Genomic DNA, 144,179 nt, shown 5'->3' with positions numbered 1-144,179 from the left:
AATATGAAAAGGAACCACTGAGCATATTTCTGGGAACACATGAGCATCCATCCAAGCAACATCAGAATGTAATTATTCTAGATCAGTGTTCTCTTCATGAGATTTAATTATCACTTCTTACTTTCACATTGAAAGGAGAATGCTGTTATTTTTTTTAACGCACTTAAGAGAATCTGTATTTAAACATTCCGTCTAAATTTCTAATTTTGAAAATATTTCAATAATAAATCCAAGTCATTATACTGTACACACTTTCTAATCAGGCCAAATATGTACACTTTTGTTTATATCACCATCAAGTAGACACGGAAATCGCTTTAAGGTACATGGTAAAACACAAAGGAATTTATTGATGAGGTTTGGTTTCACGACTACACTCTCTCATCATGGACACCTGTGGGAAAATATGGCTAGCAAATTAAAACTGGAGCGCCTGCTACTTTCCTCGCAGTCCCACTCACTAGGCCCACGTGCCCACTCAAATCGAGTTTTGTTGGAGCTCAAGGCCCCGCCCATTCCTTCCCATGGCGTCTACTATGACCCTTTCCGAACCTCCATTGGGAGGTGAGAAGTTGGGACATGAGTGATCGGCTTGCTCCTCACTCGGCACCACTGTGGGGTGCTGCACAGACCTCGGGGACGAGGTCGCCAGCCCGCAGGGTGCCCAGTTTCCAGGCCCTTGCTTACCGTCCGCCCCGCCCCGCCCCCTACTAAGGACCTGGGATCTGTCCTCTGGTTGTGCTGGGGTCCCGCGCGTCCCCGGGACTCAGATACCTCCAACACCACCCTCAGTACTCGCCCCATCTTCACCTGACCCATCCCCTCCGCTCTCTTCAGACTAGCATCCAAATGTTTGGACCTGGGGACCACAGTCACTAATTCATGGTCAATAGTAAATGTCAATAGTAAATATCCTCTTATACTTGGGTTATGACTTTAGCATTATAGATGCAAAGAAGGGGACAGATGATGGAGATATTCATGCGGTGGAATAGACTAGATTTAGAGACCAACTGGCTATGAAAAACAAGAGCAAGGGAGGAGTTCATGATGAATCCAATGGGCATTTGTTTGTTTGTTTGTTTTTACTTTGTACAATTAATTTCGTGGTGGTACTATTTCCTGAGACAGGTAATTGAAAGAAGGAACAAGCTTGAGAGAGGGTTAAATGAGTTAATACATGTAAAATGCTTAAAACAAGGTCTGGTTTGCAAAATATATGCAACTAATAATAGCTACCTCTGAGTTCAGTGTGAGACCTCCTAAAGTGTCTCCAGTCATAAAAAATTCAGCATCATATTCAGGATTCCCCCTCAACATCCAAATTCCTTTGCTGTTCAGTAAGTTTTTGTTTTTGGGGGACAGAGTCTTGCTCTGTTGCCTAGGATACAGTGCCATGGCATCAGCCTAGCTCACAGCAAACTCAAACTCCTGGGCTCAAGTGATACTCCTGCCTCAGCCTCCCAAGTTGCTGGGACTACAAGCATGCGCCACCATGACCCTAATTTTTTCTGTTTTTAGTTGGTAGGCTAATTTTTTCTATTTTTTTTTTTTTTTAGTAGAGATGGGGTTTTGCTCTTGCTCAGGCTGGTCTTGAACTCCTGACCTCAAGCAATCTTTTGGTCTCAGCCTCCCAGAGTGCTAGGATTACAGGTGTGTGCCACTTCACCTGGCTTGTTCAGTAACTTTTGATACTCTTGTTGACTTTCTGTCTCCTCTTCTGCCACAGTATCTAGTCTAAAATAAAATAGTAGTAGCAGTAACAATGGCTACCATTTATTGAAAACCTACTCTGTACCAGATAATTTATTCATTTAAGAATCATATTTACTGAACATCTATTATATGCCAGGCACTGGTACACTCATAGGGATTTTAAGGGTGAGGTCATAGGCTATTTGTAGAGATAAGTGCTGCCTTTGATTAGGAGAATTCTGGATGAGGCATACAGGCACAAAGCAGGAGAAATATGCCTAATTAAGTATAGTCAGGGAGGGTATACCTGGGTAAATAAGTGAACTTTAGATTGGTAGGAGTTAGGCAGGAGAAGAGTGATTAAACAGTGTTCCATACAAAAGGAACAGCATGGTTGAAAACCTAGTAACCAAAATGAACACTGACACTTAAAAGGGTTTTGTTGATTGTTAACCCTTCCCTCTAAGGGACAAGTTTTATTTCTTTTATATGCATGACCTGAGGTTCTTGAGGCACACATAGAGTTTTTAGTTCATAATATTACATACACTTTATGTACCTTAATTTATCTCACCATAACCCTATTGCTAAATATGAATTTACTCACCTTTAGAAGCAATTCTACTGTCATCATCTTGACACATTTGAACAATTGTCCATTAATGTAATTATAGTATATTTCCAGTCATGGAATTTCTGGTTCACATAGTTTTGCACATTTAAACTTTGATGCATATATTCAGCCCAAATCCCTTGAATGGTTGTGTCACTTCATAGTAAGTACCACCAGCAGTAAATGAAAAGTGACTGTTTCACCACATCTAATCCTGCCATGATCATTGTCAAGCATATTAGAAATTAGCAATGTGACCAGTGAGATACAACATGTCTCTGTTGTTGTTTAACAATTTTTGAGGAGTAATTGGCATACAATAAACGACACATATTTAAGGTGTACAATTTAAGGGTTTTTTATTTCAATAGATTTAGGGGCTACAAGTGTTTTATGGATGAATTGTACCTGACAGGTACTTTTGATCCCTCAAGCCCCTCCTACCCTCAACCCTTCTTAGTTTCTTATGTCCATTAACCATTTAATGACCATAATGCATGCCCTTCAGATCCCACTTACAAGTAAGAACATGTGGTAATGAAGTATCTCGTTACTGAGATACTTCACTTAGAATAATGGTCTCCAATTCCATCCATGTTGCTGCAAAAGACAGTATTTTATTCCTTTTTATGGCTGAGTAGTATGCCATGGTTCGTATATACCACATTTTCATTATCCACTCACTCACTAGTTGATTGGCACTTAGGTTGATTCCACATCTTTGTAGTTGTGAATTGTGCTGTCATAAACATTTGGGTTCAGGTGTCTTTTTGATATAATGACTTACTTTCCTTTGACTAGATACCAAGTGGTGGGTTTTCTGGATCAAATGATAGATCTACTTTTATTTATTTGAGGAATCTCCATATTGTTTTCCATACAGGTTATACTAAAGTACATTCCCACCAACAGTGTATAAGCATTTCGTTTTCACTGCATCTGTACCAACATGTATTGTTTTTTGACTCTTGAATAATGGCAATTCTGATCGGGGTAAGGTAGTATCTCACTGTGGTTCAGTTTTTATTTCCCTAATGATTAATGATGTTGAGCATGTTTTCATATGTTTGTTGGCCATTTGTTTATCTTCTTTTGAGAAATATCTGTTCATGTCTTCTGCCCTCTTTTTAATGCAGCTATTTGTTTTTTTCTTGCTGATTTGTTTGAGTTCTTTGTAGACTCTGGATATTAGTCCTTTGTCAGATGTATAGTTTACAAATATTTTCTCCCATTCTGTAGGTTGTCTATTTACTTTGCTTATTATTTCCTTTGCTGCAGAAACATTTAGTTTAATTAAGTCCCATTTATTTATTTTTCTTGTTGCAGTATCCGCCTTTGTGGCCTTAGTCATAAATTCATTGCTTAGGCAAATGTCAAGAAGATTTTTTTCCTGGATTTTCTTCTAGAATTTTTATTGTTTTAGGTTTTATATTTAAGTCTTTAATCTATCTTGAGTTAATTTTTGAATATGGTGAGAGACAGGGATTCAGTTTCATCCTTCTGCATGTGGCTCTCCGATTTCCTTAACACCATTTATCAAATAGGGTTTCCTTTCCCCAGTGTATGTTTTTGTCTGCTTTGTCAAAAATTGGTTGATTCTAGCTATATGGTTTTATTTCTGGGTGCTGTATTTTGTTCCATTGGACTATGTGTCTGTTTTTACACCAGTATCATGCTGTTTTAGTTGCTATAACCTTGTAGTATAATTTGAAGTAAGGAAATGTGATGCCTCAAGTTTTGTTCATTTTACTTAGGATTGCTTTGGCAATGTGGGCTCTTTTATAATTCATATGAAGTTTATGATTATATTTGTTAGTGCTGTGAAAAATGACATTGGTATTTTTATGGGAATTGCATTCAATCTATACATAACTTTAGGAAGTATGGACATTTGAGCAATATTGATTATTACAATCTATGAGTATGGGATGTTTTTCCATTTGTTTGTGTCATGGATGATTTTGTTCATCAGTGTTTTGTAGTTCTCCTTGTAGAGATCTTTCACCTCCTTGGTTAAGTATATTCCTAGGTATTTTATTTTCTGTGTAACTACTGTGAATTGTATTGAGTCTTTGATTTGACTCTCAGCTTGACTGTTGTTGGTATATAGAAATGGTACTCATTTGTGTACACTGATTTTGTAACCTGAGACTTTGCTGAATTTATTTATCAATTCCAGGAGTCTGTTGGTGTAGTCTTAGGAGTTTTCTAAATATAAGGTCATATCATCAGCAAAAGCTATAGTTTGACCTCCTCTTTCCCAATTTGGATACCATTTATAGCTTTCTCTTGCCTGATTGCTCTTACTATGACTTCCAGCACTATGTTGAATAGAAGTGGTGACAATGAGCACCCCTGTCTTTTTCCAGTTCTTAGTGGGAATGCTTTCAATCTTTCCCCATTCAATATGATGTTGGTTGTGGTTTTGTCATATATGGCTTTTATAATATTGAGATATATTACTTCTATGCCTAGTTTGTTGAGGGTTCTTTTATCATGAAAGTGTCCTGCATGTTGTCAAATTCTTTTTCTGCATCTCTTGAGATGATCATATGATCTTTGTTTTTACTTCTCTTTATGTGATGAATCATAGTTATTCATTTATGTATGTTGAACTATCCTTTCATCCCTGGGATGAAGTCACTTGGTCATGGTGGAGTATTTTATTGATGTGCTGTTGGATTTAGTTTGCTAGTATCTTATTGAATATTTTTTCATGTATATTTATAAGGGATATTGATCTGTATGATCTGTAGTTTTGTTTTTTGTGTGTGTCCTTTCCTGGCTTTGGTATCACAGTGATACTGGCTTTATAGAATAAGTTGGGGAGGATTCCCTCCTTCTTGATGTTATTGAATAATTTCTGAAGTATGGGTACCAGCTCTTTTTGTAGGTATGGTAGAATTTGGCTGTGAATCCATCTGGTCCAGGGCTTTTTTTTGTTGGAAGATTGCTTTTATTACTACTTTGATCTTGCTACTCCTTCTTGGTCTGTTCAGGAGTTCTATTTCATCTTGATTGAATCTTGGTAGGTTTTGCCTTTGCCCAAGGGATGTAGAAGTTGTATATGAGAAAATAACTTCAATAGATACCATTACTGCCCAGAAAGCTGCTCCAGCCTAATGTGGTAAGGGAGAAGGAGAAAAGATAGCCTCTGTGGTCAGTCTTTTATGGAACCAGCAGACAGGTCAAACTACACATCTTCAAAATTTTAAGAGTGATGTATTTTATTAGCCTCCAGACATTAGCAAGCCACAAGAGGAGCATGGGCTGCCATTCCCACCTCAGCTGCCATTGCAGTGAGCAATGGGAGAGAGTGGGCAGGTGAGCAAAATGCCACAAAGCTCACTTACTGAAATTCAGTCACCCTTTATTCATTAAGCATGCCCTCTACCAGTTGTAGTAAATTCCTGGTTAGATTCCAAAGTTCCAAAAAAGTTGATTAAGTCAATCTTTGCCAGCTGAAGATTGTTTTAGTTGAGAGACTGATTCTTTAAGTGTCCTACTCCACTATTTTCCATGAAGTCACATAAATCATTTGTTTTTTGTATGTTGAGCCACTCTTGCATTTTTTTAGATAAATCCCATGGTACATAATCCTTTTTACATGCTGCTGCATTCATTTTGATGGCATTATTTGTTGAGGATTTTTACATTATGTTCATAAACACTATTGTTCTATAGTTTTCTTGTGATATATTTTTTCTGATTTTGGTGTCAAAGTAATGCTGACCTCATAGAATGGGTTTCCTCATGTTCTATATTTTGGAATAGATTTAGAAAAATTGGTGTTAATTTTTATTTAAATGTTTGGCCAACCTTAGCAGTGAAGCCATCTACTCCTGAGCTTTTATTTGTTAGAAATATTTTGATTATTAATTCAATATTTTTACTTGTAATATATCTATTCAGACTTTCTATTTTGTCATGAGTCAGTTTTTTTAGTTTATTTCCAAAATTTGTCCATTTCACCTAGGTTATCTAATTTGTAGACGTACCATTGTTCATAGTATTTCCTTATAATCCTTTTTTATTTCTGTAAGGTCAGTAATATTTTTTCCACATTCATTTCTGATAATAGCAATTGAGTTTCATCTATTTTTCTTTAGTCATGACTAAACATTTATTGATCTTCTCAATGAACTATCTTTTGGTTTCATTGATTCTCTGTATTGTTTTCTGCTTCTCAATTTTGCCTATTTCCTCTATAGTCATTATTATTACTATTTCTTTCCTTTTTTAGCATTAAGATGAGTTTGATTTTTTTTCTAGTTCCTTAAGGTAAAAAATTAGCTTGTTGACTTATTTCTTTTTATTTTTTTTTTATTTTTGAGACAGAGTCTCGCTTTGTTGCCAAGGCTAGAGTGAGTGCCGTGGCATCAACCTAGCTCACAGCAACCTCAATCTCCTGAGCTCAAGCAATTCTTCTGCCTCAGCCTCCCAAGTAGCTGGGACCACAGGCATGTGCCACCATGCCCGGCTAATTTTTTCTATATATATTAGTTGGCCAATTAATTTCTTTCTATTTATAGTAGAGACAGGGTCTCGCTCTTGCTCAGGCTGGTTTCGAACTCCTGACCTTGAGCAATCCACCCGCCTTGGCCTCTCAGAGTGCTAGGATTACAGGCGTGAGACATCGCGCCGGGCCTTGTTGACTTATTTCTTATCCTTTAAGGTAGGCATGTGCAAGTGTAAATATTCCTTTGGACACTTCTTTCATTGCACCCTATAGAATTTTGTGTGTTTTGTTTTCATTTTAATTCTTTTCACAGTATTTTCCAATTTTTCTTTTTTTTTTTAAATCTTTGATTCATTGGTTGTTTGTGAGTGTGCTTAATTTCCAAAAAATTGTAAATGTTCCACTTTTCCTTCTGTTATCAATCTCTAGTTTCATTCAGAGAAGACACTAGATATAATTTCATTGTTTTTAAATTTATTGAGACTTATTATGTAATCTAAGTATGGTCTATCCTGGAAAAAAATTCATACCCTTTTGAGAAGAATGTGTAGTCTACTATTGTTTGGGGCAGGGTTGTCTTGTCTATTAGGTGTAGTTCATTTATAAAGTAGTTCAGTCCTGTATTTCCTTATTGGTTTTTCTGTATGGTTGTTCTATCCATCAACAAATGTGGGATGGTTAAATATAAAATGATTATTTTAGAATTTTCTATTTCTCACTTCGATTTTGTTAATTTTTTGCTTCATGTACCTTGGGGATCTGTTGTTTGGGGTGTGTATGTTTATAATTGTCTATCATAACTTCTTGATGGATTGACCCTTTCATCAATACGTAATATCCTTCATTGTTCTTGTAATAATTTTTGACTTAAAGTCTCTTTAGTCTGAAATTATAGTAACCTCAGCTCTCTTCTTGTTTCTCTTTCCATGGAACATCTTTTTCCATTCTTTACCTTTCAATTTATATGACTTTTTTTGCACCTAAAGTGAGTCTTTTATTGACAAAATATAGTTAGGTTAGAATGTTTTCGTATCCATTCTGTTTATTCCTATTTTTTTTTATTTTTTATTTTTTCATATTATGGGGGTACAAATATTGTTAGGGTTACATATATTGCCCCTGCCATTCCTCCCCACGCCCCCCCCTTACCAAAACATCAAGCATGTCCTACTCTCAAGTGGTGCTCATCGCCCTATTTTGTAAGTGTAAATTCTTCCCCTCCTTCCCCCTCCCATTTGCCCACCACCTGATAAAAGTTTGTTTGTTTTCCCCCCTTTTTTTGATTGGAAAAGTTAATCCATTTATGTTTAAAGTGAGTACTGAAAACAAAGAACTTATTTCTTTTTTTATTGCTGGATCGAATGGTAATTCTAATTTTAGTTTTTTGATAAATCTGTATACTGTTCTCCATAGTGGCTATACTATTTTATATTTCCACTAAAAGTGTATGTGTTTCCTTTTCTCTGCATTCTCTCCAAGATGTGTTATTTTTTGTCTTTTTAGTAATAGTCATTCTGGGCCAGGGGTGGTGGCTCATGCCTGTAATGTTTGCACTCTGGGAGGCCTAGGCAGGAGGATCACTTGAGCTCAGGAGTTAGAGACCATCCTGAGCAAGAGCAAGACCCCTCTCTACCAAAAATATTAAAAATTAGCCGGGTGTAGTGGTGTGTGCTTGTAGTCCCAGCTACTTTGAAGGCTGAGGCAGGACGATCATTTGAGCCCAGGAGCTTGAGGTGGCAGTGAGCTCAATGACGCCACCGGCGCCACTGCACTCTAGCCCGGCGACAGAGTGAGACTATGCCAAAAAAAAAAAAAAAAAGGAAAGGAAGGAAAGAGAAGAAAAGAAAGAAAGAGGAGAAGGAAGACAGGGAGGAAAGAGAGGAAGGAAAGAGGGGAAAGAGAGGGAGGGGGAGGAGAAAAAGAGGAAAGGGAATGGGAAAGGGAAGGGAAGAAGCGAGAAAAGGTAAAGGAAAGGAAGGGAAAGAAGGAGAGAGAGAGAGAAAAAAGACTGATGAGGAAACCCCAGAAGTTATTCCAAAAAGGAGGTGGGAGAAGACCACGCTGCAGGCGCCCTCTGCCAGATAAAAAGAAAGAGCCTCTCAGAGGGCCGCACTGTTCTTTATTTTTTTAATATATTTTTTTTGTATGTTGATTTTGCACTTTGCAACTTTAATTAATTTTTTTATTAGTTATAACTGTTTTTTTTCTTTTTTATTTCATCATACTATGGGGGTAAAAATATTGTTAAGGTTACATATATTGCCCCTGCCCCCCTCAGAACTTCAAGCGTGTCCATGTGCCAGATGGTGCGTATGGCACTCATTGTGTAAGTATATATCCATCCCCTCCCCCCCACCTACCCACCACCCTATAAACATTTTTTTGTTTGTTTGCTTTGTTATGTTTTTTGTTTTTTTGACATTTTGGTTGCATTTTATATCTTTGCCTCTTGGTTAGAGGGGTTAGAGGTAAGCCCACCCCCTTCACAGTTCTGGCCATATCCCTAAGATGTGGGTCTCCCCCTATCCCCAATCCCTGGTGAGCACTACCACCATTTGAGCACCATAGTTTTAATCAATCAGTACCAATTTGATGGCGAGTACATATGGAGCCCGTTTTCCTGATCTTGTGTTGTCTCACTTTGGATAACAGGCTTAATCCAGGATAGTATAAATGGTGCTAGTTTGCTGTCATTTCTTATAATTAATATTCCATTGTGAGCAAATACCAAATTTTGATTATCCACTCATGAATTGACGGGCATTTGAGTTGTTTCCATGTCTTTGCTATAGTAAATTATGCCACCATAAACATTCCGGTGCAGATGTCTTTATAGTAGAATGTCTTATGTTCTTTTGGGTAGATGCCTGACAATGCTATTGCTGAGTAGAATGGTATTTCTATTTCTAGCTGTTTGAAGTATCTCCAAATTCTTTTCCACGAAGGTTGCACTAATTTGCAGTCCCACCAGCAGTGTAAAAGTGTTCCTGTCTCTCCACATCCTCGCCAGCATTTGTTATTTTGGGATTTCCTGATACAGGCCATTCTCACTGGGGTTAGGTGGTATCTCATTGTCGTTTTGATTTGCATTTCTCTGATGATTAGAGATGTTGAGCACTTTTTTTATATGTTTGCAAGCCATTATTCTGCCTTCTTTAGAGAAGTTTCTGTTCATTTCCATTGCCCATTTCTTAATGGGGTTGTTTGATTTTTTCTTGTTAATTCTTTTGAGTTCTAGGTAGATTCTTGTTATTAGCCCTTTATCAGAGGTGTAGAGTGCAAATATTTTCTCCCATTCTGTGGGTTGTCTATTTGCTCTAATGATAGTTTCCTTGGCTGTGCAGAAACTTTTTAATTTGATCAGATCCCATTTGTTTATTTTTGATGCTGCGGTGATTGCCTTGGGGGTCTTCCTCAAAATTCTTTGCTTAGACCAATGTCTGATAGAGTTTTCCCAACATCTTCTTCCAGTATTCTTAAGGTTTCATGCCTTGGGTTTAAATCTGTTATCCATTTTGAGTGAATTTGTGAGAGATGTGAGGTTGAGATCCTGATTCAATCTTCTGCATGTAGCTATCCAGTTTTCACAGCACCATTTATTGAAGAGAGATTCTTTTCCCCATTGTATATTTTTGTCTGCTTTATCAATGATTAGGTTACCGTATGCTTATGGTTTCATCTCTGGTATCTCAATTCTACCCCAAACATCGATACTTCTCTTCTTATGCCCATACCAGGCTGATTTAACTGTTATTGCTTTGGCTATACTAGGTTTTTTTCTGGTTCTAAACAAAGTGAAGAATTATTCTTTCAAAACTCTCTATATACTGGTGCTGTATCACCATTGTTTCTTACAGCTGAGTAGTACTCCATGGTGTACATATATCACATTTTATTAATCCACTCATGTATTGATGGGCACTTGGGTTGTTTCCCCATCTTTGCAATTGTGCTGCTATAAACATTCGAGTGCAGGTGTCTTTTTTATAGAGTGCCTTTTGTTCTTTTGCGTAGATGCCCAGTAGTGGGTTGGAGAGTTGTAAGTTGACTTTTTTTGTATTTTTAAAACATGATGGTAAAATGCACATAGCACTGACCATCGTGCACGACAGGCTTCCGCAGAAGTTGCCTAGGGCAGGACGAGATTTTCAAAAGGGCCACACGGGAGTGAGATCAACCAGGTCAGCTGGGTGGGCTGTGCACTGACCAGAAGGGACTGCCCCAAGGAACTTGTTTTTGCCATTTTGCTATTTGACTTTAATAGTCTTATGTTTTTTTGTTCCTTAATCTCCACTATTTCCTTCTTTTATGTTTAGTTTTTGCGCCATTTTGAATCTCTCATTTCTTTTTCTGTATATATTTTAGTTCTTTTTTAGTAGTTACCTAGGGATTACAATTTAACATCTTAAATTTATAACAATGTAGTTTGAATTAATACCAATTGAGCTTCACTAGTATATAAAAATTGCCTTTCTACATATCTTTATCCTTCATACTTTATATAGTTATTGTCACAAATTATATCTTTATACATTGTGCCCATTAACATAGATTCATAATTATTGTTTTATTCATTTGTCTTTTAAGTCACATAGAAAAAAGTTGTTACAAACAAAAAAGCATTAATACAAAAATATTGCCTTTTATATACACCTATGTATTTATGTTTAACAATATTGTTTCTTTCTTCATAAGATTCTGAGTTACTGTGTAGTGTCCTTTCCTTTAAGCCTGATGAACTTTCTTTAGAATTCCTTGTAGGAAAATTCTACTTGTGAAAAATTCTCTTAGCCTTTATTTGTTAATGCTTTAAATTTTTTCTAAATTTTCAATGGAGATTTTTGCCAGATGTAGATATGTGGTTGACAAGGTGTTGTTGTTGTTTTTTTTTTTTTTCTTTCAGCAGTTTAAATATGTCATCCAGTGCCTTCTAACCGCCATGGTTTCTCATGAGAAATTGGCTGTTCATGTTATTTAGACTCTCTTGCACATGATGAGTTGCTTCTCTTGCTGGTTGCAAGATTCTCTCTTTGTCTTTGGATTTTGACAACTTGTTTATAATAGGCCTTAAAAATGGTTCTTTTTGAGCTTATCTACTTGGATTTTGTTGAGCTTCTTGGATGTGTTGATTCATTGGTTTCTTTTTTTAAAATTTTTTTTATTATCTCATATTCTGTGGGTACAAATATTGTTAGGGTTACATATCTTTCCCCTGCCCCCCCTCCCCACCCCGCTATGCCAGAGCTTCAAGCGTGCCCAGCCTCCAAGTGGTGTGCCCTGCACCCACCATGTGAGTACCTACCCTTCCCCTTCTCCCCCCTTCCACCTGTTCACCTTGATTCATGGTTTTCATCAAATTGGTGGAAGTTTGCCCATTATTTCTTCAGATATTTTCTTTGTTCCTTTCTCTTCTTCCTCTCCTGGAACTCACATTATGTGTAGAGTCATATACTTGATGGTTTCCCACAGGTCTCTTAGGCTTTGTGCATTTTTCTTCATTCTTTTTTCTTTCTACTCTTTAGACTCAATTATTTTAATTGACCTATCTTCAAATTTATTTATTTATACCAACTGCCATTTTGTGCAAATCTTCAAATTTATTGATTGTTTCTTCTCCCTTCTCAAATCTGCCTTTGGACCCCTTTAGCAATTTTTCTTTTCAGCCATTATACCTTCCAACTCTAGGATTTTTATTTGGCTCCTTTTTATAATTTCTGCTTATTTATTAATATTCTATATTTGGTAAAACATTTTCTTCCTGATTTTCTGTACTTATTTTCCATGCTTTCCTTTAGTACTGTAAGCATATTTAATACAGTTATATTAAACTCTTTCTTTGTTTTCTAAGTCCAATGTCTGTGCTTCCTCAATGGCATTTTCTGTTAATAACCTTTTTTCTTGTATGTGGCTTATACTTTCTTGCCCTTTCCCTAAATTGTTATTTGTATTTTTGTTGAAAACTGGACTTTTTTTTTGAAAACTGGACATTTTGAATATTATCATATGATAACTCAAAATAAGATTATCTCCCTTCCTTGGGGTACATTGTTGCTGTTTATTGAGGATTGTTGTTGTTCACCTATTTAGTGACTTTTGCAAATTATTTTTGTGAAGTCTGTATTTTTTTGTTATGTGTGATCACTGAAGTCTATATTGCACTAGTTTAGTGGTCAGTTAGTGGTTCAGTATAGATTTTTTTAAATGCCTTGAACAAAAAAAAAGTGTTCTTTTGGTCTTTGCTGACTGGCTCAGTGTGGTAGTGTTCTTTTAATTTTAATCAGGCCATTTATAACTCTGCCTTAGCCTTTACTTCCTGCATGTGTGAAACCTAAAGGTCTGCCAAATTTGAGAGGTTAAGTTTTTCTAAGATCTTTTCTGGGCATGTGTCAATCCCTGAACATGTGTATAGACTTCTAGATTCTCCGGTATATATGTGAACTTTCCTAAACACTTATTACCCCATCTATCTCCTTTTCAAGCCTCTTTCTTCTTAGGCTTTTCAGTCTGTTGGCAGCTTGCACCCTCTGTTATTCCTTGACCTAGGCAGCTAGTATGATTGCATTTAAATGTTTTCCACAAATGTTGCTCTGGAAGCCACTTCAACCCTGAGAACATTCTGTGGTTGGTAAAACAAAGCAAGTTCTTGAGCTCATCCGTTTGTGTTCTTTGTGAACAAGGTCTATATGGACCCCTCTGATGTCAGCAAGCTGCAGCAGGAACACATGCCACCATCTCCATAGCCACCATTGTGCTGGGAGTTGGGAAATGGTATGTGGGTAAGTTAAAATGCCACAATGTTCCCCTACTAAAATTTAATTACTCTCCTGGTTGTTGTAAGCTTTATTATTATTATTGTTATTAATGTTATTATTAGCATTCTGAAAAAGTTGGTTTTGTCAGGTTTTTTTTTGTCAGACTAATGTTTGCTTTAGCGAAGAGATGATGTTTGAGAGTTCTTTATTCTGCCATTTTCAGTGAAGTCAGGCATTGATAGTTTTGAGATATGTATTCCATGTATATCTTATCTAGCTTCTAAGTAAAGAAACTTTATATCAAAAATTAATATGATTTTACATACTATGTACTTCTGCTATCAGAACTGGGGACATTATGCCACGTTCTGTTTGATTTATAAATGGTGGAAGCTTCAGAGGTAAGAGTTAGGGTATGGGCTGCACTGATGACTGTGGAGCCATGGTGAGAACACTAGGGTGGGCAGGGAATCTCTAGTTTCTTAAATGACTGTCTTTTTCCGAAGAAACACTTCAGCCTATGAAACTGAAGCCTTAATTTTAGTTGAATCTTTTCCCATTCACAGACTGACTTCCTGACCAAATCTTTTCAGACAAAGAACCTCCACATCGGTTAAAAACAAAACTCTTGGAGTTATTCATGAAATCTCTTCCAATATTTATCCTCAATTTCTACTACTCAGTGAACACATATTTAGTCATATCTGCACCCTATTGCTCTGACATTTTCTTGTCCAAGGAGGAGCTATGTGGAACCCAATTGTATCAGCAGGCCTGAGAAAGGCAAAAACCATGACAAATAAGCATCATGAACCATGGGTGTCATCCAGGGGAGGGAATAGGTAAAATTCTTTTCCTTCATAATAGAACTACCAGGTGCTTTTTCAAACTTAGAGTCAGGCTGGTACATGCATTCAGGTAAACACAATGGACCTGAACTGTGATGGTTTCATTAAGGAAGAAGTGTGGCATGTCCACACTGCTTCAAGAGAAGTGGAAAAAGCCTAGTTGTGACACTGGAGGTGAGTACATGTACCATTTGGGGCACAATCTAGGTTTTTTGAACTGACCTATAGGCTGTGATCACAGTGGGACTCACTAGAATTTGTATGGCATGGTGAAAATCTTAGTGTATATGCCAGGATTGGTGTATGGGCAACATGGCTAGCGCTTTCATGGTCTTCTCTTAGATCAGGACCTACTCCAGTATGTGGACAGTGCATGGGCTCATGGGGCTTGTGCCATCCTTGAGCTGAGGACCTTGTGCGAGACAGCTATATACCACAGGGTATAGTGCTAAGGGAATTAAGTGTGGAGTTGGCCCTTTGGCATAGTAGGGCTATGGTCAAGGTACAAGGCATTTTAGTGAATATCTATGTGCAGAGCTTATTCAAAGTATGTCAAGTGGCAGTGCATGCTGTGTAGGATTTGAGACTGCATGAAGCTATGTAGAATAGACCCTTGTGTGGATGGGGTGTGCCAGTGGTATTAATGGGAACTTGGTGAGCTTACTTCATGCAGGGGATTAATTCTGCTTGTTTTGTTTGCCAATAAATGTCATTTTTACCTTTAGGAATCCTTCATTCAAGAATGTGGCTGTATTTTGTAGAAAACTTCATCATTTATTGTATTAATTCTTGACTATGCCCTTTCAGATTACAGGCTTTCCCCTCCATCCAACATGGACTGATTCTGGAGGGCCCTTCCTTAGGCAGTTCCAACAGAACCTGTGTTCATTCCTCAGAAACATGAACCCAGTAGTTACACAGAAGATGGAAGTATCAAATATGTTTTGGGTGAACCTGTCCCATAGGGCCAGTGCAGCCCACCTTCTCACTGTGAAATGAGCTTAAAGACACTTACAGCTTCTATCTTCTCCATTCAGAATGTACCAATACCTCAGCAAGGATATTTCTCATCCTTGTTCCTTTTATTCCCCACCTTTAATCCACCTCTCTTCCTTGATCTCCTTCTTTGGGACTTTCTGTAGTTGAGCTAGGAGCTAAAGTGCAGGATGTGCACATGTCCTCTCATGGCAAAAGGAAAAGGAAATGGCCATTTTTGACAAGACTTCTTCAGCAAGGGATATTAACTAGGTTTGGGAAGATTTGGCAGTGTCATTTCATCGTATCTGGAGAATCTTGTTCTACTACAAGTTCAGTAGCTGGCCCTTGAAAGTGTTCTAGTGGATCAAATATATCTAAGGATAAGACCTCAATGCAGGATACTGCTGTGTCTTGGTGTGATGGGCAATGATGAGGGCCTGAGTTTGAGCAGGAATTACTGGAGGTATTTGTAGTGGCACTGAGAGCCCAGCCATAGAGGCCTACTTCATATATGAAAGGAATGAGGAATTGTTTAGTTGTTTCTATTTGTCCTACATATTGCTGAGAAAAAGATTATTTTTACAAATTAGTTGACAAGCACCAGGTTACATTTTTTATAACTTACATACTGTTTGTTGAGTTTATACCTATATTATGTATTTTTAATCTTTTTGTTTTATTTTGGCTTATTTCCATTAGGTAATTCATATTTTATGTATTTAACTTACTTTGCCATTTTTCGTTGATTATTCCTTTTATATTTAAAGAGAATTTTATTCAAAATAATTATATTCTGTGACATAAAAGTTTCTGTCTTTTTCTCTGAAAACTAAGGTATTATCCCCTAATCTGGGCAGGGTCTGGTTCCTTGTGTGAGGGGGAGGGGTGAGAGCTCCGTCCTGGACATAAACGGCCTACCTGCCCAACCTGGCAATTTTAGATATTTTTATGAGAACATGTTCTTTTAGTCATATATAGGTGATGTTATTAGGCTACATATTACCCACATGGGCAATTTCCAAAGGCCTACACAAATTATCAGCACCTTTCCAACATGGAAGAATGACTTTTTCACATCTTTCAAGAAAATTCTACTCACAACAAATTGTAAGTGAGGCATGTGTATTTTACTGAAGGTTTCAAAGAAGTATCAGTGGGTTTATCCCCACAGAATTTCAAAGCATAAACCCTAAGGGCTACCTCTTCTCTTAAATTTTTTCAGCTTCCAGCCACTAGGTTTTTCCTCTCTTGCTGCTCTTTCACTAAACTTCCTCTGAACCCAATGGCTTTTATCTTCTCCTCAGTAATCCTCTCAGGAACCATTCAATATTTCCTATTGCTCTGTGAAGAAACATTTAGTTTTTCTCTACTTTCTACCTCAATTGTTATATATTACCACACAGAACTTAATGCATAAGCTACACATTCAGTAGCTATGTCTTGGCACTGTTGAAGTAAGCTTTAGGCAGGTAAGGTCTGGTCTTAGTAGGATGCTTTGTGTGAAGGTTAAAAATGAGGGTCCCAATCATGCAATGATGACTTGAGGTATGTGTAGTGATACTAAGGGCCCTGCTGTGGGGAAGTTCCATCTCATGTATGGGATTAAGGGATTGCCTTGGTCTCAGTTTCTGCCTATTTGTCTTTAGAGAAAAGGTGGCAGACCTATCTTCCTCAAGCTGAGAAGAACATGACTGAAGACATTAAATTGACCATGCCAAAATAGACAATTTTATGAAAATGACAGGTAATACACACTATTTTTAGTCTTGCAATTTTAATTTTTTTTAATTTTGTTTTCTTGTTCTTGTTTTTGTTTTTTGACAGAGTCTCACTCTGTTTCCCAGGCTAGAGTGCTGTGGTGTCAGCCTAGCTCACAGCAACCTCAAACTCCTGGACTCAAGCAATCCTTCTGCCTCAGCCTCCCATGTAACTGGGGCTACAAATGTGCACCATCACGCCAGGCTAACTTTTTGTATTTTTTAGTAGAGATGGGGTCTCACTCTTGCTCAGGCTGGTCTCAAACTCCTCACCTCAAGCAATCCTCACACCTCAGCCTCCAAGAGTGTTAGGAGTACAGGCATGAGCCACAACGCCCGGCCACAATTTTAAGTGTTTCATAGTTTTGGATTCTGTAGCATTTTCCCCAGATATTCCATTAAGTAGGTTTTCCCCCAAATTTTCAAGCATAAAAATTATCTGAGACTTCTGCTTCTGGGAAGATGATATAGACATAAATTTCCCTATTTTTATGCTAAGTACAACTTATGTATAAAACAATCATGAGAAAATTCTAAAAGGTAGAAGAAAAAAGACTGGCTACAGACCTCAGATCCTGAAAAACTATGTAGTGATGAGTTTTATGAGTTTTCTTTTTGTCTGCTATAGTCCAGACTGAGTACTGGAAAAGGTGGCAACCCAGAAATGTCAACCTATGCACACAAAACAGTCCCCTCAAAAGCCTGCTTACTCTAGCCAAGGATACCTGGAAGGGCAGGGTAACATAACGAAAATTTTTAAACAATAATTGCTCTTCTCAAGCCAAGCATCACAGAAAAAACTGTGGTCCCAAAACAATTTTCACCTAATCATATAAGCCTAGATTTCCACTCTCTCTCTCTCTCAAAAAAAAATAAATAAATAAATAAAATAAAACAGGAGCTCAGACTCCCTCCCCACAATGAGGGTATTGTCTAACAAGTCAGAGTAGGGATCCAGGATTTTCACCCACACAGGCTGATAAGAAACCCTTACCCCTCTTATTGTTAGTAAAGACCACACAGGGAGTCCGGATTTCTACTTTCACTCAGCAGTGCTGAGGTACACCATTCCTTCCTTACTTTTACTGTGCCACAGGAGATCTAGTGAAGAATTGGGATGATCAAAACCACCAGGTAGTAATGAGTCTGTCTACCTCCTTCATAGTGTAGTGGAGGTTAGAAGGTGAATAATAATGAAACACTCCTGCCCCTCCCGGAAATTGAGATATCAGTGGAGGCACAGTGAAGAGCTGAAACCTCTATACTCAGCCACAAATAATGAAGAACCCCCTACCAAGTGTCAGTGGAGGCTAAGTAGGAAACCTGGACTTCTGCCCCAACCTGGTAGTAACAAGGTGTTACCCTACCATCCACTGATAGAGTGACGTCAAAGCAAGCCAGCTAAAACAGAAGGTTTAAATAAGATTTAGAATCTCGTAACATAAACCTCCAAATGTACAGGTTTCAATCAAAAACCCTTTTTATAACAAAAACCAGGGAGATATCATCTGAATGAGAAAAGATAATAAGTAGATACCAACACCAATGTAACAGAAATGTTAAAATTATCTGGCAAAGATTTTAAAGCAGCTATAATAAAAATGTTTCAATGAACAATTATGAAAAAATTCAAAACAAATGAAAAATAGAAAGTGTCAGCAATTAAATAGAATGTCTCATCAATTTGAAGACCTAAAAAAAAATAATAACCAAAATTTAAAACTCAATAAATGGTTTTAAGAGTGGAATTTGGATGATAGAAGAATCACTAAAACTGAAGAACTAATTACCTAAACTGAACAACAGGAAGAAAAGTAGAGTAAAAATAAATTAAAATGTACTTTGGGGACCTGTGAGACTATAACAGAAAATGTAACATTTGTATTATTGGAATCCCTTAGTAGAAGAGAAAGTGGGTGGGACTTAAAGGTATTTGAAAAAAATAATGCCTGAAAATTCTCTAAGTTTGGCGGAGAGCATAAACACATATATTCAAGAAGCTGAGGCCTCTCTCTAAGCAACCACGCCACCATTTATTGTTTGGAGATTTTTTGATAAAGGCCATTCTCACTGGGGTTAAGTGATATCTCATTGTGGTTTTTGATTTGCATTTCCCTGATGATTAGAGATGTTGAGCATTTCTTCATATGTTTGTTGGCCATTCTTCTGTCTTCTTTAGAAAAATTTCTGTTCAAGTCCTTCGCCCACTTTTTAATGGGGTTATTTGATTTTTTCTTCATGATTTTCGTGAGTTCTAAGTATATTCTAGTTATCAGTCCCTTATCGGATGCATAGGATGCAAAAATTTTCTCCCATTCTGTAGGTTGTTTGTTTACTTTCATGACTATTTCTTTGGCTGTGCAGAAGCTTTGTAGTTTGATCATGTCCCATTTACTTATTTTTGTTGCTGCTGTGATTGCCTTTGGGGACTTCTTCATAAACTCTTTGCCCAGGCCAATGTCTAGGAGAGTGTTTCCAACTTTTTCCTCTAGAGTTCTAATATTTTCATACCTTAGGTTTAAGTCTGTTATCCAGCGTGAGTTGGTTTTTGTGAGAGGTGAAAGGTGTGGGTCCTGTTTTAGCCTTCTACAGGTGGCTATCCAGTTTTCCCAGCACCATTTATTGAAGAGAGATTCTTTTCCCCAGCATATGTTTTTGTCTGCTTTGTCAAAGATGAGATGGCTATATGAGGATGATTTTATATCAGGATTCTCACATCTGTTCCACTGGTCAATATTCCTGTTTTTGTGCCAATACCATATTGTTTTAATTACTACAGCTTTGTAGTATAGTTTGATATCTGGCATATTAATGCCTCCCATTTTGTTTTTGTTGCCTAGAATTGCTCTTGATATTCGGGGTCTTCTTTGGTTCCATACGAAGCGTAAAATTATTTTTTCTATATCTGTGAAGAATGCTGATGGGATTTTCATAGGTATTGCATTGAATCTGTAGATCAGTTTGAGTAGTATAGACATTTTGATGATATTGAGTCTGCCGATCCACGAGCATGGTATGGATTTCCATCTGTTTACATCCTCTGCTATTTCCTTCCTCAGTGTTTCATAGTTCTCCCTGTAGAGGTCTTTTACCTCTTTGGTTAAATATATTCCTAGGTACTTTAATTTCTTTGTTGCTATTGTGAAGGGAATTGAGTCTTTGATTTGGTTTTCAATTAGATTGTTGTTGGTGTATATGAATGCCTCTGATTTCTGTGTATTGATTTTGTATCCTGAGACTTTACTAAATTCATTGATCAGTTCCAGGAGTTTCTTGGTTGAATCCTTGGGGTTTTCTAGATACAATATCATATCATCAGCAAACAGTGAAAGTTTGATCTCTTCTGCCCCTATTTGGATACCTTTGATTCCATTTTCCTGTCTGATTGCTGTAGCCAAGACTTCCAGCACTATGTTGAACAGAAGTGGAGATAGTGGGCAGCCTTGTCTGGTTCCAGTTCTAAGTGGGAATGATTTCAATCTTTCCCCATTCAGTATGATGTTGGCTATGGGTCTGTCATATATGGCTTGTATCATTTTTAGGTATGTCCCTTCTATGCCTATTTTCTAAATGCTGGCGTGGTTGCGGAGAGAGAGGAACACTCCTACACTGCTGGTGGGACTGCAAACTAGTTCAACCTCTGTGGAAAGCAATATGGAGATACCTTAAAGCGATACAAGTGAATCTACCATTTGATCCAGCAATCCCATTGCTGGGCATCTACCCAAATGATCCAGTGACACTCTACAGAAAAGACACCTGCACTCGAATGTTTATAGCAGTACAATTCATAATTACAAGGCTGTGGAAACAGCCCAAGTGCCCATCAATCCAAGAATGGATTAATAAAATGTGGTATATGTATACCATGGAGTACTATTCAGCTCTAAGAAACAATGGTGATATAGCACATCTTATATTTTCCTGGTTAGAGCTGGAACCCATACTACTAAGTGAAGTATCCCAAGAATGGAAAAACAAGCACCAGATATATTCTCCAGCAAACTGGTATTAACTGAGTAGCACCTAAGTGGACACATAGGTGCTACAGTAATAGGGTATTGGGGAGGTGGGAGGGGGGAGGGGGGCGGGTATATACAAACATAACGAGTGAGATGTGCACCATCTGGGGGATGGTCATGATGGAGACTCAGACTTTTGGGGGGAGGGGGGAAATGGGCATTTATTGAAACCTTAAAATCTGTACCCCCATAATATGCCAAAATAAAAAAAAAAAAAAAAAAAAGAAGCTGAGGCCGGGCACGGTGGCTCATGCTTGTAATCCTAGCACTCTGGGAGGCCGAGGCGGGCGGATTGCTCAAGGTCAGGAGTTCAAAACCAGCCTGAGCGAGTCCTTGTCTCTACTATAAAAATAGAAAGAAATTAATTGGCCAACTAATATATATATATGAAATTAGCCGGGCATGGTGGCTCGTGCCTGTAGTCCCAGCAACTCGGGAGGCTGAAGCAGGAGGATTGCTTGAGCCCAGGAGTTTGAGGTTGCTGTGAGCTAGGCTAATGCCATGGCACTCACTCTAGCCTAGGCAAGAAAGCGAGACTCTGTCTCAAAAAAAAAAAAAAAAAAAAGAAGCTGAGATAATCTCATATAAGATAAAACCCAAAGAAATCCACACCAAGATACATCATAGTCAAATATTTGAAAAGTAGACAAAGAAAAAAAATGAAAGCAGTGAGAGAAATAAAACCTTACCTATAAAGGAAAACCAATTAAATGAGAGTGGATTTTCTCATCAGAACCCATGGAGGACAGAAAGAAGTGGTATGCCATTTTTCTAGTGCTGAAAGAACAAAACTATAAAGCCAGACTGTATATCTTATAAAAATATATTTCAGGAATAAAGGTAAATGAAGACATTATCAGATAAAGAAAACTAAGAAAATTATTCACCAAAGGACCTACCCTTAAAGGAATGGCCAAGAGAAGTTCCTTATATGGAAAAAAATGATGAAAGAAGGAACTTTAAAGGAAGGAAGGAAAAGAAATCACAGCAAAAATATGGGTAAACACAATAGACTTTCCTTCTTTTCTTGAGTTTTCTAATTTAGAATGTTTGATGGTTAAAGTAAAAATTACAATGCTGTGTGATGTGGTTCTAAATATACATAGAGGAGATTTAAGATAATTACTTTATAAATAGGGAAGGTAAAGGAATGTAATTGGTGGCAAGATTTCTACACTTCACTTGAACTGATAAAATGACACCAGCCCATGATAAGTTATATAATGTAATATATGTATATAATGTAATATCAGTAAAAGGAAACTAGACAAACAGATACACTCAAAGACACTAGGTGAATCACAATAGAATTCTAAAATATTTACACAAAACTTGTAGAAATGTTAGGAAAAAGAAAATGGAAACAAAAAATAGCGGAAAAGAAAACAAAAAAATAAAATGTCAGACTTAAACTATAAAATATCAGTAATTAAATGTAAATGGACAAAATATTTCAGTTAATAGATATTGGAAGAATAGATTGTAAAACATGATCCAACAATTTTCTGCCTACAAAAATAACTTTAAATACTAGATACCAAATTGATAGGTTGCTAGTAAAAGTATGGAAAAATACATATCATGCAAATATTGATTAAAAGAAACCAGGAGTACCTATATTAATATCAAGAAAAGTAGACTTCAAAAGACTTCAAACTAAGAAAATTAACATTCTCTAATCATGAAAGGGTTAATCCATCAAGAAGACATAACAATCCTGAATGTGTATTCACCAAACAATAGAGTTGCAAACAAGTGAAACAAAACCTGACAGAACCAAAATGAGAAACAGGAAAATTCATAATTATAATTGGGGATTTCAAAACCTTACTCTCAGAAATGAATAGAACTACTAGACAGAAAATCATCAAATGTATAGAAAAATTGAATAACACAATCAATAATTGAGTTCTAATTGATGTATATATAGAAGATAAACAGCATGATACTACCTATATTTTTAACTAATAAACCCTATATATATTTATGGGGTAGAAAATGATATTTTGATATACATGTACATTGTGAAATGGCTAAATCAAGCTAATTAACAACTCCATTACCTCATATACTTATTACTTTTTTGTGGTGAGAACATTTATTTTATATTCCATAACAAAATTGCAGATTTACTGAAAGATATCTACCACAATCCTACTCTGTTGTGTATACTGTGCTTGGTATTGAGGGGACTACAGAGAAGAGTAAGTTGCCATTTTTGTATTTAAGAAGATTATAATCTAAAAGAAGAACTAAAATAAGAGATATATATGACTAATTGCAACATGATGCAAAACAAAGCACGTACTATGAGGGGTGGTATAAAATGAGTACTCTGAGAATTTAGAAAAGGTAAATTTACTGAAATGAAATGAATGGCTATGATTGAAATATTGGGGTATTTTAAGTGTTATTGAAAAGGAAGGATTGACTAAATTGACTGAAAACAAACTGCTTATGGACTTTCTGTTATTTGATTTTATGAATTTAATTTTTTATAATACTTATAAAAGATAGGTGGTGGAAATTTGACCATTACCTTGGAATTCTTCATCTGGGCCTCAGTTGGTCATAGCATTAAAGATTTTTCTTCATTCTGTTCTTGTGGATATATCTGATCACCAGGACTGTGGGCCTACTCACTATCTTGGCCATTATGTCCAATGCTCAAGTCCACACACCCATGTTTTTCCTGGTGAATCACTCCTTCACTGAAATAATTTTTGTGTCTACCACATTGCCCAAGATGCTAGTGATAACTTGGACTCAAAATAGTACTTTTAAGTTCATTTGTTGGTCTAGATGATTTCCTTCTGGGTATGATAGCCTATGACCATTATGTAAAACCCCTCCACTATAGTAAAACCTAGAGTTCATACAACCTCTGTTTCCCTGGTGGCTGGATCCTGGTGCTTTCATTAACATTTCCTCCTTATTTCCCTTCTGGAAGTCCATTTGTTCATTTTATCTTCCATTTTTTTTAAATCAGAATATCTATGATTTATCTCAGGGGTCCTCAAACTATGGCCCGTGGGCCACATGCAGCCCACCGAGGACATTTATCTGGCCCACCGAGTGATTTTGCCGCTGCTGCCTGTCTTGCTTAGCAGCCGACTTGTCCTGGGACCACAGCGCGCATGTGTGGAATGTGCACAGCACTCTCCAATGGCCCTCCAACCGTCTGAGGGACAGTGAACTGGCCCCCTGTTGAAAAAGTTTGAGGACCCCTGATTTATCTTATGCCTCTTCTACCATTGTAAGCTGAAAGTATTAGGAGCAGACAACAAAATGTCTCTTTAGTTTCATAGGTCCATAGATGGAGGATTGTGCCTCAGAAGTTGTATTTACTGGACTACACCTAAAGCCACAGCCATGTCTGATTTGATGAGTTAGATGATGATATTTATGATATTTGAGCTGAAGAGATTCAGATGAGATTTTGAACTGATTTTGTTGTGATGGTATAAGAATTCTAGGGACCTTGGGTGGGGTTATTTGTATTTTCCATTATGTATATATGTGAGCCTTTAGAGCTAAAGGGAAGACTGATAGACATAATTCTAAACATGCCCCCTAAGATGTCCATGCCTTAATTATCAATCAAGCATTAATCCAGTCAGTGCTATGAAAGGATTTTCCAGATGTAATTAAAGTCTTAAGTCAGTTGACCGTAAAATTATCCAGGTAGATGTGACTCAACCATGGGAGCCCTTTTAAGGCAGTTTTCTCTGGCATGGCAGCAGAAGAATAAGTTAAAGAGATACAAAGCACAAGAAGAGTTCAACAGATCGTTGTGCCTTTGAAAATGGAGGGGGCCATATGCAAGGAATAAAGAGAAGCCTCTAGGAGTTGAGTAAGTTCCAGCCAGCAGATAGCAAGGAAACAGGAGCCTCAGTCCTACAACCTCAGATAAATGAATTCTGCCCACAACGTTAATGATTACAAAAGTGTTCTTTCCCCAAGCCTTCAGATAGAATTCAGCCTTGAAAACACCTTGATTTTGGCCATGTAAAATCTTCAAAGGAGAACTCAACTGAGCTCACCTGAACTTCTGACCTAGAAAACTTTGAGAATAAATGATTGTTATTTCAAGCCTTTAAGTGTGTAATGATTTGTTACACATCAATAGGAAATAATACAGATTTGCAATATAAATTTAGTATAGAAACCTTCCCACAATTAATAACTGAGTCACTTTTGTAGGCATTCAAACAACATTACTTTAACAGGGCCGGGGAATTCGTAAAAAATGACAAAGAACATGAAAAAGAAACTATGGACCAATGTAACTTATGAGATTAATGAAAAATTTCAAAAGTATATTAGCAAGTAAAATTTAATAAGAAAATAATAATATGTCACAACTTGGGTTGTTTCTTATATATTAAATACTTTATGATTATAAAGTATGCTTCCTTATTTGCTTTACTGCTATTATACCTTAAATTTTATTTATATTTCTTTTAATATCATGGCCCTTACTTTATACTCATTTGTACTTCCTTGGTAGCTCCTTATCTATCCTTTTAGTTTTATCATTTCTGAATTAGTAGTCAGCCTTCAACATGTATTTGTTGAGATCATTGTGGTAGGCAATGATCTGGGCAGTAAATTTAATATATTTGACAGAATGTTTTGCCTTACTCTGTTATATTATGACTTTGTAACATAATAATGCTTATTTAGTTTTAACCTTTTTAAAAAAGGTATTTTATGGTCTGTGATTTCTTATTTTATTGTTTGTTTTTTGGTGTGTCTCTGTGTGAATGTATGTTTTGTGGTTTTTTTACAGTTTAAAATTTTTTTATTTTTTTTTACTTGACAATAATTGCACATTCATGGGGTATATAGTGATTCATGGGATACATATAATGCATAAAGATCAGATCAGGGTAATTGATAATCTTGATGCTTTACAGTCCATATTTTGTTCTAGTGTTCCCTTTATAGATTTTAAACCTCTTTCTTTAGGTATTACATATTAGAAAATGTCTTTTAACTCTTTATTGAAATGTGAGGAAATATTTTTCCTCCTAGCTGCTCTGCTACTTTATTTTTATTATATTATTCTTAATTCTTCTAGTGACTAAATTTATACTTTAGAATAATATACTTATCACTTTGTTACTTTTTTAATCAGTTTTAAAACAGTGCCTATAGATACCCTACAAACACAAAAGATAAAAAATCAGCTTATTTTTACCGGCTGATTCCACTCTTGCCTTTTCATAGTCTATCACACACAACAGACAGAGTGATCTTTTTAAAGTTGAAAGAAGATCCTGTCATTTCCTACTTAAACCTGTTCAATGACTTCTCATCTCTGGCTTACTAGGTCCTGAATGATTCATCCATAAGATATCCAACCTAATCTCTTAACATTACCTATGTATCACACTGAGTTCCAGCCACAATGGCCTACTGACCTTTCTATTCCGTGAACTTAGATGTTCTATCAAAGGAGGATACTGAAAAAACATACATAGGGTGCTATTTTTCTCAAGGACTTTGCATTTGCTATTTCCCATTTGGAATGTCTTTTCCTTGGGGTTTTCAAATGGCTGCACCCTTCTGAGCTTACAGGTCACCTCTTCAGATAGGTCTTCCCTGACCACCCTGTATGAGAACATAACACCTCTATCTACCCCCAGCAATTATTTTCTATCATATTGTTATGTTTCTTTGCTTTATAGTATTTCTCAAAATGTAAAATTACCTTGTTTTTCATTTACTTAATGTCTGACTACCAAACTAACATTAAATTCCTTGAAGACAGAGACTTAGTCTTTTTAAAAATTTTTCTGCTATACACTGGGTACATGGACCAGTCCCTGGGTACATAATTGATATTTAGTGAATATTTTTGGAAAAGAAATAAATGAATCTATTAAAGGTAAATAAATGAAGAAAATTCCAAATACTGTCTCTGAACAGGTATCTTATGTCAAAAAATGTGTGTGTGTGTGTGTGTGTGTGTGTGAATTGACTCCTTTATCACTATATAATGAATTTATTTGTCTCTTTTGAAAGATTTTTTGCCTTTTTTACTTTTGTAGATTTAGGGGGTAAAGTTTTGTTACATGGATATATTGCATAGTGGTAAAGTCTGGGCTTTTAGTTTACCCATCACCTGAATAGTGTATATTGCATCCAATAGGTAATTTTTCATCCCTCACTCCCCTTTCACCCTCCCTTGAATTTCTATGATGATTAGTGATGTTAAGAATTTTTTAAATATAATCTTTGGCCATTTGTATGCCTTTTGTTGAGAAATAGTTATTCAGTTCTGTTGCCCATTTCTTTTTAAATTTCAAAATATTAATATTAAGGGGGTACAAATGATTTAGGTTACATGGATTACTTTTGTAGTGTTTGAGTCATGGCTATAAGTGTGCTCATAACCCAAATAGTGTTCATTGTACCTGTTAGGTAGGTTTTTGCCCCTACCTTTCTCCCCCTTCCTCCCGCTTGGTTTGCACCGAGTTTTACTTCCCTCTATGCATGTTGTGTGCTCATCGGTTAGTTCCAATTTAATAGCGAGTATGTATGGGGTTTGTTTTTCTATTCTTTAGATTCTTCACTTAGAACAATGGTCTCCAGTTCCATCCAAATTGTTGCAAAAGGCATTAATTTTTCATGGCTGAGTAGTACTCCCTGGTATACATATACCACATTTTATTAATCCACTCATGAATTGATGGGCACTTGTATGATTCCACATCTTTGCAATTGTGAATTGTGCTGCAATAAACATTTGAATGTAGGTGTCTTTTTGATAAAAAGACTTCTTTTCCTTTGAGTAGATACCCAGTAGTGAGATTGCTGGATTGCATGGTAGGTCTACTTTTAGTTCTTTGAGGAATTTCCATACTGTTTTCCATGGGGGTTGTACTAATTTGCAGTCCCACCAATATATATGTATAAATGTATAAATGTTCCTTTCTCTCTGCATCCACTCCAGCATCTATTGCTTTTGGACTTTTAAATAAAAGCCATTCTAACTTGGGTGAGGTGATATCTCATTGTGGTTTTAATTTGCATTTCCCTGATGATTAGTGACATTGAGAATTTTTCATAATATTTATTGGTGATTTGTTTATCTTCTTTTCAAAAGCTTCTGTTCATGTCTTTTGCCCACTATTTAATGGAGTTATTTGATTTTTTTCTTGCTGATTTTCTTGAGTTCTTTGTAGATTCTGAATATTAGACTTTATTGTATGTATAGTTTCTGAATTTTCTCCCGTTCTGTAGATTGTCTATTTTCTCTGTCAAATGGGTTATTTGTTTTCTTGTATTGAGTTGCTTGAATTCCTCATATATTTTGGATATTAACTTCTTATAAGATGTGTGGTTTGTAAATATTTTCTGCCATTTCCTAAATTGTTCCTTCACTCCATTGATTGTTTTCTTTGCTGTACACAAACTTTTTAGTTGATTAAATCTTATTTTTCTATTTTTATTTTTGTTGTCTGCGCTTTTCAGTTAAACCTAAAAAAAAAATTTTTGCCCAGACCAACATCAAGAAGCGTTTCCCCTGCTAGTAGTTTTACAGTTTCATGTCTTACATTTAAATATTTGATCAATTTTTGAATTGACTTTTGTGTATAGGGTGAGATAAAGGTCAAGTTTCATTCTTCTGCATGTGGATATCCAGTTTTGCCAGCACCATATATTGAATAGCCTGTGCTTTCCCCATCTGTGTTCTTGGCACTCTTGTTGAAGATCAGTTGACCACAAACATGTGGATTATTTCTGCAATCTCTATTCTACACCATTGATCTGCATGTCTATTTTTTGCAAGTGCCATGTTGTTTTTATTACTGTAATTTTGTAGTAGATTTTGAGATCAGGTATTGTGATGCCTTCTGTTTTGTTCATTTTGCTGAAGATTGCTTTGGCTAGCCAGGGTCCTTTGTGTTCTATATGAATTTTAGAATTGTGTGTTCAACTTCTGTGGAAAATGGCATTGGAATTTTGATATTGCACTTAGTCTGTAGATCACTTTGAGTAGTGTGAACAATATACAATATTAATTCTTCCAATCCATGAACACAAGATATCTTTCCATTTGTGTCTTCTATTTTTTAATCAATGTTTTATTATTTTCAGTGTACAGATATTTCACATTTTTGGTTAACTTTATTCTTAAGTATTATACTTTTGGATCCTGTTCTAAATAATATTTTTTTCATTGATTTATTCAATCAATCAACAGTCATTCAATCAGTGTTTACTATATGCCAGGCTCTGCTAAGTTCAAAGGGCAAAGGAAGTATGAGTTATGGTCTTTGCTTTTAAAGAGCTCAAAATTTATTTGGTGTATTGATTTTGTATCCTGAGACTTTACTAAATTCATTGATCAGTTCCAGGAGTTTCTTGGCTGAATCTTTGGGGTTTTCTAGATACAATATCATATCATCAGCAAACAGTGAAAGTTTGATCTCTTCTGCCCCTATTTGAATACCTTTGATTCCATTTTCCTGTCTGATTGCTGTAGCCAAGATTTCCAGCACTATGTAGAACAGAAGTGGAGATAGTGGGCAGCCTTGTCTGGTTCCAGTTCTAAGTGGGAATGATTTCAATTTTTCCCCATTCACTATGATGTTGGCTATGGCTCTGTCATATATGGCTTGTATCATTTTTAGGTATGTCCCTTCTAGGCCTATTTTCTTAAGTGTTCGTATCATGAAAGGGTGTTGAATTTTGTCAAAAGCTTTTTCTGCATCTATTGAAAGAATCATGTGGTCTTTGTTTTTGCTTCTGTTGATGTGGTGAATTGCATTTATAGATTTACATATGTTGAACCATCCCTGCATCCCTGGGATGAAGCCCACTTGGTCATGGTGGATTATTGTTTTGATAAGTGTCTGGATTCGGTTAGCTAAGATTTTGTTGAAAATTTTTGCATCTATATTCATTAGGGATATTGGTCTGTAGTTTTCTTTTTTTGTTGCATCCTTTCCTGGTTTTGGTATCAGAGTAATATTCGCTTCATAAAAGGTGTCAGGGAGGTTTCCGTTCTTCTCGATGTTGTGGAATAGGTTCTGCAAGATAGGTACTAGTTCTTCTTTGTAAGTGTGGTAAAATTCGGGTGTGAAGCCATCTGGACTGGGACTTTTCTTTTTAGGGAGATTTTTAATTGCTGTTTCTATTTCAGCTGTTGAGATTGGTCTGTTCAGGGAATCTATTTCTTCCTGGTTGAGCCTAGGGAGGCTGTGTGTTTCTAGAAATTTGTCCATTTCCTCCACATTTTCCAGTTTGTGTGCATAAAGATTTTTGTAGTATTCATAAATTGTATCTTGTATCTCTTTGGGATCAGTTGTGATATCTCCTTTTTTGTTCCTGATGGAGCTTATTAGAGATTTCTCTTTTAGTAAAGTCTCAGGATACAAAATCAATACACAGAAATCAGAGGCATTCATATACGCCAACAACAATCTAATTGAAAACCAAATCAAAGACTCAATTCCCTTCACAATAGCAACAAAGAAATTAAAGTACCTAGGAATATACTTAACCAAGGACGTAAAAGACCTCTACAGGGAGAACTATGAAACACTGAGGAAGGAAATAGCAGAGGATGTAAACAGATGGAAATCCATACCATGCTCGTGGATTGGCAGATTCCATATAATCAAAATGTCTATACTACTCAAACTGATCTACAGATTCAATGCAATACCTATTAAAATCCCATCAGCATTCTTCACAGATATAGAAAAAATAATTTTATGCTTCATATGGAACCAAAGAAGACCCCGAATATCAAGAGCAATTCTAGGCAACAAAAACAAAATGGGAGGCATTAATATGCCAGATATCAAACTATACTACAAAGCTGTAGTAATTAAATCAATATGGTATTGGCACAAAAATAGGAATATTGACCAGTGTAACAGATGTGAGAATCCTGATATAAAACCATCCTCATATAGCCATCTAATCTTTGACAAAGCAGACAAAAACATATGCTGGGGAAAAGAATCCCTTTTCAATAAATGGTGCTGGGAAAACTGGATAGCCACCTGAAGAAGGCTAAAGCAGGACCCACACCTTTCACCTCTCACAAAAACCAACTCACGCTGGATAACAGACTTAAACCTAAGGTATGAAAATATTAGAACTCTAGAGGAAAATGTTGGAAACACTCTCTTAGACATCGGCCTGGGCAAAGAGTTTACGAAGAAGTCCCGAAAGGCAATCACAGCAGCAACAAAAATAAATAAATGGGACATGATCAAACTACAAAGCTTCTGCACAGCCAAAGAAATAGTCATGAAAGTAAACAGACAACCTACAGAATGGGAGAAAATTTTTGCATCCTATGCATCCGATAAGGGACTGATAACTAGAATATACTTCGAACTCACGAAAATCAGGAAGAAAAAATCAAATAACCCCATTAAAAAGTGGGCAAAGGACTTGAACAGAAACTTTTCTAAAGAAGACAGAAGAATGGCCAACAAACATATGAAAAAATGCTCAACATCTCTAATCATCAGGAAAATGCAAATCAAAACCACAATGAGATATCACTAACCCCCAGTGAGAATGGCCTTTATCAAAAAATCTCCAAACAATAAATGCTGGCGTGGTTGTGGAGAGAGAGAAACACTCCTACACTGCTGGTGGGACTGCAAACTAGTTCAACCTCTGTGGAAAGCAATATGGAGATATCTTAAAGCCATACAAGTGATTTTACCATTTGATCCAGCAATCCCATTGCTGGGCATCTACCCAAATGATCCAATGACACTCTACAAAAAAGACACCTGGACTCGAATGTTTATAACAGCACAATTCATAATTACAAGGCTGTGGAAACAGCCCAAGTGTCCATCAATCTAAGAATGGATTAATAAAATGTGGTATATGTATACCATGGAGTACTATTCAGCTCTAAGAAACAATGGTGATATAGCACATCTTATATTTTCCTGGTTAGAGCTGGAGCCCATACTACTAAGTGAAGTATCCCAAGAATGGAAAAACAAGCACCAGATATATTCTCCAGCAAACTGGTATTAACTGAGTAGCACCTAAGTGGACACATAGGTACTACAGTAATAGGGTATTGGGCAGGTGGGAGGGGGGCGGGTATATACGTACATAATGAGTGAGATGTGCACCATGTGGGGGATGGTCATGATGGAGACTCAGACTTTTGGGGGGAGGGGGAGAAATGGGCATTTATTGAAACCTTAAAATCTGTACCCCCATAATATGCCAAAATAAAAAAAAATGAATATAAAGAAAAATAAAAAATAAACACCATCTTAAAAAAAAACTTATTTGGTGTATACAGGGAGAAAAATAATTAGTATTTGGTTAACAAAGTACCATTTTGTTCTTAGTTTGCTGAGTTTCTTTTGTATTTTATTGTTATTAAATGTTTTTTCTCCATATATTGAGATAGCCATATTTTTCCTTTAAATTGGCTTTCCTGGAAAATCCAAGTTGCTTTTCTAATTTTTTTAATTTCAGCATATTACAGGGGTATAAATGTTTGGGTTACATGTATTGCCTTTGCCCAACCCGAATCAGAGCTTCAAGCATATCCATCCCCTGGAAGTGATCAATGAATTTAGTAAAGTCTCAGGATACAAAATCAATACACAGAAATCAGAGGCATTCATATACGCCAACAACAATCTAATTGAGAACCAAATCAAAGACTCAATTCCCTTCACAATAGCAACAAAGAAATTAAAGTACCTAGGAATATACTTAACCAAGGACGTAAAAGACCTCTACAAGGAGAACTATGAAACACTGAGGAAGGAAATAGCAGAGGATGTAAACAGATGGAAATCCATACCATGCTCGTGAATCGGCAGACTCAATATCATCAAAATGTCTATACTACCCAAACTGATCTACAGATTCAATGCAATACCTATTAAAATCCCATCAGCATTCTTCACAGATATAGAAAAAATAATTTTACACTTCGTATGGAAGCAATGAAGACCCCGAATATCAAGAGCAATTCTAGGCAACAAAAACAAAATGAGATGCATTAATATGCCAGATATCAAATTATACTACAAAGATGTAGTAATTAAATCCATATGGTATTGGCACAAAAATGGGAATATTGACCATTGGAACAGATGTGAAAATCCTGATATAAAACCATCCGCATATAGCCATGTAATCTTCGACAAAGCAGACAAAAACATAGTCTGGGGAAAAGAATCCCTTTTCAATAAATGGTGCTGGGAAAACTGGATAGCCACTTGTAGAAGGCTGAAGCAGGACCCACACCTTTCTCCTCTCACAAACATCAACTCACGCTGGATAACATACTTAAACCTAAGGTATGAAACTATTAGAATTCTAGAGGAAAATGTTGTAAACACTCCCCTAGACATCGGCCTAGGCAAAGAATTTATGAAGAAGACCCCAAAGGCAATAGTAGCAGCAACAAAAATAAATAAACGGGACATTATCAAACTAAAAAGCTTCTGCACAGCCAAAGAAATAGTCATGAAAGTAAACAGACAACCTACAGAATGGGAGAAAATTTTCACATCCTACACATCTGATAAGGGGCTGATAACTAGAATCTACTTAGAACTCACGAACATCAGCAAGAAAAAATCAAACAACCCTATCAAAAAGTGGGCAAAGGACATGAACAGAAACTTTTCTACAGAAGACAGAATAATGGCTAACAAACACATGAAAAAATGCTCAACATCTCTAAGCATCAGGGAAATGCAAATCAAAACTACAATGAGATATTGCTTATTTCCAGTAAGAATGGCCTTTATCAAAATGTCCCAAAAGTTGGCGTGGATGCAGAGAGATAGGAACACTCCTACACTGCTGGTGGGACTGCAAACTAGTTCAACCTCTATGGAAAGCAATATGGAGATACCTTAAAGCGATACAAGTGGATCCACCATTTGATCCAGCAATCCCATTACTGGGCATCTACCCAAAAGAACAAAAGTCACTCTACGAAAAAGACACCTGCACTCGAATGTTTATAGCAGCACAATTCATAATTGCAAAGCTGTGGAAACAACCTAAGTGCCCATAAATTCATCAATGGATTAATAAAATGTGGTATATGTATCCCATGGAGTACTATTCAGCTCTAAGAAACAATGGTGGTATAGCACATCTTGTATTTTCCTGGGTAGAGCTGGAACCCATACTACTAAGTGAAGTATCCCAAGAATGGAAAAAGAAGCACCACATATGCTCACCAGCAAACTGGTATTAACTGAGCAGCACCTAAGTGGACACATAGGAAGTAATGTGGTAATGGGTAATTAATTGGGTAATGGGTGGGTGGGGGGCGGGTATATACATACATAATGAGTGAGACGTGCACCATCTGCGGTATGGTCATGCTTGAGGCTCAGACTTGTGGGGTAAGGGGGGCAAGGGCATTATTTGAAACCTTAAAATTTGTACCCCCATAATATGCTGAAATGAAAAAAATAAAAATTAATTAAAAAAACAATAAACGGCTGATAACTAGAATCTATATAGAACTTGGGAGAATCAGCAAGAAAAAAAATCAAAGAACCCTATCATAAAGTGGGCAAAGGACATGAACAGAAACTTTTCAAAAGAAGATAGGCTAATGGCTAACAAACATGAAAAAATACTCAACATCTCTAATCATCAGGGAAATGCAGATCAAAACCACAATAAGATATCACTTATCCCCAGTTAGAATGGCCTTTATCAAAAAGTCCCAAAGCAATACATGTTGGCATGGTTGTGAAGATATAGGAACACTCATAAACTGCTGGTGGGACTGTAAACTAGTACAACCTTTGTGGAAAGCAGTATGTACATACCTCAAAATGATACAAGTAGAACTACCATTTGATCCAGCAATCCCATTATTGGGCATCTACCTAAAAGAACAAAAGACATTCTATAATAAAGACATTTGCACTCGAATGTTTATAGCAGCAGAATTCACAATTGCAAAAATGTGGAAACAACCTGAGTGCCCATCAACTCATGAGTGGATTAATAAAATGTGGTATATGTATACCATGGAGTTCTACTCAGCCACAAAAACAATGGTGATATAGCACTTCTTGTATTATACTGGATAGAACTGTTACCCATTCTGCTAAGTGAAATATCCCAAGAATGGAAAAACAAGCACTACATGTACTCACCATCAATTTGGTGTTAACTGATGAATACTTAAGTGCATATATAGTAATAACATTCATCAGGTGTTGGGCAGATGGGAGGAGGCAGAGGGGATGTGTATATACACACATAATGAGTGTGGAGCACTCTGTCTGGGGGATGGACACACTTGAAGCTCTGACTTGGGTGGGGCAAGGGCAATATATGTAACCTAAACATTTGCACCCCCATAATATGCTTAAATAAAAAAATTAATAATAAAATTTTTAAAAGATAAAGACAAAGGATTCAATGTATATCACTACAAAAAATCATCAAATTATAAAAATAGTGTAAGATAGGAAGACAGGAAGTATAGAACTACAAAAAATAAAGAAAGCAATTAATAGAATGGCAGTAAGTCCTTACTTATCAAGAAGTACTTTTTGTAAATGGATTAAACACATGATGCCAAAGGTATAGAGCGGCCACATGAAAAAAAAACCTAAGATCTAACTACATCCTGTTGACAAGAGAATCTCTTTAGATTTAATGACACACATAGGATGAAAGTGAGTGGATAGATGATATTCCATGCAAGTAGTAACCAAAATAGAGCAAGGGTGGCCATACTTATACCAGGTAAAATAAATCGTAAGTCAAAAACTCTCACAAGAGATAAGAAGGTCATTGCATAGTAATAAAGAGCCAATTCTATAGGAAAATATAATAATTATATATGCATTGAACATGAGAGCTATGACATATATATGTATATACACACATACATATATATCTTTTTTCAACAGATCTGAAGAGTGGAACATATAGAGGATTTCATACCCTACTTTTGACAGCTGGACATAAAATCAATAAGGTAACAGCAAACTATAGACCAGAAGGACCTAACAGACATATAAAGAACATTCTACCTTGTATAGGCTGAATGTTTGTGTCCCTCCACAATTCATATATTGAAACCCAAACTCCATGTAAATGTATTTGGAGGGATGGGGCCTTTGGGAGGTGATTGGGTAATGATGGTAGAGCCATCATGAATGGCATTGGTGCTCCCTTAAAAGACTCCCTTACTACTTCTGCCATGTGAAAACACAATGAAAAGACAGTCAAATGTGAAATAGAAAGCAGGCCCTCACCAGACATTGAATGTGCCAGTGATCTTAGAATTTCCAGTCTGCAGAACTATTAGAAATAAATTTCTATTGTCCATGAGCCATCCAGTATATGATATTTTGTTACAGCATCCTTAATGCACTAAGACACCACCAATCAGCAACAGAATACACATTCTTTTCAATAGCATACTACACATTCTCAAGGATAAATCACATTTTAGGTCACAAAACAAGACTTAACAAATTTAAGAGGATTAAAATCATTCCAAGTATATTTTGTAAGCATAGTGGAATGAAACTAGCAATCAATAACAAGAGAAAAATGGAAAAATTCACAAATATATGGAAATTATATAACATACTCTTCAACAATCATTGGGTCAAGGAATAAGTCAAAGGGGAAGCTATGAAATTAACTTGAAAGAACAGAAAATAAAATCACAAATGAAACTTATTAGATACAGCAAAGAAGTACCAAGAGGGAAGTTTATAGTGATAAACACCTTTCTTAAAAAAAAAAGAAAGATCTCAGCTAAACAACCTAATTTTACACTGCAGAGAACTAGAGAAAGAAGAGCAAACTGAGCACAAAGTTGTAGAAGGAAGCAAATAATAATGATGAGAGGAGAAATAAACAAACATAAGGTAAAAAAAAAACAGAAAAAAATCAATAAAACTAAGAGTTGATGCATCGAAAAGATAAAGTTGACAAACACTTAGAACAGCTATAAAAAAAGAGAGGCTGAAATAAATAAAATCAGAAATGAAAGAGGATACATTATAACTGATGCCACAGAAATAAAAAAGATCATAAGAGACTATTATGAACAATCATACACCAACAAATTGGGTAACCTAGAAAAACTGGATAAATTTATAGAAATATGCATTCTACCAAACTTGAATCAAGACGAAAGAGAAAACCAACCATACCAAAAACATATAATGAGATTGAATCAGTAATCAAAAACCTACTAAAAGCCCAGGACCAGATGGCTGCACAGGTGAAGTCTAACAAATATTTAAAGAATCATTACCAATCCTTCTTAAAATCTTTCAAGAAATAGAAAAAGAAGGAATACTACCAAACTCATTTTATGAGGCCAATATTGCCCTGATAGCAAAGCCAGTCAAAAGCACCACCAGAAAAATATAGGCCAATATCCATGATAAGCATGGCTGCACATATTCTGAATAAAATATTAGCAAAGCAAATCCAACAGCACATTAAAAGGAGTATATACCATGTCCAAGAGTGAATTAACCCTGGGATAAAAGAATAGTTCAACATATAGAAATCATTCAATATGATACATCACATTAACAGAATGAAGGGAAATAAATCGTATAATCATCTATCTCAACAGATGCAGAAAAAGCCTTGAAAAAATTCAATACCCTTTACAGATGAAAACTCTCAACAAATCAGGTATAGAAGGAACTTACCTTAAAACAATAAAGGGCATATACGAAAACTCCACAGCTAACAACACAATGGTGAAAATTGAAAGCTTTTCCTCTAAGATCTGGAAAAAGGCAAGGAAGTCCACTCTCTACACTTCTATTCAAAATACAATGGGAAGTTGCAGCCACAACAACTAAGCAAGAAAAAGAAATAAAAGACATCCAAGTGAGGAGGGAAGAAGTAGAATTATCTGTTTGTAGATGACATGATGTTATATGTAGAAAACACTAAAGACTCTATAAAAAAACTTGTTGGAATTAATAAATAGATTCAGTAAAATTGCAGGCTATGAAATAAACATACAAATATCAGTATATGGTGTATACACACACACACACACACACACACACACACACACACACCATGGAGTATGCTACCCAGCAATAAAAAGGAATGAAATAATGCCATTTGCAGCAATGTGGGGCAAACTGGAGACCATTATCCTAAGTGAAGTATCTCTGGAATGGAAAACCAAATACATATGTTCTCAATAATAAGTGGGAGCTAATAGATGGGTACACATGGACACAAGGTGATATAAAGGACATGAGAAACCAAGAAGGGAGGAAGATGGGTGTGGGATAACAAAAACTTACCTGTTGGGTACAGTGAACTCTATTCTGGTGGTGGGCACACTAAAAGCTCTGACTTAAGCATTATTATACAAGATATCCATGTAATAAAAACATTTATGCCCCCTTAAAAAATAAAATAGAAAGCAAGATGGAAGCACATGTGCACACACACACACACACACACACAAATCTCTACGATTCTTTTTTCCTAGTCTAATATTCAACAATTTGTTACTCTTTCAATAAATGGAATCAAACTGGAAAAAAAGATATAGAAAAAACTCCTAAAATTCATATGGAACCAAAAAGGATTCTAAATAATCAAAACAATTTTGAACAAAAAGAGCAAAGCTGGAGGCAAAACATTTTCTAATCTCAAAATCCATGGCAAAGTTAAACTAATCAAAACAGCACAGTACCTGCACCAAAATAGACACATCATCCAGTGGAAGAAAATAGAGAACCTATAAATAGATCCACACATATACTGTCTACTGATCTTTGACAAGGGTGCTTAGAATATACAATGGAAAAAAAGGATAATCCCTTCAATACAGGGTGCTAAGAAACAGGATATCCACATGCAAAAGAATGAAACTGGACACTTATACCATATGCAAAATTTATCTCAAAATAAATATCTAAACATAAGACCCAAAACCATAAAAATCCTTCTTGACATTGGTCTGAGCAAAGACTCTCTTGATTTAACCCCAAAGCATGGACAACAAAAGTAAAAAGAGAGATTACATAAAAAGAGGGATTACATCAAACTAAAAAGCTCCTACACAGCAAAGGGAACAATCAACAAAATGAAAAGGTAACCTACAGAATGGGAGAAAATATTTGGAAACCATATGTCTGATAAAGGGTTAATAACCAAGACAAAAACAAAACCAATAACCAGATTTAAAAGTGGGCAAAAGAACTGAATAAATGTCTCTCCAAGAAAGACATAGAAATGGCCAAGAAGTATATGAAAATATGTTCAACATCACTAATAATCAGGGAAATGTAAAGGAAAACCACACTGACATATCACCTCATATCTTTTAGGATGGCTATTATCAAAAAAGGAAAGATAAGTGTTATTAAGGATGTGGTGAACAGGGAACACTGTACACTGTTGGTGGGAATGTAAATTGGTGCAGCCATTATTGAAAACAGCATGGAGGTCCCTTGAAAAAATTTAAAATAAAATTTAGTTTAGAAAAAAATAAGAAAATTTAAAATTTAAAATTGCCATTTGATCCAGCAATCCTGATTCTGGGTATATAGCCAAAGGAAATGAAATCACTATCTTTAACCACTTTGGTACCATGCTTACCAGCCGAGAAACCTTGCCCACAGCCGGCACTCATAGCCCGCATGATAGTTTGTACTGTGCATTGATGACGAATCCGTTTTGCTCTTGTGTGATGAGGAAAGCTTTAAAGCACTGAAAGCTTGTTTTACTTTACAGGCAGCTTTACTTGTAATGTAAATCAGAATAGATAACATATATGTTTTCATTACATTACTTTCAAATGTTCACAATTTTATTTTGATAAATGAAAAATCAGAAAAGTCATATCACGGCTGTCGGCTAAAGTTGATGCTCGGTTGTGCACCTTCATATCATGGCTGTTGGCTAAACTCGCTGTGCGTGTTCATCTGTGGCTATTGACTATAGTCGATGCTGGGCTGTGCATGTTCATCTGTGGCTATCAACTATAGTCAACGCTGGTACTGACGTAATTAAGAGATATATGCACACCCATGTTGATTGCAGCATTATTCACAATACCTAATATACAAATCAACATAAGTGTCCATTGACAGATAAATGTATGAAGCAAATATGGTTATAAACAGTTATGTGCTGCATAGTATTTTCATCAATGATAGATTGTATATGACGGTCGTCTCATAAGATTATAATACCATATTTTCACTGTACCTTTTCTATTTTTAGATATGTTTAGATAGACAAATAGTTATCATTATGTTACAATTGCCTATGGTATTTAATACAGTAATATGCTGTAAAGGTTTGTAGTCTAGGTGCAATGGGCTATACCATAAAGCCTAGGCATGTAGTAGGCTATACCATCCAGGTTTGTGTAAGTACATTCTATGATGTTTGCACAAAAGTAATAGTCTTTGGGGCACATTTTTTAGAATGTATTTCTGTCATTAAGTGATACATGACTGTATATATATATACAATAACATATTATTCACCTTAAAAAGAAAAAAATCCTGCCATTTTCACAACATGGGTGAAACCAGAGAACTTTATGCTAAGTGAAATAGTTCAGGTACATAAAGACAAAAACTTCAAGATCTCATGTGGAATCTTAAAATGTCAAACTCAAAGAAGCAGAGAGTAAAATGGTGGTTTCTAGGGGAAGAAGGTACAGAAATGGGGAGATGTTGGTCAAAGGGTACAAAATTTCAGTTAGGAAGGATGGATAAATTCTGGATATATAATGTGTAGCATGGTGACTATCATTAATAATACTGAATTGTATATTTAAAATTTGTTGAGACAGTAGATCTTAAATATTCTCATGACAAAAAAAGATAACTATGCCAAGTGAAGTATATGTTAATTAGCTTGACTATGATAATCATTTTACAATGTATATCAAAAAATCATGGTGTACACCATAGGTATATACGATTTTATTTGTCAATTATATCTCAATAAAGGTAGGAGAAAACATTGTCACACATATAATGGAATATTACTCAGCCTTTAAAAAGAAAGAAATACTGCCATTTGTAACAACATGAATGAATTTAGAGGACATTATGCTAAGTGAAATAAGCCAAACACATATGAACAAATACTTATGACACCATTTAGATAAGGAATCTAAAATAGTCAAATTTATAGAAGCAGAGTGTAAAAGAGTGGTTGCCAAGGGCTGGGGAGAGAAATAAATGGGAGTTATTTGTCAAAGGGTACAAAGTTTCAGTTATGCAAGAAGAGTAAGTCCTAGAGATCAACTACTCATCATTGTGCCTATTGTTTTTTATTTTTTATTTATTTATTTTTTTATTTTGGCATATTATGGGGGTACAGATTTTAAGGTTTCAATAAATGCCCATTCCCCCCCTCCCCCCACAAGTCTGAGTCTCCAGCATGACCATCCCCCAGATGGTGCACATCTCACTCATTATATATGTATATACCCACCCCTCTCCCCCGTCCCACCTGCCCAATACTCTATTACTGTAGTACCTATGTGTCCACTTAGGTGCTGCTCAGTTAATACCAGTTTGCTGGAGAATATATCTGGTGCTTGTTTTTCCATTCTTGGGAAACTTCACTTAATAGTATGGCTTCCAGCTCTAACCAGGAAAATATAAGATGTGCTATATCACCGTTGTTTCTTAGAGCTGAATAGTGTGCCTATTGTTGACAATATTGTATTTGTAAAAAGAGTAGATTTTGTGTTATATTTTCTTTCATGCACACATATGCAAAAGAAAATGACAATGAGGGCAGACAGAAATTTTGGACAGTGATGAATATATTTATGGCATAAATTGCTGTGGTTCCATGGGTGTGTACTTATTTCCAAAGTCATCAAGTTGTATATATTAAATATACAGCTTTTGGTTAATCATGTCTCAATAAAGTAGTTCAATAAAAATGTGTGGTACTGACATAAAGACAAACATATTAACCATTGGAATACAATAGATTGCTTAGAAATAAATGCCTACAAATATGGTCAAATGATTTTCAGCAAGGGTGTCAAGATTATTAAATAGAAGAAAGGCAAACTTTTCAACAAATTATGCTGTGAAAAATAGACATCTACACTTAAAAACATGAAGTTGGACCCTTACCTAACATCATACACAAAAAATTAACTCAAAATGGATCAAAAAGCCTATACAAAAAAGATAAAACTATAAAATCTTAGAGAAAAATATTAGAAAAGCTTTATGACAAGTTTATAAAATTTTACAGTCACACATAGACACCTATACTCCTTGTCCAGGTCTCTCACACCAAAGCGATCCTTCCCATCTTCCTAGTATACCTGAAGACAACTCTACAACCAGACCTGTAGTTTACCCACTCCAGAACTGCTCACAGAACCAGATCCAGACTGCCACTCCATTATTATTTAACACCCTGCTCCCAGATAAGCATATATCTGTCTACCTGGAAGCTTCTACATAGTCATGCCCATTTTTGATTCTCTTGTTTACTACAATAAGACTTCTTTTTTTTACCTTATCACATAGGGGTTTTCCTAATTTTTACAAACAGGCCTGTAATACTTCAACCAATTAAGGCTCCTTCTCAACACAGTCAAGCTCCTCTGCCAGGTCCAACTACAACGTCCTCTTCATCAGCATTACAGGCAAGTCTTTGGACAGCCCCACCTACATCAAGTCCTTTTTACTATCATAGTCAAACCTCTAGTTAACCACCCTCGCAACACAGTCCCCCAAGGTCTTTCTATGCTTTATTGGAAGACTTTTATTCATTCCCTCCCAAACCAGGGTCCTTCTCTTCTGTATAAGCAGGCCTCTGGGAAGTTCCATTCATATAAAAGCTCTACTCATTTTTATTGGCACATCTCTGCCTATACCAGGATCCTCTGCAAGCAGTTCTCTATTCATCTCAGTACATGCCAGTACCTTCCATATCACACCCAAAATCCTATGCTAAGCCTTGTTAACACCAAGGTCTTATTATTCAACTGGGAGACCTCTCGTTAGGCCTGCCCACAGCAGTCTCCTTTTATAGGCAGTCTACTGGACAGCCTTCCCCATATAAGGGTCCTCTTCATCATACAGGCGGACTTATGGGTAACCCGCCCACTCTAGCTTCTATCTCATTTCTATTGGCGGGCTTCCATTTAGCCCCACCCATATCACAATGTCTTTCTTTTCCATGGGTCAATTCACTCACGTGGGATTCATCATTACACGGGAAGGCCTGTGGAAAACTGTGTCTCGGAAGTGTGTTTCTCTTTTGTATTAGCGGGTTTTCACGTTAGTGCCGCCATAATTGGTTATGTCTCTTGTCTAAACGCAGTCTTTGGGTCCGCTCTGCCAGATCAGGTTCCTTGTCCTCACTACAGGTAGGCTTTTGGTCATCCCTACCTGTACCTGAATCTTCTCCTTGATACGAAAAGCTGTGTTAACTTACAATAACCTTCTGCAACTTAAGTTTTTTTTTTTTTTTTTTTTTTTTTTTTTTTTTTTTACCAATTCTCCTGGATTGTACTAAGTCTTCATACAAGGGATTACTTTTTCTTAAAAGCTCATACTGTTCCTTAGCATGTTTTTTACCGTGTTTTTAATTCACTTCTTTCCATATTATAGATATTTAACTCTTTCTCAGCACTTCAAGCAGTATTGTGGGGAGCATCCTGTTTCATATTTCATAAAGCATAGTTACAAGTGCTTCCTAGGATGCATACACAGAAGTAAAAATTGCTGAATCTTAAGGTACTGGGATTGTAACATTTAATAAACACTGAAAAATTGGTCTTTAAAATGGCTACACCAATTTACATTCCCACAAGTAATGTATGAGAGTACTAACCTCCCCCCCCATCCCCGTTCTTGTCAAAGCTTGATGTTATTGTTTGTTTGTTTTGAAATATTTGCCAAATAGGTGGATGTGAATTGGTATTCATAATCAATTTATTTTTCCCACATTATAGCCTCAGTTAAAACTCCCAATGTATTCCTCCCTAATTCTACTCTCTTTTATGGTTTTCAACTTTTCCTATGTATCTTAAAATAATCATAATAGCATTGTTTTCCAGCCTTAAAATTATATTTTTGAAATTAATCAATGTTGAAATGTGAGGCTTTGGTTCACATGCTAGTATTATGGTAGTGCATTATAACAATTATGCCCTAATTTATATATCCTTTTCCTTGCTATGGACATTAGGCTGTTACCTATTTTTTGTTTTACCATTTCAAACAGTGCTGTTTCTCTGATATATTTCTCAGTGTGCACATATGCAAGAATTTCTCTGGAATATATACCTAAAAGTAGAATTCCCAGGTTGTAAGTTTTAAGAATCTTTAAATTTACCAGCTATTTTAACCTGATAGTGTGTAACATCACCTTACCTTTGTTTTAATTTGCATTTCTGTGATTACTACTAAGAGTGAACATCTCTTGTGTTTTTATTGACCATTCAGGTTTTTTTTTTCTGTGAAGGGGCCTTTTCATATATTTTGCCTATTCTACTTTGTTGTTTCTTCTTGTTGATATATTTGACTTCCTTGTGTGTTCCTGTTTTATGTGTCTCATAAATCTTCCTGCAGTCTGTAGTATCTTGTTTTTACCCTTTGTTAATAATGGCTTGTGTGTGTTTGAATTTTAATTTTTTATGTAATCAAATTTTTTGTGTCTTTCCAAGAAATTTTTCCCTACTCCAAGGATAATTATATTTATTCTCCTGTATTATAAAAATTACAGTTTTAATTTTCACATTTAGGTCTTTATTTATTCATTCAACCAATATTTATTGAGCCAGAAATTCTTCTAGGCACTGGAAATACTTCATTGGAAACAAACAAATACAGACAATGATTTCAGTCTTCACTGACCTTATAGTCTAGTGAGCAGAGACAGATAATAAAATAAGTAATAGAATTATGTATCATTTTAGAGAATGATAACTGCTAAGGAGAAAAAAAAAGAGGAATAGAGAGTATTGATGATGGGAATTTTTTATGGACTTTATTGTCTCATTGGGATTTTTGTCTTTTTATTAATAAAATGTCTTAATTTACTATAGCTTTATAATAAGTCTTGGAATCTGGTAGGACAAATCCTCTCGCTGTCTTTTCTTTAATATGTCTTATGTATTCTAGGATTTTTGCTCTTTCCCATAATATTGAGGATCAATTTGAAAAGTTTTTTAAACATTACTTTTGGAATTTGGGGATTTTTGTAAGGCAGTGTCTCACTCACTTACCCTGGTTAGAGTGCAGTGACATCATTCTAGTTCACTGCAACCTCAAACTCCTGGCCTCAGGCGATCCTCCCACCTCTACCTCCCAAAGTGCTAGAATTACAGGCGTGAGCCACTGTGAGCCACTGTACCAGGTCTGCTTCTGGGATTTTGACTGGAATGATATTCAATTTTGAGAGTGAAATGCAGAATATTGATATATTCATGATACTGAGCCTTCCAATATATAAACATGGTATATCTCTTCATTGATTAAGGCTATCTTTTATGTTTTATAATGAAGTGTATTCATTTTGTTGGGAATTTTTATATTTTTGGAAGAAGACATCATTTGTATTCAATGTGTTTCACTTTTCAATAAAATTGTTCATTTACAGCTGTAAGTTCCCTTCTAAATGTCATTTATTTGCATCTCAGGAGTTACAGAATATAATGTGCTCATTATTCAAGTTCGAATATGTTGTAATTTTCCTTCTGAACTCTTCTTGAAACCAATGAGTTTTTTTTTCGGCATATTATGGGGGTACAGATTTTAAGGTTTAAATAAATGCCCATTTCCCCCATCCCCCCACAAGTCTGAGCCTCCAACATGACCATCCCCTAGATGGTGCACATCTCACTCATTATATATGTATATACCCGCCCACCTCCCTCCTCCCCCCTGCCCAATACCCTATTACTGCAGTACCTATGTGACCACTTAGGTGCTGTTCAGTTAATACCAATTTGCTGGTGAGTATATGTGGTGCTTGTTTTTCCATTCTTGGGAAACTTCACTTAATAGTATGGGTTCCAGCTCTAACCAGGAAAATATAAGATGTGCTATATCACCATTGTTTCTCAGGGCTGAATAGTACTCCATGGTATACATATACCACATTTTATTAATCCATTCTTGGATTGATGGGCACTTGGGCTGTTTCCACAGCCTTGCAATTATGAATTGTGCTGCTATAAACATTCGAGTGCAGGTGTCTTTTTTGTATAGTGTCATTGGATCTTTTGGGTAGATGCCCAGCAATGGAATTGCTGGATCAAATGGAAGATTCACTTGTATCGCTTTAAGGTATCTCCATATTGCTTTCCACAGAGGTTGAACTAATTTGAAGTCCCACCAGCAGTGTAGGAGTATAGAATTTTTTTATTTCCATCTTGATTTTTTCATTTATGAAGTAATCATTTAGTAGGAGGTTGTTTAATTTCCACGTTTTTGTGTAGAAATGTGAGATTCTGTTAGGGTTGATTTCTACTTTTAATACACTGTGATCTGAGAAGGTACATGGTATGATTTCTATTTTTTTTTAATTTCTTGAGATTTACTTTGTGTCCTAGGATATGGTCAATCTTAGAGAATGTCCCGTGAGCTGATGAGAAGAACGTATATTCAGTGGATTTGGGGTAGAATGTCCTGTAGATGTCAGTCAGACCCGGTTGTTCCAGGGTTTTGTTTAAGTCCATTATTTCTTTATTAATTTTCTGTTTGGAGGATCTGCCTTGTGCCGTCAGTGGGGTGTTGAAATCTCTGGTGATTATGGAGTTGCTATTAATCCATTTGCTTAGATCCAGTAAGGTTTGCTTTATGAAACTGGGTGCACCTAAGTTGGGTGCATATATATTTAAAATTGTTATCTCTTCTTGTGGAACTGTGCCCTTCACCATTACATAATGACCCTCTTTGTCTTTCACTACTTTTGTTGGTTTAAAAACTAAATCGTCTGAAATTAAAACTGCCACGCCAGCCTTCTTTTGGCTTCCACTTGCCTGGAATACTGATCTTCACCCTTTTACTTTTAGTCTATATGCATCCTTACAGGTTAGATGTGTTTCCTGAAGGCAGCATATACTTGGCCTGTATTTTCTTATCCATTCAGCCAGCTTATGTCACTTGAGTGGAGAGTTTAAGCCATTCACATTTATTGAGAGAACTGAAAGGTAAGGTAGATTACTGTTCATTCTGTTGGGTTGGATGTTGTTGCTTTCATTTCTCTCTTGAGCCATTGTATTATCTGTCCTTTAATCTTTGGGTTTTGGTTGTTTTTATATTCATGAGTTTTTATTATGGTGTTCCGTGTGTAACACTGTTTTGAGTACTTCTTGTAGGGCTGGTCTTTTCTTGGTGAATTCTCTGAGACTTTGCTTGTCTGAGAATGTCTTTATTTCTCCTTCATATATGAAGCTTAGTTTTGCAGGGAATAAGATTCTAGGCTGGGCATTGTTTTGTTTCAGAAGAGTGAGAATGGGGCCCCAGTCTCTCCTTGCTTCTAAAGTCTCATTAGAGAAGTCTGATGTTATTCAAATTGGCTTTCCCTTGTATGTCACTTGCTTCTTTCCTCTCACAGCTCTTAGAAGGGCCTCTTTAGTTGATATTTTGGTCAGTCTGATGAGTGCATGTTGTGACGTCTTCCTGTTTGCATTGAATCTCCCAGGGGTCCTCTGAGCTTCTTGAACTTGTATATTGAGATTTTGAGCAAGGCCTGGGAAATTTTCCTCTATTATATCTTCAAATAGCTTGTCCAACCCTTGGGTGTTGTCGTCTTCCCCTTCTGGTAACCCTATGACCCTCACATTAGATTTCTTCACATAATCCCCCATCTCTTGTAGGCTTTGCTCTTTTCTCTTGTTTCTCTGCTCTATCTCTGTGATGGTTTTATTTAGTTGGAGGGTGTTATCTTCAATCTCTGAGATTCTTTCTTCTGTTTGATCTACCCTGTTCTTGAGACTTTCCACTGTATTTTGTAGTTCCTTGAATTGATTCTTCATTTCCAGGAGTTTGGTTAATCTTTTCTTCATTGTGTCTATTTCTTTAGTGAACTTTTCTTCTGGGTCCTGGAGGCTTTTTGTGGTTTCTTTGTGTTGGTTATTGAGTTGTTGTTGCAGGTCGGTGAGTGTTCTTATGATCCACATACGAAATTCCTCTTCTGTCATATTGGTTGCCTGATTTTGGTTGGTGTCCGTTTCTAGGGGGCTGTTGCTTCTCTTTGGGGGTGTGTTTTCTGTTTGGTTCTTCATATTTCCTGAGTTTCTTTGCTGATTTCTTCCCATGTCGATCAGTTGTTGTTTCTTTCCTTTAGGTTTTTGTTTCGGTATTCACACGCCTTGTTTAGTTTCTGAGCCGTTAGGTGGTGTCCTTCCCGCTGGTCTCCGGGCTGCTCCTGCGGTCTCAGCTTCCAGTTCTCCTCTGCAGCCTCCTCCCGTGGAGTCTCCCCGGGTCTCTGGTACCCCTCCTTCTGGCCCTTGTCCGCTGTATGCTCGCCTTCTTGCTTTTTTCTAATTTCTGCTAGAATCTGTCTTTTCTGCAGAGACACTCTGTCTGGCGGTGTTACTCGTCTGCCATCTTGATCCTCTTTCCGAAACCAATGAGATTTTAAGGAACAATTTTTGAAGTTTCTAAGCAATTTTTTGTTTTATTTTTATTACATTTTATAGTTAATTACATTATGATCAGAGAAAATGTATGTTATGTATTATTTGAAATTTTTGAGATTTCATTTGTAACCTAGTATATGGTAATTCTTTGGAAATTCTTGAAAAGAATGTATGTTTGCTATTTCTTGGATACAGGATCATTATGAATTCCCACCACTTTTCCAACTTGACTTATGTTATTGTTGTATCCTACTTTGCTTATAACATGTGGTTTCATCAAACACACATTTTTGCCTATATTAGCACTTGGGATGTATGAGGGCCTGGGAAACAAGATACCCACAAATAATAATTTAAGTATTTTTCCAGAGCATGTGCAAAATGCTCCTGCCTCCTTTTCTGTAGCAGAATTAAGAAACAAAGTACCAGATACCTAGTTAGCATGTGCTAGCCTGTTCTCCATATCTCTGCTTCTGGGTAACATGTCTTTTAAGCTCAAGCAGCGCCTTCTATGGGGATCCCTTCTGATTCCTATCATTTGGATTAATTTGTCCCTCTTTTTTTTCCTTCTAACGTAGTGTCTGGTACTTATCACATTGTATTTTAATTTTCTTTTTACTTGCATGTCTTCCCCTGTTAGACTGTGATATCCTCTTGTATTGTGTCTTACTATCTGTCAGGCCTGTTACACACTGGTTTAAATATGGTAGATGTTCAATACATAAATATTGGATATTTTAAATGAGGCTGAAAGAATACACAGTGATGACCTAGTTTTACTAGTCAATATTTGAGGGTTGGACTATGTTCCCAGATGAAGATGGAAGAGAAATTCTATAACACTTGAGCTCTCATTTAAGGGGTAAGGGACCACTGAGAGCTAATATGCTGCCAGGCTCTCTGAGGTTGGCATGATAAGCTAATATTTCAGGTTAAGTCCCCTACCTTGCCCAGGTCATTGCCTCATTGTGAAGGAAATCTATTAATTCCCTGTAGGGAGGTAGAAGCAGCATTTTATTAGAGAAGACTTTCTGTAGTCTTAAAAGATGAATGGAGGTTAGCCAAGCAAAGGAAATTGGTAGTTGGCCATTCTAAGCAGAGGTTCTTGAGCAAAGGGACATGATTAAAAGATAGGAGGGTTATGTGGTGAAGATCCTGCCATTTCAATATCTCCGGGACATGAAGTATGAAGCAAAGAAGCTGGGGTGATAAATTAGCCTGTAAAGGTAAGCAGGGGTGGGATCCTTTAGGGCCTTTTACGTTGCATTAAGTGATAGGGTTTTATATTGTAGTACCAAAACAGAGAGTATAGTGGGTAAAAGCACATGCTCTGCAGCTAGGCTGTGTGGGTTTGAAAGTCAGCTATGCCTTTTACTAGGTGTGTGACTTAGACTTCTTTGTACCTTATGTTTTTTTGCTCTGTAAAGGGAGAATAATAAGAGTACCTACTTCATAGAGTTATTTTGAGGACTGATGAGTTAAATCATATAGAATGCTTAGAGCATTCAATGAGTATTATCAGTTGATATCATTGTTATTAATTTTTATATTTATGCAGTAGAAAGATCACTCTGGAATCCTGCATAGAGGATGATTTTGAGTAGAATAGGACCAGAGAATGGAGAAAACATAGGGAGATTATTGTGCCCCTCCAATAGTTCTCACTGGTATTTGCTAGATATGTTTATGATACAGTCCTATACAGTGATTTTAATGAAATCACATACATTATAGATGGATTTCGTACAGACTGGATTAAATGAAACCTTCCTATTTTGCTTCTCTTACAGGTGTCCTTGGAAAGAACTTACTGGAAATACGAGCTCTGAGGATTTCAGGATCTCACATGGCATGGCTAAACTTTAGTCCTATTGTTCAGAGTATAGTTCAGAACTCATTTCTTGAGAAGGTGACCTTCTCCAGAGGGAAGCCAGCTATTTTCCAAAAAGGGATTGAAAATAACAGCAAGGTTGGGTTCTAGCATGGGTTTGAGACTAATAGAGGCCATCTTCTAATAGTTACCATCTTACTCTAAAACTCAGGTTGCACATATTATTGCTGCCTGCTTTATATAGTGCACTGAATGTGATCAAGAGACAATAGGCAGCGTGAAAGGATGAGAGGACCTGGGCTGTGAATATAGCTCTTCTATAATACTTGAGTGTGTAGTCTTAAGTATTCTGTAGATCTCACTTCCCATATCTGTGGCATGGGGTTAATGATACCCACTATATTATTTTGCAGGGCTGTCATGAAATCAGTTGAGATCATCAAAGTGAAAGCACCTGACAAAAGACCAAAGGAACTTTAAAAATGAAATGATTTTAAACCATTTAAGGAAGACTCAGAAATATAAGGCTCTCGTGTGATCTTGCACACGTTTGTCTCTTTGTTAAAGGAATCCAACAAGAGTTGAAAGATATGCCAGACCTGTTATGCAAGTCACCTTAGTTTGCATGTAGTTCAAAGTTTGTAAGTCTTTTGTGGAGACTTCCTGCTTCTAATGAAAGCTCAGGAATTCCACCCTGAACTTTTTTTCCTGCTAAAAAGCTCCTTTTAGTTACTTCCCTGTTCTGAGCTCTGTTCCAGAAGTCTAAAGTTTTTCCAAGTCTGACCACTAATCAGGGCATCAGTGCCTCTTTTTCCAGTACTTCTAGCAAGCCTACTGAGTCCCCTGGATGAGATTTACTACATCAAAAACAGTGCTACAGCAAAAACTTTAAGTGCCCAAGAGACTTCTGTTCTTTTGGAAGTCTCCCTCCACCTATCTCCCCACTAAGATGGACCTAAAACTTAAAGATCGTGAATTCTGGTACAGTCTTCATGGCCAGGTCCCAGGGCTTCTGGACTGGGACATGGGGAATGAGTTATTTCTGCCTTGTACCACAGACCAGCAACCCTCTGCTGAGCAGCACCTTGCCAAATACAGACTCCGAATAATGGAGCCCCCAGAGGTGCCTCAGGAGAAGAGACCTGGTCTTGACAAAGATGGTCCTCACTGTGAACCCAACCTGTGGATGTGGGTGAACCCCAACATTGTGTGCCCCCTCGGCAGCCAGGAGGCCCCAAAGCCCAGTAAAAAAAAGGATCTGACAAGCATGCCTCCTTCCCCTCAGCTCCCTCTAAAGGATGAAGAGTCAAACTGTTCAGAGGCCACAGTGGTGGAGTCCCTGCCATCTTCCTCAAGTGAGCAGTCTCCTTTACGGAAGCGGTTCATCTCTTCCCCTAGTGACTGGGACACAGAAGAGGAGACTGAGGAACAAGAGGACAATTCTGTGGCCCTCCAGCCTCCTAACAAAAGGGAGTGCTTCCGGAGCCAGAAGCTGTGGCCAATCAACAGCCAGGAGAGGAGGTCCTGGCCACGGCCTCCTCTCAATTACAGCCACCTAATTGCCCTAGCATTAAAAAACAGCCCTCCCTGTGGCCTCAATGTGCAAGAGATCTACAATTTCACCCGACAGCATTTCCCTTTTTTCTGTACCGCTCCAGATGGCTGGAAGAACACTATTCGCCACAACCTCTGCTTCCTGGGCAGCTTTGAGAAGACGCCAGTAAGCCCTCAGGATGGGGCCAATGCAAAACCTCGCTCTTGCCTCTGGAGGCTCACTGAGGAGGGACACCGCCGGTTTCAGGAGGAGACTCGTTCTTTAGCCTCCGCTCGGAGGGAGAGCATCCTACAGTGCATGAGCCAGCCAGAGGTGATGACCTCCCTCTTCGACCTTTGAACTACTACTGCTCCCTTTCTAGAACACTGCCCTCCTTACTGCGCCTACCCATCCACTGACTGACCTTCATTAATCCCTAAGACTACCCTACCTGGTTGGGGCCAAGCTGTCTTTAGCTACTGTTACAACAATGGTGTTAAAATGAGACATAGGGACAGAGAGGCAGAGCTTAAATCCAGGTGGGGAATCATTGAAAATTGCATGGGGACAGTGGCAGTGGTTCTGCATTTTGAGCAGACAGGAAATCCCAGGAACAATGGCATGGAAGCTAAGGAGAAAAGGGTGTGTTTTGTGAGAGAGGAATTCTGTTTATGGAGAGTATGCTCACACATGAAAGCAAATGGTGGAATATAAAGCATAAAATGCAGAATGGAGCCAGGCCATGGACAACCTTGAGTGCCATGTGAAGGTGTGTATACATAAAGAGAATTGGATTTACCATTCAAAGCCTGGAGATTTAAGTGTCCCTCTCTACCATTCATCATCTACATCTCTTTGTTAAGTGACCTATTTTATCCTTTAGAGCCTCACTTTTCTCTTTCTGGCCCTGAACTTTTCAGCCTTGTTCCTTTGTCATCCAGTTCCAAAACTGACAAATAATTCCAAGCAACTACTTTTAGTTTGGATACTGAAAGCCCTTGAATTGCTCCTGTATTTTATTAACCGCAAGCCTTTTCATGATAAAGCTTTGTTTTCCATTCTTTTTACTCATCAAACTTTCATTGAGGAAATGCTAATTGATGTGTCAAGGTCCATCTTAGGTGTTACGGATTAAAAGCTGGTAGATATTAGTGGGAGACAGATATTTGTAATGTAAATATGATGGAATAGATATGAGAAGTTGCCATGGAAATGGGGAGACATTTTTCTGGCAAAGACATGAAAAGCATTTAAAAGAAAATAACTTTTGAGCTAGTTTTGAAGAATAAATAGAAATTTTCTGGGCAGATAAACTGGAGAAGAGACATTATAGGGGCAACAGTGTGAACTAAGTGAGTGAAATGTTTGGGGGAACGGTATGAAGTTCAGTGTGTCTTAACTACATTCAGGACCAAGAGTGGTTGCCAGAATGGTAGGCAAAAAGCCTTTTATGTACTACTTAAGTGTTTAGACTTTATATTGTGGGTTTTGGGAAAGCAAGAGACATCGGTGGTGTTTTGCTATAAAAAAACAAAGGCAGAAACAAACTAGTAGCAACAACAAATATTTCAGCATTTGGTTTTCTCATTTCAAAATTCTCTTTAACATCTTTTTTTGTAAATAAACTTTATCAGAGTAAGCATAGATTTTTGTCTTCTATGTTATTAACAACTATCCAGGAGAAAATAGGTTTTTAAGTATCCATTCAACAATTGGGGTACAAAAATACCTGTAAGCTACAAAAACAGTTCATTGAGTATAATTGTAAATCAAATGACAGTTTACATTTTTGTAATGATCTTTTACAAAACTATATATTTAGGTTGAATTGCAGAAGCAACATATGCAAACAATACTCTTTGAAAAAATAATTGTAAATGTTACTTCTGTATCATAAGGCAAAGACCAAGTTACATAATACCTTGGAATTAATAAAATATTCTGGCTATAACTAGTCAACATTTGTTTCTCATTATTTTTCCCCAAATTAATACTTATAAGAAAAATAGACTGTTGTAAATTAACAAGATTATTTTTATCACAAACTACATTTCTGAATATATCTATTCTGTGAATTTGCCAAACAGGGCAAACTCATTTTCAGAACTGGACCTGGATTTTTCTGCTGCACCCTGGCGCCTTTGAGGTTTGAACTCCTTTATTAAGCTTTTTTTTTTTTTCCTGATCCTTCTCTTTGCTCTCTGGTTGCATGGAAAAAGCAGTGGCTTGACATGGCACTTCTTCGTCATCTCAGATGATTCAGATGAAAGTACATCTTCCTTTGTTTCCCCCTTCCCAGTATCCTTATTGGTACTGCAAGTGGCTTCTTCATAGCTACTGCTCCCCAGACCTCTTTCTTATTCATTACTGCTGGCAGTAATGCTTGCAGTGGTGTTACTAATCTTTCCTTTGGGTGGCTTCAAAATCAATTGGGGAAGGGGGCTTATTCACCACTCATCACATCAACAAAATCTTTGTAAATATCTGCAGGTGCTTTGATGTTTGGCAGATGTAGTGTACAGCTGATTCAGACTTTTTTTTTGCTTTTATTTGCCTTCTTCTCACTGAATTTACGTGGTTTTTTTGTGCATTTATCCAAGCCCTTAATTAGAATGAGAAAAATACATAAATTGTTATCATCCATTGATCCTTCACCATGGTTTTTATTTGTAACCTCAATTTGAGGTTGTTCTGAACAACAGTCAGTTTTTTTAAGTAACACATTTACATACCTCTTTTCTCTGCTTTTCTGAAGAGATTTCATCCTCTTCTTCATTTGTTAACACAGTATGAGGATTTCTGTCTAACTCTGTCAAATCCTGCTCTCTGATTCTTCTGGAACCCACAATTCCTGTACATCTCTATGCAAACTGACTTTGAACATTATCCTTGCTGCCAAATATGTTTCCAAACCATGTATTTGTGAGAGTTTGAAGACTTGTAATCAATTAGCTCCTTTTCTCCATCTTTCCTGTCACCTTCAGTATGCTTTTATTGGAAAAGTTTTCACCCTCTGGTTGCCCATAGGCAAGTCTTCTGTCATTTCATCTTTGAAATCAGAATTCATATTTTCTTAAAATGGTCTAGTTCTGGCCTGGTGGTCCCCGCTACCCCAATACTAAGTCAATCCTATAACCTGGTTTGCAGAGCACTTATACCTTATCCGCAAGTACTACTGTTACTTCACTAGTACTGACACATCTTCCTGGCACGAAGGCAAGAGGGCCAGATGGTACCAAAGTATTGCAAATGCACATCTAAGTATGGGGTCTTTTTTGAAGGACATCAAAATTACCTAATGTGATGTTCTGCCAAAGCTTGATTTGACGGGTTCCTTTTCCACCTCCTAGAATATTGACTCTCGGGAGGCAGCAGAGATGGCAATGACAGCTGATGGGGCCACTGTGCTGGTGACAGCAAGTGCCGGGGGCGTGGGGTTGGGTTCCCGAACAATGATGGGATCAGATTCAGGGTCAACTATGACAGGGCAGGGTCACGACGGTGTTCAAAAAGGAGAGGAGGACAGGGAGCTGTTCAAGGTGGGGGGACAGCCGGGGCTGGTTTTGGACGCTGAGGCTCCAGCTTCTTCATTGGAGGACTCTGGGCTTCCTGGCTGGGATGGGACGCTTGGGTCAGGGGTGGCTGCTACTAAAGCGTTCTGAGAAACTACTTAGCTGCTCCCCAAGCTAAGATCGCCATTAGCGTCTGGTGGCTGCCATTGAGAACGAGGCTAAGGCGACTTTTGCACATGTTTCTATACTAGAATGTAATGGTGGCAATAGCAGTCACGCACGCACTGCCTTCACGGTCAGTAGTACCTCGACTTCATTGCACTGTTACCAGGTATTAATGATTTTTGAAAAAGGGAAGTAACAAATGTGAGTTTAAAACATAGACCTCAGTTCATCAACCTCCCCCTACCAAATTACACCCCCCACTCCACTTCACTAGCCTCGTTGATCATAAAGACAGCAAGCAGCTGGCCACTCCCACTTTAGGATGAAGGGCTCTATAAAGACCAACTGAGTAATGGAATTGACAGTTCCCACTGTTCGCCCATCCACCCAACCGGCAGGGATTTATTTTGAACAAAATGGTCTAATTTGATTTAATAAGGAATCACCTGGTGCCTTAGGAAGTGTAAGTCATTTTCGACTAGATGCTAGAGCTAGATGCATAATGGAGAGGATCACATAAAGGCCCTAGACTTGGTCAACTCCAAGGGAGTGGGGAGTGGGCTCTGTGGCTAGCGAGTGCACCAGAGCAGGCTTCTGGGAATTCAAAGAATAGATTTGTGGCAGCGGGTAGGTGAGACATGTTCTTTATTGTGGGGCGGAGGATGCAGCCACGGGAGATCATGGCCAAGAACATGGCAGGCACTTATATGTGGCTCAGAACAATAGTGGCAACATGCCATTGGAAAGCATGACCACATGAATTCACATGGGAGATAACACCTTGGTTACATAACCTTACTAACTCATGCCTTCCCAGAAGGCGGCTGAAGACAGCCGGCAATCATTTTAGTTTGGTCTAAGAAGCCTATTGCCTATACAAATGAATTTCCCTTACAAAGGACCACTTCATAAGCAAGTTATTCCAAAGCCTCTTTCTCCTCACCTGTAAAATAGAAATAATATTGACTTTAAGGATTGCAATAAAAGTTAAGGGGAGAAGTTATGTGGAAAGCCCCTGCTATATAATAGGCATTATATGTTTATTCTCTCTTTCTCACCACTTAGGGTTGTTGGTTGCAGCACAGAGGATTAAGTTATCTCGGCTAGAGGTCAAACAGTGCCAGCAACTAGTTTTTCTCTCTTTGGATTGCTAGAAATAAAAGAGTATCCACGTTGTTTAGCCTAGTAGCCAAAAAAAAGAAAGGTCAGATTTGCCCAATTATCATTTTGAAACTACAGACTACTTACTAGGTCCACTAGATCAAATGAATGCTTTAGCAGGGGAAAAGTGTATACAATCACCCCTCCCTATCCATGGGTTCGGTATTCATGGATTCTACCAACTGAGGGTCAAAAATATTTGAAGAGCTGGGCTTTGTGGCTTCAGTCTGTAATCCCAGTTACTCGAGGCTGAGTGGGGGAGGATCACTTGAGGCCAGGAGTTCAGGACTGCAGTGAGCTATGATCACGCCACTGCACACTCCAGCCTGGGCAAAAAAGTGACACTATCTCTAAAAAAAAAAAAAAAAAATCAAAAATGAACACGTCTGAATTGAACATCTACAGACTTTTTTTCTTGTCGCTATTTTTTAAACAATACAGTATAATACCTATTAACAGAGTATTTACATAGTATTAGGTATTATAAGTAATATAAAGATGATTTAAAGTATACTGAGGATATGGGTAGGTTATATGCAAATACTACACCATTTTACATCAGGGACTCTAGCATACCTGGGTCTGATAACTGCAAAGTTCTGGATCCAATTCTTTATGGATACTAAGGGATGACAATATATATGGGCAGTTATAAGATTTTTTTAGTTCTACAATGCTATCATTTGAACAGTAAATAGGCATATATGGTACAAAAATTCAAACAATCTGAAAAGATATATTAGTGAAAAATTAGCTATGAATCATTTTTGAAGGTAATACTTTTAAAACATCATTTATTCAATCTGTTAAAAGATAACTTTCAGATAAAGCCAAAATCATGACTCTCATACAAATATAAAAGTGAACAAATGTTAAAATTTTTAGTTTACTCATTCAGTGAAGAAATTTGACATGTTATAACCAATTCAAAGGAAAAATCAAAGCAGCACAGATTTGTATGGATTAAGGGAATGTTGAGATGAATTGAAAAAGGAGGTAAAGTGATTTTCCAGCTGTTGGTGGGGTGATCAATTATATCTGAACCTGAAGGACATAATTTACATGTCCCTAAGTTACCTACAATTTACCAAGAGTTGCAAAAAAGTTCAAAGACAATGAGTAGCGCCTGACTCTGACAATCCCAAGGGGCTACTATTATAGATGATGAACAATTTCCCATTGAAATACAAAAGTCCTTTCTACAGTCGTCCTTCTGCCATTCATCAAAAATAGTCTCAGAAAAAGATTATTTTTGCCACAAAATAACAAATTAAGGCTGGTCTCATTTGATTTAGCATAATTATTTATATAGTTGCACCAAGAAGTGATAATGTACCATATAGACCTTAAGTTTGCTTTTCTGGAAGTTATTATAAGGAATATCAGGACTTCTTAAGTTTCTTAAGGCTAAAAAGCTAAACCAATAACTCACTACCAGATTTTGCCTATAGTACTAATAAATTTTGGCAAATTCTTCTCTCCTTGAGGTTCCCCAAATATCCTAAGTTTCTGAGGCTTGCCTGGGAGTGATCTTCATTACATACTTGAAAGGCTGGGAATCCTGTAAACCAGGTGCCAGATCAGTTTTCTCAAGAGAGCTTTGTAAATATTGGTTCCATCAAGTCAAACTTAGATCTCTAGAACTGTTTGATGATATCTGATTAAAAAGGCATCATCCTCAAATATGACATTTTAGTCAAAGCCCTGGTTGCATAATTGCTATTTCTAATTATGTCCTGTTATCAAGGAGAACAGAATCTTATTGAACCCTGTGCAAACAGTTATATTGACATGAAAATAAGAATATTCAATATGAGTTTCTGAATTCTGGAGGGCCCATGCAGGGAACAAAAGATGTCATTTATAAATGCGTTATTTCTGTTTACAAAAGTATAATCTACTAAATTGTTATGAGTTGTATGAACAGAGAAAGGGGGCCTTTAGATAGCCACAATATAGACCTTAAGTTTGCTTTTCTGGAAGTTGTTATAAGGAATCTCAGGACTTTTTAAGTTTTTTAAGGCTAAAAAGCTAAACCAATAACTCATTACCAGATTTTGCCTATAGTACTAATGAATTTATGTAATTATGCTTGTTCTGCTCAATCTTGAGTTAGCAGTCTCATAAACTCATCTACTTCTCAACTAGAATTCTGTAAATTTTGACTTGTCCACTGATATAGTCTCTAAGTTGTACAAACAATACCATCAGAAGCCTGTACTCATTGTGCTTGGCATAGTCCCTTTTCCACAGGGAGCTAAGACACCTTTTTTTGATGAAAATAAAGAACTCGGGCTTGAAAATGATTGCAATCATTTTTAGGAAAGCATCTGAGTAATAATAATAAAAAGTTTATAGATGATAAAAATATTTAAAATGGCTGTTGTTAATTTATTACTTATAATTTTCAAAAGTGAAAACTCTGATAAGAATTCATAACAAGAATAATGGAACTGATATAGTTATTTGGTAATTTTTTAGAATGCAAAATAAGATAATAAAGACAATCCAAAAACATCTGTAAACAAATTGAATTACCTTATTTTCACAAGAGAGTATAAACATTATATATAACTTATAAAATTGGATGGACAATACAGAACACTCACCCAACCATAGGAGAATATACATTTTCTCAAATATACATGGAATATTCACCAGGATATACCATATGTTAGGCCAAAAAATACATCTTAATAAATTTAAAGAGATCAAAACTCTACAAAGTATCTTTTTGATCATAATGGATTGAAACTGGAAATCAATAACAGAAGGCAAACTGCAAAATCCACAAATATGTAGAAATTAAACATACTCTTAAACAATCAATGAGTCAAAGAAGAAATTACAAGGGAAATTAGAAAATATCTTGAGATCAACGAAAACAAAACCATAATATACCAAAATTTATGGAATGCAGCAAAGGCAGTGCTAACAGGGAAATGTTTAGCTATAAATGCTTGCATTAAGAAAGAAAATTTCTCAAATCAACAACCTAACTTTATATCTGAAGCAACTAAAAAGCAAAACCCAATGAACTAAATAAAAAGCTAGTAGAAGAAAGGAAATAAAGAAGAGAGCATGGATAAAGAAAATAGAGAAAAGAAAAGTATTAGAGAAAATCAATAAAACCAAGAATTGGTTCTTCAAAAGTATCAACAAAATTGACAAACTTTCAGCTACATTGCCTAAGGAAAAAACAATGAAGACTCAAATAAATAAAATCAGAAAGAGAAGAAGGGACATTACTACTGATTTACATAACTAAAAAGAATTATGAGAGAGTACTATGAAAAATCATACACCACAAATTGGATAACCTAGATGAAATAGACAAATTCTTAGAAACACACAACCTTCCAAGAAGAAATCATGATGAAATAGAAAACCTGAACAGACCTATAACTAATATGGAGATTAAATCAGTAATCAAAACCTTCCAACAAAGAAAAGCCCAGGATTTTATGGTTTTGCTGGCAAATTCCACCAAACAATTAAAGAAGAATTAATGCCAATATTCCTCAAACTTTTCCCCCAAAAATTGCAAAAACGAGAACCCTCTGAACTCATTCTATGAGGTCAGCATTATCCTGATACTGAAGCCATACATGGGCACTACAAAAAGAAAAAAAAAAAAAAAAGAAAGAAAGAAAATTACAAGGTCAATATCTCTGATAAATATTGATGCAAAAATACTCAACAAAACACTAGCAAACACAATTAAACAGCACATTAAAAGGGCCAAGAGGGATTTATTCATCAAATGCAAAGATGATTAAACATAAGAAAATCAATCAATGTAATATATTGCATTAACAGAATAAATGAAAAAACATGATTATGCCAATTGATACAGAAAAAGCATCAAAATGCAACATGCTGTTATGATAAAAACACTCAAGAAGCTGGAAATAGAAGGAAACTAACTTAACATAATAAAGGCCACATATGAGACACCCATAGATAACATCATAATAATGAAAGGTTTTCCTCCAAGATCAGGGACAAGACAAGGCTGTCTGCTTTTCCCACTTCTATTCAACATAGTACTGTAAGTTTTGTCAGAGAAATTAGGCAAGAAAAAGAAATAAAGGCATCAAAATTAAAAAGGAAAAATGAAATTATCTTTATTTGCAGACAACATGATCTTATATAGAGAAACCCCTAAAAATGCCACACACACACACACACAAACTTATAATGCTAATAAATGAATTCAGCAAAATTGCAGGCTATAAAAACAACATACAAAAATCATTATGTTTCCACACACTAACTATGAACAATTTGAAAAGGAAATTAAGAAAACTATTTTATTTACCAAAATATCAAAAAGAACAAAATACTTAGGAATAACTTAACCAAGTAGGTGAAAGATTTGTACAGTAAAAACTATTATACAAAATGTTACTGTAAAGAATTAAAGAAAACATCAATATGTGGAAAAACATCCTGTGTTCATGGATTGAAAGGCTTAATATTGTAAAGATGTCAATACTGTGTAAAGAGACCTAAAGATTCAATATAATCCCTATCAAAATCCCAATGATGTTTCTTTAAGAAACAGAAAAACGCATCCTAATATTCACATGAAATCTTGAGGGAACCCAAATCACCAAAACAATCTTGAAAAAGAAAATCAACATTTGAGATCATACTTTTTGATTTCAAAGCTTACTACAAAGATACAGTAGTCAAAACAGCTTGGCATCGGCAAAGAAACAAATATATAGATCAATAGAATAGACAGCCCAGAAATAAATCATCACATATATAGTCAAATGATTTTTGACAAGGATGCCAAAACCATTTAATGAGGAAAGGAAAGTCTTTTCAATAAATGATGTTGGGAAAACTGATATTCACATGCAACAGAATGAATTTGGATCCTTACTTTATACCATATATAAAAATTAACTCAAAATGGACCAAAGATCTAAACATGACATCTAAAACTATAAAACTCTTAGAAGAAAATACAGTGGAAAATATTTATAGAACTGGATTTCACAATGATTTCATGATTATGACAACAAAAGCACAGGTAACAAAATAAAAAAATAGATAAATAATTTTAGACTAGGCCAAAATTAAAAACTATGCATCAAAGGACTCAATCAGCAGATTGAAATTGAAAAGGCAACCTACAGAGTGGGAGAGAAAATATTTGTAAATCATATATCTGATGAAAGATTGATATTCAAAATATATAAAGAACTCCTAGACCTCAACAACAAAAATAAACGAACAACCCAATTAAACAATGTATAAAGGACTTAAGCAGCCGTCTTTCCAAAGAAGATCTAGAAATGGCCAAAAAGTACATTAAAATGTGCTCCACATCACTAAACATTAGGGGAGTGCAAATCAAAACTACAATGAGATACCTTTTCATATCCATTAAGATGGCTATTACTTAAAAAAGGAAAATAACAAGTGTTGTTGAGACTGTAGAGAGATTGGAAACTGTGCATTATTGGTGGGAATGTTAAATGGTACAGCTGCTATGGAAAAATTATAGTGGTTCCTCAAAGAGTTAAAAATTGAATTACTATATGATTCAGCAATTCCACTTCTGAATATATACCAAACAAATCTGAAGGCAGTAATTTAAATAGACATTATTTGTACATTCATGTTCATAGTAGCATTATTTACAATAGCCAAAAGGTAGAAGCAAACCAAGAGTCCATCAATGGATAGATTGATAAACAAAATGTGGTATATAAATAACAATGGAATAATATTTAACTTTAAAAAAAGAAAATTCTGACATATGCTACAATACAGATGAACCTTTAGGATGTTAAGCTAAGTGCAATAAGCAAGTCAGAAAAGAACAAATACTGTATAATTTCACTTGTGGCATATTTAGAAGAGAGAAATTCGTAGAAACAGAAAGTAGAATGTGGGAGGCCGAGGCATGTGGATTGTTTGAGCTCAGGCATTCAAAACCAGCCTGAGCAAGAGTGAGACCCCGTATCTACTAAAAAAAAAAAATAGAAAGAAATTAGCTGGACAACTAAAAATATATAGAGAAAAAATTAGCCGGGCATGGTGGTACATGCCTGTAGCCCCAGCTACTCGGGCTCAGGAGGCTGAGGCAGTAGTATTGCTTCACCCCAGGAATTTGAAGTTGCTGTGAGCTAGGTTGAGCCATGGCTCTCTAGTCTGAGCAATAGAAGTGAGACTCTGTCTCAAAAAAAAAAAAAAAAAAAAAAAAGTAGAATGGTGGTTGCCAGGGGCTAGAGAGAAGTTGATTAGTGGGTACAGAGTTTTACTTTTATAAGATGAAAAGTGTACTATGGATAGATGGTGGTAATTGGTAACACAATGACAATGTGAATAGACTTAATGCTGCTGAACTATACACTTAAAAATGATTGATGGTAAATTTTATGTCGTATATTTTATCACAATTTTATTAATATATTTTAAACTATTAAGGTGTACAAATGTTTTTATTACACGGATACCACGTATAAAACTTAAGTCAGGGCTTTTGGTGTGCCCATCACCAGAATAGTGTTCATTGTACCCTATAGGTAAGGTTTTATCCCTCACCTGCCCTCCTATGCTCCCCTCTTCTTGGTTTTCAATGTCTTTTATATCTCTTTATGTCCATGAGTACCCAGCATTTAGCTCCCACTTATTAGTGAGAACATATGGTGTTTGGTTTTTCCATACCTGAGATACTTCACTTATGATAATGATCTCCAGTTCCATCCAAGTTGCTGCAAATGACATTATTTCATTCCTTTCTACGACTGAGTAGTACTCCATGGTGTATATATATATATATAATATTTTCCTTATCCACTCATTAATTGATGGACACTTAGGTTGATTCCACATCTTTGCAATTGTGAATTGTGCTGTGATAAATATTCAAGTGCAGGTGTTTTTTGATAAAATGACTTCTTTTCTTTTGGGTAGTGACCCAACAGTAGGGTTTTGTATCAAATGGTATTGCTGTATCAAATGGTAGGACTACATTTATTTCTTTGATGAATCTCCATACTATTTTCCATAGAGGATGTACTAATTTTCAGTCCCACAAACAGTGTATAAGCATTCCTTTCTTTCTGCATCCATACCAGCATCTATCATTTTTTGACATTTTTAATAATGGCCATTCTGATAGAGGTAAGGTGGTATCTCAATTGTAGTTTTTTTTTGTTTGTTTGTTTTTTGTTTTTTTAGACAGAGTCTCGCTTTGTTGCCCAGGCTAGAGTGAGTGCCATGGCATCAGCGTAGTTCACAGCAACCTCAATCTCCTGGGCTCAAGCGATCCTTTTGCCTCAGCCTCCCGAGTAGCTGGGACTACAGGCATGCGCCACCATGTCCGGCTAATTTTTTCTATATATATTAGTTGGCCAATTAATTTCTTCCTATTTATAGTAGAGATGGGATCTCGCTCTTGCTCAGGCTGGTTTTGAACTCCTGACCTCGAGCAATCCGCCCACCTCAGCTTCCCAGAGTGCTAGGATTACAGGCATGAGCCACCGTGCCCAGCTCAATTGTAGTTTTAATTTGCATTTCCCTGATGACTCGTGATGTTCAGCATTTTTTCATATGTTTCTTGGCCATTTGTCTATCTTCTTTTGATAAACTTCTGTTCATACCTTTTGCCCACTTTTTCATGGGGTTGTTTTGTTTTTTCTTGCTGATTCTTTTGAGTTCTTTGTAGATTCTGGATATTAATCCTTTGTTGGATATATAGTTTGTGAATATTTTCTACCATTCTGTAGGTTGTCTATTAACTTTATTTATTATTCCCTCTGTTGTGAAGAATATTTCTGATTTAATTAGGTCTGATTTATTTATTTTTCTTGTTGTTGTATTTGCCTGTGGAGTCTTAGTCATAAATTCTTTTCCTGGGCTAATGTCTAGAAGAGTTTTTCTTATTTTTTTCTATAATTTTTATGGTTTCATACCTTACATTTAAGTATTTTATTTATCTTGAATTAATTTTTGTACATGGTGAGAGATAGGGTCCTGCTTCATTCTTCTCTATGTGGCTATGCAGTATTCCCTGTACCATTTGTTGACTATGGTTTCCTTTCCCCAGTGTATGTTGTTGTCTGCTTTGTCAAAGATTGCTTGATCATAGCTCTTTGGTTTTATTTCTGGGGTCTTTATTTTTGTTCCATTGGTCTATATCTCTATTTTTATACTTTTCCCTTCTATTTCTGGTAGATATGTTTATTGGTCTATCAATTTTTTTTATGTTTTCAAAGAACCAACTTTTTGTTTCATTGATCCTTTGTATTATTATTATTTTTATTTTTGCTTTCCATTTCATTTAGTTCTGCTCTGAGCTTTGCTATTTTTTTTTCTTCTGCTGGCTTTGAGTTTGCTTTGTTCTTCTTTTTCTAGTTCCTTGATATGTGACATTAGGTTGTTTATTTGTGATATTTCTGTCTTTTTGATGTAGGCATTTAAGGCTATGAATTTCCCCTGAGGAGTGATTTTTGCTGTCCCATAGATTTTGAGAGCTTGTGTTAATTTTGTCATTTATTTTGAGGAATCTTTTGATTTCCATCTTAATTCATCCTTGACACAAGGATCGTTCAGCAGCAGGTTGTTTAATTTCTATGTCTTTGTGTAGATTGGAGAGTTTGCCTTAGAATTTATTTTTGCTTTATCCCATTGTGGTCTGAGAAAATACATTGTGTAATTTTCATGTTTCTGAATTTTCTGAGACTTGTTTTGTGTCCTAATATACGATCAATTTTGAAAAATGTTCTATGTGCTTATGAGAAGAAGGTATATTCAGTAGTTTTGGGGTAGAATGCTCTGTAAATGTCTGTTAGGTCCATTTGATTTAGAGTCTGGTTCAGGTCCTGTTTTTATTTTCCACTTTGATGATTTGTGCAGCTCTGACAATGTTGAAGTGGGGTGTTGAAGTACCTGGCAATTACAATGCTGCTATTTATTTTATTGCTAGTTCTAGTAAAATTTGCTCTGGGAGCTGCTGTGTTAGGTGCATATATATTTAGGGTTGTTATGCCTTCTTCTTGTATTGCTCCCATTACCATTATATAATGATGCTCTTTGTCTTTCTATACCTTTCTTGATATAAAGTCAATTATCTCTGATATGAGAATGGCTACACATGCTCTCTTTTTGTTTCCATTTATGTGGAATGCTTTTTCCATCCTTTCACATTGTGTGCATGTGTCCTTGTTGTTTGTTGTGTTTCCTGAAGACAGCAGATATTTGGGTTGTGTTTTTTCATCCATTCAGCCATCTATGTCTTTAGAGTGGCACATTTAAACTGTTAACATTAAGAGATAGAATTGATATGTGAGATGCTATTCTGTTCATCTTGTTGGGTAGTATCTTGTTGCTTCATTTTCCCTTTTGTGCTATTGTTTTATAAGAGTTGTAAGCTTTAGCTTTTTGGGTAATTTTACACTGGTGAGCATCTATTGTTCTGATTCATGTACAATGCTGTCTTGAGTATTTCCTACAGGGCATATCTGGTCATGCCAAATTCCTTCAGTGTTGACTTGTCTGGAAAAGATTTAATTTTTCCATCATATGTGAAACTTATTTTTGCAATATACAGGATTCTAGGCTGGCAGTTGTTCTCTTTAAGAAGATTGAAGATGGGACCCCAATCCCTTCTGGCTTGTAAGGTTTCCACTGAGAAGTCTGCTGTTAGCTTGATGGGGTTTCCTTTGCAGGTCAGTTGTTGCTTATGCTTAGATGATTGCAGAATTTTCTCCTTCATTTTGACTTTGACCAGGTTGATTACTATGTGTCTTGGAGATGTCCTATTTGCTATGAATCTCCCCAGTGTTTGATGTCCATCTTGTATCTCTATGCCTGAATGTCTGGTGATACCAGGGAAGCTTTCCTCAATAATTCCTCCAAATGGTTTTTTCACACTTTTAGGTCTGTTTTCTTCTCCCTCTGGGATACATATAATTTGAACGTTAGTTCACCTCACATAGTCACATGTCTCTCTCTCTCAGTGATTGCTCAGACTTTTTTATATTCTTCTCTGCCTCTTTGCATGACTGAGTTAGCTCGAGAGCCTTGTCTTCAAACTCTGAGATTCTTTCTTCTCCTTGATTTAGTCTGTTGCCAATGCTTTCTGATGTGTTTTGACATTCCTTAAATGTCTCCTTCATTTAAGTTCTATTATCTTCTTTCTTCTGTCACCTACCTCTTTAATGACTTTTTCATTAATTTCCCGAAATATATTTTGGCTTCTTTTTGTTGGTTTTCACCTCTTCTTCAATTCTATTCATCTTATTTGCCACCCATATTCTGAATTCCATTTCTGTCATTTTGGCAATTCCCTGTGGATAGAGTCCACTTCTACAGCTCCATTGTGATCCCTTGGGGATGTCAAGCTATTTTGGTTTTTCATGTTGCCAGGGTTCTTTTGATGGTTACTTCTGATCTGGCTCTTCTTCTCTCAGCTCTGGGTTAATAGGTTTGTAGGGCACTTGTATTCCTTTGTTGGGAAACTCTCCCAACAAAACTCACCTGTTTTGTTAGGGGGTAAGGGGAGGACCCTAGATAGAGCTTTTGTGATCTACTTTGGAATACCGAACTATCAGAGGAGGGATAGGTGCAGTGAGAGCCTATAGAACGGCTGTTCTGTTTTAACCTGTTCCCCTCTGATTGCCTCAGTTCAAGCCATCTCTGGATGTTCTTTGTGTAGTGTGAAGGGTTGTTCCCTATCTCGTTGTTGGAAGTTTGTGTTGGGTGCTGGATGCGACCTTCTCCACCAAGGCTATTGTTGTGTGGGATTTCTATGGCCAGGGTCACCCAGTGGAGGTGACAGTGGCAGCTGGCTGAGTCTATTTAAGGAAATTGTCATGGATTACCAGGATGTGGGCTTTTGCATGATCCAGGTCGAGGAGCAATGTCTTCTCAGGGCTGGGGGGTCCTGGGTGAAGCACTGAACCTCAGGGAGGTTCCACCAGCCTAGCAGCAGTGGTGGAGACTCAGGGGTAGTGTCTTGGGACCTAGGCTCAACTTTACAATCTTGGGGGTGGTATTACAGTCACAGCTGTGGCCCTGGAGCTATAGGAGCAGAGATTCAGGAACAACAGTGATTCACAGCTGGCTCTAGGAATTATAGGGAGAGAGCTGAACATATGGAGGGATGTTCTGCTAGTGTGGAGATTGCTGATGCCCAATTGCACAGGCAGGGGTTTGTCTCAGTGGCTCAGAGACTGTGCAGGAGGGCCATAGCTGCTGGTTGGCCAAGGTTCTCCCCCAACACCTAGAACCCACGGAGACTGCCACCCAAGCTTTCCCAGGTGGTTCCTGTGGCATCTGAGGCTCCTCTTCTTCTCAGGTCCTACATAGGAGAGGAAGCATGCTCAGCCCCCAGTCACAGGGCACAACATAGGGGAGCTTCTGTTCTATATGTTTCCTCCCCAGCCTGGTGGGTTGATGCAAAGGTGACTGCTGGAAGTCTGAGTCCTGAGTAGACCTGACTCTGTGCACCAGAGCAATTAGGATGTCATCAGTTGTGGAAGTCTGGGATTGGCAGCCACCAGCTCTCTGACACACCTGTTCTTCAGTGCAATGTCTCTGCACACACTCTCAGCAGTTCCTCCATCACCCCAGAGGTCTACAGTGGAGGAGGGAGACCCCTCACCCTTGAGCTGCCTGCAACTTTTATTCCTCTCCTAAAAGCAGTGCTCCCTCAGGTTGCTTCTATTCTGCTATCTTCCCCTCTTCCCAGCAGTGTGAATTGTACTGGTACCCCCACCTTGATCTCTGAGATGGTGGGTGGTGCTTGTAAGAATCAGCCACACCCTGTTTGATTGAGTAAGTAGGTGCTATAATAAGCTACACAGTTGTTCTCACTGTCAGTGGTAGATGCTTATGGGAAAGAGCCAACTGCAGAGATGTTCTTTTGTGCTTGTAATAGGCTTTAACTCCTTAGGAGAACCACTTGAATGCCCCAGGAAGTGGGAGGGGCCCAGGAGATTGCTTGTTCTCCACCACAACAGAAGTAGGTGAAAGAGTGAGACTGAGTGAGGTTAGGTTGGGTGAACCTGGAAGGCTCTGCAAAGTCTAGGCATGCCTCAAAGGTCATATCCCAGGCCCCTGGTAAAAGCTGCCAGGAGAGGGGCTGAGGTGGTCTCTCAAAACTGGAAAGACTGCTCATGGGGGAGAGACCATCTGTAATTTACTGACTGGCGCTCAGAGTGAGCTCTGCCCCTCTTTTGCTACCCCTGTCCTGAGAGGCTTCCTCTAGTGTCTGCAAACAGGTGCTCCAGTGGACTGCACGCAGCAGCAATGGTGCTGCAGGCTGGGATTTTCTCGCCAGAGGACCCTCCTTAGTCCAACAGTGTGACCTTTCCTGTTTGGGAATAGGCACTCCACCAGATCACTGCTGCTCAGACCCCCACTATACTCTCTTGTCAGTTCTTCCAGTGTGGGCTCCCTTGCCTCCCAAGTCAAACTCTCAATCTCCCCCTTGGCCCCCCTAGCAACCTGCTTGAGTCCCGGGGGTGCGGGATCTGGCCTGCATGTCTGATCTGCTGGCATGTGTCTCTGAGGAGTGCTGGCAGGCAGGGAACTGCCAGACCAGGCAACTCTGGGTCCACTGTGGGTCCTCAAGGGAAAAGGTGTGGGTCCCAAGCTCTCAGACTGGGGGACATCACAGCTGATGAGAGGCAGCCACTCCTCAATCTCTCTCCTGGCTGCAGTGGGCAGGGGAGGAGCAGGGGAGGAAAATAGTTTGAATGGAAGAGATCTGGGAGCCTCGTTCCTCTAGTCCCACTTGGGTTCATAAGGGTGGAAAAGCTTCCAAACAACTCAGTAACCCACTGATTACCAAAGATATCTGGGAAGGAGGAACTCGCATACCTTTCACTTGGCTCCAAGAATCTCTGGATTTGATCCTGGCTAATAATTTTTTTTCCTTTTCATTTTCCTGTTCTGCTTTGACATTTCCATTTGTGAAATCCCCAGTAAGCCCTGGAACTTCTTCCTCTGAACTACACCTGAGCTGTGGCCATTCTCTTCTCTTCTTTATGTGAAACCATTCCTTCCCTCTGAGATGCTCTGGCAAGCAATGTCTCTAGTCAGCCATCTTGCCCTCTCTCCCATACATTTTTTTAAATGTTTTTTTAGTTGTTGTCTTAGAGTTGGTAATATAAATTTACAACTAATCCAAGCCCACTTTCAAGTAATACTATACCGTTTCATAGATAGTGTAAGTACCCTACAATAACAAAATATTCCTAATTCTCCTTCTACCCTTTGTCTCATTGCAGTCCTTTATTTCACATATATATAAGTATAAATATGCGCATATACACACATAAACATACATTACCAATTAAATTGTCACTGTTATTATTTTGAACCAACTGTTTGATTATTAAGAATAAGAAAAATAAAGGGTTTTATTTTACTTTAATTTATTCATTTTCTAAGATCTTCCTTTCTTTATGTAGATCTAAGTTTCTGACTTTTATTACTTTCTCTCTCTCTGAAGAACTTCTTTTGACCTTTCTTGCAAGGCACATCTACTAGTAACAAATTCCCTCAATTTTTGCTTGTCTAAGAAAGTCTTTAGTTCTCTTTCACTTCTGAGAGATAATTTCACAGGGTACAGAACTCTAGGTTGGTGTATTTTTTTTTCTCAAAACTTTAAATATTTCACTACACTCTCTTCTTACTTGCATGGTTTCTGAGAAGTCATATGTAATTTTTATTTTTTCCCTCAATGGGCAAAGCATATTTTTCCTCTGACTTCTTTCAAGAGTTTTTTCTTTATCTTGGATATTTTGAAGTTCAAATATGATGTGCCTTCCTGTTATTTTGGGGCATTTATCCTGCTTCTTGTTCTCTGAACTTCCTAGGTCCATGTTTTGGTATCTGGCATTAATTTGGGGAAGTTTTTAGTCACTATGGCTTCAAATATTGCATCTATTTCTTTCTCTCTTCATTCTTTTTCTGGTATTTGCATTACCTGCATGTTACCCCCCTTGTAGTTATCCTACAATACTTGAATATTCTGTTCCTTTTATACTATCTTTTTTTTCTCTTTGCTTTTAAGTTTTGAAAGTTTCTTCGTCATATCCTTGAGCTCAGAGATGCTTTCCTCAGCTGTGCCCAGTCTACTAATGACCCTATTAAAAGCATTATTCATTTATTTCACAGGTTTTTTTTTATCTCTAGTATTTTTTATTTTAGGGTCTCACTACATTGCCCAGGCTGGAGTGCAATGATTATTCACAAGTACAATCATGGCACACTACAGCGTCAAACTCCTGGGCTCAAGCAATCCTCTTGCCTCAGCCTCCCAAGTAGCTGGGACTACAGGTGTGCACTGTGCCTGGATCTCTAGCATTTTAAAATTCTTTCTCAGAATTTTCATCTCCCTGCTTACATTATCCATCTTTTCTTGCATGTCATCTACTTGTTTTCATTGAGTACATAATATATTAATCACAGCTTTTCAAATTTCTGGTCTTATAATTACAACACTCCTCCCCTATCTGTCTCTGGTTTTCATGCCTATTCAGTCTCTTCAAATTGTATTTCTTTTTTTTTTTTTTTTGCCTTTTAGTATGCCTTCTAATTTTTTCTGAAAGGTGAACATGACATACTGGGTGAAAGTAACTGCAATAAATAGGCCTTTAGCACACACTTGTAGTACCAGCTACCGGGGGACTGAGGTGGAAGGATCACTTGAGCCCAGGAGTTTGAGGTTGCAGTGAGTTATGGTGATGCCATTGCACTCTAGCCTGGGCAACACAGAGAGACATTGTCTTAAAAAAATAGGCCTTTAGTAATATAGTAGCTAGTCAGGTGTCGGGGAAAGGAAGTTCTATACTCCTATAACTAGGTCTTAGTCCGGGGGTCCTCAAACTTTATAAACAGGGAGCCAGTTCACTGTCCCTCAGACCATTGGAGGGCCGGACTATAGTTTTAAAAAAACCATGAACAAATTCCTATGCACAGTGCACATATCTTATTTTGAAGTAAAAAAACAAACGGGTAAAAACACCAGCATGTGGCCTGCAGGCCGTAGTTTGAGGATGCCTGTCTTAGTCTTTGGTGAGTCTGTGCTGTTAGGCTGTGAACTTCACTAGTTTTTCTCAGTTATTTTTTCCCCCTTAGGTGGGGCAGGATAGCTATAATAGGCTGGAGTTGAGTATTCCCCTTCTCCCAGATAGGTTAGGCTTTGATAATAACCAAGCAGGTTAGGCTCTGGTAAAATACAGTTAACCCTTGAAAAAGGGAGGAATTAGGAACACTGATCCTGCACAGTTGAAAGTTCATATATAACTTGACTACTAATAGCCTACTGTTGACCAGAAGCCTTACCAATAATATAAACAGTTAATTAACACATATTTTGTATGTTGTATGTATTGCATACTGTAGTCTTACAATAAAATAAGCTACAGAAAAGAAATTGTTATTAAAAATCATTAGGAAGAGACAGTGTATTTGCTATTCATTAAGCGGAAGTGGGTCATCATAAAGGTCTTCATCCTTGTCTTCTTCACACTGAGGAGGAGGAGGAGGAAGAGGAGGGGTCCATCTTGGTGTATCAGGGGTGGCAGAGGGGGTGGTGGAGATGGAAGGGGAGGCAGGAGACGCAGGCACACTCGGTGTAACTTTATGGAAACACATCATGATTTCTATGGAACTTTTTGCTTTTTTATTTCTCTAAAAACCTTTCTATAGGTACCAGTTCTTTTTCCACCACTTGCTTTAGTTTCAGTGTCCATATCATAGAAGGGTCCATGTTGTAAAAGAAGTCAAAATCCATCTTGAATAATCAGAACCCTTCTGCCAGATTGTCTAATGTCAATTTGTTTTCTGGCATGGGTTAGTTTACGTCTTCTTCCTTACCATTTGGCACTGATTTGGAAGCATTCATCTCTATCAAGTCATCTTCTGTTTATTCCTCTGGTTTAGTGTCTTTTAGCTCTTGAATTTTTCTAAGATGCGTATTTTGAAACCCTTCAGCCCCCACACACCTTTTTGCCATATCCACAAACTCTTGCATGATTTTCTTGATTGGCTCTGTTGTAAATCCTGTGAAGACATGTGCAACATCTGCACACAGCTTTCTTCAGCAGGAATTTATTTCTCTGAGATTGATGGCTTTTACAGCTTTTCTATAACAATGATGACATCTTCAATGGTGTAATCCTTCTAGACTTTCATTATGTTCTATCATGAAAGTTCTCAATTGACAGTCCTTTCCATGGAGTACCATGTGTAATAGCCTTAAAGGTTCTTATGACACCTGATCTAGAGACAGTGAGTTTGAGAGCAAGAAGACCACTTTGATGCGTTTAGTGTTGAACTCATGGAGTTCTGGGTGGCCAGAGGCATTGTCCAATAGCAAAAGAACTTTAAAAGGCAGTTCCTTACTGGCAAGGTGCTTCCTGACTTTAGGTACAAAGTATCTATGAAACCAGCCCAGAAAAAGGGTTATTGTTGTTCAGCCCTTCTTGTTGTACAACTAAAAGACTGGCATCTAGTATTTATCTTTTCCCTTCAAGGCTTCAGGGTTAGCAACTTTATAGATAGATGATGGCAGTCCTGATCATAAGCCTGACTGCATTTGCACCAAACAGTAGAGTTAGCCTATCTCTTCCTGCCTTAAATCCTGGTACTCATTTCTCTTTCTTACTAATAAATTCCATTGCGGCACTTTTTCCCAGAATAAGACACTTTTTTTCTGCCTTAAAAACCTGTTCAGGCAGATGTCCTTTCTCCTCAATAATTTTCTTAATGGTGTCTAGGAACTCATCTGCTGCTTCTTGGTCAGCAGAAGCTGCTTCTCCTGTTGTCTTGACATTTTAAAATCAAATCTCTTTCTAAAATTGTCAAACCGTCTTTTGCTGGCATTAAATTCTGCAGCTTTAGATTCTTCACCTTCCTTTTGCTTTATGTTTTCATATAATAACTTCACTTTGTCTCAAATAATAATAGAGTCTATAGGTATGCCTTTCTTATAGCACTTCTATAAAAATATAGCACCACATAAAAATTGCATTTTTAGTATGAGATAAAAAGGTATTTTCCAAAAAGTGTAAGGTTTTTGTGCCTACTTGCATAGCTTCAGTGACAGCTTCATGAATTTTCTTTTTGTTTTATACAGTAGTCTATGCTGAATTTATTTATCTTGACATGTTGGGCAACTGCAGCTGCACATCTCAATCTATGGTACATATCAAGCAATTCAACTTTGCCTTGTAATGGTGTGACTGCTGCTTCTTGGGAGCATTTCCAGCATCATTAGTGGCACTTCATATGGGTCCTGTGGTGTTATTCAAGATTTACAATACTGCACTAAACATGATGAAAAATACATGAGAACCATGAGAGATCACTTTTTACTGAGACGAATTTTACTGGAGAGACAAACTGCTTACACATAGATTATTAGCATCACTCAGCATTTTAAGCGGATATTCACAATGCTTGAGCTCACCACAATAAGCAACAATGGGTGGCCACAAATTATTGCAGTAGTACAATATTATTGCAGTTAATTTTATGCACTTAATGATTTAATACTGCACATTTATGTTTGTTTACATTTCTCTTAACTGTGAATGGCATCATGTACAGTCTGTGTTTGTGTGTTTTGGTAAAGGTTTGATAAATTTTAACTTTTTATAATAGATTTGTGTATATCTTATGGTAGTAAATGATAAAATAAACTAGTATCTATATATATTTTACACATTAATATGTATTTAACTTTTTGTTAATTTATTCTATATTTCTAGACTATGCAGTTTGTCTGCAAGGTTTTTCAAATTGTTGCAAATCTCCAAAAAATCTTCCTATATATTAATTTTAAAAATACACATATAAGTAGACCTGTGCAGATCAAACTCATGTTTTTCAAGGGTCACGTGTAGTTTTTTCTGAGGGCTGACCTTATTAAGAAAAACAGAGTGCGCTTGTGTGTTGCAAAATGGTTACTTTTCCCCTCTCTCTTTCAGAAGCAGGATGGAATTTTTCTCTCATATTCACTGTGAGGCAGAGCTGGTACAGCTCCTCGAGGTAAAACTCACACATGTGTGCTTCCTCCCCCCCCTCCATAGCTGGGCCCCCTGGAGTTTTTAACTCTCAGGCTGGACCATATTGAGCCTCCAACAACTCATAAATTATAGTTCTGGTTTTCCTACCCAGATAGTGGTTCCCAGGAAGGTTTCTTGCTCATGAGTTTCTGCTCTGGAAAGTTATCATTGTCTGTATCTGCCTGCCTCTCCAGTTCTGCGGGCAGCTGTTTGTCCTGTGACATCACTTATCTGGAAGATCTAAGAAAAACTGTTGATTCTTCAGTTTGTTCAGCTTTTTACTTATTGTTAGCATGGAGTCCTTACTTCTAAGCTCCTTACATGCAGGACTGGAAACTGAAAAGTCCCTTCACCAGGTTTTCTTTCATGAAATGCTTACATCTAGTTAACTGGAAGAACATTTTGTAATATTTTAAGCCAATGGATAGAAATGGAGAAGAAATTGCTGCCAGCAGGATATAGCAATGAACTCATCAGGCTCTAAGTAGCAGGGAGCTATGGAAAAATAGGAAGAAGGGAAGGGTGGAGGAGGTGAAGGCCGGCAAGTTGTGAGTGGCAGTTTGCAGATTGGAGACCTTGGAATGTGTTTGAGAATAAAGGTACTTAGATTGTATTTAGGGAATAAAAGAAAACTGAGATTTTATTCTAGTCTTTGTTAGGGGTCTATATTACTTTTTTTTGCTGAGATGGATGGTTGAAAAAATCTACATTGGGATCTGGACAAAAGGAATGCTGATGTTTGTATGTGTGTGTATGGTGGAGCTGAAGTGTTAACACACAAACATCTGACAGGGAATGGGACCTGAAATAAAGTGATGTTTGTAACCCTGGTATCCAAGACAGCTCCGGCCACTGTGGCTGCTCAATAAATATTTGTTGAATGACTGTGTGGGTAATAGAGTTTATTTAACACTTTCTGAAAAGAACCTATAATAAAAAATTTAAAAAAATAATTTGACAAAAATAAAAAGTGGCCTCCATCTTTTATCTATATAAGATTCTTTAATGAAAATGTAAAAAGTAAGCAACCAAAGGTAACTGGGCCAAAACCAGAATCTTAACCACTTTACCATATAGGAATGCATTGTACCAACAGTCTTATTCAGCATTCTTTGAAATCAATACTGAATTTGGTTTAGTTCTTCAATCTTATTCTACTCCCTTCCTTCCACTCTCCTCCTCCTACCCATATTCCTCCTCTTTCCTCTTCTTTCTCTTCTCTTCTTTCCCTCTTCCCATCTCCATACTTATGCCCCTTTTCTTCATTTCTCCCCTCCCCTTCTTTATATGTTCCTTCCTCTTCTTACTTCTTGCTGCTTGTCACTTTGAAGCAACTACTAGCAGTTCCTCATGAAGCTTGAGGGAGGTAGGGAGTGAGGCAGTGAGAATGGGTAGAGAAATACAGCTGGTGAGTAGCTATAGGCTATATTTTTAAGGTTCTTGTGTTGATACACATTTTCCTTAAGTTATGGAAGTGTTTTAAAGCAGAGAAATAGCCTCTGATTTGTGCTTTATAAAATAATTCAAGCAGCTGGTAGGGAAGATGGATGGTTTAGAGGAGGAGGGAAGACAGACCAGCAGCATCAGGGAGGCAGCAAATTTTTATAAAAGAGAGGTTTAAAGGGAGCAATTTGGCTAGTGAAGCCTAGAGGTAGTAGGTTAAAAGCTGCTTTTACAAAGCAAGCACGTGATAAATCACAGGGAATGTTTTTGTGGGTGAGATGATTATCCTATGCACTCCTAACCCCATTTGGAGCTGCCTCTGTAGAAAAGTCACTTAAGAAGCTGTTAACTAAAAAAAAATTACTGAGGTTTATACTTTGGGAAAAGGAGAGCTTTATTCATCATAAAGGTTTGTACTTGTTGGGCAGCCACTCAAACATGTTGGGAAGCAGAGCCTTGGCCAGAAGCCAGGCACACGTGCTTCAAAGGACAGACAAAAGAAACAAGATTTTATACTGAGTGGAGGTAGTCAAATATACACATTCAATAAGCTATAGGAGTCATCATCAATATTTATGAAAAAGGGAAATCATGTGCATTTCTAATTATGATTTATCTCTCCCATCCCTTTATGGCCGGGAGCTCAATTTTAAGGTTTTCCTGGGGTCCCCTTGGCCAAGAGGGGTCCATTCAGTTACCAGAGGTCTATGGATTTTATTTTAGTTCATAAAGCTATTGCAATTATCCAGGCCAGAGTTTATGACAGCAGAAACAAAAACAGCAGCAGTAAGATGAACAGAGGACAGATTGTAGAAAACAGACCAATCATGACCTGGTCTCATTGACTTGCATAAAGCTGCAGTGAAGGTAAAATGACTTTCTGGTTTGGGACTCAGGGTCTTTCACCAAACAGGGAAAGTTATAATAGGAGCTCAATTGCAGGTAGGTGATGGGACAGAGGCAGAAGATTAGCGATTGACAGGGCTAAGGATCACTAATGGGAATAGAATAAATTTTTATTGAGGCAAGACAGTCGTGGAGAGGACAAGGACCTCAAGTGAGAAGTCTGGGAATAGACAGTACCCTGTTTCTGTGCAATTTCCCTTCCTTTCTTTTCTTATGAAAGTAATATATGTACATGGTTCTATATAAGTAATAAATATATAAAAGTAATATATTATAAATAATATATAAGACATCATAGTATGCAATAGGTATTATAAATATGTAATATTTATATTAACATGTTTGTTAATATATAAACTGTTAATATCTTATTTGTTACTAATATTATGCCATTTATATATTATATAAATATATATACTACAGAAAAGCTTAAGATGAAAAGTAACAGCGCTTTAGATGTATTAATTCATTTAATCATTGACTCGGTTACAAAGATTAACAACAAAAGCAGGAAGACAAAGACAGTGCTCAGCCTTCCCGGCCAAAAACCGTTAAAGGCAAGCAGCGGTAAAAACAACTAGAGGCATTGAAATTGCAACCGTCTCTTTTAATTCTCTGCAGTAACTGGGTGAGGCCAGGCCGGCCCACTATTTAAGAGCCTGGAGGCTCGCAGGGCCTTACCCAGCCCCAGGCTCTGAATGTGAGTTAGGACCACGTGACGTCGCCAGGCGGCACTCTGGCTTTCCTGGAGCAGTCTCTATGGTATTCTTCCCAGCCCACCCACCCCTTGGGTAGCGGCAGTCACGTGACAGGCTCTGGGTTTATGGCAGGTACCCACGTGATCCTGGCCTGCAGTCCGGTGGCTGCGGTGAGGTATCTGGGCTTCTGAAGGGCGGGCGGTTAGGTCGTAACTGCCGCCGCCAGCGGACTCTACCGGCGGCCAGGCTCGGGAGCAACGAGGCGGCTGAGACGTTGGCCGCTTAGTGCCTCCTGCACGGGTCAGCTCTTTCTACCACCTCCGCCTTAGCGGTCCCCACTCTTTGCGGGTGAAGTCACCTTTTTTGGGTTTTGAGACCCTGGGGCCTGAAGCTCAAACTTGGGCGAACCCCCAATCCACGTCTCTTTTTCTCTCATTTTTCATCTCTTCCTTTGTACCACCGAATCACTTGCCCTTTAAGCTGGCGAGCCTTTGCTGTGCCTCGAGGCCAAATTCAGGGCAGTAAAGGTAACCGCGGAGAACGCGGCCCCCCAGTGGACAAAGGCAGAGGCAAGAATAGAGCAGGCCTAAGGGCCGCAGGCGATGAGAATAAACGGTTGAGAGGGTGAACGAGGAAACAAACCAAAAGAAAAAAAAAGAAAAGAGTACTGCGGATTTAGAAGGGACTGGAAAGGACTTGTTGCACGATGGAAGACTCTGACTCTGAGAAAAAGATGGAGAAAGAAAATCTGGGGCCGAGAATGGATTCTCCATTAGGGGAACCGGAAGGATCGCTTGGGTGGGTGAAGGGTATTATGTCAAACCTGGAAGGGGGGGTGTTCTAATTGTTGAGAGTTCTGGAATTAGAGTACTTCTCCCCACTCCCCAGTGATAAATTGCTTGATTTACCAGTAAGGTTGATTGGTATCATGCTTTTGACTGCAGGATAAACTGGAAAGTAGAGTGGTGCTAACTGAGCAGAAATAACCCTTAGGACAGGGCTGATATTTCTGGTGGTGATGATGGTATGTTTTAATTGAGGGAGCACTTCTGAGTTGCTTTGAATTATCAGTAAAGGAGATTTGATATCACCATTTTGGGGATAGGGAGACTAGGAAGAGGGTTAGCATTACCTGATCAGAGACTAGAGGCTTGAGAGTGCCTTTGTACCAATTTGTAACTGAATTGTGAGACTTGTGTTATATGTACTTTGTGTCTGTGATGAGTGAAATATGGCTTGGAAGGAAAGCTGAAGGAATAAAGATACTTCCAGCTTTTAAAAATATAAGGCTGAAATTTTTAAAAATAGACAATATTCAAGTATGACAATATTTGATTTATTAAAACACCTGTATGATTTCTTTTGATTAATTTTTCATGATGAGGAACAATTGAATTTTAATGGCTTATTTATATTCCTAAAAATGTCTTCCTAGGAGCTATCTCCTGAACTTCTAATTAGGGGGATAAGGAATATAAACCCAGTTTTATAATTTAGGAATATGATGACCTCTACTTAGCTGAGGTCCCCCACACAACTGTACTAAGTTGTACTAAACATGCTCTTTTGCACCTCCACATTTATTTATATTTCTTTAATTTCAATTTTTAAGGCAATTAGATCATGGAAACTCTTGTCTTTTGGTTTATATCTGCAGGTGGGTGCTACCAAATACGGCTATGAAGAAAAAGGTAAGATGTGTTAGGTACATCAAAAACATGAAGGTAAAGGTAAGAACTTGCTATTCAGGAAATATGTGGTGTAGCGGGGGATATATATATAATATATATATAATCTTTCCTGGTCTATTGCAGTAACCTTCTACATGGTCTTTCTAACTGTTGCCCCCTTCTTTCTTATCAGATTTAATTTTTCTAATGTATAAATCTGACTGGATCATTCACATACTTAAGAACTTTTGGTAACTTCTCAAAGCCCATAGAATAAAATCCAAATGGATTTTAAAATAATGACTTAAAAATCTATTCCTGACTAAACTATCTGCCACACCTATGCACCCTATCAAAGTCATACAGATTTTATTTTCCAGATTTATGAACTGATTTGCACTTTGTGCAAGTCATACACACACACTACATGAGCTCTGCCTATACATTTACTTTTAACTTAACCCAAATTTTACCACTGTAAGATCTTACATGAGCTCCCCAGATGGAATTGGGTACTCCTTCCTTTGTGCTCTTCTGGTACTGTGCCCCACCTTGAGGTTTAGGCAGAATTGCTAAGAACACAACTCTGGAGCAAATTTCTTAATCTGGGGCTTCCTCTTCCTCATTTGTAAAATGGTAATAACAATATTACCTATCTCATAGGGTTGTTGTGAAGTTTAAACGAGTAAACGCCTATAGAGCACTTAGATCATTACCTAATACAGTTAGCCTTGTAAGTCTTTCTATAAGCAATTGAAGCAAGATTTTTGATTAAAAAACAAAAGAAATCTTCTATATTTAGCATTAACTTCATCTAATAATTTAGTTCTGTGACTCCAGTTTTCTAAGGGAATGTTCTTGATGAGCCTGTCTAAAGTTGCCATCAAGAAGGATGCCTAAAAATACCAGAAATTTCTACATGATTAAGAACAAAAATTAGCTTGATTTAATCATTCCACTATATATATATATATATATATATATATATAGTGTTTTGATATATATATATATAACAAGACAACACATTGTATTCCCCAATATATACAATTGTTTTTGTTCTTTTTTAAAATTTTTAATTAAAAAAATAAACTTTTTGTGGCAACTTTAAACTGGCTCATCAGTGACATTTCCTTAGTAAGATAAAATTATATAGCTAAATTGCTAGATTAAATCAACCCTGAATACAGTACATTGTTACTAATATTCCATATATTTGTAATTAGAAATTTTTATAAAATATCTTGGTGGAACATGGATCCCTTTCATTTGAAAAGCAAGATAATTAGAAACATAATTCATAAATTTTATTTCAAAAGGATTTAAAAGTCACTTTTACTCAATTCTCTTCTAATGCAAGAATATACAGCATTTTGACAGGTGTTCTTCTCTTTGTGAAACACTGACATTGACAAGAAGGCTATTTACCTTCATAAGGGCCACCCTTTCCACTAGACAATTCTCATTGTTAAAAACTCTCTTGCATTGTGTCTTTGTTTTGATAACTTGCTCATTCTTTTAATGAAAATATTTTGAGCATCTGTTATATGTTAGACACTGGAGATACAAAGGGGAATTTCCCCTTCAGGAGCTCAGAGTTTTATGAGAGACAGACCCCCCCAAAAAATTAGTAACTGCAATGCATTATGGTCTTTGCAATGATATAACAGTGCCGTGGGAGGACAGAACTAAGACGCTTAAGTCAATCTAGTGCACTGGGATCAGAGAAGCTTCTTGAGAAGATGATTACTGAACAGAGTCTTGAAGGATAAGTTTAACTTAGCTGAAAGAAGAAAAGAGATTGAAAAATTACTGGCAGGGAGTACAACATGAAACAAAGACATAGAGGCAGTACCTCCCAGAGGGCTGGGAGTAATCAAAGGGACTACCAGCAGTTCAGTTATGTGTGGCTGGATGCTAAAAGTTCCAGGCCAGGAGGGGCAGGAGATGAGGGCAGAGAAGTAGATTGTCTAGATCTAGGAGGGTCTTATATGTAATTTAACGACTTGATATTGTAGGTCATGATAAGCTTTGGCAAAGAAAAAAAAGAGACAGAGTAGATAATGGAACAAGATCATGGAAGTGAAAGGGATGTGAAGGGGATGAGATCAAGGGCAGAGGTGGAAAGGTTGACCTTGAACAGAAGGAGGGACTTTAAACTGAAATCCCCTGGTAGATAGTTCAGTGCATAAAACTTTATAGGATTATGAGAGAAAAGGGTTCAGTTTCCTCTCAAGATAGTACTTTTTAAATCTGGTTCTAAACATATTCATAATGCATATTAGTAACATAAATTCACTGCAGTTCTATCACCAAGAGGATGTGTGACCTGTGACAGGTAAGTGCCTGGCCCCTGGAATTCTAAGGATCTCTGCATTCACTGTTGGTTGAGGAACAGTATCTGCACCTGGTTGTTAGTACTGGCACTTCAGTAAAACATCAAATGCAGGAGAAAATTAGATGTCTTTAGACTGGATTTGCTCTAGATTGTTTACTTTTTTCCCTTCTTTTTTCCCCACTTTGTCTTTAGGTGCTGTTGATGGGCAAAAGTGGGTCTGGTAAGACCAGCATGAGGTCTATTATCTTTGCAAATTATATTGCCAGAGACACGCGTCGCCTTGGTGCAACAAGTAAGATGTTCTATCTTATTGTAAAGTCAGGTGATCTTAACTATTAATAATCTGCATAACACACTTTGTTGTAGTAGCTTGGGAATGCAGAGGTTGAGGGATTTATTATGGAGCATGTTTCCCCTTTTTGCATGCCTCCTCAGAGAGGTGTGGCCTAATTCCAGTTACTACTGCTTGCTCTCTTGAGGAATTTCTTTCGTTTCTTGGTTGCTTACGAAGTGGAATGGCCTTGACCAACTTGTTTATCCTGCTACTTCTTAAACAAGCATAGGGACCCTTTTATTTGTGTGTCCTGAGGGGAGAGTATTTTTAACTGTTATACAAAGGGAAATTCATAAGTATTAACAAACATAACAAAATCTCATATGTTTTTTAAAGTAGTAGTTAGTCCTTGTCTTCATTAAAAGATAAACTGTAGGGATGGGAAGGAGGGAGGTTGATCTGATCTGTATTCTGCTAGTTCTCTTCCTGGATATACGTAGATGTTCTCATTAGAGTTTCAGCTCAGATTTGGGAAATGTGTTATTGCCCTTTATGGTTTGAATGTTAGTATAGACTGGCTTGGCTGCTGTGGCTCCCAGGACAGTAAGTCTAGAATCCAGGGAGAGCCCTTCAGTCTCTGGACTGTAATGCCATTTCTTTCTGCAGCATCTGAGCACTTCTGGATTCTACCTTGGTTTCTAGGTGAGGAAAGCATTACCCTACCTGGTTTTCAGTGATTCCTATTCTGGGTTTCTAGTATCTTGAATGCTTTTAGGGACAAGTCACCCACTACTCTATAAGTAATGTTCTTGAAACTCTAGTTTTAAGAACATTTTTAAAACACATTATGTTCTAGACCCTAGGATACAAAAAAGAAAGAAACCTCATTTCTGTTCTGGTGATGCTTGGAGTGGAATGTAGACTCTCATATTTGGGGCAGCTTTGATGATTATAAAACTATTTCTTAGAAATAGCCCCAATTCTAATTCACCTTTTTTCTGTTAACTAGTTGTCTTTCTATTCTCTTAAACCTCTACAAATATTTGAGGATAGTCAATGTCTCGATTTATCCTAGCCATCCCATGCTTCCCAAATCTTGCCTCCCTTAAGTTAAACATCTCTAGTTCTTTCATCTGTTCTTCATTTTACATAATTTTGAAGCGTTTTAAATGACTTGTTCAAACTTTTCTACATTTTTCTTAAAGTGCTGAGATTTGAATGCAGATATGGTTTGATTAGAGCAGAGTGGGCCTCTCACATCTCTTATTCTGGACATTTTATTGCTGTTAGTGTAGTCTAATTGCTACCCTCCTTTTTTGGAGTTACCTTTATTATACAGCGTCATACTGAAAAACCCCAGTTCCTTTTCACATATGTTGTTATTAAAACACATATTCTTCTGGTTCTTGTGCAGTTATATTTTGAACCTAAGAGTAAGTGCTTTTTTAATTAAATTATTCAATTTTGTTTATTTTAGTCCATGATATGTTCTTGTACCCTGTGTTTGTTAACTATGAAATCTAGGGCAAGTCACTATTTATCTGGGTCTCAGTTTCCATATCCATAGAAAAGGGACTGGATTCTATTTTCATTTTAGCTACTTATTCTTTCATCTGATGTATTATCTTTTCTAGTTCCATGCAGTTTGTACATTTGATAAGTATCAATTGTACTTTCTATTTTCATTTTAGCTACTTATTCTTTCATCTGATGTATTATCTTTTCTAGTTCCATGCAGTTTGTACATTTGATAAGTATCTCTTCTGGTTTTCTTTTAAGTCATTGGTCAAAAAGTTTGGTCAGGATGACCAAACTCTAGAGGTATGGTCTGTCATACCTCTAGAGTTGACATCTGTGGCTCTGGCCATTCTCAACTTTTCTCTGCTGATTTGATAGATTTTAAAATTTTTCTTTTCTACCAGGGTAAATATCTGAGCCTAATATCAGTATAGTTTCATTTGATTAGAGGAAGCTAATGTTTATTGAACAACTGTTATTCACCAGACTTTTGCATGCCCTTTTATCTACTTTAGTCCTCATATTAATTTCATTTTAATAGATGAAGAAACTGTGACTTAGAAGTCAATCTCATTCAACTAGTAAGCAATAAAGCTGAAATGTCAATCTTTGCTTTTGCTCTATTCATTATACCACAGCCTATCTAGCTTACCATAACCTAACAATTCCTGGCAGATTTCTTTGTCTTTGTGTTTTGAATTCTGCACACTTTGTTGAAGCATCTTTTTCTACTCCAATTGATGTTTCTAGTTTTAGCTGATCAGCAGAGTTGATTTATTACCCCGAATCCAGAGAATAGTCTTGCAACCAACATTTTAAAACCATTCAAAGTGCTTAGAGTAGTTTTGACATAATTTAGCAGTATCATTATGAACAGAGAGTTGCAAATGATATGAATCCTATATATTAAAGCAGACCATTTATTCAGCAAGTACTTTTCTGAAGCTTCCTGTGTGCTAGACAGTGTGAATGAGATGGGGCTCTTGCCCTTAAGAATATCTTGAGTGGGACCTTTATTGATAATACTTTGTTAGTAATTACTGTATCTACTTAAAGGTAGTAAAAATATATTTAAAAATATGTTGACCTTAAGGCTTTAGTGTATCATCATTAGCTAGTTTGTCATTGATGAAGAAAGGTTTTGGTTCTATTGCTAAGCTTGTAGACTAGTTTAAAATACATATAGTACCTTACTTTTTACTTGATATTCCTTTTTACGTAGTTGTTGCTTTTCTTTAAAAGCAGTAAAATAGTACTTTAAAAATATTACATTGACTTTAATGTTTTAGTGTTTTTGTAATTTGGCATTGCTGAAAACAGTCCAGTTTTATTTTGTTAAACTTAGAGCCTACTGTGTTTTGAAATTTGAAGTAAAAATACAGGATGGTGATATTATTAATTTATTAGGGGATTGTTAAAATGTGTTTGTTGGAATAGTAAACTTGTCGATAAAAATATTATTATGAAATATTTTAGGCTGAAACACTGTTGACGGCTCTAAGATTTCCTACCTTCTCAAAATTCTCTGTTCCCTTGGCTTTTATTTAATACTCTATTATCCTGGTTTTCTGACTTTATCTTTAGCCATCCCTTCTCCCCCCTTTTAAAAAATCTTTATCATAGTATTTTCTTCTTTCTGCCCCATAAGTGTATGTGATTCCTCAAAGGCCTGTTCTTGGTTCTTTGTAGTTACTCTTATGACAACAGGGCAGTTAGACTAGCAGAGCCAGAGGGCCATATAGGGAATATGAGAGACTAAAGAGGGAATTAGGAAGTGGGGGCTTAGATCATAAAGTGTCTTATAAGCCAAGTGAACTAGTTTGAGGGTAGAGAGTATTTTAAACAGAAAATTAACACGATCAGATATATATTTTATTCTAATTTTTAATTTTAATTATAAAAATAATACTTGTGAAAAATTCAAACATTACAGATGTGTAGAGAGTCTATTCCCTCCCTCACTCTCAGGCCTACCTCATAGGGACAACCACTGTTAGTAGTATTGAGGTTATCCTTCTGGCCCTTTCTTTTCTGGGTGTATATAATCATGTACATACAGAGAGGTATTTTTTTTTCTTTCTTATGAAGAATGGAATAAAAATCTGCATTTTGGAGAGATTGCTATATCAGAATATAGAGGATAGATGGATTAGAGAGAGGCAAGGGTAGAAACAGGTTGACCAATTAGGAAACTATTTTGGTAGACCAGGTAAGAGATGACAGGGGCTTGATTTGGGTTAGGGTGATGGTAGTAGATACGGTGAGAGACAAATGGATTTGGGATATTTTAAGAGGTAGAATCAACAGGACTTGCTGATAGATTTGGGGAGAATGGTGAGGGGAAAAGTGGACTGAAGGATAAAAGTAAGCTATTGACTTACTTAAATTCATTGAGATGGAGAAGACTGCAACAAGTATAGATTTTTGTGGGAAGAAAGGAGAGATGATGAGTTATATTTGGATACACTGAGTTTGAGATACTAGTGGTTTATTCAAATGGGGGTGTATAATATATAAATCAGAAAGGTAGGAGAGAAATTTGTCCTAGAGATACCTATTTACCAGTTGTCAGTATCCAAATGGTAAATAAAATAATGTGAATAGCTTAGCTTGCCTTGGAGGAGGTGGCCAAGGATGGAGTCCTGAAGAACTCCAACATTTAAGGGACAGAAAGAAGAATAGGAGCCTACGAGGGAGGATCTCCCAGAGACAACATAGGTGTGATACCAGAGACCAAGAGAAGAGAATTTTTTGAGAAGAAGAGAGTAGTCAACAGTGTCATGTTGCAGAAAGTAAGACAAGGACTAGAAATTCCACTGGATTTGGTAATGGGGCTACTGGTCACTTCATAACAATTTCTGTGATATGGGAGGAGAAACCAGATTTCTATCCCATATGCCCCATATCTAAACAGTCATTGAAGCCTATCATTTCTTTTATTATTGTCTTTCCCTTTCTCAGTAGCACTTCTTTCCATTTTTTTTTTTTAGTACTAGACCGTATACATAGTCTTCAAATTAATAGCAGTTTGAGCACCTACTCTCTCGTAGACTCTGTTGGAAATACAAAAACATGTAAGATATAATTCCTTTTCCAAGGAGGGGGAAGTAAAGGGGAAAAGTGAAGTAGTTTGAGCACATACTATGTGCCAGGCACTTTATATATGATAACTAATTGAATCCTCACAGTAATCCTGTGAGGTCAATACTATGTATTCCCATTTTCTTTTAATAGAAGAAAAAACTAATACTCAGAGCTTAAGTGACTTACCCCAGGTCACACAGAGATAGAGCTGGTATTTGAACCCAGATTTGTTTGACTCTAAAGCCCATGCTTTTTTAATAATGCTTTGCTGCTTATGATACAGTTTATAAGATAAAATTGTGCAAAAGTTAGATAGCAGTCAATTTAAGCTACAGCTTTGAGATAGTCATAGAAGAAACACCACTGTGTGATCAATTGACTATCACATAAATTGTATAGATGATAATTGCTAGACTTTGAGAAATTTTCAGGATAAAAATTTTCATTATTCCTCCTTGGATTTTTAGTGCCTGGCAGAGAGTAGATGCTTAATAAATGTTTGAATGAATTCAGAAGGAGAGATAATGGTAAGTGGGGGTAGCCAGACAGGGGTTTTAGAAGAGATGGGATTTAGGTTGGGTCTTAAAAGATGAATATAACTTTGAAATAAAGATGGGGAGGGCTTCCCAGGCAGATGAACAGAGTAGGTGAAGTATAAGGGGGGAGGGAAGCATGAGGCAGAGGTCGCAAACAGGCAACCTGTATGTTAGATAAGGCCCGTAGATGTGTTTTGTTTGGCCCATGCAATGTTTTAGAAAAATCGGAATTAGTTAACATGTGAATGTTTTCATAAAAATCTCAATTTCCCACTACTATTAAAAAGTTTAAAGATCTGGTAACCTGGAACCCATGTTTCTGCGTGGCAAATGAGTAACAGCTGAGTAACTGCCACTCACTCCACTGTCTTGTTGGATGGATGCCTGCCTTATGTATGTAACCAACTTTGCTCATGTACATTTACTGGCCTACCCCCTATTAGCAAGTTTGCGACCCCTGATGTAAAGTATCTTGGTGGTTGGGGAGGTAGGGGTTTGGGAGGACTGTGGGTAAACCAAATTGGGCTGGAGTGAAAGGCTTTATTAATGTGAATCATTGGGGAATATATAGATAGATTGGAAGCCAAATTGTGAAGGACCTTAAATAACCCCCTATAAGCATGGAGGAACTATTGACAGTTTTTTGAATGGGGAGTGATATGTTCAAAGTAATGTTAAGAAGATGAGCCTGGCAGTAGCTTATAGGATGAAGTAAACGTGGTTAAGGCTCTCTTGGGGGAAAGTCAGATATGGAGCTTTTTGTAGGATAGTCATGAGATGATAAGGACCTTCCTTAATGTGGTAGGGACCTTCCTTAGTGGTAATTTGTAAAATAAGGAATGAGATTAAGAGAGATTGCAAAGAGCTAGCAATGAATTAAATGTCAACAGAGGAATCAAAATGGGAAAAAGTCAGGGTCTTTAACTGAAAGAGAAATCAATAGCAACAGTTAGTTTGGTTATGTTTTATGTTTGGTTTTGTTATTTTTGTTTTTTTAAATTTTTGTGTGTGGGAAGTTGGTGGGGTTAGGTGGAACAGGGAAGATGTGGTATATGTCTCTGTTTTATATGTTGTAATTTTTAACATTAGTATTATAACTAGAGGTTGTTTCTGCTCTAAGTACTAAACTACTAAAAAGTAAAATGACTTACATGATAGCTAGTTCCATAGCTCAGGGTAGTTTAGGTGCCTACCTTGCCACTAAACCACACTACTAAACTGAAAATCACCTTCTTGTGGCTTTGAGCATTTCACTCCACTTTGGTCCTTCTAAATTTCATGGGTTAGTGCTTTGGTTATTTTGAATTTCATCTCCCATACTACAGTTAGTAGATTTGTCATATTTGTCTTCCAGTTGATGTAGAACATTCTCATGTTCGATTTCTGGGAAACCTGGTATTGAACCTGTGGGACTGTGGTGGGTAAGTACCATCTGCTTATTTGTTTGTGAAGCTGATGGCAATAATTATAGCATCTAGTATAATCTGCATGGTGAATACACCTAGAGTAACTATTATTTGTAATAAATACATTGAATAGAAATTACTTTCAAAATTGGCACTTGATTAAATAAAGATCTCAGACTTATGTCATTGTCAAAGTACCCTCTGTATGTACCATGTTTAAGTACCACTAACACAAGTTCCATTTGGGTATTCATAGTGTGGTATAAATTATTCCCTCTTTTGCAGAGGAATAAATTAAGGTTTTTTCTTCAGGTGGCCTCACACCAGTACCAACCTCTTAGCTGTCACACCTTACTGCTTTGTTCTTAGTTGTTCCTTTAGTTACCTCCAGGTAGTCTGAACACTGTGGATTAGACTCTGAGCACATATTCTCTGAGTTACCTGCTTTTGGAAGAGTAGAAGACAGCTCTTCCTCTTATGACAAAGGGATTTGCCAAATATCCCACCACAGATGCACACACACTGTGTTTTTGTGCTGATGTTACTTCCTACCTTGTGGCCATTTGCATCTCTGTGATGAACTGCTGTAGTACACAGTGGTTAGCAGTGTTAGCTCTAGAGTTAAATTGCGATTTGTATTTCAGTTCTGTTAGCTCTGTCATCTTGGGTAGATCATTTAAAACTCTTTGAGCACAGATTCTTCATCTATACAATAGGGATAGCAATGGTACTAGCTCATAGGGTTGTTTTGATGACTAAGATAATATATATAATATTACATATATAATATAATATAATATAATATAATATATAAACACATATATATAATAAAACACATATATATAATAAATAAACACATATATATAATATAATATAATATGATATAATATAATATATAAACACATAGCAAAGTACCTCACAAAATAAATAGGTATTGTTAGCTCATTGTTTCTCAGTTCCTAGCATAGAGCCAGCCGTAGAGTAGGTGCTCAATGAATATTTGTTGAAAGAATAATGCAATAGCCAAATACTCTATAATAAAATGACTCCATTTCTGCTAGTAGATGGATCACTTAACACCCTAACAGATTTCTCCATAAAAAGCCTTCCTCATTATCATTGCTTCTAATTTTCTGTGTCAAGAATTTAGTCTCAAGTCCCTTTTCTTTTAGGCACTAAGATATGATCTTCATTTTTGCTGATAAGACAGATGAGGTCCAAGGAGATTATAATTCTCCCAAGGTCACATAGCTAATTAATATCAAAGTATAGGACTAGAACCTGGGTTCATGATTTTTTCCTCCACTATACAATGCTACTGTTTTCTGCTGGCCAGCTGGTAATTGATAACTTCTTGGGAAGCGGCATATAGTCTAAGGAGCAAAGAGCAACATTCTGCTAAAATACTTATCACTTGAGTCATTTTTGTAGAGTTTAGAATATTTGACTATTGAGTTATTCATTCAGCAAATGTTTATTGAGCACTTAACACTGTTAAAACTTGGAAAACAATGGGGAATAGTAACAGACATGGTCCTTAACTTCATGGAACTTGTCTAGGGAAATGAATGCTATTAATTAAAATACACAAACAAGTACAATATCACGCTTGTGATAAATATTGGAAATAAGAGGAATGTATTGGTATAAGATCCTACATATAGTGGATTGACCCAAGTCAGGGAGTTCTTGGATGGTTTCTGTGATGAAGTATGGATTGAACTGAAATCTAAAAGGACAAGTAGGAGTTAGATGAAGAGGCAGAGGGGTAGCATCGGAACCAAAATAAACAGCATGTGTAAAGGTCCCATGGAGGATAATCCATGGGCCACTTGAAGAATTGAGAGAAGATCAGTGTGTTTCGAACATAAAGAGGGGGCAGAGAGTGGTGCAAGTTGCGGTTCAGGGGGTAAGAAGGTAAGACCAGACCTATTTGCTATTATTTGCCCTTTAAATTTAAGCCTTAAGATTATCTTTTCCATTGATCAAACCAACGAAAACATCATAAACAGGGGTGACTGAACTGAGGACTTGCTTACTATCTAGATTTTTTTCCTACCAGACAAGACACCTTCATGGAAAATTATTTCACCAGCCAACGGGACAACATCTTCCGAAATGTGGAGGTTCTGATTTATGTCTTTGATGTGGAGAGCCGTGAACTGGAAAAGGACATGCATTATTACCAGTCGTGCCTGGAGGCCATTCTGCAGAACTCTCCAGATGCCAAAATATTTTGCTTGGTACACAAAATGGATCTGGTACAGGAGGATCAACGGGACCTGGTAAGAAACAGAAAAGGTGCTGCACCAAATGGTTGATATGCTTTGCAAACTTCTTTTGTAGAGGTATAGATAAATTCATACCATTTTGTTTTTTGGGAAAAAAGTCTCAGCATAAGCTTTTAAAATACAGTTCTGTCATTTGCTTTAAAAAATACTCTTATTAAGCCAGGTGTGGTGGTATGTGCTTATAGTCCCAGCTACTTGGAGGTCAAAGGCAGGAGGATTACTTGATCCCAGGAGTTTGAGGTTGCAGTGAGCTATGATGATGCCACTAAACTCTAGCACCAACAACAGAGCAAGTCCTGCCTCAAAAACAACAACAACAAAACAACACTCTTAAACATACTTCTTTTTGTCCATGGTAAGGGAAAGACAATAATCATTTAGCACATAATTTCCAAAATTTGGTAAGGAATCTGACCATGTGATAACACTAAGAACCCATTATTTATTTTTAAAATAAGTTTCCTGTCCCTGTTTCACTGTTCTTCAGAGCAAGGAAATACTGTCAAGGCTAGAAGACCCACCAGGAGTGAGATGAAGTAAGGTTGCTTTTATCACTACATTGACTTAGGAAACTGGTCTGCTTCAGTTCAAGTGCCAACCACACTGTGTTAGGTACTGTGCCAGGTCCCTCATAGTTGCATTGATATGGTATATATTTCTCTTCTTTTCTGGAATGGGAATTAATACACACAAGTTTATTTTTTTAAATGTTTTTTTGGGGGGTTATCCCTGAAGTCATATCTTTAAAAAAAACTTTTTTATTTCAGAATATTTTGGGGGTACAAACTTTTGGTCACATAAATTGCCTTTGCACCACCCGAGTCAAAGCTACAAGCATGCCCATCCCCTAGATAGTGTGCATTGTAACCGTTAGGTGTGAATTTACCTATCGCTGCCTCCCCCCTCCCACCTGCCTGATCCCCGATGAATGTTACTTCTATATGTGCACATGAGTGTTGATCTATTAGTACTAATTTAATGGTAAGTATGTGTGGTATTTATTTTTCCATTCTTATGATACTTCACTTAGACGAATGGTCTCCAGTTCCATCCAGATTAATACAAGAGATATTAAGTTCACCATATTTTATGGCTGAGTAGTACTGCATGGTATATGTATATGATATTTTATTAATCCACTCATGTATTGGTGGGTACTTGGGTTGTTTCCACATCTCTGCAATTGTGAATTTTGCTGCTATAAACATTCAAATACAGATATGTTTTTTATAGAATGTATTTTTTTCCTTTGGGAAAATACCCAGGGTGGGATTGCTGGATCCAATGGTAGTTCTACTTTTAGTTCTTTGTGGTATGTCCATACTACTTTCCATAAAGGTTGTACTGGTTTGCAGTCCCACCAGCAGTGTATGAGTGTTCCTATCTCTCCACATCCTATGCAAACATTTGTTGTTTTGAGACTATTTGATAAAACCCATTCTCACTGGAGTTAAGTGATATCTCATTGCAGTTTTGATTTGCATTTAACTGATGATTAGAGATGTTGAGCATTTTTTATATGTTTATTGGCCACTAGTCTGTTTTCTTTTGAAAAGTTTCTCTTCATGTACTTTGCCCACTTTTTAATGGGGTTGATTTTTACTTGCTGATTTTCCTGAGTTCTTTGTAGATTCTAGTTATCAGCCCTTTATCAGATGTATAGCATGCAAATATTTTATCACATTCTGTAGGTTGTCTGTATGCTCTAATGATTATTTCCCTGGCTGTGCATAAACTTTTTAATTTGATCAGGTGCCATTTATTTATTTTTGTTGTTGCTGTGATTGCTTTTGGGATCTTCTTGATAAGTTTTTGGCCAAGGCCAATGTCTATAAGAGTTTTTCCAACAGTTTCTTTCAGAATTCTTATAGTTTCAATTCTTATAGTTTCATGCTTTGGGTTTAAGTCCGTGATCCGCCATGAGTTGATTTTTGTGAGTGGTGAGAGGTGCGGATCCTGTTTCAGTCTTCTACATGTGGCTCTCCAATTTTCCTAGCACCATTTATTGCATAGGGATTCTTTTCCCCAGTGTATGTTTTTGTCTGCGTGTCAAAGATCAGATGGCGTTATGAGAATGGTTTTATATCTGGGTTCTCAATTCTGTTCCGTTGGTCTATGTCTCTGTTCTTGTGCCAGTACCATGATGTCTTGGTTACTATAGTCTTGTAGTATACCTTGAAGTCTGATAAATTGATGCCTCCCAATTTGTTCTTTTTGCTTAAGGTTGCTTTGGCTATACGGGGTCTTTTCTGGTTCAGTATGAAGCACAGAATTATTTTTTTCTAGATCTGTGAAAAATGTTGTTAGTATTTTTGTAGGGATTGCATTGAATCTATAGATCACTTTGGCTAGTATAGATATTTTAACTTGTTGATTCTGCCGATCTGTGATCATGGTATGATTTCCCATCTGTTTACATCCTTTGCTGTTTACTTTATCAGTGTTTCATAGTTCTCTGTGTAGAGAAAGGCCTTTAACCTCCTTCATTAAAAATATTCCTGAATATTTTATTCTTGGTTCTGTTGTGAAAAGTATTGAGTCTTTGGTTCTCAGCTTGACTGTTGTTGGCCTATATGAATGCTATTGATTTCTGTACGTTGATTTTATAGCTTGAGACTTTGCTGAATTTTTTTCATCAATTCCACTAGTCTCTTGGCAGAATCTTTGGGGTTTTCTACATACAAAATCATATCTTCTGCAAAAAAATGATAGTTTGACCTCTTCTGCCCCTATTTGGACACCTTTAATTTCCCTCTTTTGTCTGATTACTGTGGCTAGGACTTCCAGCACTGTATTGAATAGAAGTGGTAATAGAGGACACCATTGTATTTTTGCAGTTCTAAGTGGGAATGCTTTCAGTTTTTCCCTGTTCAGTATGATGTTCACTGTGGATTTGTTGTATATGGCTTTTACAATTTTGAGGTAAGTCCTATCTGTGCCTATTTTGTTAATCATTCTTATCATAAAAGGGTCCTGATTTCTGTCAAATGCTTTTTCTGTGTCTATTGAGAGGACCATATGGTTTGTTTTTATCTCTATATATGTGGTGAATTATATTTATAGATTTGCATATGTTGAGCCATCCCTGCATCTCTGGGATGAAGACGATTTGGTTGTGATGGATTATTTTTTTGATGAGCAGCTGAATTTGGCTTGGTAAGAATTTGAAAATTTTTGCATCTATATTCATAAGGGATATTAACCTGTAATTTTCTATTTTTGTTGAGTCCTTTTCTTAGCTTTAGGAACAAGGAGATATTGGCTTAGTAAAACATGTTGGGAAGGCTTCCTTTCTTCTTGATGTTATGGAATAATTTCTGGAGGATAGGTACCTGTTCTACTGGGTAGGGCTCATAAAATTCTGGTGTGAAACCATATGAGCCAGTACTTTTCTTTTTTGGAAGATATTTTATTGGTGCTTCAGTTTTGGTACTTGGTATTGGTCTATCAAGGCATTGTGTTTCTTTCTGATTGAGCCAAGGGAGGCTGTGTGTTTCTAAGAATGTGTCCATTTCCTCCACGTTTTCAAGTTTATGTGCATAGAGATTTTTATAGTATTCAGAGATGATATTTTGTATTTCTGTGGTATCAGTTGTAATCTTTCCCTTTTTCATTTCTGATGCAGCTTATCAGAATCCTTTCTTTTCTGCTTCTGGTTAATCTAGCAAGAGGACCATCAATTTTTTTTATCTTGTTTCATTAATCTTCTATTTGGTTCTTTTGTTACAGATTTCATTTGGTTCTGCTCTGTTCTTGGTTATTTATTTTCCTCTGCTGGGATTGGGAGTGGTTTGCCATTCCTTTTCCAGTTCCTTGAGATGATTTATTAGATTGTTGGTCTATGATATTTCTGTCTTTTGGATGTAGGCATTTTGGGGTGTTAATTATTCCTCTCAGGACTGCTTTAGCTGTATCCCACAGATTTTGATAACTTGCATCCCCTTTATCATTTAGTTCAAAGAGTCTTTTGAATACACATGTTTAAACTAGAGAACACAGTAGGGGGTGATGTCACCATGATAGCAGAGTAGGAGATACCAGCCTTCATCCACCTCACACACACAAGAAAAAAAAATAGAAAGCTATAAGAACGCATTATAGAAAAGCACAGTATAATGACCAAACTCCTACCTAGCTATGAGACTCCAGGACTGACAAGTCACAACATAGTTTAGTTTCAGTTTGCTCAGTATCAAATTAAAGGAATGGATTTTAAGATACAATCTGAAAGAGAAGATCGTTTTCTATTTGCAAGGATAAAGCTAAGGAAAGCAGTTTTAGAATATGCTGGTCATGTAGAAGAGTACAGGTTTTCTTTGAGTTGAAGCCAAGAGTTTAAGGGTATCCTTTATTTAACTAAAAGATCTTTTGGTAATAGCTATGTTGAGGAATATGTTTTTTTCATGACTAGTTACAGTTCTGCCTCTCCTGTAGCAGTATTTTGGCATAGGGAAGCTTGCAGACTTTCAAAAACCATTTCACAATGTTTTGAATTTGACACAAAAAACTAGTTTTAAATATCTAGTAGTATTTTTAGCTTTTTCTCCCTTTCCCTCTCTCATAAAGTATTAATTCTGTTTTAATTTAGCACAAAATCATGTATGTATCTTGGGTCTTGAGTTTGTGAGGGCCTTGCTAGTGTTATTGTTGCTGTTGTTATTTTGTTCTCAGTTCTGTTCCATTGGTCTATGTCTATGTTCATGTGCCAGTACTAGGCTGTTTTGGTTACTGTAGCATAGTAGTATAGGTTGAAGTCTAGTAAATTGTTGCCTCCCAATTTGTTCTTTTTGCCTAAGGATGCTTTTGCAATATGGGATCTTCTCTGATTCCCTACAAAGCATAGAATTATTTTTTTCTATATCTGTGAAAAATGATGTTGGTATTTTAATAGGGATTGTATTGAATCTGTAGATATCTTTGGGTAGTATAGAAATTTTAACGATGTTGATTCTGCTGACCCTTGTGCATGGTATGATTTTTCTACCTGTTTACTTCCTCTGATATTTCTTTCCTCAGTGTTTTGTAGTTCTCCCTGTTGAGGTCTTTTACCTCCTTGGTTAAAAATATTCCTAGGTATTTTACTTTCTTTGTTGCTATTGTGAAGGATATTGAGTCTTTGATTTGGTTCTCAGTTTGACTGTTGTTGGCATATAGGAATGCTACTAATTTTTGTACATTGATTTTGTAACCTGAGACTTTGCTGAATTTATCAATTCCAGTAGTCTAATGGCAGAATCTTTGGTGTTATTGATGTTATCTAGGTATAAGATAATATCCTCAGCAAAGAGTGATAGTTTGAACTATTCTGCCCCCATTTGGATGCCCTTCATTTGGTTCTTTTGTCTGATTGCTCTGGCTAGAACTTCTAGCACTATGTTGAATAAAAGCAGTGATAGAGAGCAACCTTGTCTGGTTCCAGTTCTAAGTGGGTATTCTTTCAATTTTCTTGCATTCAGTATGATGTTGGCTGTGGGTTTGTCATATATGGCATGTAACATTTTAGGTAAGCCCTGTCTATGACTATTTTGTTAAGCGTTCTTATCATAAAAGGGTGTTGAAATTTGTTGAATGCTTTTTCTCCGTGTATTGAGAGGATCATATGTTCTTTGTTTTTGCTTCTGTTTATTTGGTGAATTATGTTTATAGAATTGCATATGTTGAGCCATACCTGAATTACAGGGATGAAACCCAGTTGGTTGTTATGGATTTTTTTTCTTAATAAGCACCTGAATTCAGTTCGCTAGGATCTTGTTGAGAACTTTTGCATCTATATTCATAAGGAATATTAGTCTGTAGTTTTCTTTTTTTGTTGCGTCCTTTTCTGGTTTTGGTATGAGGGTGATGTTGGCTTCAAAAAATGTGTTGTGGAGGATTGCTTCCTTCTCGATGTTATGGAATAATTGCTGCAGGATAGGCACCAGTTCTTCTTTGTAGGTCTGGTAAAATTTGGGTGTGAGACCATCTGGTCTGGGACTTGTCTTTTTAGGAAGTTTTTTAAATTAGCATTTCAGTTTCAGTACTTGATTTTGGTATGTTCAGGACTTCTGTTTCTTCCTGATTGAGCCTAGGGAGGCTCTGTGTTTTTAAGAATTTGTCCATTTCCTTCCCATTTTCCAGTTTCTGTGCATAGAGGATTTTATAGTATTCATAGATGATTTTACAGTATTCATAGATGATATTTTGTGTTTCCGTGGCATCAGTTGTACTTTCTCCCTTTTCATTTCAGATAGAGCTTATTAGAATTCTTTCTTTTATGCTTCTCGTTAATCTAGCCAGAGGCGTGTCGATTTCTTTTTTTTTTTCAGAGAACCAACTTTTTATTTTATTAATCTTCCATATAGTTTTTTTGTTATTAATTTCATTTAGTTTTGCTCTGATCTTTCTTATTTGCCTTTTTTTCTGCTGGGTTTGGGGTCAGGTTTCTAGTTCTTTGAGATAATTCATTAGATTGTTTATTTGTGATCATTCCATCATTTGGATGTAGGCATTTATGGACATAAACTTTCTTATCAGGACTGCTTTAGCTGTGACTCACAGATTTTGATAACTTGTGTCTCCTTTATCATTTAGTTCAAAGAATCTTTTGGTTTCCACCTTAATTTCCTCCTTAATGCAATAATTGTTCAGTAGAAAGTTGTTTAGATTGCATTACTTTGTGTTGAGATGAGAGTTTCTGTTGGAGTTGATTTCTAATTTTATTTCACTGTGGTCTGAGAAGATGCATGGTATAATTTCTATTTTTAAGTTTTTCGAGTCATGCTTTGTTGCCTAGGATATAGTCAATCTTAGAGAATGTACCATGAGCTAATGAGAAAAACGTATATTCAGTGGTTTTGGGGTAGAATGTCCTGTAAATATCAGTCAGGCCCATTTGTTCTAGAGTTCTGTTTAAGTCCATTGTTTCTTTATTTTCTCTTTGGAGGATCTGTCCTGTTCTCTCAGTGGGGTGTTTAAGTCTCCGCCTATTATGGTGTTGGTGTTTATCATATTGTTTAGATCAAGTAGGATTTGCTTTATGAATCTGGGTGCCCCTGAGTTAGGTGTATAAATATTTACAATTGTTATGTCTTCTTGTTTAATTGTACCCTTCACCATTATATAGTGATCATCTTTGTTGGTACTGTTGTTGATTTGATGACTAAGTTATCTGAGATCAGTACTGCCATGCCAGCTTTGTTTTGGTTTCCATTCACTTCAAATATTGTTTTCCGTCCCTTCATGTTGAGTCTGAATGCATCCTTGTGGGTTATATGTGTTTCCTGAAGACGGAAGATACTGGGCTTGTGTATATTTATCCATTCAGCAAGCCTGTGTCTTTTTTGTGGGCAGTTAAAGCTCTTCACATTTATTGAGAAATTGAGCAGTGGGGCAGATTTCTGTTCATCCTGTTGAGTTGAACTTTATTGCTTTGTTGTCTCTCTTGAGCCATTGTATATCGATCCTTTGACCTTTATCTTTTGGATGATTTAAAATTTGTGAGTGTTTATTGTGCTCATCCGTGTGTAACACTGTTATGAGTCCTTCCTGAAAGGCAGGTCTTGTCTTGATGAATTCCTTCACTTTTTGCTTTTCTGAGAAGGTCTTTATTTCTCCTTTGTATATAGAACTCAGTTTTGCAGGATACAAGGTTTTGGGCTAGGCATTATTCTATTTGAGAAGAGTGAGAATGGGGCCCCAGTGTCTTCTGGCTTGTAAGATCTCAGTTGAGAAGTCTCCTGTTATTCAGATGGGTTTTTCTTTGTAGGTTACCTGCTTCTTTTGCCTTATAGCTTATAGTAGGGCCTCTTTGTTGGTTATTTTGGTAATTCTGATGACTGTGTGTTGTGGTGTCTTCTTGTTTGTGATGAATCTCCCAGGGGTCCTATGAGCTTCTTGTACTTGGATCTTTACATTTTTAGTAAGGCCTGGAAATATTCCTCTATTATATGCTCAAATAGCTTATCCAATCTTTGTGTATTTTCTTCCTCACCCTGAGGGATGCCTATGATTCTTACATTATGCATCTTTATATAATGTCATATTTCTTGTAGGCTTTGTTCTTTTCTCTTCTCTTATTTCTCTGCTGCATATGTGACTGACTCATTTAATTTCAGAGGTGTCATCTTCAATTCCTGAGATTCTTTCTTCTGTTTGATATACCCTGTTTTTGAGGATTTCCACTGTGGTTTGTAATTCCTTGAATACATTCTTCATTTCCAAAGTTCGGTTTGACTTTTCTTTAATATTGCAGTTTCTTTAGTGAATTTTTCTTTCAAGTCCTGGATTATTTTTATGGTTTCTTTGTGTTGGCTATCCATTTTTTCTTCAATATCATTGAGTTTTTTTACAATCTATACCAAAATCTTCTGTCATTTTATTTTTCTAATTCTGGTAGATGTCCATTGCAAGAGTTCGTGTTACCCTTTTTGGATGTGTTTCTCTTTGATTCTTCATATTTCCAGAGTTCTTTCACTGATGCCTTCCCATCTGGATCAGCTGTTAATTTTTTCCAGCATATTATGGGGGTACAAACGTTAAGTTTAAATACATTGCCCTTGTCTCCCCTCCCCCCTTGAGTCGGAGCTTCAAGCGTGTCCATCCCCCAGACGGTGTGCATTGCATTCACTATGTATGTATATACCCATCCCCTCCTCCCCAATCTCAACTGCTTCACACCTGACAAATGTTTTTTTTTTTTTTTAACATTTTGGTTACATTTAATATCCTTGCCTCTCCCTTGCTAGGGTTAGAGGTATTCCCTTCCCCTTCAAAATGTTCACCATATCCCTCAGATGTGGAACTCCCCCTCCAACCCCAGAATATCTGGTAAACACCGCCACCCTTTGAGCACCATAGTGTTAATCAGTGAGTACCAATTTGATGGCAAGTATATTTGGAGCCAATCATTCTAATCTTGTGTCATCTCACTTGGATAAAGGGCTTAAGCTCAATCCAGGATAATATAAGCTGTGCTAGCTCACTGTCGTTTCTTAGAATTGAGTAACATTCCATTATAAACATATACCAAATTTTAATAATCCATTCATGAATTGACGAGCACTTGGGTTGTTTCCATGTCCTTACAATAGTGAATTGTGCTGCCATAAACATTCAGAGGTAGATGTCTTTATAATAGAATGTTTTATGTTCTTTTGGGTAGACGCCTAATAATGTTATTGCTGGGTTGAATGGTATTTCTATTTTTAGCTCTTTGAGGTATCTCCAAATTCTTTTCCACAAAGGTTGCACTAATTTGCAGTCCCACCAGCAGTGTAAGAGTGTTCCTGTCTCTTCACATACTTTCCAGCATTTGTTGTTTTAGGATTTCTTGATAAAGGCCAATCTCACTGGGGTTAGATGATATGTCATTGTGGTTTTTATTTGTATGTCTGTAATGATTAGAGATATTGAGCATTTTTTAACACATATCATACCACATAGAAATCTCTAAGACATATGCCACAGACCACACGTTATTGGGCAAACTGCACAGTATTTAAATCATCATAACTATAGATCATAATGCACTTTAGGTGTTGTTTTTCAATAATTATAACGTTTTTATTTACAAAACAATTAAACAACTAATTTAACAATTAAAGTTCCTAGTACTTTTTTAATGTATGGTACTGCGTAAAACATTTTCCTCTATGAAGAGGGACAAAACAAAATTTACATAAGTACCTAGATTCCCTCCTTTCTCCAAGGGTGACACAAACTCTGCAGGCTCTTGTAGGAAATTTTTTCTTTCCACTTGCTGGAATACACGTAGGGTCATGCTGCTTCATATCACCTGACAAATATTTGGGTGGATCTTTATGAGGTACTCTCCTTCCACCCCCAGGGGAAGAGCTGGACAGATTTGTCTCTGGTTCCAGAGAGCCTTCATTATTGACATCCGTTATCCAGTCTCTCGCAACCGATAGCAGAAACTCTTTATACTTCATTTTTGCTTGTGGATTGAGGACGTTGTACACTCTAAAGGAATTGAAAAGTCCACAGTACATAAGGTACAGCAGTACTTTTTTTGTCCATTTCATCATTTTCCTTAGATTGGAACAACACGAAAGGAATTGATCTGCATGGTCAATGCCTTTCATGTGGGCATTGTATTCCTTGATGCAGGCAGGTTTTACAATATTCTCTCCAGTTTCTCTATTTTTTTCTCTTGTTGTCGAGACAGAATGTCCATGCTAGGAGAAGAATATCGCCTTTGCTGGAAAATATTATGTCACCTTTCTTCATGCTTGATGGTTTCATTTGTAAATTTGGCAGTAAACCTCTACTCTCCCTAATGGACAAGACAGTGTGTTGACATCTAGGTTTATAACAGATGGCGTATGAAACGAGAAAACTCATTGAGCGGGCCTTAACATATGGCGCGAGAAACACAAGAAAACTCATGAGTGGTACGAAAGGTGTTAATATGTTTCCTGGCCATTATTCTGTCTTGTATAGAAAAGTTTCTGTTCATTTCCTTTCCCCATAGAAAAGTTTCTGTTCATTTCCTTTTCCCATTTCTTGATGGGGTTGTTTGATTTTTCCTTATTCATTCTTTTGAGCTCTAATAGATTCTTGTTATCAAACCTTTATCAGAAGTGTGGAGAGCAAATATTTTCTCCCATTCTGTAGGTTGTCTGTTTGCTCTAATGATAGTATCCTTGGCTGTGCAGAAGCTTTTTAATTTGATCAGGTCCCGTTTGTTTATTTTTGTTGCTGCGCTGATTGCTTTGGGGGTCTTCTTCAAGAATTCTTTGCCTAGGCCAATGTCTGAAAAGATCTTCCCAACATCTTCTAGGATTCTTAAGGGTTCATGTCTTAGGTTTAAATCTGTTATCTATCTTGAGTGGATTTTTGTGAGAGGTGAGAGGTAGGGATCCTGATTCATTCTTCTGCATGTAGCTATCCAGTTTTCCCAGCACCATTTATTGAAGAGAGATTCTTTTCCCCATTATATATTTTCTCTGCTTTATCATAGATTAGCTTACCATATGCAGATGGTTTCATCTCTGGAACCTCAGTCCTATTCCAATTATCGATGCTTCTGTTCTTGTGCCAGTCTCAGGCTGATTTAATCATTTTTGCTATATAGTACAGCTTGAAGTCAGGAAGACTGATGCCTCCCAGTTTGCTCCTTTTACTTAAGATTGCTTTGGCTATACAAGGCTTTTTCTGGTTCCATACAAAGTGCAGAATGATTGTTTCTAGATCTGTAAAGAATGATGGTGGTACTTTGATGGGGATTGCATTAATTCTGTAGATGACTTTAGGTAATATTGACATTTTAACGATATTGATTCTACCAATCCATGAACAAGGTAGATTTTTCCATCTGTTTACATCTTCTACAATTTCTATTTTTAGTGTTTTGTAGTTCTCCTTGTGTAAGTCCTTTGTATCTTTCATTAAATATATTCGTAGTTATTTAGTTTTCTTTGAGGCTATAGTAAAAGGTATTGCATTTTTTAATTGAGTTTCGGCTTGACGGTTTTTGCCTCTGATTTGTGTATATTGATATTTTAACCTGAGAGTTTACCAAATTCATTTATAGAGTCTAGGAGTCTCTTAGACAAATCCGTGGGGTATTCTAGATATAATATCATATCATTGGCGAAGAGTGAGTGTTTGATCTCATCTGCACCCACATGTATTCCCTTAATATCCTTCTCTTCCCTGATTGCTATAGCTAAGACTTTGAGTACTATTTTGAACAGAAGAGGAGATAGTGGACATCCTTGTATACTTCCAGCTTGATGTGTGAATTATTTCAGTTTTTCCCCATTGAGTATGACATTGGTCATAGGTTTATATGGATTATCCATTTATATGGATTTCATAATTTTAAGGAATGAGCCGCCCATGCTTATTTTGTTTAGAGTTTTTATCATAAATGTGTGTTGGTCTTTGTCAAATGCTTTTTTCTGCATCTATTGAGAGAATCATATGGTCTTTGTTCTTTTTTTTTTATTTATCAGGCAGATTGCATTTATAGATTTGTGTGTGTTGAACCAGCCTTGCATCCCTGAAATAAAGCCCAGCTGGTCATGGTGAATTATTTTTTTTAGGTGCTGCTGAATTGTGTTTGCTAAAATTTTTTAGGGAATTTTGAATTCATGATGGATATTGGTCTGTAATTTTTTTTGTTGTTGTTGCGTCATTTCCTGGCTTTGGTATCAAGGTGATATTGGCTTGGTAGAATGAGTTAGTAAGGATACCATCCTGAGATTAGAAAATGGCGGAGTAGGGGTGCCCTCTTGGCTCTCTGCTCCCAGAGCGAAAAGTGAAGAAAGCGGATAGCCACACTCGAGCAATCTGCACTTCCACGGGACCAGCTTCGCAAGCCTGCAGACATCCACCAAGAATCGGAGGGATAAGACCATTTGCAGCCTAAAGCAAAGGTGAACCGATCATTCTTCTGTAAAACTCGGGGATTCTGAGGCACACAACAGGGAGGGAGCAACGTGTGGTTTAAGCCGCTGATGACTGGCAGTGGTGCCAGCCCTACCCGGTGCTGAGAAACACCCCCTCCCACACCGAGCTCCACTTCCACGTAGGCCGGGAGGTGCCTGAAGTTGGTGAGAAGTGGCAGCGTGGGACTAAGCTGTGTGGAGAGGAGACTAGAGCAGGGAACACGCTGAGTTCTCCAGAGCACACAGCTGCCGCAGTTTAAGATGGGGGAGGGTCCAAGCACAGCAACCACTCTTGTGCAGCAGGAACCAGAGCCCACTCGGGCATCTCCCTGCAGAACACTCCCAGGCCATGGTTAAGGGGAGTTTACACAGAAGGAGGATTTGACTTTGGATATAGAGGAGGTTTGGGATAGCACTGAGAGGTCAGAGTGCACAAAGTTAGACTCCTTGATCCATTAGGAACCCCCTCCCTCTTCCCCTCCTGCACCGCTCCTGCCCCTGCATTCCGGCGCTGACTTGGCATTCCAGCGCTGACTTGGGCTCGGGGTTTGGAGGGGAGGTGCAGAGAGAGCGCTGGTACGCGCCCCTGCTCCACCAATTTGATGTTGGACCGTCACTTACTGCACAAGTGGCATTGACTCTGTGCTCAGAGAGTGGACCCTGCCTGGACGGGGCAGTACTACAGGGGAGATTGCTCTTGGTGGATTTAAGACAGAGAAACATTGCCTTCCACACTCTCCTGTGTCCCGGAGCCCCGCCCTGGGCTCCAAAGTCTCTGTCCCTACCTTGGGGGCGAAGCTGAGATAGGAACTGTTCTCATACCTGCCGCTTATCTACACCTGTGTAATTAAGGAGAGAAAAGACAGGGATTGGTGGGTCCCATTGCCTGCCTGCCTGCCCGCTTCTGGTCAGTCTCTCCCTGCACTGGTCTCCCGCACGCTGTTCCCAGAGTGTGGAGCCCGCCTGGGTAGAGCTTGGCATTGTAGGAGGCTGCCTTTAGTGGTTATAAGGCAGAGATATTTTACGACCCACACATCCGGGGATTTGGGGCTAGGCCTTTGGCTCCAAAGTTTGTATCCCTGCCTTGGGAGCGGAGCCGAGATATAAACTGCTCCCGTTCCTGCCGCTTATCTCCACCTGTGGAATTAAAGATACAAAAGACGGAAAAAGTGTCTTGGGGGTGGAGGAAGATGGCGGACTAAAACACTGCCAGACACAGTGTCTCTGCAGAAAAGACAGATTCTATCAGAAATTAGAGGAAAGAAGCAAGAAGACGAGCATACAGCGGACGAGGACCGGAAGGAGGGGTACCAGAGCCCCCGGGAGACTCCACGGGAGGGGGCTGCGGAGGAGAACTGGAGGCTGAGACCGCCGGAGCAGCCCAGAGACCAGCGGAAAGGGTAGGGGGATTTGCTGTTTCCCCTCCCTTGCATTTAGGACTGCTGGTGGGCTCCCCAGCAGGTGGAAAGGACTGCGGACACCAGACCAGAGACGGCAGCCGCAAGCCAGCGGTGAGCCTGTAGCAGACGAGGCACCAGGTTCCCAACTTCCTCCTGGCACCTCCGTGTGCACAGACCCGAGCCGCGCGGCAGGCGCCATATTGCCTCCTCCTCACCTCCGCCGACCCTACCCGAGGCTTCCCAAGAGACAATACAGCCACCAGCCAGAGGCACCTCCAGGGAATGGGACCTTGGCATCTTGCACAGCCTTTCCACGGCACCCACTGACTCAATATACAGAGAGTGGTCCAATCTCACATACAGACACCACCTAACGCCTCAGAAACTAAACAAGGTGCGTGAATACCCAAACAATAACCTAAAGGAAAGAAACAACAACTGATCGACATGGGAAGAAATCAGCGAAAGAACTCAGGAAATATGAAGAACGAAACGCAAAACACACCCCCAAAGAGGAGCACCAGCCCCCTAGAAACGGACACCAACCAAAATCAGGCAACCAATATGACAGAAGAGGAATTTCGTATGTGGATCATAAGAACACTCACCCAGCTGCAACAACAACTCAATGAGCAACACAAAGAAACCACAAAAAGTCTCCAGGATATGGGAAAAGAAATACACACAATGAAGAAAAGTGTAATCGAACTCCTGGAAAAGAAGAATCAATTCAAGGAACTACAAAATACAGTGGAAAGTCTCAAGAACAGGGTAGATCAAACAGAAGAAAGAATCTCAGAGCTTGAAGATAACACCCTCCAATTAAATAAATCAGTCACAGAAATAGAGCAGAGAAACAAGAGAAAAGAGCAAAGCCTACAAGAGCTGTGGGATTATGTGAAAAAACCTAATGTGAGGGTCATAGGGTTACCAGAAGGGGAAGCAGACAACACTCAAGGGTTGGACAAGCTGTTTGAAGATATAATAGAGGAAAATTTCCCAGGCCTTGCTCAAAATCTTGATATACAAGTTAAAGAAGCTCAGAGGACCCCTGGGAGATTCAATGCAAACAGGAAGACGTCACGACATGCAGTCATCAGACTGACCAAAGTATCAACTAAAGAGGTCCTTCTAAGAGCTGTAAGACAAAAGAAGTAAGTAACATACAAGGGAAAGCCAATTCGAATAACATCAGACTTCTCTAATGAGACTTTACAAGCAAGGAGAGACTGGGGCCCCAGTCTCACTCTTTTGAAACACAACAATGCCCAGCCTAGAATATTATTCCCGGCAAAACTATGCTTCGTATATGAAGGAGAAATAAAAACATTCTCAGACAAGCAAAGGCTCAGAGAATTCACCAAGACAAGGCCAGCCCTACAAGAAGTACTTAAAACAGCGTTACGCACGGAGCACCATAATAATAACCCACAAATATAAAAACAACCAAAACCCAAAGGTATTAAAGGCCAGATGTTACAATGGCTCAATGCAGAAATCATAGCAACAACATCCAACCCAACAGAATGATCAGTAATCTACCTTACCTATCAGTTCTCTCAATAAATGTGAGTGGCTTAAACTCTCCACTCAAGAGACATAGGCTGGCTGAATGGATAAGAAAATACAGGCCAAGTATATGCTGACTTCAGGAAACACAACTAACCTGCAAGGATGCATATAGACTAAAAATAAAGGGGTGGAGATCAGTATTCCAAGCAAATAGAAGCGAAAAGCTGGAACCCATACTACTAAGTGAAGTTTCCCAAGAATGGAAAAACAAGCACCACATATACACACCAGCAAATTGGTATTAACTGAACAGCACCTAAGTGGTCACATAGGTACTACAGTAATAGGGTATTGGGCAGGTGGGAGGGGGGAGGGGGGCGGGTATATACATACATAATGAGTGAGATGTGTGCCATCTGGGGGATGGTCATGATGGAGACTCAGACTTGTGGGGGGAGGTGGGGAAATGAGCATTTATTTAAACCTTAAAATCTATATCCCCATAATATGCCGAAATAAAAAAAAAAAAAGATACATAAGACAAGGCCTGCTGGGTCTGGCTTCAGGTCAACCACTATCTGCACAGGTCTCCCGTGCTCTGTGTGCAGAGTGCGGAGCCCGCCTGGGTTGGGCCCAGTGTCAAAGGAGGCTGCCCTTAGTGGCTACAAGGCATAGAGACTTTATGTCTACCACCGTCCCGTATCTTATGGCCTAGCCTTTGGCTCCAAAGTCTCTGTCCCCGCCTTGGGGTCGGAGCTGATATAGGAACTATTCTCATTCCTGCCGTTTATCTCAACCTGTGTAATTAAGGAGACAGAAGACAGGGATTGGTGGGTCCCATTGCCTGCCTGCCTGCTTTGTGTCAGTCTCTCCCTGTACAGATCTCCCGCGCTCTGTGTCCAGAGTGCGGAGTCTGCTTGGGCAGGGCTGAGCCTCGTGGGAGACTGTCCTTAATGGCTATAAGGCAGAGAGACTTTACATCCACCACGCTGCAGTGTCTTGTGGCTGAGCCTTTGGCTCCAAAGTCTTTGTCCCCGCTTTGGGGGCAGAGTTGAGACATGAACTGTTACCATTCCTACCGCTTATCTCCACCTGTGTAATTAAAGAGACAGAAGATGGTCTGGCTATGGGCCTGCCGGCTTCAGGCCAGTCTCTGCCTGCACAGGTCTTCTGCGCTCGGTGTCCAGGCCCTGGAGTTTGCCTGGGCAGGGACGAGCCAAGTAGAAAGCTGCCGTTGGTTAATACAAGACAGAAAGACATTACGACCCACACACTCTAGTGACTTGGGGCAGGGCCTTCGGCTCCATCGTTTCTAGCCCCGCCTTGGGGGTGGAGCTGAGATAGGAACTGCTCCCGTTCCTGCCATCTATCTCCACCTGTGTAATTAAGCAGGCAGAAGACGCGAGGCCGCCGGAGCAGCCCGGAGAGCAGCGGGAAGGGTAGGGAAATTGGCTGTTTCCCCTCCACTGCATCTCAGACTGCTGGCTCCCCAGCGGGTAAAGAGACCTGCAGACACCAGCCCAGCGACGGCTGCCGCCAGTGAGCAACACCACCTACTGCCTCAGAAACTAAACAAGACGTGTGAATACCCAAACAAAAACCTAAAGGAAAGAAACAACTGAGCAAAATGGGAAGAAATCAGTGAAGGAACTCCAGAAATATGAAGAAACAAATGGAAAACACACACCCAAAGAGGAGCACCAGCGCCTTAGAAACAGAAAACAACCAAAACCTGGCAACCAAAATGACAGAAGAGGAATTTCGAATGTGGATCATAAGAACACCCACATGCAAGAACAACTCCATAACCAATACAAAGAAACCACAAAAAGCCTCCAGGATATGGAACAAAGATTCACTAAAGAGATCCACACAGTGAAGAAAACTTTAACCGAATACCGGGAGATGAAGTATCAACTCAGAGAATTACAAAATACTGTGGAAAGTCTCAAGAACAGGGTAGATCAAGCAGAAGAAAGAATCTCAGAGATTGAAGATAACACCTTCCAATTAAATAAATCAGTCACAGAGATAGAGCAGAGAAATGAGAAAAGAGCAAAGCCTACAAGAGCTGTGGGATTATGTGAAGAAATATAACGTGAGGGTCATAGGGTTAGCAGAAGGGGAAGAAGACAACACTCAAGGGTTGGACAAGCTGTTTGAAGATATAATAGAGGAAAATTTCCCAGGCCTTGCTCAAAATCTCCATATACAAGTTCAAGAAGCCCAGACGACCCCTGGGAGATTCAATGCAAACAGGAAGATGTCACGTCATTCAGTCATCAGAATGACCAAAATATCAACTAAAGAGGCCCTTCAAAGAGCTGTAAGACAAAAGAAGCATGTAACTTACAAGGGAAAGCCAATTCGAATAACACTAGACTTCACTAATGAGACTTTACAAGCAAGGAGAGTTTGGGGAAACATTCTCACTCTTCTGAAACAAAACAATGCCAAGCCTAGAATCTTATTCCCTGAGAAACTAAGCTTCGTATATGAAGGAGAAATAAAGACATTCCTAGACAAGCAAAGCCTCAGAGAATCCACCAAGTCAAGACCAGCCCTACAGAAGTACTCAAAACAGTGTCTGACACGGAACAACATAATAGAAACTCACGAATATAAAAATAACCAAAACCCAAAGATTAAAGGCCAAATATCACTATGTCTCAAGAGAAATGAAAGCAACAACATCCAACACAACAGAATGAACAGTCATCTACCTTACCTATCAGGTCTCTCAATAAACATGAATGGCTTAAACTCCCCACTCAAGAGACATAGGCTGGCTGAATGAATAAGATAATACAGTCCAAGTATATGCTGTCTTCAGGAAACACATCTAACCTGCAAGAATGCATATAGCATAAAAGTAAAAGGGTGAAGATCAGTATTCCAGGAAAGTGGAAGCCAAAAGAAGGCTGGCGTGGCAGTTCTAATTTCAGACGATTTAGCTTTTAAACCAACAAAAGTAGTGAAAGACAAAGAGGGTCATTATATAATGGTGAAGGGCGCACTTCAACAAGAAGAGATAATAACAATTTTAAATATATATGCAACCAACTTGTGTGCACCTATTTTCAGAAAGCAAACCTTACTGGATCTAAGCAAATGGATTAATAGCAACTCCATAATCACCGGAGATTTCAACACCCAACTGACGGCACAAGGCAGATCCTCCAAACAGAAAATTAATAAAGAAATAATGGACTTAAACAAAACCCTGGAACAACTGGGTCTGACTGACATCTACAGGACATTCTACCCAAATCCACTGAATATACGTTCTTCTCATCAGCTCACGGGACATTCTCTAAGATTGACCTAAGACACAAAGTAAATCTCAAGAAATTTAGAAAAATAGAAATCATACCATGTACCTTCTCAGATCACAGTGGAATAAAACTAGAAGTCAACCCTAACAGAAACTCACATTTGTACACAAAAACGTGGAAATTAAACAACCTCCTACTAAATTATTACTTTATAAATGAATATATCAAAATGGAAATAAAAAACTCTGTGAAGAAAACGACAATGGAGAGACAAGTTATCAACTCCTCTGGGACACAGCTAAAACTAGTTCTGAGAGGAAAGTTTATCTCCATAAATGCCTATAACCAAAAGTCAAAAAGATCACAAATAGACAATCTAACGAAACAACTCAAAGAGCTGGAAAAAGAACAACAGACCAACCCCAAACTCAGCAGAAGAAATGAAATCAACAAGATCAAATCAGAACTAAACGAAATTGAAAACAGGGAAGCTATTCAGGGGATTAATAAAAAAAAAAGTTGGTTCTTTGAAAAAATAACAAAAAAAAGTTAACAAAAAGCAGAAAAGAGAAATCTCTAATAAGCTCCATCAGGTATAAAAAAGGAGATGCCACAACTGATCTCAGAGTAATACAAGATACAATTTATGAATACTACAAAAATCTTTATGCACACAAACTGGAAAATGTGGAGGAAATGGACAAATTTCTAGAAACACACAGCCTCCCTAGGCTCAACCAGGAAGATTCCCTGAACAGACCAATCTCAACAGCTGAAATAGAAACAGCAATTAAAAATCTCCCTAAAAAGAAAAGTCGCGGTCCAGATGCCTTTACAGCCGAATTTTACTACACTTACAAAGAAGAACTAGTACCTATCTTGTAGAAACTATTCCAAAACATCGTTACGAACAGAAACCTCCCCGACACCTTTTATGAATCTAATATTACTCTGATACCAAAACCAGGAAAGGATGCAACGAAAAAAGAAAACTACAGACCAATATCCCTAATGAATATAGATGCAAAAATATTCAACAAAATCTTAGCTAACAGAATCCAGACGCTTATCAAAAAAATAATGCATCACGATCAAGTGGGCTTCATCCCAGGTATGCAGGGATGGTTCAACATACACAAATCTATAAATACAATTCAGCACATAAACAGAAGCAAAAACAAAGACCACATGATTCTCTCAATAGATGCAGAAAAAGCTTTTGACAAAATTCAACAGCCTTTGATGAAATGAACACTTAAGAAAATAGGCATAGAAGGGACATACCTAAAAATGATACAAGCCATATATGACAGACCCATAGCCAACATCATACTGAATGAGGAAAAACTTAAAGCATTCCCCCTTAGAACTGGGACCAGACTAGGCTGCCCTCTATCTCCACTTCTATTCTACATAGTGCTGGAAGTCCTGGCTACAGTAATCAGACAGGAAAGTGGAATTAAAGGTATCCAAATAGGGGCAGAAGAGATCAAATTTTCACTGTTTGCTGATGATATGATATTATATTTAGAAAACCCCAAAGATTGAATTGGGAATCTCCTGGAACTGATAAATGAATTTAGTAAAGTCTCAGGATACAAAATCAATACACAGAAATCAGAGGCATTTGTATATGCCAACAACAATCAAATTGAGAACCTAATTAAAGACTCAATACCCTTCACAATAGCATCAAAGAAATTAAAGTACCTAGGAATGTACTTAACCAAGGAGGTAAAAGACCTCTGCAGGGAGAACTAGGAAACACCGAGGAAGGAAATAGCAGAGGATATAAACAGATGGAAATCCATTCCATGCTCATGGATCGGCAATCTCAGCATCATTAAAATGTCTATACAACCCAAGCTGATCTACAGATTCAATGCAATACCCATCAAAATCCCATCAGCATTCTTCACAGATAAAGAAAAAATAATTTTACGCTTTGTATGGAACCAAAAAAGACCCCGAATATCAAGAGTAATTCTAGGCAACAAAAAGAAAATGGGAGGCATTAATATGCTAGATATCAAACTGTACTACAAAGCTGTAGTAATTAAAACAATCTGGAATTGGCACAAAGATAGGAATATTGACCAGTGGAACAGATGTGAGAATCCTGATATAAAACCATCCTCATATAGCCATGTAATCTTTGACAAAGCAGACAAAAACATACCCAGGGGAAAAGAATCCCTTTTCAATAAATGCTGCTGGGAAAACTGGATAACTACTTGTAGAGGGCTAAAGCAGGACTCACACCTTTCACCTCTCAAAAAAATCAACTCACCCTGGGTAACAGACTTAAACCTAAGTTATGAAAGTATTAGAATTCTAGAGGAAAATGTTGGAAACACTCTCCTAGACATCGGCCTAGGCAAACAGTTTATTAAGAAGTCCCCAAAGGCAATCACAACAGCAACAAAAATAAATAAATGGGACATGATGAAACTAAAAAGCTTCTGCACAGTCAAAGAAACAGTCATGAAAATAAACAGACAACCTACGGAATGGGATAAAATTTTTGCATCCTACGTATCCGATAAAGGGCTGATAACTAGAATATACTTAGAACTCATGAAAATCTGGATTAATAAAATGTGGTATATGTATACCATGGAGTACTATTCAGCTCTAAGTAACAACGGTGATGTAGCACATCTTATATTTTCCTGGTTAGAGCTGAAACTCATACTACTAAGTGAAGTATCCTAAGAATGGAAAAACAAGCACCACATGTACTCACCAGCAAACTGGTATTAACTGAGTAGCACCTAAGTGGACACATAGGTGCTACAGTAATAGTGTTTTGGGGAGAGGGGAGGGGTGCGGGGCGCGGGTATATACATACATAATGAGTGACATGTGCACCATCTGAGGGATGGTCATGCTGGAATCTCAGACTTGTGGGGGGAGGGGGGAAAAGCGCATTTATTGAAACCTTAAAATCTGTACCCCCATAATATGCCGAAATAAAAAAAATATATATATATACCATCCTTCTCAATGTTGTGGAATAATTTCTTTAGTATAGGTATGTGTTCATCTTTGTATGTTTGGGAAAACTCTGAAGTGAAGTTATTTGGTCCAAGACTTTTCCGTTTGGGGAGGTTGTTAATTACTGCTCCATTTTCTGCACTTGACATTAGTCTATTCAGGAATCTTGTTACCTCCTGGGTGAACTTTAGGAGGTTGTATGGATCCAGGAATTTGTCCATTTCTTTCTTATTATTTAGTTTTGGGGCATATAGTTTTTTATAGTAGTAAAACATAATGTTTTGTGTTTTTGTGTAGTCTGTTGTGACCTCTCCCTTTTCATTTCTTATTGAGTTTATCAGAGTCCTTTCCCTTTGAGTTCTTTTCAGTCTAGCACGAGGGCTATCAATTTCCTTTATCTTTTCGAAAAACTAGCTTCTGGCATCGTTGATCTTCTGTATAATTATCTTGTTCTACATTTCATTTAGTTTTGCTTTGATCTTAATTTTTTCTTTTCTTCTACTATGATTGGAATTGGTTTGCTCTTGTTTTTACATTTACTTTAGTCTATTCATTAAGTCGTCAGTATCTACTTTTTGTGTTTTTTGGATGTGAGTATTTATTGTTATTAGTATTCCTCTGAGGTATGCTTTTGCTGTATCCCACAGGTTTTGGTAACGTGTCTCCTTTGTCATTTTGTTCTAAAAAAACTCTTGATTTCCCTCTGAATTTCATCCTTGACCCAATAATTCTTCAATAGTAGATTGTTTAGTTTCCTTGATTTTGTTAAGCGTTCAGCATTTCTATAGGAATTGCACTCTAGTTTTATACCACTATGATCAGAGAAGACACATAGTATAATTTCTATTTTCTTGAGTTTTTTGAGATCTGATTTGTGGCCTAGTATGTGATCAGTTTTGGAGAAAGATCCATGGTCAGCTGAGAAAAATGTAAATTCAACTTTATTTGGGTGGCATGTTCTGTAGAGGTCTGTCAGACCTATTTATTCCAGAGCTTGGTTTAAGCCCATTATTTGTTTGCTTATTTTCTGTTTGGAAGATATACCAAGTTCATTCAGTGGAGTGTTTAAGTCCCCTGCTGCTATGGCAGTATTGTTTAACATGCTATTTAGATCCTACAGGGTTTGCTTTATGTAATTTGGTGCTCCTGCATTGGGTATATAAATATGAAGAATTGTTAAATCTTGTTAGACCTTCCCTTTCACCATTATAAAGTGGCCATCTTATCTTTTTTCACTTTTGCTATTTTAAATCTTACGTTATCTTCAAACAGTATAGCTACCCCTGCTTTCTTTTACTTCCATTTGCCTCGATATTAGTTTTCCATCTCTTGACCTTCAGCTGGAAATCATCTTTGGGTTAGATGCTTCCTGAAGACAGCAGATTGTAGGCCTGTGGATTTTTATCCACTCTGCCACTCTATGCCTTTTCAGAGGATAATTTAAGTCATTTTCATTTTTTGAGAGGATTGAAATTGGAGAAAGATTACCATTCATATTGTTGTTTTGTTTTACTCCTTGCTCCATCATTTGGTTCGAAATCTAAACTTTAAATCTTACATGATTTTACTTTGAGGAGAGTCTATTGCCCTGTTTGGTTAGAAATGGGGGTCTGAGAACTTCCTGTAGTGCTGGTCTGGTCTTTGCAAATTCCTTCAGTGATTGCTTGTCTGAGGACTTTATTTTTTCCTCATAGATGAAACTTAATTTTGCCAGATAAAGAATTCTAGGTTGGGCTTTATTCTTTTTTTTGAAGATTAAGGATAGGCACCCAATCCCTCCTGGCCTGTAACATTTCAGATGAGAAGTCTGCTGTGAATCTGATAGGCTTTTCTTAATAGATGATTTGCTGCTTTCATCTTGCTACACGGAGGATTGTTTCTTTCACATTTACTATGGTCAGCCTAATAACCACGTGACGAGGTAATTCACTTTTCATGTTGAGTCTCCCAGGTGTTTGGGTGCTTCTTGTATTTAGATATCAAGATTTCTAGCCAGGCCCGGCATATTTTCCTCCAGTATTGGGTGGAATAAGTTTTCCAGCCCTTGTGAATGTTCCTTTTCCCGTTCCGGAATCCCGATCAATCTGAGATTCAGCTTTTTTACATAATCCCACACTTCCAATAAACTTTGGTCTTGCCTCTTGTTTCTGTGTTCCCTTTCTTCCTCTGGTTTGTTTAGCACATAGGCATAATCTTCAAGCTCTGAGATTCTTTCCTCTGCATGGTCCATCGTGTTCTTGGTTCTTTCCACTGTATTGTGGAGTTCCTTGATTGTTTCCTTCATTTCCAGAATTACTGTTTCGTTTCTCTGAATAATTTCAATTTGTTTGGAGAATTTTTCATTCATTTCCTGAATTGTTCTTGTGGTTTCTCTGTGTTGGGATTCTATTTTCTCTTCAATTCCATTGAGTTTTCTAACAATCCATATTTGGAATTCTTCCTCCGTCAGTTTAATCATATCATGTAAGTTGCTGTCAGTTGATGGAGATCAAATATTGTCTTTCAGAAGTGAGTTTTCCCTCTGCTCCTTCATGTTTCCTGTGATCTTTTGCTGATTCTTTCTCATCTGGGTGCTTAATCGAGGACCAAGGGTTCAGGGACTGGATTATGAGCTACATTCTGGGATTCCCAGAGGAATGATTCTTGGCAGATCTGGGGACACGTTCTCTGGTCCTGTAATTCTTAGAGGACTTTGAGCCTGTTGTGTTATCTTTGTTTTTTTCACTGTCCTTTAATACAGATTAGTGAGATTGGATCCCTCGCTTAGACTCCCAGGTGTTGTATCACTCTTGTGTGCATGACTCCAATAACAACAAGTAGTATGAGGTGGGAGGCATTGTCATGAGCTATGAGGTTACTCTCTCTTTTTGTTCCTTGTGGTTTGCATGGGGGGGTTGGTTATCAAGATATTCTAATACCTATGTTATGAGCTCTAAACCCCTAAATGTAAACAGGAATCTCAGTCTTTGATGAGTGTCGTGCCACTCCCAAGGGATCCTTGACCCCTGTTACCTATTTAGATGGGGTGAGATAAGCAACAGGTATCAGCAACCCTAAGGGAGTATATTTCAGAAGTTGCTTGATCTGTGGCTAGGGGGGAGCAGCTTAAAAGTTATTCAGAGATCTTTCGCTGCTTATGTGTGGCAGCTCCTGGTGGTAGGTGTCTTTTGGTGCAATTGCTATTGATTCTGGTTGAGATTTTCCTTCCCAGAACACAAGCCTGTCATTTGGCAACTGCCTGGATACCAAGGGCAAGCCCTTGTATTCTGCTATCAGATGATCCAAACCAACTGTCTGTAGTAGGGCCTCAACTCTCGTTACTCTACTCCTCCAAAGATAGGGTTTATCTAGATCATATGAAGTAAAAGCCTCAGGGCTGTTGAAGAGGCTGTGCCCAGGTCTGCTGAGGGACACAGAACAGAGAGCCTGTTCTGTGTCTGCCTGTATGCTCTTCTCCTGCATAGGAGGGGTCAGGCCCTTCCCTACAAAATTCCAGTGGCCTGGTTGCAGACAAGGACCCTCTGCAACCCAGGCCGGTCTTGGCACTAAAAGCTGACTCCCTCACCACTCCGTGCTTCCAAGACTGGGGGCTAATCCTTTGTCTGGAGGCCCTGTTTACCAAGTCGCATTCAATAGATGGCCACAGGTCTCAGCTTGGATAGCAATCTAGAGAAGCTGTTAATAAACCATTTCATGGGAGGGATCTGGAGCTTTGATGAAAAATGGGCCAACAGTGGATAATAAGCAAGAGGAGGTTGCAGTCCAGCCTCTGGTTTCAGCTTGAAAAATGGCTTTTTTCACAACTCTGGCCAGGGCCAGAATCTGTAGCTTTGGAGTGAATTAACCAGCTGAAAACACAAGAAAGTGGCGGTGGTACTGTTGTCCCAGGTCTTAGTTGGCAAATCGGTCTCCTTCCCAACTCCACCCTGCTTGGGCGGGGTCTGTTCATTAGGCACAAAACACAGGCTGCTGGGTGGAATGGGGGACTGTCCAACCTCACCAGGAGGCATCGACTGGAGAGCAATCTTTCTCCCTCTTCCATCACCTCACTGGTGGAATTGAGTCACTGGGGTCTGCCAGGTGGCTCCACCAATGAGCAAGCTCCCTCCATCTTCCGCCCCCTCACAAGTGGAGCTTGTGCTGCCTGAGTCCACTGGGAGGCACCGCCAAGGAGCAAGGAAATCTCCCTTTTCTGCCCCGTCACCAGTGACGGAGCTTTATTTGCCGGAGTTCCCTGGGAGTCTCCACCCAGGAGCTAATACTCTCTCTTTTCTGCACCATCACTGGGGGGAGGTTGAGCAACCAGAGTCCACTGAGAGGTTCTGCCAAGGAGTGAGAACTCTCCCTTTACTGCCCCATCACCAGTGGAGCTTGAGTGGCTGGAGTCCACTGAGAGGCTCCATCAAGGGGTGAAAAATCCCTTTTCTGCCCCATCACCAGCGGAGCTTGGGCCACCCAAGTTCAACAGACAACTCAGCTAGATGAGAAAGCTCTCACTTTTTTGCCCCTTCAAAAGTGAAGCATAAGCCACTGGTGTGTACAGACCCCCCCCCCAGCCAAGGAATTCCCACACAGTACACTGGAGAGTTCAAATTGCTTGTCGCTCCTGACTCCTCTCCTAACCGCCAGACTGCCCAAGTTATCTCTTCACGGTGACTTCGGGCACTGTGCTGCCTGCGTGGGTGTGGGGGTCGATGAAGGAGAAGGCATCTCCCTGTGGGACACATCATACAGTCCCGGACGGCTGGCCGCTGAGCGCAGCCGGCTTGCGCTCCAATCCCTGCTGTACATCTCAGACTCTTGGAACTTTGCGGCAAATCCACTGAGTCACTTTCCTCTTTTTCCCAGCGCTGCTTTACCCTCAAAGGTTCCCTGCTATTCCACAAAGCCTATCCTGTGGGAATACTACCCAATAGAGTGATTTAGACTGCTTTCTTTACCTCCCACTCTGAGAACAGAGAACCCGGAGGTCATCCTTAATCCGCCATTTTTGACAATCTCCCTCCACATTTCTCAGCTGTTTCTTTTTACCTCTAGATTTTCCTTTGAATAATTACATACCCTATTTAGTCTCTGAGCCAGGAGGTGGTATTTGTGGGTGAGATTCGCCCACACTCTCTATGATGAGTTAGTAGATGTGCTGAAAGGGTGTGCAGATGACCTCCCTGTCAGTAGATGGCGCTTGCTGGGAGAAGCAGGTTGCAGGATTGTTTTTGGGTCTTGTAACTAGGTCTTGTTCCTTTGGAGAGGCACTCTAATGCCTCAAGCTCTACGTGGGGCCTTGGTACTTCTAGGTGTGTCTTTATTCTGCGCCTTAGTCAGGGCAGATTGAAGTGATTCTGGGTGGAGCTGTGTTGGGTGAGCCTACCCTCAAACACCACAAATGCTATTTTCTGAGGTCAAAAGTCTGTTCTCTGCTTCTGGGCAAAGCTGCCAGGGAGAGGCTGAAATGGCCTCACTCAACCAGAAAGTCTGCTTGTGGGGGTGGGGCTGTCTGAGACCTGCGGTCTGGAGCAGGTCCTTCCCCCCTCCCTTATTCTGCAGTTTTGCCCAGGCCTCTGCCAGCAGGCAGGACCTCAAGCCAGTGGATCTCCCCTGGCTATGATTCAGGCCAGGAGGTTCCCTGCCCAGGATCGCAGCCTGAGCGGGGCGCATGGCCCTCCTGTTATTTTGTTCTCTTTTGTCTTCTTTAAAAATCACTTTATTCCCTAGCCAAAATTGCAGTAGCATAACTTAGAGCATTCCAGTAAATGGGCATTTATGGATGTTTTAATTACTCATAATTTTTAGTGATCACTTTATTGTTTTCTAAATGCTTATATAAATATCTCCAAAGATATATTACTGTTCTTCAAGGGATTTAAGCTTAATTAAGAAAAGTATACTCTTTATTTTATTAAAGATTTAGACGTGGAAGTTTCAAAGTAAAAATCATTAGTGTACTTTCCTAAATATCAGTTTCAGCAAAGATAGTGATTTCCCTCTATGTGTATGTTAGTCAGGATTCTTCAGGGAAACAGAACGAATCAGGTGTATGTCTGTCTCTACAGAGACAGAGACTGACAGAGACAGAAAGGTATTTATTTTAAGGAATTGGCTTGACTGATTGTGCATGTTAGCAAGTCTGAAAGCTTGAGTGCAGGGATGCTGGAGACCCAATAAAGAGTGGATGTTACAGCTCAAGGCAGAAGGCAGTCTGGAGGCAGAATTCCCTCTTCCTTAGGATCAATCTTTTTCTTTTAAAGGCCTTCAGCTGATTAAATAATGCCCACTCATATTATGGATGGTGATCTACTTTACCCAGTGTCTCCTGATTTAAATGTTAATCTCATCTGAGACATAGATTCACAGAAATATCTGGACTGCTCTTTGACCAAATTTCTTGCTACCATGGCCTAGCCAAGTTAACACATAAAACTAACCATTTTAGTCTACCTCTTGGCAACTTGGCAACTCACACACATCTCCTGAAACCATATTTAATGTCCAAATAAAGGCAATAACATGATCATGCTTCCACCTGACATGATAGAACTATCCTACATAAAACTAAAAATGCACTAACCCTTTTCCCAGAAGAGGATGTAAAATCCTTATAATGTTACTCTTTTCCTTGCTATCCCGTAACTTAAATGTTACAATGTAAAGTTAATAATACTTACATATTATAGTATAAAATCTATATATCTTATGTTCATGTTAAGGGGATAAGAGAAGGAAACAAACACATTTATTGTATATATGTATGTATGTGTGTGTGTGTATATATATAATATACATACACACATCCATATACACACAATCATAGCAAAATAATGACATACTCATGAAAATTGTCGTCCTTGTTTGTATAATTCATCATATGATCACAGCTGGCATTTATAGCTGCCTTCTGAATTCCAGATTCCCTTTACCTACAGCAAACATTTCAGCTTCTTGTAGTTATTTATCTGCTGAGGTAATCCAGAGATCATTAGTAGACCTAGTTTACACATATAGATGCAAGACAGGTAGTGGGGGTGAATCAGGAGTGTCTTACAAGGTAACTACCTCAGGGGAGTCTATTCCAGTTTCTTCAGGCCATGGAAGGTTAATCTCCTTAGATAGGGATGGAATGACTACTTCTACTAGCAAAAAAGACTCATTAGAATTTAAGGGTTCAGTGTCCCCAGATTCATCAGGATCTTCCCATATGACCCCTATTCCAATTTTCAGACTCTCATTTCTTCCCAGTGTCCTTACTTTTTTTTTTTCTTTTTTTTTGAGACAGAGTCTCGCTTTGTTAAAGCCCAGGCTAGAGTGAGTGCCATGGCGTCAGCCTAGCTCACAGCAACCTCAAACTCCTGGGCTCGAGTGATCCTTCTGCCTCAGCCTCCCGGGTAGCTGGGACTACAGGCATGCGCCACCATGCCCGGCTAATTTTTTTTTTTATATATATATCAGTTGGCCAATTAATTTCTTTCTATTTGTAGTAGAGACGGGGTCTCGCTCTTGCTCAGGCTGGTTTTGAACTCCTGACCTTGAGCAATCCGTCCGCCTCGGCCTCCCAAGAGCTAGGATTACAGGCGTGAGCCACAGCGCCCGGCCTCCCAGTGTCCTTACTTTAATAGCAAATACCCTGTGAGGTTGGAAATTCAGTTTGCATTGTAATTTACCCACTTATAGTATGACACTTTGAGTTTGGTTTTCATTAGTCTCAGCTTTGTAGCTATAGGAGGTAAGGGTTTCTTTCAGGACAGTCATGGAAACTTTCAGGTCATTTATACAGTGCTTGAACTGGGAATTCAGATCTCTGAGCTCATCCTTTTCTCACGTCGTGCAGCACAATTAGGATCTGCCAGCCAATCTCATTATACTTGTTATTTTGACAGAAATGTTCAAAATTATATACATGGTCATCCAGAACCTTGCCTCTTAACAAATATTTGATTAGGAATATCAGTATCCAAAGACAATATTTTATGTATCTCTATTGCCACATTGTACCATGGACGATCAGTACTCTTTAGAACTGGAAATGTAGTAATTACCACATTTAAGTCTAATCAGATTAGAGAACCAATTCCAGAAACCCCAGAACCACTTCAGAAAACTAATCCTTAAGATTCTCCTCTAGAACCACTCTCAGTATGAAAATGTATTAGGAGGATTCTTCAGAGTAACAGAACCAGTAGAATATGTGAAAAATACACACACACACACACACAGATAGGAAGAGAGATAGAGAGAGAGATTGATTTTTAAGGAATTGACTCTACCAGTTGTGGAATCTGGCAAGTCTGAAATCTACTTGGCAGGCCAACAGAGTGGAGACCTATGGAAGAGTTAATGTTGCAGTTCAAGTCAGATGGCAGCTTGAAGACAGAATTCCTTCTTCATCAAGGGATGTCAGTCTTTTTTCTCTTAAGGCCTTCAACTGATTGGATGAGGCCCACCTACTTTTGGGAGAGTAAACTACTTTGCTTAGAGTCTACTGATTGAAATGTTAATCTCATCTAAAAAATACCTTCAGGCCGGGCGTGGTGGCTCACACCTGTAATCCTAGCACTCTGGGAGGCTGAGGCGGGCAGATTGCTTGAGGTCAGGAGTTTGAAACTAGCCTGAACAAGAGCGAGACTCCATCTCTACTATAAGTAGAAAGCAATTAATTAGCCAACTAATATATATAGAAAAAATTAGCCGGGCATGGTGGCGCATGCCTGTAGCCCCAGCTACTCGGGAGGCTGAGGCAGTAGGATTGCTTGAGCCCAGGAGATTGAGGTTGCTGTGAGCTAGGCTGATGCCATGGCACTCACTCTAGCCTGGGCAACAAAGTAAGATTATGTCTCATAAATAAATAAATAAAACCTTCATAGCAACATTCAGATTGATGTTTGACCAAATGTCTGGGTATCATGGCCTAGCTAAATTGATGCATAAAATTAACCATCATAGTGTATATGCACATAACTCACCACTAATACACACACTCATGGAAAAATACCTGTGCATATATATTTTTCCATGTGTATGTGAATTATATAATATATATCATCTATGTATATATCATAGAAACATCCAGGATGGATAGATATTTTTGTGTGGGGGGTTATATCTGTATAGCTAAATAAATATAGTACATGTATAATTAACATATATGAATGTATACATGCATATATATGTTAAAAAGATATATACAAAGGTTAAAGTATTTTTATTTATAAATTCTTGATATGGGTATAGCTATCTTAATGTGACCAAGATTTGGTGATTTGGAGTGTTAGATATATTTTATTAAGACTCTTCTATATAATAAATTTTATTTATCAACATAGTGCTCTCAGTGAGCATTCAGCATAAGCAGTGTAGGCCTGAAAAATTCTAGCTGTGGGACTGTTAGACCTGACCTGAAATAATTTTTGCCATCCTTGTTTGTGAAATAATGTACATATTCAAAATAAAGGAGCAAAAGCTCCTGATTAAAATATGCTAAAATAGTTACATCTTAGATTTTTGCAGTGAAAGAGGAAAGCTTTTATATGCTGATCAGTATGTTGGACTTTTTAATTCAGATTTTTAAAGAGCGAGAAGAAGATCTGAGGCGTTTGTCTCGCCCATTGGAATGTTCTTGTTTCCGAACATCTATTTGGGATGAAACTCTCTATAAGGTGTGTATGGTTCCCTGAGTTTTCTTATTTTGAGATCATGAAAAAAGCTAGAAGGGTATTAATAAAACCAAAAGATTGTAAGCTATTTTGTAGCCATCTAGATTTGTTATACTAAAAACAAAAAAAGAAAAAAAGAAAAAGAAATAATTGACAATAAATTGTTTGAAGAATATCAAACTTAACATTAAGAGATTTGGGTTTGGATCTTAGATTGGGTTGACATAGCTACCAAATCACAGTGAATTAGCCAGTTTGGTCATGGTTAATTTGATACTGATCTTTTATGATAGCAGAGTTTTCACTTGCCATCATCCATTTTGACCTTTTGTGGTCTCAGTGTTGATTGGAGTTGTGTCTAGTATTCAGGTACCTCTACGTGATATAAACTAGTCTGCCTAAGTTTGGATGACAATAGAGGAAAAATATTTAGGGAACAGATTGGAGAAGGGAATTTTAGAATGACACATTTTGTTTAGAGGATGTTAGCTTCAACTTTCATGCCAAATTGAAGACCCACATTCTTTCAACCAGAATGATTATTCCCGTTGCTAGAATGGATACCACACTGCTTGCACTAATTCTGGAGGTTAAAACAATAATTATGTTATGGATGAAACTGCAATTACCTTATTGGCACATAGGCTCCCATCCTGTTTCCTCCCTTTCTTCTACTGATCTAGTGATTTGAAGGGCTGGCTCCTTTTGGTCTTCCTGTGGTCAGACCTTTCCTTCAGACTGCTTCTGGTATCCAATGGCTCTGGGTGGGAAAGCATCCTTTTTTGTCACTGGTAGCTAGAGCCTCAGTATCAATGACATCTGACAAGTATCTACAACCAGAAGCACAGAAACCTGACTTGCCAACGAGGAAAACCACTGGACTTTAAAAATAGTCATTGCTTTTTTTTTTAACTAATTCATTTTTCCTCAATATTGTGTTGACCCAGCCTCACTCTAATAACAGATCATTTTGAGATACCTGTCTAGGAAATACTGTTCTAGATTAATATGGGCCGAATTTCTCTCAAAGCCTTATTCCCATAGAACAGGTAACCGTGAATAAGGATGGACATGACGCACTGATAAGAACCAACTGCGGTGTGAAGGATGGCAATACATAACACGACCAAAGACAATTGGCTAATCACAACACTGCTGTGAGTGACAATGTCTCTGCTGTGGTTAGCTTTGGTGCCTTCCCCAAGGTAAATTCAGCAGTGACATTAACACCAACCTTGGAACTTGGAACCTGAACCCTCATGCCTAAGTAATAAAACTAATTGGAACAGAGACATTGCACTACTCTCTCTTACATCAATGTTGCATAGAGCTGACTTAAATTTTTATATTAAGTTTTATTCAACAAGCACTAATTATATATCTACTTAATGCTGTTGGATAGACAAATGACTTAAAACCAGGTTCCTGTCCTCTAGTAGGGGAGAGAAGAATAAAGTACACCTAACCAGACAAATTGGAGTGAGAGTGAAAGAGGTATGACAATGGAAATACAAATAAAAGAGCCTTAAGAGAATAGAGGGAGGGTGTGGTTAATTCCAACTACTTACATTAGTCATATTCCTCTGGATGAAGTCAATTTTAGGCAAATACAATGGACTATTTTTAATTCAATTGGGTCAGTAATTTATATAACTGACAACAAACCTTTGGGAATGATAATACCACTAGTTTCTTTTGTAATGGTATATTATCACATTGAGGGTAGAGGCCACTTGTCCATATGGCTCTGATTTTTTTCACAAAATTGATTCTTGGGTGTATGTTAAATATAGCATTATTAGGTTCTGATCTTTAGAGAAATCTACACCGTTGGACTTAAATATTTGTCAAATGCCTGGGTGTATGTTAAATATAGCATTATTAGGTTCTGATCTTTAGAGAAATCTACACCGTTGGACTTAAATATTTGTCAAATGCCTGCATTAGAAGCTTTTTAGCACAGTAGATCATATTTTTCAATGTTTTTTCTAAGGCAACGTGATGGCACTAAATATTTGTTTGCTTTTAATTATCAATGGAAAGAAGCTTTTCCAGCATTTTATGAAAGTGTTTGAAATAAAAAACATTCAACTCAAGGATAAAAATAAAATATTAACTTCATTTTCTCATTTCATTTGTGTTATACTTAATGTCAGTATTTGTTTGGGACTCAATTATCATCATATTTTACTATCCATATGTTATAGTTTACTTACTCATTTGAAAGGTCTAGGAAAGGTCTATTATTACCTGTTAGTAATAGTACACTGTGTTTCTGTTCTGTTAGGCTTGGTCCAGCATTGTTTATCAGCTGATTCCTAATGTTCAGCAGCTGGAAATGAACCTAAGGAATTTTGCTGAAATTATCGAAGCTGATGAAGTACTTCTGTTTGAGAGAGCTACTTTTCTGGTAAGACCTTTCTGCTTTGCAGATGTACTTCACATTGTACCTTCTATTCACCAACAGAAAACAGCATGTTGCCACTTTCAGGAAGAACCTTTTTCCCTTTTGTCAACTTCAGCATGCACAGTCTTATTTATAAAGTAATATTGCCAACAGGTGACCTGAAAAGAGGTGAAGTGACCTGAAAGGAATTCCTTTGTATAGCTCTTCAATAGTTAGTAAAACTTAAATTTTTGCAGGTTATTTCTACTAATAACTATTCATTTGTATTAAAGGATTCCTATTTCCTATTGACTTTTATTATGAAATGTTATTTTCCTTTTGAGAAAACTCAACACCCTACCCATTTTTCTCCAAAAAAAAAAAAAAACTGAGTTGAAAACTCAGTTTAACTTCAGTTTAAACTTCAGTTTAACATGAAGGAGATGTAATGGTCAGCTCAGTGACATAGCTAAGAGTTCAGAGGGAGAAGTAGAGGGAGAAAGAAGCATGTTGCTATTTTTATTTTTCTTACAAATTGAACTTAATAACTATATCAGACCTACTGTTTGTGCAGCCATGAGAGGGGGTATAAAAACCAGTATTATATTTATAAATAAAATTTTAAAATAGCAGTGATAGAAACAAACTTGAGATGTCACAATGTACTACGTAAATAATTGCTAATTGGCTTAGTGAATGTGACTCTATGAGCAGTTCCCAGTAAATAATTTGTTTCTGAGCTCTGCCAGTGCTTGGTGATTTTAGAAACATTTCTTTTCTTATGTGTGTGTATATACTATTCTGGTGATAATCCCTACTTAAGCCTTATACAAGGTATCCATGAAACAAAAACATTTGTACCCCTTTAATATTTTGAAATTTAAAAAATAATAAGAATTTAGAAGTATTTCTTAATCTCTCTGAGCTTTTTTCCTCTTCTATAAAATGACAATAATATCTATATCATGGTCCTGTTCAGATTGAAATGGGACAAGGTAATGTTAAGCATCTATCATAAGCCTTGGCATATGGTTGGCAAACTATTAAACATTGGTTCCTGTTGCTTTTATATATAGCAACAGAGGACAGAAAATCCAAAATACAATTATCCCCCTTCCTTTGTGGAAACTTTATTTGTAACTACAGCAGTATTTGGGAGCCATTTTTCCTGCTAGTTAGTATAGTTGAGGCAAGAAGTCCTAGCTAGAGTGTCTTTCTGCCTCAGCCCGCTGGCAAGGGGTCACTTGCTTGGAATTGTGCTACCATGAGCTTTATTTTTCCTACTAATGTGAGTAGCAATAAGCAAATAAGCTGTTCCCTCTGTCTTGATGTACATGGCATAACAGAATCGTGCATCGGCAATATTTGTCTGCCATGTCCATCACACATAATAGTAGAGGTTAACTTAATATAAGTTCTCTATTCCTCACTAATACTAATAGGTAGCTTTTGTTTCTCATGAAAACCAAATTTAGGTGTGGTTGACCATTTTCACTGAGGGTGGTGAAGTCAAACAGACTTGTTCTGCCACTGGTATAGGAATTATGTTTTCAAAGTTGTGCATTGTCTTAGGGAATTTCCCTATGAATTTTCTTCTGGCAAATGACTCAGTTTTGCTTCCTAATAGAAACTTTGCATCTATGTATTCAGCCTGTATGTGATATTGGCATGTTTTCTTTAAAATCTGAAAGTGTTGGAGAAAGCATTTTCTTTTCTTTTTTTTGTTTATTTATGTCAGCATATTATGGGAGTACAAACGTTAAGGTTATATACATTGCCCTTGCCTCCCCTCCCCCCTCAAGTTAGAGCTTCAAGCATGTCCATCCCCCAGATGGTGCACATCACACTCACTATGTATGTATATACCCATCCCCTCCTCCCCCCTCCCACCGACCCAACACCCAATAAATGTTTGTTTTTTTTAACATTTTGGTTACATTTAATATCTTTGCCTCTCCCTAGCAAGGGTTAGAGGTATGTCCTTCCCCTCTACATTGCTCACCACATCCCTCAGATGTGGGTCTACCCTACCAACCCCTGAATCCCTGGTGAACACCACCACCACCCTTTGAGCACCATAGTGTTAATAAGTCAGTACAAATTTGATGGTGAGTATATGTGGAGTCCATTATTCTGATCTTGTGTCACCTCACTTTGGATAATGGGCTTAAGCTTAATCCAGGATAATATAAGCGGTGCTAGCTCACTGTAGTTTCTTAGAATTGAGTAATATTCCATTATAAACTTAGACCAAATTTTAATAATCCACTCATGAATTGATGGGCACTTGGGTTGTTTCCACATTCTTGCAATAGTGAATTGTGCTGTCATAAACATTCGGGTGCAGATGTCTTTATAATAGAATGTCTTATGCTCTTTTGGGTAGATGCCTAATAATGTTATTACTGGGTCGAATGGTATTTCTGTTTTTAGCTCTTTGAGGTATCTCCAAATTCTTTTCCATAAAGGTTGCACTAATTTGCAGTCCCACCAGCAGTGTAAGAGTGTTCCTGTCTCTCCACATCCTTGCCAATATTTGTTGTTTCGGGATTTCTTTTTTTTTTTTTTGCTATATTTTTATTAATTTTTAATTTTTTCATATTATGGGGGTACAATTATTGTTAGGGTTACATATATTGCCCCTTCCATTCCTCCCGCCGCCCACCCCACCCCGCCTTACCAAAACATCAAGCATGTCCTACTCTCAGGTGGTGGGCATCGCACCTATTTTGTAGGTGTAAATTCTTCCCCTCCTCGCCCCTCTCATTTGCCCACCACCTGATAAAAGTTTGTTTGTTTGTTTTTTCCCTTTTTTTGACCTTTGGGTTACATTGTATATCTTAGCCTTTCCCTTGGAAGGTTTAGATGTATTCCCTCTCCCCCCAACTATGCTCACCACAACCCTAAGATGTGTATCTCCCCCTCCCCGAAACCCTAGTGGGCACTATCCCCATTTGAGCATCATACTTTTAATCAGTCAGTACCAATTTGATGGCGAGTAGATGTGGAGCCCGTTTTCTTGATCTTGTGACCTCACTTTGGATAACGGGTTTAAGCTTAATGCAGGATAGCATAAATGGTGCTAATTCACTGTCATTTCTTAGAATTGAATAGTATTCCATTGTGAGCATATACCAAATTTTAGTTATCCACTCGTTAATTGACGGACACTTGAGTTGTTTCCATGATCTTGCAATAGTGAATTGTGCTGCCATAAACATTCGGGTGCAGATGTCTTTATAATAGAATGTCTTATGCTCTTTTGGGTAGATGCCTAATAATGTTATTACTGGGTCAAATGGTATTTCTATTTTTAGCTCTCTGAGGTATCTCCAAATTCTTTTCCATAAAGGTTGCACTAATTTGCAGTCCCACCAGCAATGTAAGAGTGTTCCTGTCTCTCCACATCCTTGCCAACATTTGTTGTTTCGGGATTTCTTGATACAGGCCAGTCTCACTTGAGTTATGTTATATCTCATTGTGGTTTTGATTTGTATTTCTGTAATGATTAGAGATGTTGAGCATTTTTTAATGTTTTCAGGCCACTATTCTGTCTTCTTTGGAAAGGTTTCTGTTGATTTCCATTGCCCATTTCTTGATGGGCTTGTTTGATTTTTTTCTTGTTAATTCTTTTGAGTGTTAGATAGATTCTTGTTATCAAACCTTTATCAGAAGTGTAGAGAGCAAATATTTTCTCCCATTCTGTAGGTTGTCTGTTGGCTCTAATGATAGTATCCTTGGCTGTGCCGAAGCATTTTAATTTGATCAGATCCCATTTGTTTATTTTTGTTGCTGCGGTGATTGCTTTGGGGGTCTTCTTCAAGAATTCTTTGCCTAGGCCAATGTCTGAAAAGGTCTTCCCAACATCTTCTTCTAGGATTCTTAAGGGTTCATGTCTTAGGTTTAAATCTGTTATCTATCTTGAGTGGATTTTTTGTGAGAGGTGGGAGGTAGGGATCCTGATTCATTCTTCTGCATGTAGCTATTCAGTTTTCACAGCACCATTTATTGAAGACAGATTCTTTTCCCCATTATATATTTTTCTCTGCTTTATCATAGATTAGCTTACCATATGCAGATGGTTTCATCTCTGGAACCTCAGTCCTATTCCAATTATCGATGCTTCTGTTCTTGTGCCAGTCTCAGGCTGATTTAATCATTTTTGCTATATAGTACAGCTTGAAGTCAGGAAGACTGATGCCTCCCAGTTTGTTCCTTTTACTTAAGATTGCTTTGGCTATACAAGGCTTTTTCTGGTTCCATACAAAGTGCAGAATGATTGTTTCTAGATCTGTAAAGAATGATGGTGGTACTTTGATGGGGATTGCATTAATTCTGTAGATGACTGTAGGTAATATTGTCATTTTAACAATATTGATTCTACCAATCCATGAACAAGGTAGATTTTTCCATCTGTTTACGTCTTCTACAGTTTCTTTTTTTAGTATTCCATAGTTCTCCTTAAATAAGTCTTTCATATTTTTTGTTAAATATATCCGTAGATATTTAGTTTTCTTTGAGGCTATAGTAAAAGGTATTGCATTTTTTATTTGAGTTTCGGCTTGACGGTTCTTGGCATACATGAATGCCTCTGATTTGTGTATATTGATTTTGTAACCTAAGACTTTACCAAATTCATTTATCAAATCTAGAAGTCTCTTGGACAAATCCATGGGGTATTCTAGATATAATATCATATCATCGGTGAAGAGCTAGTGTTTGATCTCATGTGCACCCACTTGTTTTCCCTTAATATCCCTCTCTTATCTGATTGCTATAGCTAGGACTTTGAATACTATGTTGAATAGAAGAGGGAAATAGTGGGCATCCTTGTCTAGTTCCAGTTCGAAGTGGGAATTATTTCAATTTTTTTCCATTAAGTATGCTATTGGCCATCGGTTTGTCATAATTGTATTTGATAATTTTAGAGTATGAGCCGCCTATGCCTATTTTGTTAAGAGTTTTTATCATTAAGGTGTGTTGGACTTTGTCAAATGCTTTTCCTGCATCTATTGAGACAATCATATGGTCTTTGTTCTTGTTTTTATTTATGAGGCGAATTGCATTTATAGATTTGCATATGTTGAACCAGCCTTGCATCCCTGAAATAATGCCCAGCTGGTCATGTTGAATTATTATTTTTGATGTGCTACTGAATTCTGTTTGCTAAAATTTTGTTGAGGATTTTTGCATCTATATTCATAAGGGATATTGGTCTGTAATTTTATTTTTTTGTTGCATCATTTCCTGGCTTTGGTATCAAGGTGATATTGGCTTCATAGAATGAGTTAGGAAGGTTACCGTTCTTCTCAATGTTTTGGAATAATTTCTTTAGTATAGGTATGAGCTAATCTTTGTATGTTTGGTAAAACTCACAAGTGTAGCCATTTGGTCCAGGACTTTTCCATTTGGGGAGATTATTAATTACTGCTCCAGTTTCTGCGTTGGTCTATTCAGGAATTCTGTTTACTCCTGGGTGAACTTAGGGAGGTTGTATGAATCCAGGAATTTGTCCATTTCTTCTTCTATATATAGTTTTTGGCATATAGTTTTTTATAGTAGTCAAACATAATGTTTTGTATTTCTGTGGTGTCTGTTGTGACCTCTCCTTTTTCATTTCTTATTGAGTTTATTAGAGTCCTTTCTCTTGAGTTCTTGTCAGTCTAGCAAGAGGGCTATCAATTTTGTTTATCTTTTTGAAAAACCACCTTGTGGATTTGTGATCTTCTGTATGATTCTCTTAGTCTCTATTTCATTTAGTTTTGCTTTCATCTTAGTTATTTCTTTTATTCTACTAGGATTGGAATTGTTTTGCTCTTCCTTTTCCAATTCCTTGAGTCTATTCATTTGGTTGTCAGTATCTAAACTTTGTTTTTTGGATGTGCATGTTTATTGCTATTAGTTTTCCTTTCAGGTATGCTTTTGCTTTATCCCACAGGTTTTGGTAACATGTGTCTCTGTTATCATTTTGTTCGAAGAAACTCTTGATTTTCCTCTGAATTTCCTCCTTTACCCCATCATTCTTCAATAATAGATTGTTTAGTGTCCATGACTTTGTGAAGCGTTGAGTGTTTATAGGAATTGAACTCTAATTTTATACCACTATGGTCAGAGAAGACACATGGTATAATTTCTATTTTCTTGAATTTTTTGAGATCTGATTTGCAACCTAGTACGTGATCCATTTTGGAGAAGGATCCATGGGCTGCTGAGAAGTTTGTAAATTCAGCTTTATTTGGGTGGAATGTTCTGTAGAGATTTGTCAGACCTTTTTGAGCAATAGCTTTGTTTAAGCCCATTATTTCTTTGCTTATTTTCTGTTTGGAGGATCTATCCAGTTCATTCAGTGGAGTGTTGAAGTCCCCTGCTACTATGGCAGTGTTGTTTAACATGCAATTTAGATCAGAGAATGTTTGCTTTATGTAATTGGTACTCCTGCATTGGGTGCATAAATATTAAGAATTGTTAAATATTCTTGTTGGATCTTCCCAAAACACAGGATAGTGCAGGTGGTACTGTTGTCCCAGGTCACAGTTGGAAAATCGGTCTCCTTCCTGACTCCACCCTGCTAGGGCAGGTTCTGTTCTTTTTGCGCAAAACACTGGGGGCTGGGTGGAATGGGGGACCACCCGACTTCTCCTGGAGAAGGATCTCTCTCCCTCTTCCGCCCCCTCCCAGGCGGAGCTTGAGCCACTAGAGTCCCCCCGGGAGGCTGTGCAGAGGAACGAACACTTTCCCTCTTCCCCTCACCAGCGAAGCTTGATCAGCCCAAGTCCACTGGTAGGCTCCGTCTAGGAGCAGGCTCTCTCCCTCTTCTGTCCCCTCACAAGTGAAGCTTGAGCCACCCAAGACCACCAGACAACTCAGTCAAGAGAGTGAACTCTCTCACTTTTCTGCCCCTTCAAATACGAAGCATGAGCTGCTGGCATATACAGACCCCCCCCCCATCCAAAGAGTCCCCGCACAGTACACTGGAGAGTTCAAATTGCTTTCCACTCCTGTCTCCCCTCCGAACCACCTGACTACCCATATTACCTCTTTGCACTGACTTCAGGCACTTCCCTGCCTGCGTGGGTGTGGGGGTCGGTGAAGGAGGAGACATCCCCCTGTGGGACAGATCACACTGTCCCAGCCGGCTAGCTGATGAGCACAGCTGACCTGCGCTCCAATCCCTGCTGTACAACTCGCACTCTTGGAACTTTGTGGCAAATCCACTGAGTCACTTTCCTCGTTTTCCCAACACTGCTTGACCCTCGTTGCTTCCCTGCAATTCCTCAAACCCGATCCTGTGGGAGTACTATCCACTTGCGTGATTTAGACCACTTTCTTCACCTCCCACTCTGAGAACACAGAGCCAGGAAGTCATCCCTAATCTGCCATTTTTGACAATCGAGAAAGTATTTTCAACTGTTGTGGCCATCCATCCTGAATAGGTTCAGTTATGAAAAGTTAGTCCTTAGGGATTAGAATCATCTAGTTAAGCTTCTTAACCACTTAGGTACCAGCGTCCACTATAGTCGATAGCCACAGATGAATGCACACAGCGACTTTAGCCAACAGCCATGATATAAAGGCGCACAACCAAGCATCGACTCTAGCTGACAGCCGTCTTTTCTAATTTTTCATTTATCAAAATAAAATTGTGAACATTTAAAAATAGCATAATGAAAACATATATGTATATGTTACATATTCTGATTTACATTACAAGTAAAGCTGCCTGTAAAGTAAAACAAGCTTTCAGTGCTTTAAAGCTTTCCTCATCACACAAGAGCAAAACGGATTCGTTGTCAATGCACAGCACAAACTATTGTGTGGACTATGAGTGTCGGCTGTGTGCAAGGTTTCGCAGCCAGTGAGCGCAGTACTGAAGTGGTTAAATATAATTCCAAAAGCTACTTGGTTATAGCCTTTGTTAAAATCAAATACATTAAGTATGCCTCAAGAACAGCTAGGAATTTTTATTTATTTTACTTTCTGATTTGTAATTTTTTAATTAAAAAACTATCATATGAAATATTGAAATAAAATGAACATTTAATGACTAAAGTAAGTGGAAAAGAATAGCAGTGAACCAAAATAGGTAATATTTAAATTATTTAATAAAATTATAACCAAATGGTACTAGATTTATCATCTGAATGGATGTTGAACTCACATAGAAAGTTAGCAGAATATGGGACAGAGGAGAAGAGACAGTAAGCCAGGTGCCAAGTTTACCCTGAAAACTAGGGTGACCAAGAAACTGACAAATGTCTCCTCTGTGGTGTAGCAGAGGATGATGAGACTATTTTGTATGGATTAAAAGTCCAATATTCTTTTTCATAGGTGATTTCTCACTATCAGTGTAAAGAGCAGCGCGATGCCCATAGGTTTGAGAAAATCAGCAACATTATTAAGCAGTTTAAGCTGAGCTGCAGGTAAGAGATCTCGCAGGTGTGATCTATTTATCTCTGGAAAAAATTATTGTTATTTTTGGGAAGTTGAAATAACTAGTTGACTGTACTTTATTCAGAATACTTTCTTCAATCAAAAAGAAAGGTAAAATCTAAGGGAGCCTACAATTGACTAAAGTATAGGTCCTTGTCCTTTCCTGCAAACTCAACTGGTACAGAAGAATCATATGAAAAACATCCAAGCATAGTACCCTTTTGAAGATGTTTGATACTATTTAGGAAGAAGTAAACAGAGAATATCCAAGAGAGTTTTGAAAAAGAAGAAAGGATAATTTGCCTTACTAAATTCCAAAATTTACTATAAAATTACAGTAACTAAAATAGTGGGGTACTGATTCAGAAATGGTACAGAATGGAGAGTCTAGAAATGTTTAACCATTTTATATCCACTTTGGTTAAATAAAATTTGAATCTAACAGTGAATATAGGAAGAAGGAATGGCTGAACATCATAATTTAGTAAAGACTTATTAATCAAAATTCTTATTCTGATAAAAGTTTAATGTCTGAACAATAGGTGTAAGTTTACTCCCTTTATGCCTTTGCATACTTTGAAACTTTCTGGAATATTTATGCTAACATTTTTAAGAAGAAATAGTCAATGACAAGAAAATGTAGTTACTTTGGTTTTTTTCTTTTTTCAAAGAAATGGGTCATTTCTTGAATTTAAATGTAACATTGAAAAGACATAGGTATTAATCTCACAAATAGGAAAATTTCAACTTAATACACTTAAATGTTGGAGAAGTATTTTATAACATGATTTTAAACATGAATCTACATCTAAAGTCATTTTTATTTCATAGTCTATATCAAGTTCTAACCCACTTTCCATCCTACTTACTTTCCAAAACATGTTAAATTTAGTATTAGAGTTTCCTTGGAAAACAAAATGGGGTTAGTGATTAAACATCCTAATGAAGTGCTGAATTGAGGTTTAATGCTATGAAAATGTTTAACATAAAAGATAAGAGCCTCTTATATTGTTATTAGTTTACATTCTTGAACCATTTTTTCTCCTTTCTCCTCTAGCAAACTGGCTGCCTCTTTCCAGAGTATGGAAGTCAGGAACTCTAACTTTGCCGCTTTCATTGACATCTTTACATCTAACACTTATGTGATGGTCGTGATGTCTGATCCATCCATTCGTAAGTTTAAACTTAGCTGACGTAGGTTCCAAGCCACATATTCTTTAAACTGTTACCCTAGAGGTAGTACTTTATTAGGTAGTTAAAAACTATTTTGTGGTAGGGATGATTGCACAATGTGAAGGTACTTAATCCTACTGAACTATATGCTTAGAAATGTTAAATTTTATGTTATATACATTTTACCAAAGTAAAAAAATTGTTTTAGTACTAGTAGTAAATAGTTTTTTTATTTAATAGACCTATATTTTGAAGCTTAAAAATAATTTGGTCTCTAGGGTATTATGTTTCTCCTCATGGCAACTTTAGAAAGCAAGTTACTAAATCCAAGAATTTTAAAGAAAAGAGAAACCAAATCCATGATTTGTGCTTCATATAATATATATTTTTAACTCACAACCAATGGACGTGGTGAGCCTTGTATGGGAGAAGGGCACGCCCCTAATCCTGGCTTGGGTGAGGCAGAGTCCTAACATGTAACCAAAATGTTTGTACCCCCATACTATCCTGAAATAAAATAAAAAAGACTAGTCAATATAAACTCTAAACTATTAAATGCTGAACCATTTTATATGTCATTGCATATTCCTGTGTACCAGATTTCCATATTTCTGTTATGGGCATGAAAGAAAGTGTTTGGTGCTTCTATACGATTTCATGGCTACCCAACCATTGAAATAAAGGCTCTTGCAGTATTTTGAGAATGGTCCCAGAAGTTTAAATTATTTCTCACTGTCTTTTCCTACTTTAGGTTATAATTAAAATATAACATAAGATCATGGGTTTTATGTTATTAGCTCCAAACCAAAAGATTTCGGAAATGTATTTTGGAAATTTTGTGTTTAGAATATGAACAAATCTTCTGCTTATTCAGAAAAATTAAATCTTGTTAACTTGGTACCTGTATGTTTTCTGTGACATACATTGAGGGATTTGGCTCTCTTCTGTTTATTTGTTTTTATTAGTCAGGCATTCTTTTGGCTGCCCATACTTATTTTTGTTGGTGTCTCCCCACCCACTCCCTCAGCTTCTGCAGCTACTCTGATCAACATTCGCAATGCCAGGAAACATTTTGAAAAGCTGGAAAGAGTGGATGGACCAAAGCAGTGTCTTCTCATGCGTTAGACGGTGATGAATATTGTTACACAACAAAAACACTGTTTCTTAATGTTGTATTCATGTATGTAGGCTCTGAAATGTTGTGATACTTACCATTTGTGTATTTCTTCATGTTTTTCTTCTCTGCTCCCCATTATCAATGTTTAACCTTGAATACTATTTGCTTAAATAGCCATTGAGGAGTTAGAAGATGAATTGTTCATGAAATTGTTGTAACATAAAAAGTTGGTGACATGTCAGTGTTCTGATAACAAGATTCTAATAATGTTTAAGTGTTCTGATGACCTGTTTCCAATAGTTGTGTATGCCAAAACCTTTCTCAGCATCATCTTGTATTGCTTATCAGATAGTAAGTAACCTGTAAGTTTGGAGTATTGCTGTTTTCTCAGCATGCACTAAAAAATATTCCTTAACTTCAATTGTTAATAAACTTTTGATGCTAGGGATGTCAGTGCCTCTTTGTCTTTTCCTTGTTTCTTCAACTTTTCCCTCAGGGCAAAGGAATTCCACAGTTATCTTAGGTAAAGGGGGCCTGTTGGTTAAGGAAGAGTACAAAATCAACTTGGATGGGAAGGACAGAGCCATATTATAGCTAAAAGCTAGGCAGAAGAGTTTATATATATGATATCTAAATGTGATAAGAAATAGGAAAGCATTGTAGGCTTTTGAGCAGGGGAATTATGTGAAAGCAGTTTTGAAAGAAAATTAACCTAGATTGTATGGACTGACTGATGGTAGTTGGGGAAGCCCTGGTTGTAATCCAGGCCTGAGGTATATTGAAAGTCTGTTTCAGGATACAGCTGGAAAAGGTATGAATAAAAAGTGGAGAAAAAATAGATAGGACTGAGTTTCGGAAGTGATTAAATTTATATATTCCATAACATCTAATGAGATATACTTTCATTATTGTAGGCAAGCAGTATTAAAATCTTTTTCAAGCTGAAAATTGTATTAAACTTTAAGGAAAAATGAAACATTGTGAACTGTGAGAAATGGAGTGTGACAACACTAACTAGAATTACTCAAAGCCCTAACTTTTTCAGTTTCTATTCACGGGATAACAGAACACAAAAACATTTAGGGAATCTACAGCACAGTAAACTCGTCTCATTTATCCTGTCTCCATGTCCTAAAGAAACTTATTCCATACCACAGTCTCCCACCTTTTCCCATCTTAGTTTATTATCCCCAGTTGAGGGATAAGTTGAATTTTCAATGAGCAGCAAAGAACATGTTTCTTTGGATAGCCTACATCATGTAGACTAAAAATCTCAACTCTTTAAAGAATTTTGGGACTAGTTTTATCAACATAAAATTGGTAAAATTATGAGCAGGGGAATTTCTGCAGGAGGGGAGTTTTAAGTAGATGTTCCTGATTCTTTATCCTTTTAGCATCTAAGAAAATGAAAAGAGCAACTGAACAGGAGGCTATTATGTGACCAGTATGAGTCATGATTTGGCCTGCGTCATTATTAGGCAAAAAACTTTCCAGCTTGAAGGATTTAGGTGAAACTTAAGCAGTTTTTCTTTTAAAACATTTAGGGGTTTTGCCCCTGAACTCAACTACTGGAAGCAGTTACAGCCTCTACTTCTCTGGGGCCATTTCAAAATAAGAGGGAGAAAGTATGTAACATTTTTAGGTCTCCCATAACAATTCTTTGCAATAGGCCAGTTTATGACTTCCCACTAAAATTCCTGACTCTTCCTCCTGTAGTCCTCACTAATGAAATTTCTGACCTCATTAATTTAGTCAAAAGATACTTTCTTTTCAATACCTAGTATGTTTCAGACACTGTTTTTAGAGCCCAGGATACAGGAATGAACAAAACAAAGCCATTGTGGTCATGTAGCTTGTATTCTAGTAAGGGGAGACAGACACTAACCAATTAAGTAAACATACTATATTAGGAGAGAGAAGTGCCATGAAGAAAATTAAAACAGTGAAGGGGGAAAGTGATAAAGAGTGAAGAGGCTATTATAGTAATAAGTGAAAGATGATGGTGGCTTGGCCAGAATGGTAGCAGTGGAAGTGATGAGAAGTAGGAGGATCCTGGTTAAGTTTAAAAGGTAGAGCCAACAGGATCTTCCCCAAAGTCCATTCATGCCCTTGTGGAGCTTTGCCCATTGGGATCACTTTGCAGTGATTATTGTGAAAAACTGAAAGAAGTTCATGCTTAATCATTGTATTCTTCACTACCACATAGTCACAATAAAACAAAATTCCAGCTTTACCTAATGTCCCTGTGAAGCAATTAAAAGTGTGAATTTATTAACTCTTAAAATTGCCTCGCCTCAGGAAGGCATCTCAGATCAGTTGCAGCTGATTTCCAAGGTCGCACTGTGTCTTAAACCTGTGGGCTTTTGCCTGTTTTGTATGACAAAGCTTGGCATGCATGAAGCCACAGGATAAGAACTGATCAAAGAGTGCCCGCCTGACAGACAGACGCCTGCCGCTAAAAGCAGTTGGCCTAAGAGACAGTTCCTGCTTCACTCCTGACTACCTGTCTCAATCAACAAAAACTAGATAACGAAATATAGAGCCACTGTATTTCTGTTTAGCCTTTCTGCTAAGTGATAGCTTTATCTTAGAACTTAGAAGTTTGTCTTAGAAAGATTTTGTAACAGTTTGCTCATGTAGATAGAGTTAATCAAGGGATCTCTAGAAGCTTTTGGGAGACTTAACCTAAAACGAACTACCTGTTACTATGTAAATCTGTTATCCCTGGCAACCGATCACTGTACCAATAAATACTGATGTGAAACTTCACTCAGGGCCTCACAGCTCACGGGAATGCTGGAGGTCTCCCGATCTCTCAACTATTATAAAAATCTATACTTTATAAAACTGTACTGTCATCTCTGTGTATTCTTTTATTTCTATGTTCTATTATTTTCTGTTTTCTTTATTTTCCTTATCCTTTGTGATGACCCCTGCCAAAGGGACCTGATGTTTGCTGGGAGCGTAGTTAACTCCCCACAGATAACTCCTTAGACTTACTTTCAACCTTGTACATGTATTTAACCACTTCAGGACCAGCGTTGACTGTAGTTGACAGCCACAGATGAACACGCACAGTGACTTTAGCCTACAGCCATGATATGAAGGCACACAGCCAAGCGTCGACTTTAGCTGACAGCCATGATATGACTTTTCTAATTTTTTTATCAAAATAAAATTGTGAACATTTAAAAATACTGTAATGAAAACATATATGTATATGTTACCTATTCTGATTTACATTATAAGTAAAGCTGCCTGTAAAGTAAAACAAACTTTCAGTGCTTTAAAGCTTTCCTCATCACACAAGAGCAAAATGGATTTGTCGTCAATGCACAGCACAAGCTGTCGTGCGGACTTCGAGTGTTGGCTGTGGGCAAGGTTTTGTGGCCGGTGAGCATGGTCCTGAAGTGGTTAATATTGATTGACTGAATCCCTACAACAATAGTAACAGCTAATGTGTACTGATTTGACAATATGTGCCAGAAACAGGATCTAAACATTCTTTTTTTTTTTTTTACCAATGAAACAGCTTCTTTTATAATTAGATACATGTGTTGGGAGTGTGAGATTGAAGGAAGGTATTTTCTGGAAGCCACAGCCAGTTCTATTTAGAGTTAACGAAGCTTACCAGGACCCTGGGTCTCATGCAGCATGCAGCAAACAGCAGGGTTAATTTTTCTTTTCTTTGTCTCTCTTCAGAGTCTGTGAGCCTCCAGCCTGGGGACCCTGGGACTGGAGCAGCTCGGCTGCTGTCTTTCTCTGTTTAAAAGCATTTACTTCATCGTCCAGAGATTTCTTCTTATCCTCCAGCTTCTTCTTCTCATCCTGGTGCAGTTTCTTCAGGCGATCAAACTTCTCATGCAGCTCTTTCTCTGCCTCTTTGAGTTCTGCTTCTTTCTCTTTGACTCTCTGGACGAACATCTGTCTCATCTCCTCTTCTTTTTTCTGGAGCTCCCCTAGGAACTCATTCCTTTTGGCCTCATATGTCTCCTGCAAGCTGAATGGTTTGTTGTCAGGGTCCGTGTCCTTGAAGCCCATCTCCTCCAGCTTACAGCGGCGGTGCAGCTCATAGTGCCGGGTGTGGGTCTGCTCCCGCAGATCCTCCATGTTGACCCGAATCAGCATCTCCCGCAGCTTCACAAAGTCACAGTGGGCCTCGTTTTCAACCTGCACAGTGCCCCAAGGATACTGCCGTGCCTTCATCATCTTGTTGCCTATCTTCACTTCTTCTGTGCTGCCAATGACAGCAAACGGCAGGTGAGCATTCATGGTTCTGTTGATCTCTGCCACCGACTCGTCATCTGTAGGGAACTGATAGATCTGGACCCCGTTGCTGACAAGCTCGCTGGTGATTTTGAGTTTGAACTTCGTTAGCTCACTCTTAGAAATGGTATCTGATTTGGCAATGATGGGGATGATGTTCACCTTACTGTCAAGCTTCTTCATTGTCACTAGGTCCAGAGACTTCAGGGAATGACCCGTTGGGGCGATGAAATACAAGCAGGCGTGGATTCGGGAGTCATAGTAGGTGTGCAGCACTCTTCGGATCTTCAGCTCCTCCTGCAGGTAGGCCTCGAATTGTGCATCGATGAATTCCACAATGGGCTTATAGCTGTCCTCCTTGTTGATCTGGTCCCCAAAGCCCACCGTGCTAACGATCATGAGCTTTAGCCCCACATTGCTCTCTTGGAGGTCATAGGTATTGGACCGAAGCTGGACACCTGGCTGTGTGTGGGTGGCTGGCTCCCCTTCAAACTTTGTGTTGAACAGGGTGTCCATGAGGGTGGACTTGCCCAAACCAGTCTCTCCCACGCACAGGATGTTGAAGCAGAAGCCCTGGCTGACTGACTTATTCACCAGCTGGTCAGGCAAGCTGTCAAACCCCACATGTCCAGCCAGGGGGACAGTTCGGCAACCTTCACCCTGCTCCTTGGAAGAAACAGGCAGCAAGCAGACATCCAAGGTCTCTTGAGTTAATTCCATCTTCCCTGGTGAATTATAACTTCTTGCAGACACAAAGGAGACAAATGACACATCAACAAGAGCTTCACTGGCTGGGGGAGGATCTAAACATTCTTACATATGGAAGTGGGTATTGTTAATATCCCCATTTTGTATGAAGAGACTAATTTGCACTATAATCAAATATCCCTCCAAACTTAGAACTCTATCTTGTAAATGTATTTTATAGTTTTCAAATTAGTTTCTAATATGACGTCTTTTTTGTTCTTCCCAACAATCTTGTAAAATGGATAGGGAAGTAATAGCACAGTTTTTATAGATAAGGCAAGTGAGGATCAAAGAAATTGGGAGTTATCATAAGTCGCAGAAATAGGGAAAACTGGATTTGAGACTCAAATCCAGTTCTTCTGATTTCAAACCAACCTCACCTATACCTGCTATACAAACTTGCTCTAAGACAGCAATGCCCAATAGAACTTTCTGTGATGATGGAAATGCTCTATATCTGTGCTGTTCAATATGGTAGCCAATATGGCTATTGAACAATTGAAATGTGACTAGTGAAATTAAGCAAATAAAATTTTTATTTAGTTTTAATTAAATTTAAATGAATATAGCCATATCAGACAGTACAGCTTGAGAATAGGAATAAATCATAAGTGCTGGCGAGCAAGCAGAGAGACAGGAACACTCTTACACTGCTGATGGGACTGCAAATTAGTGCAACTTTTGTGGAAAAGAATTTGGAGATACCTGAAACAGCTAGAAATAGAAATACGATTTGACCCAGCAATAGCATTGTTGGGCATCTACCCAAAAGAACATAAGTCTCTCTATTATAAAGACATTGGCACCCGAATAATTATGGTAGCACAATTCACTATTGCAAGCGCATGGAAACTACCTAAGTGCCTGTCAGTTCATGAGTGGATAACTAAAAGGTGGTATATGCTCACAATGGAATATTACTCAATCCTAAGAAACGACAGTGAGCTAGTACCGTTTATGCTATCCTGGATTAAGCTTAAGCCCGTAATACAAAGCGAGATGACACAAGATCTGGAAAATGGGCCCCACATCTACTCACCATCAAATTGGTACTGATTGACTAAAACTATGGTGCTCAAAAACCGGTAATGTTCAACAGGGATTTGGCGGGGGAGACCCACATCTTAAGGAAGTGTCGAGCATTGTGGGGGGGAAGGGATCACCTCTATCACTTTTTAGAGAGAGGTAAAGATATACATTGTAACCAAAATGTCTGAAAAAAATCTGTAACTGGGAAGTGGGGAGGGGGAAGGGGGGCGGGAGGGGGGAAAGGGTATGTACTTACACGGTGGGTTTGGTGCACACCACATGGAGGCTGGACACGCTAGAAGCTCTGGCTTAGTTGGGTGGAGTAGGGGGGAAAGGGGCAAGTTATGTAACCCTAACAATATCTGTACCCCGTAATATGAAGTAATTAAAAAATAAAATAAAGGAATACTATAGGAATATGTTACTAAGAAATTCCACATCTCTCTATATTACAAATAGACCCTGATGATTTTTTTCCAGCTGTTTCTAGGAAAGTTAATCATATACTATTTCAAAATGTAGAAAAGGATAGTATGCTGTCTACCTTGATGAGACAAATAAGATCTTGATCCCCAAACCCAAAAATAACTATACAACAAATGAGAATTTCAGGCTGTTCATAACTTATGAACATCAGCTATTCTAAATAGAGTCTTGGCAAAGCACACATTGAAAGTATTCCATATATTCATCAGGGAAAAGTTACAGCTTGAAATTTTTGTAACAGGGTGATTATTTGAATATATAAAATAAATTTAGGAGGGGTGGAGCAAGATGGTGGACGAGAAACACCGCCAGAGTGTCTCTGCAGAAAAGACAGATTCTAGCAGAAAATAGAAAAAAGAAGCAAGAAGACGGGCATACAGCGGACGAGGGCTGGAAGGAGGGGTACTTGACACCCCGGGAGACTCCACGGGAAGAGGCTGTGGAGAAATGGAGGCTGAGACCACCGGAGCAGCCCAGAGACCAGAGGCAAGGGTAGGTGGATTTGCTATTTCCCCTCCCCTGCATTTGGGACTGCTGGAGGGCTCCCCAGCGGGTGGAGAGACCTGCGGACACCTGCCCAGAGACGACGGCCAACAGCCAGTGGTAAGATTGTAGCAGACGTGGCACCAGGTTCCCAACTTCCTCCGGGCACCTCCGTGTGCACAGACCCGAGCCGCGCAGCAGGCGCCATATTGCATCCTCCTCTTCGCCGCCGACCCTACCCGCGGCTGCCCAGAGAGACTATACAACCACCAGCCAGAGGCACATCCAGGGAACGGGACCTTCCCTTTTGGGACACTACAGCTGACTTAGGGGAACTCAGACTGTGAGCTCCATACCCGCCAGCTCTCCCAGGTGTTTCTGGCACGGTACTCCCAGGAGAACGGTGCCGACTCAGAGGCAGAGAGACATAGACCCAGCTTGGGCTCCCTGTGGGTGAATTGGGACCGGAAATCCTCTCCCTGGTGGGGATACAGTTTGAAATCTGGGACCCAGAGGTCGGACCTGCAGACCAGATCCCCTGCACCGAGGACTAGCATTGCCCGGGGCACAGAAGGGTTATACGTGAAGAGCCTACTGAGGTGTGTGTGCCTCCAGGGTCGGATCGGCATCCTAGAGGGCAACCCTCCTCCCAGGAGGAGGCCGTGCGCCCAGCCCAGGTGGCGTTCCTGTGCAGGGAACCTCCCCGCCGGCATCACATTCGGGGAGGCCTGGTGCCTTGTGGTCTGGCCTGCTAGCAGAGGCCCAGGAGTAGCTGCGGAGTTGGAGAGGGTGGAAAGAAGCGAGGCCCGCTCCAGACTGCGGGTCTCAGACAGCCCCACGCCCACACCCAGACTTTCTGGCTGAGCAGGACCATTCCAGCCCCGCCCTGACAGCTTTTCCTGGAAGCAGAGAACAGAACTTTGACCCCTGCTAACTGCTGAGGGCAGGCTTACCCAACCCAGCTCCGCCGAGAACAAGAGCTGATAACAGGACACAAAATCAACAGCATAGCCTGTTCCTCTAAGCAAACGCCACCTACTGACAGGGACGGCATCTTGCACAGCCTTTCCATGGCACCCACTGACTCAATATACAGGGAGTGGTCCAATTTCACCCACAGACACCACCTAACACCTCAGAAACTAAACAAGGTGTGTGAATACCCAAACAATAACGTAAAGGAAAGAAACAACAACTGATCGAAATGGGAAGAAATCAGTGAAAGAACTCAGGAAATATGAAGAACCAAACGCAAAACACACCCCCAAAGAGGAGCACCAGCCCCCTAGAAACGGACACCAACCAAAATCAGGCAACCAATATGACAGAAGAAGAATTTTGTATGTGGATCATAAAAACACTCACCGAGCTGAAACAACAACTCACCAACCAACACAAAGAAACCACAAAAAGTCTCCAGGATATGGGAAAAGAAATACACACAATGAAGAAAAGTGTAACCGAATTCCTAGAAATGAAGAATCAATTCGAGGAACTACAAAATACAGTGGAAAGTCTCAAAAACAGGGTAGATCAAACAGAAGAAAGAATCTCAGAGCTTGAAGATAACACCCACCAATTAAATAAATCAGTCACAGAAATAGAACAGAGAAACAAGAGAAAAGAGCAAAGCCTACAGGAGCTGTGGGATTATGTGAAAAAACCTAATGTGAGGCTCATAGGGTTACAAGAAGGGGAAGCAGACA

The 144,179-nt window shown here is 38.0% G+C and overlaps 2 protein-coding genes and 1 pseudogene across 8 annotated transcripts; 2 read left to right on the top strand and 1 right to left on the bottom strand.

Annotated features, from left to right (window-relative positions):
- The first annotated feature begins 51,508 nt into the window (after positions 1 to 51,508).
- FOXR2 (forkhead box R2) lies at positions 51,509 to 52,453 on the top strand. Its single transcript, XM_012756857.2, has one exon. It carries the CDS (start codon positions 51,509 to 51,511, stop codon positions 52,451 to 52,453), a length of 945 nt encoding a protein of 314 aa, XP_012612311.1.
- A 25,646-nt stretch (positions 52,454 to 78,099) lies between these two features.
- Positions 78,100 to 135,910, top strand: RRAGB (Ras related GTP binding B). 6 transcript variants are annotated; one of them, XM_012756862.3, is made up of 11 exons: positions 78,100 to 78,325; positions 79,683 to 79,716; positions 82,223 to 82,322; positions 86,813 to 86,896; positions 88,797 to 88,863; positions 90,911 to 91,133; positions 122,264 to 122,359; positions 124,644 to 124,766; positions 133,071 to 133,162; positions 134,230 to 134,345; positions 135,373 to 135,910. In XM_012756862.3, the coding sequence occupies exons 2-11, from the start codon at positions 79,705 to 79,707 to the stop codon at positions 135,468 to 135,470; spliced, it is 1,011 nt and encodes a 336-aa protein (XP_012612316.1). In that variant the 5' UTR covers positions 78,100 to 78,325; positions 79,683 to 79,704; the 3' UTR covers positions 135,471 to 135,910. The 6 variants fall into 6 exon arrangements, with proteins under 6 accessions (XP_012612316.1, XP_012612312.1, XP_075855804.1 ...); XM_012756858.3 differs by having other exon boundaries at positions 78,101 to 78,823; XM_075999689.1 differs by lacking the exon at positions 86,813 to 86,896 and having other exon boundaries at positions 78,101 to 78,823; positions 82,223 to 82,250.
- Positions 135,911 to 138,964: 3,054 nt separating this feature from the next.
- On the bottom strand, positions 138,965 to 140,391 carry LOC105867070 (septin-6 pseudogene; annotated as a pseudogene). The gene has a single exon (XR_001152174.3). The product of XR_001152174.3 is annotated as a septin-6 pseudogene (transcript).
- Positions 140,392 to 144,179: the final 3,788 nt, after the last annotated feature.

Source organism: Microcebus murinus, unplaced genomic scaffold, assembly GCF_040939455.1.
Source record: "Microcebus murinus isolate Inina unplaced genomic scaffold, M.murinus_Inina_mat1.0 scaf001_hap2_Mmur4.0, whole genome shotgun sequence".
NCBI lineage: Eukaryota > Metazoa > Chordata > Mammalia > Primates > Cheirogaleidae > Microcebus > Microcebus murinus.
Note: the sequence above shows the minus strand (reverse complement) of the source record. Positions and strands in the feature narration are given on the sequence as shown.

Excerpts from the sequence above, each read along its gene's own strand:
- FOXR2 (XM_012756857.2), top strand. The coding sequence starts at position 51,509 with ATGGACCTAAAACTTAAAGATCGTGAATTCTGGTACAGTCTTCATGGC.
- RRAGB (XM_012756858.3), top strand. The coding sequence starts at position 78,732 with ATGGAAGACTCTGACTCTGAGAAAAAGATGGAGAAAGAAAATCTGGGG. Across the intron at positions 78,824-79,682 it reads GAACCGGAAGGATCGCTTGG|GTGGGTGCTACCAAATACGG; the intron begins GTGGGTGAAGGG and ends TTATATCTGCAG. Across the intron at positions 122,360-124,643 it reads GGGATGAAACTCTCTATAAG|GCTTGGTCCAGCATTGTTTA; the intron begins GTGTGTATGGTT and ends CTGTTCTGTTAG.